We start from the raw sequence: 144,179 nt of genomic DNA, 5'->3' as shown, positions 1-144,179 counted from the left end.
GGGAGCGCTGGCTGTGATTGGTTTTCAAGGGCCACGACTCAGCCAATTGGAGTCAGCGTTTGGTGAACTAATCACAGCCATTGATGACTTTGTAGAGGCACAAAATCACGATTAAACCACAAGAAAACGCAGCGATATCGCACAGAACAGCAATGCGATATCACTCTGATTTTCTTGCGGCAACATCACTGTCATCTGTGTGAAAGAGGACTTTAAGGATGACAACTCAAGGACCTAGTTGTCACTGACCGATTTTACTTTGGACTAAGTCAAATCCATCAGTGGCACAATGGCGCACATCTGCGGAGTGAGAAAATCCCATTCACACTGTGTAGAAAAAAAACACATGGAACGGACATGCCGTGAGGATTTAAAGGAGAAGTTTTTCTGCAGATTTGACTGCGACTTCAATGGAGGCCATGAATTCTCACAGCATGTATGTAGCAAAATCCACAAACAAATCCACATGTGCCATGTGGATCTAGTCACTGATTCGTAGTGGATTATCTTGTGGCATCACAGCAAAACCAGCTTTGGAATTTCCACTGTGGAAGTTCCAGGCAGGCAGATGATGCACCAAGTTTATCACAGAGACTCACACTAGTACATTTGGTGCACCTTGTAAGACATGTCAGGCACGTTTTTCTGCCCTAGACCTTCTCTTGGTCGGCTTCTTTTTGGCCAACTCTTGCTACAAAAATGCAAACTTTGTTGCATTTTAAACCATGAATTTTACTCAAGCCACAATCCGTTTAACTATCTAGTGAACCACAAAAAGTATCTAAAACACATAACAAATCTGGCACATTAGGACAAGACATCGAGACACGTACACCATATTCAGCAAATCTTTAACCAGAATTCTGTTGCATTCAGCTTTTATGGACAGAAAGCAAAAAAAGGGAATACTAGCACCAATAAATGAATTGGTATATTAGGTGAATCATGCATCAGAAAGCAGCAGTCGATCAGGGCAGCAAAAAGGGGCTGGAGTTCAGTTTGATAATTTAGATGAGAGTTTGGAGTAATGGGAAAAAGTGGAAACGTAAGAGACATTTTGAAAATTTTGCCCTATCTCCAGAATAGAAGGGTCATCTTTAAAGCTTGTATGCTGTCAAGTTAGGAGATAATGATACTTAGATACTTCTTCTAATCTTAAGGAACTTAATAATGGCAGGTATTTAAGTAGTCAAAATTAGTTGTTGACCATTTAAAGGGAAAGCCTAAAGACCATCACAGGTGGTAAGAGGATGCTGAAGATATCAGATTTGGATTGGTTGACTATTACGTCTTGTAAAAGCAGTCCAGAATATGCAGCAAGTTGGGGATAGAGATTGACGGAGATGTAATTGCAAGAAGTTGGTGACCACAAGAGTAGACACCCCTGACATGTGACTCTACTAATGGGTAAGTAAGAAGAGGAGAAACTTGAGTACTTAATAATAACTTGGGGAAGAGAGTGAAGGGACTTTACCCAAGACTGCCTGATTGTTTCTTTAGCTCTCTGGTGTAAATTACCAGCTAATTACCTGTTAATTTTACATTATGTGTTTGATGGCACCCGGTTCTCCTGCATACTGTTCCATTAGATAGATAGGGCTGACAGTCATTGTACTACATTAAGATAGGGAACTGAAACAATCAGTTCCTTCCCAGTAGATACAATTCTACGAATACAGTGTTCATATTGTGTTTCCAAGTGCAGAAGTTACATTACATGTAACAGAGGGGGCCAGAGGGCATGCTGAGAAGACACAATGATACATGTTGCAAAATTTCATTGTCAATCCTGCCATTTAATAGTTGAGATTTTGTATTGTTTATCCTATAATATGAAATTTTCCAAATTTGTAAAGAGAAAACAGGATCCGTTAGCACCAAAATAACCTAATCGACATAAAGCCCTATTTTATGTTCCTGATGTCCTATTTTTATTCCCTTGATGTCTTTACTAGATCTAATCCGCTTAGTTTCGATAAAAGGGAATGCCTGCTGATGCCTTTTGAAGTTGCAAATAGAGAAAAAATACTTTTAGAAGTAAAACCCCATGCAGCAGGCGTGGAGTATAATGATGAAATTGCAGATTTAATTGGACCTGAAAAAACTAATTTTCCCAACTAGGCCTCTAAATAGCCCCAGTGGATCTCATCGAATGCCTTTTCTGCATCCAAGTATAGGAATAATAAAGGTACATGGCCTAGCTCAGCATTTCTAATGAGATTCAAGAACAGCTTGGTCTGCAGCTACCAGCATTGGAGAAAATTGCTTAGAATGGTAGCATAAATCTCAACATCCGTCTTCAATAAAGAAATAGGACACAGATTAGGTGAGGATTTGGGTTCCTTGGCTGGCTTTGGGTAGGGTAACATTTCTGAAGGAAAGGCACCTCCTCTCATTGCCATATTGAATACCGAAACTAGGAGGGTGGAAGATTTTTTTGTAATACCCTTTGAAAAAACCATCTAGGCCCTGGGATTTGAAAGATTTTAACATTTAATGGCTTCTTGGACTTCAGACATAGAGATCGGTATCGAATAGGACGCTAATTCTCCTCACAGGGATGGCAATACTCTGGATCTGGTCTTCCTCCAGCTCTACTCTTCTTCCAACTTCACTAACTCCCCTCTCCCGCTCTCGGATCATAACCTCCTCTCTTTCTCTCTCATGCTCCCTAACATCTCTCCAGACCCACCTACCTACAGTACCTACAGGAACCTTAAGGCCATTCACACCCAGAACTTTGCTGAATCCCTACAGTCCTCTCTGTCCCACATCTCTCTCATCACCTGCCCCAACCTGGCTGCCGCTGTCTACAACACCGCTCTCAAACATGCCCTGGATGAAGCGGCGCCCGCCAGGACCCGAGCCATCCGATGTAGAACGCGGCAACCCTGGCTCACGCCTCAAACGCGCTTCATCTGGTGGTGCTCTAGAAGTGCTGAACGGCTGTGGAGGAAATCGCAAACGTCCGCAGACTTCCTCCACTACAAATTCATGCTCAGAACCTACAACCTCGCCCTCCACCATGCCAAACAAGTCTATTTCACCTCTCTAGTCTCCTCATTATCCCACAACCCTAAACGGCTCTTTGATACTTTTCACTCCCTTCGCAGCCCTAAACCACCGCCCCCGGTGGCGGATCTCAGTGCCAAAGAGCTGTCTGCTTACTTCAAATAGAAAATTGATGACATCCATCAGGAAATAACTTCCCAATCCCAGACTAGCCCTGACCCTAGTCTCATCAATACCTCATCTAGCTCCTGCTCACTGTACTCAAACTAGCGACAGAGAAAGAAGTCTCCAAATTGCTCTTCTCTGCTCGCCCCACCAACTGCGCTAGCGACCCCCTCCCCTCACACCTCCTCCGTTCCTTCTCCCCAGTGGTCATCTCCCATCTCACCACTATATTCAACCTCTCTCTGACCTCTGGCATCTTTCCCTCTTCTTTCAAACACGCCATCATATCCCCACTGCTAAAGAAGCCGACTCTGGACGCGACTGATGCTGCCAACTACCGACCCATCTCAAACCTCCCCTTCATCTCCAAACTACTAGAACACCTGGTTTACTCCCGCCTTGTAAGCTATCTATCAGAGCACTCTCTCCTAGATCCCCTACAGTCTGGCTTTCGACCTCAACACTCGACAGAAGCTGCCCTTACAAGGGTATCCAATGACCTACTGACAGCCAAATCGAGGGGCGATTACTCCCTACTGATCCTCCTCGACCTTTCCGCAGCATTTGACACTGTTGACCACAAATTCCTCCTCAGTATGCTACGCTCCATTGGCCTAAAGGACACTGCTCTCTCCTGGTTCTCCTCCTACCTATCTGACCGCTCTTTCAGTGTCTCCTTTGCTGGCTCTACCTCCCCTCCTCTTCCCCTTGCTGTTGGGGTCCCCCAGGGCTTGGTTCTCGGCCCCCTTATTTTCTCTATCTACACAGCCCCTATTGGACAAACCATCAGGAGATTTGGCCTCCAACACCACCTGTATGCTGACGACACCTAGTTATACACCTCTTCCCGTGACATCTCTGCCCCTTTACTCCAAAACATAACCAACTGTCTGTCTGCTGTCTCTAACACTATGTCCTCTCTCTACCTAAAACTCAACCTCTCTAAAACTGACTTACTGGTATTTCCACCCTCCACTAACCGACCTCCTCCTGACATCTCCATCTCAGTGTGTGGCGCCACCATAACTCCTAGGCAACATGCCCGCTGCCTTGGGGTCATATTCGATTCTGATCTCTCTTTTACCCCCTACATCCAATCTCTGGCCCAAACATGTCAGCTGCACCTCAAGAACATCGCAAGAATCCGTTCTTTTCTCACTGTGGACACGTTAAAAACGCTTACTGTTTCCCTCATCCACTCCCGGCTCGATTATTGCAACTCGTTGCTGATCGGCCTCCCCTGCACCAGACTCTACCCTCTCCAATCCATCCTGAATGCGGCAGCCAGGCTCATCTTCCTGTCCAGCCGCTACTCGGACGCCTCTGCCCTGTGCCAGTCACTGCACTGGCTGCCCGTTAAATACAGAATTCAATTTAAACTCGCTACCTTCATCCACAAAGCCCTCCACAGCGCAGCGCCCCCCTATATTGCCTCCCTCATCTCAATCCATCAACCAGCCCCGGCTCTCCGCTCTGCTAATGAAACCAGACTGAGCACCCCTTTAATTCAAACTTCTCATTCCTGCCTCCAAGACTTCTCCAGAGCAGCACCGGTCCTCTGGAACACACTACCAAAGGCTACCCGAGCAATCCAGGACTCGCAGAACTTCAGGCGTGCTCTAAAAACGCACCTCTTCAGGGAGGCATACCGCATTCACTAAACAAACCCCTCTGTACTCTGCCTGATAACATGCTCCCTGACCTACTGACTGCAATCCCTGCTAGCCATCATAAACCGCTCCTGCAGTCTTACTGTTTCTGCCGTCACACGGATAAATATCTGACTATTGTCTATGTGTATAACATCGCTCACTCTTCCACCTCGCCATACCGTGCACATCCCCAGCCCCTTTACCTTCTGTATCACCCCACTATTCGTAGTATGTAAGCTCGTTGGAGCAGGACCCTCACCCCTATTGTTTCCATCAATTGATTACTTTGTAACCGTGGTTCTGTAATTTTTGTACTTTTGTCTTTCTGTATCCCCCCTGTCTATGTAAGCGCTGCGGAATATGTTAGTGCTATACAAATAAAGTTTATTATTATGATTATTATTAATTGTTCAGGTGACAGACAAAGAAGACTGATACTCAGAAGGAAACTAATTAGCTCTTTCAGTTGAGGTTGGTACATATTTGTGTCTTCTCTTAAGTTATAAAGAGAAGAATAATATAAAGCAAATGCATTGGAAATTTCCTGAGGGAGGGTCATTTTATGTCCGTTTGAATCTGAAAGGAATTTAACCCTTTCATTGGCTTTAATATTTTTTAATTGTTTAGCCAATCATGTCCCAGCATGGCTATCATGCACATAAAATTGCATGTTCATTTTTTGAAATGTAATATTTTTTTTGTTTTACAGCTAGGACGCTTTGAAGCTTAGCCTGTAGTTCAAAATAGTTTTTTTGTTCTTTGTGCAGTAGGATTAGTTTTATTTAAAGAGTCAATATTGTTCATATGAGGGGTCAGTGGGGTTAATTCCCCCTCTCTTTCTTTTAGCCCTAGAACAGAATTTTATAAGCAGGTCTTTCATATAGGTTTTATGAGCCTTCCATACTGAGAAGACGTTGGGTGCCGATGTGGAATTATGGGTGGCTTCACACGGGTGTATTGCAAAATGCGCTCAAACCTGCGCAGCTTTTTTGTGCAGTAAACGAGGGTACTTTGTACACGTGTCTGTGTTCAATACTGTGTGTACTTGGGGAGGCACTGCTAGTTCACATGGGCGGGAGAATCACCCCCACCCTGATTTAAATGGCTATTAAGCCAAATAAGGTGCTGATGTGTGCGATTTGCGCAGCGTATTGAGAATACCCGTGTGTATATGTACACATTTCCGCACTTCCTATAGAACTCTATAGGGCTCTTTGGTGCACAAATTCACACAAAACAGGGCAGGTCCTGTTTTTTTGCACCCGTGACAACCGTGCAAGCACAAAAAAATGAGAATGAACCCATTGAAATCAATGGGTACTATTCTCCGTGTATTGCGCGCAGTATTTTCCATGGACAACAACATGCTCAAATACGGTCATGCAAAGAAGCCTTAATAGTGAAAAACATTTCTAATTCTGTTTTCAGTATAGATTCATATTCTGGATATGAAAAAATACATTCATTAAGTCTTCATGGGAAGGAAGGAGAATGAGGAAATTTCTCTTGTATTGACAAAGCTAATGGGCCATGGTCTGACCAGTAATGGGGCATCTGAGAAAAACAGGTCAATTCTCGAGTACGAAGAATGTAGTAAGATAAAAAGGTCTAATTTCTCTCTGAGCCATGAAGACATACAATTGGTCATTTTGCAAAAAGGAACAATAAAGGAGGGTAATCTAGATTCAGAAGATGAATCCAAGGGCGACTCAATAACAGAGTTGAAATCTCCTCCAATTACCAGAGCACCTTTTTCAAATTTTAGCAGTTTCTTTAAACACTTCTGATTAAAATCTAGCTTGTGTTCATGTGGAAAATATACATCTAACAAGGTAACAGGTCATTGCTAATCTGACAAACCGGATCATAAAATGACCCAGAGGGTCTAGACACAGATCTTGTTGCGAAAAAGATACTGAGTTACAGATTACAATTAGTTCTTCTCTTTTTTTCTTATCGGGTTTGGATGCGAGAAAGAGATATAGGAATTTGGGATGTGAACAGCCGAAAAAAAATCGCACAAGATTTGTATGTTGCGAGACATGCAAATGTCACACAAACATGAACCCCATTCTTTTGAATGGGGTCATACACATGAGCAATTTTTTTATTTAATTTTTTTTCCTGCATCACAGTGCGGAAAAGAAATGCAGCATGTCCTATCTTTGGGTGTTCCCTTGGAATGCCTCGTCCATTGTTTTCAACAGGGCCGGAAAAAACATTGCACGGCATGTGCAAGGTCACGCCGGATAGTCAGAGCTACTAGGCCACAACCAGGGTGTCAGAAGCCACAGGATTCGGAGGCAGTCCATGGATCCCCCACACCTCACCCAGGGTCCAGTCCTGTGTGGAAATGGCTAAACTGTATGGTTCTTTACAGTAAGAGCACTGCGAATATGGAACTCTCTGCCTGAGGACGGGATGATGGCAAATTCGATAAAACAGTTCAAGAGGGGCCTGGACGTTTTTCTTCAGTGATACAATATTATATGTTATAATCATTAATAAATTCAGAAGGATCGATGATCTGGGGATTATTCCGATTGCCAGATTGGAGTCGGGAAGGAATTGTTTTGCCTTAAATGGGGAAAATTAGCTTCTACCTTTTGGGGTTTTTTGTCTTCCTCTGAATCAACATTGAGGGGTAATAGACTGAACTGGATGGACATGTGTCTTTTTTCTGCCTTACGTACCATGTTTCTAAGCTCCAGGTAAGAATCTGTCAAAGCAGTGGAGCTGCCTAGATATGCGGACACTTGGCACTGCTGCTAGCCACGCCACCCCCTCCCACCCTGATCCCACCCATATGTCTGTGTTTTAACTATGCAGCATGACTTATTTTTTGGATTTATGCCTCCATATTGCTATTATTTTCTATTGGGGAATTTGGATCAGTATTTGCCCAGTAGAAAGTAAAAACAATACAGAGGCAAAAGCAGATCAAATACTGATGACCTATAGCTGTAATGTTATCCATTCCACGTCTGTAATATGGATCTGCATTATGGGCATGTTACAATAAACTCATCTGACCTGGTCCGATAGAACCACTGACACCAGGGCTTGGATGGGACTAAAACCTCTAGGAACACAATACTAGAACCTTTATAAGTGAGTATATACACAAGGAGATGTCTTGGCTCCAATTTGAATGATTTCTCCATATAGCAACTGTGAGAGAAGCCAGAATGCTTGCTTACATGTTATCTTGCTTTGGTCTATTAAAGTATTTTTTTGGGACTTTTCTCTCTGCTAAAATGTATATGCAGGTGGTTTTGCTCTTGTATAGAGCAATTAAGAGGAATTCAAGGTCATTTCGCATGAAGAACCCAATTGGCTTGGGTCTGAATCAAAAGTATCTGCAGAAGGAGGAACTGGAAAAAATAAACAAAGAATTAGAAGTTGGACTTTGTTTTGAGAAAAAAGATATGTTTGCATAATTGGCTTTTACAGCAAAACAGATCCACACACATATATTATATATACATATATCTCCACTATTAGGGCAAATGTACTCTGTGTCTATATATGTGTGTGTATTTATTTCTCCATATAATACTTTATACACATATGAAATTTATATGCTTTATGCATGCTTAACCAATTAATAATTACTAAATACTGCCAGTGTATAAGCTTAGAAATGTAACTAGTAAATGATACTAGAAATAGGCAACATATAGGTAAGGCCAGAGAAGAGTTAACTCTGGAGAGCTTTTAAACCAACCAAACAACTATCAGGACTTGGGGTCCGGGAAACTGGAAGTCCCTGAAAATACCCGCAACCGCTGTCCCTACCTACTTGCCCCCCTGGGCAAAGCCCCAGGGTGACAACTGGGCCACGGTCCCTACACTTACTAAGGAAGGGGGACACTGGGACTAACAAACGGACAGACACTGGAACAAACAACAGCAAGGAGAGTCAGACTATCCGGGTCAGCAACGAAACGGGATGCGGTACAAGAGGGTCAGGCAAAGGCAACATCAAGTTCAAAAGCAGAGAGTCAATATCAGGAGTCAAAACACGAAGTACGCTGGTGTAGCAGGAAGACCAAACTAACACTGGCACTGGAATGCAGACACAAGCAGGTTTAAATGCTGTCAGAGCTCCCGCCCCAGCAGCTGATGGGAGCGGGGAGTCTGACAGCAGCTGAGTGCACCCAGCAGCACTGGGGAACCCTCCCCCAGCCCTGCAGGAGGCAGGGGAGGAGACACATGCCTGGTTACCATAATACCGAGGACGCAACGCGGGGCAACACCCACCGCGTCCCTAGCAACCCGGCGGCGAGGAGGAGCCCGGCAGCCAGGGGAGGTGACGAGGACCGGGGCCCCCCTGCACCGCACAGCAGCCGCACGTGTGACAGGACCGGCAGTGAAGGCACGAGGGACCTGCGAACCGCCGGTCCTTAAAACAACGACCCAGAGGAAGTTCTGCCTTCAGACTAATGTCAATGTACATCCTGAGTTATAAGGACCAATGGTAACAAATGAATGGTAATAAGTTATGCATATTCACAAACATTACACTTAGTAATGTCCTTGTCAATAACCTATAAATATTACTGCCTGTTCCCAAAATAAAGGAGAAACTGTCTTGATTGCACAAGTTCGGTGTGGCAGTCAATTTTGTGAGCAGCTCATAACTCAACACTTTTTGAATTCGGAAAGCAAGAACATACCTATAGCCAGGGGCGTAACTAAAGGCTCAGGGGCCCTGATGCAAAAGGTGAGCTGGGGCCCCCCCTCTATCTGTATCTGTACCCGTACCCTTACCTAAACCATGCTGCACAGAGGCATAACTTGAAGCTTCTGGGCCCCAATACAAAACCTGTAACAGGGCCCCCAACTATAATGCTTTATTCATAGTACCGGGCTCCTTATATGAAGAAGAGAGGCCTTTAGGCCCCCTAAGGCTCCTGGGCCCGGGTGCAACTGCATCGCCAGCACCCTCTATAGTTACGCCCCTGCCTATAGCGCTAGTTTGCGCTTGTGTTTCTCTCAAAGGAAGTTTTGTATAAATGACCAATCTTAGGACAACAACTAAATAACAATCTTTAGCAGAGAATAATTTTCCAAAATGTTCAAAAGAAAGTTGAGACAATAGTCGACTATATTAAATCAATGGTTGTTAAAGGGGTTGTCTCGCGGCAAACCTCAAAATTTTACCTTACCCCATTCCCCCTGTCACCCCCTGGCATAAAATAGCAAAGTAAAGCGGTTTTTAAGCCGCTTGCTACTTACCGATCCGACGAAATAAGGACTTTAAAAAATCTTCTCCCAAGATGGCCGCCGGTCCTTTCCCAGGGATGCACTGCGGTTTTCTCCCATGGTGCACCGCGGGTCTTCTCCCATGGTGCACCATGGGCTCTGTGCGTTCCATTGCCGATTCCAGTCTCCTGATTGGCTGGAATCGGCACACGTGACGGGGCGGAGCTACGCGATGACGCGTAGAAGGGGGTGGAGCCAGAACGCCGCTCGTGCCCGGACCGAGCAGAAGGGGAGAAGACCGCACAGCGCAAGTGCGTCTAAAAAAGCAAGAAGACATCAGAATTAGACAGATCCATGGCGACGGGGACGCTAGCAACGGAGCAGGTAAGCGAATAACTTCTGTATGGCCAATATTTAATGCACGATGTATATTACAAAGTGCATTAATATGGCCATGCAGAAGTGCTGAACCCCACTTGCTGCCGTGGGACAACCCCTTTAAGTTTAAGCCTACTGAGAAAAAAAAGATGAGACTACAGGAATATATTTATATTGTATTCTTCAATTTTCCTGCTCAAGAGAGGTTGGGGTGGATTTATAGGGTTAAATGTCTATGCATAAATTTATATATAAAAAGAGAAATACTAAAAATGGCCATCATGACTGATACATGAATCATTGTTCATCAGTCGTCTGCACTTCTGTAACCAAAAACACGTAATCTTGTGGCACTATAGTTAGGGAGACCTCAAAGGAAGTCTTATAACACATTTCACAAACGGCCAAAGAAACATACAAGAAACCACATGTTCCTCCTTAATACAGTACTGACATAAAGTTCCAGACTAAGGAACTTTGTGACTGGAGGTGGAGTCTGATGAACAATTTCAAAGTTATTAATAAAGGGGTTGTATAAGGATAAAGATTGAGTGAAGCTAAACGGCAATACAAGACATGGAGATAAACTGCACTCCTTCTGCAAAAAAGCAGACATTTTTGGAACTGTAAGCAACCTCAATATTAACCCTTTCCAATCCACTGTCTGACGTCTGAAGACATTTTCATTGAAGGTTGTACAGCTCTGATGTTGGAAGACGCCCGACAGGGTATTCTTTCTGCAAATTACTGGCCGCTCTGTTGTCAGTTGCCTCTCCAGCATTTCCCATACCACAATACTGGCTCTAGCCAGCAGATGGCACCATTGTATAATGACAGAAAGAGAAAGTCCCCTAGAAAACCTTGAATCTAAAATTGGATTGCAAAGGGTTAATGGCTTCACCTATGACAAAGTTCTCACACACAAAACAAAATGCTTAAAATGCCATTTAAAAAGTTCTTACTAGGTTTAAAATTATTCTAAAAATGGCAGATCCAGAGTATAACAGGATTGTGAAAAAAAACAAATTTTTGCCATGTTCTAAAAAAATGTTTTATCCTGAAATGCAGCAGGTAAATGTCGAGCCTCTTCTTCCTCTATATACCTTCTTCCTTTCTCTCTCTCAGATTGACAGTTCAGGATAATATTATTAAAACCACTCACTGGGACAAAATCTGTCCAGGGATGGGGGGGGGAGTTGCTGTATATTACATGGTGCCCTCTTCTATGTGCATGATACTGCCACAGATCTGCCTTGCATATTACTATGCAGAGCAATTGAAACTCATAACCCCTACCCTAAGCAGTTTCATCCCTATTGCTAGTGAAGGCAGTTATGGTGCCATTTTGATCCCAATTTGAGCAAAATCCAAATTTTCACTGACATTTTGCTAGGATGGGATCAAATTTTAAGTTAAAACTGTTCCCACAATGGGGTCTTCTGGAACAATTACAGCCCACAAAGTACAAATGAAACAATAACACTGGATGGATTGGATTTTATAGTAGACATGATCCTTTCCAATGGATCAGATCATTTTAACTATTGACTTTTTTTTTTTTTTTTTAAATCCTTGCAATTTTTATTGAACAACTTGCAAATGTTAAACAAAACAAAAACATACCCCTCTTCTGGAACAAAAAAAATCCGATGTTACAGAGTTTACTGGAGGTATCTCAACTCAGCAGATATCGGATTAATACATGCAATCTATAATACTATGAGACATTGATATGCATACAGCAGTACTATAACATTCTGCTTCTCCTAACAAACAACTTATCTAAACAAACATCAGTATCTTGACATGGCGGTCTGGGGGTTAAGAGAAGTTGGGGGGCTCCAAGAAAAAACTTTTGCACCCGGGCCCATGAGCCTTTAGCTATGCCCCTGGATGGACAACACTAGGCTTGATGGCATTGTAGTGGGGAATATGTGATTCTGAAGCAAGGAAGATGATGCAAAACCTGATTTGTCTTTAAAGTGACCATAGTTCCTTGTATTTTCATCTACAACCATGTTTCTCCATGGTGACAACTCGTTTTCTGACCATATAGAGCATTCTTGTCACTGTAAGCTCCAATGGATATGCAAGTAAAAGATCACACATGCCAAAAAATATACATATAGGGTTAGGGTCAGATTGGCCTCATATACAGTGTTAATTTTATCCACCACCGCCCGACAGTACCAACAGTGGAGTCCTAAAACAATTAAATTTAATTGTTAATGCCCGTGTAATAACCAATACAGTGGTGAGGTGCGCCAACCAATGGAATGTAGAAAAACTAGACTCTTGTAAACTCCATGTAGCAAATATATCTGGGAAAGCTGATGAGACTCACTAAGTGCAAGCTTTGGAGTCAATAGCAGTTTTTTCCTGGCATTGGAATTTCTCTGTAGGACCCAAATTGCTTTTCCATTTCACTTTAATAGATAAAGGGAATCGTCCCAATTCCTTAGTTAGTAGGTGTTTGTATAGTTTTGAAATGAGGCTAGCAAAAAGTTCTGATATACTTATCATCTCAAGCATCGAATGATGGGTGACTTGAGAACTCCCGTTCCCCATCCTGATTATGTGAACTGGAATGCATGCCGGAGCTGTAAGTACTGATAAATGAAGTGTTTAGCAAATGAAACTCAGCTTGTAGAATGGAGATTTGCTCCAGACGGCCATCAGTGCATATCTGTATGATGTGTCCTATCCCTCCCTTTGAATTTCCACCTACCATACTCTTCCAAGCTAACAAGCTCTGGTAGCTATGGGGGTCCCAAATGGAGTTATATTGCATGCACACTGTTATACCAAGCGTACCACGTACCTTACACCACACCCTGTGCATCATGGAAAGTGTGGACAACTGATCTCTACAAGTCTTAAACAGAATTTCCACTTTGAGGTTTACCAGCCTCGAAGAGCTTTTACATGGAACGATTATATCATTCGGATTCCCATGACCCAGCGAGAATCAGAACGATTCATACAGTGTAAAAGCGTGCACCGACTGAACGACGGATGAGAAGTCTTTCACTTCTTGTTCGTTGTTCTGTTTCTGCATGCAGAAATCTAAGCGACATATCGTTCCGAGTAAACAAGCAGTCGTTCATTTATGAACACCTGCCTGATTACTGTGAATGGAGAGAGCCAGCGAGCAACGATCCCCAGTCTCCATTCATTGGAGTAAAAGCACAAGAACAATCATCGCTGGGACGACTTGTCGGGCATCTGTTGCCCAACAGATCGTCCTGTGTAAAAGCACCCTAACAAATACTAAAAATAAAGGCTTTTTGGATTTGATATCATGTTGTCATTAACATAGATACAGAAATTGATTTTATATTTTGTAGACATAATGGAAACAATCATAAGAAATAAAATTCCAATTACATGTAATGATTCCTCTACATCCAAACAGCTGATTCCCTCTGCAGGGCACACATTACCTCACCTGTTATCTCTGTACACCTCCACAAACCTCCTACACATTACTGGCACACCCTATTTTCATAGCCTCGCGTAAGGTTGAGTACTTACTAGGTGTGATGAACCAGCTGTGTTTACCTTCCCATATATTTATGAATAGTTTATTTTATCTACATGGCCAAAAGTACGTAAACACCTAGAAAACTCATCCATGTTTGTTGAGCATCTCCTTCCAAAACCATGGACATTAATTCGGAGTTGGTTTCTAATTCACTGCCAAAAAAGACTCTTGTGGAAAGACTTTCCATTCCGTTCTGGAATATGGTTGGAGGTATTCATGAACATTAAAGGGCTGTTCAGCTTTGATCTATTGACCTATGGATGCTTAGGATAGGTTATCATCAACACTCAATTGGCAGAGTCTACTGGTAGGGCGCTTTGATGGTCAACTGCTCACTGCAGCGGTGTGGCTGTGTACAGAGTGGAAGCAGACAGCCCTCTACACTTAGCAGATGCCCAGGTTGGTATTACAGGCACTGTTCCCACTGATTTTAGCAAACCTGTTCACCCACAATAGAAAAAATCCACTGTGGATTTCAGTCATGTTGCAGATTTTCAATGCAATGAGTGAAATCTGCGACTAAATCTGCACCAAAATCCACAACAAAATCATGTTCAGATTTCATTATGGATTTTGATGCCAAATTCTTGTGCGGATATACGGCATAGTTTTTAAGCTGTGTATGCAATAAATGTTATATTTCCCAGAACTCTAATATTCCTTTCTGGCTTTGGGTTAAGAAATTGCACGAAAATGGCCATAAAAACCTTTGTGTAAAAAAACACCCTTAGAATATGATTTTCAAGGTCAGAAAACCTACTAAAATACTCTATATGGGCAGTTACTGTCTCTGTGTGTACTAACAACAAATACTATATATGATCAACTCACCTCTTCATCTGACCTGGATAACCTAAATGTCCAAGGACAGGCCAGTAGTGAGGGCTCAATGATCAGTAATGAAAGGAGAGCTCAGCTGTAAATGGAAACACAAATAATACTTTATCTTTATTGCATCCCGGTTATAGCACTGCTATGCACTGATCCCAGTCAGCGCTGCCTACATGTTTTGGATGTTAATTATAGTTATCTTCTCTGTATTCTGTCCTAAGTCTAATCAACTACAAGCAAAACTATGTGGCAACAGCAATCCTACACATTTAATATCGGAATAAAAATGTATATATACTAAATAACATAAAAATGCAAGGTTCTTAATGAATATTTTGATCAATACATGTGGGCCCATCTGCCACTTTCAGGCAACTATCTAGTTTCGGACAGGTTCCTCACTCGAAGGGTGAAGTCACATGAACGTATATCAGCTCAGTTTTCACGCCGAGCCGATATACGTCGTCCTCGTGTGCAGGGGGGGAGGATGGAAGAGCCAGGGCCAGGAACTCTGCCTCCTCTCCGCCCCTCTGCACTATTTGCAATAGGGAGAGGCGGGACGGGGGCGGGGCTAATTCCCGGACCTTAGCCCCGCCCCCATCCTGCCTCCTCTCATTGCAAATAGTGCAGAGGGGCAGAGAGGAGGCAGAGAGGGGGCGGGAGCTGAGTTCCTGCTCCTGGCTCTTCCATTCCCCCCCCCCTGCACACGAGGACAACGTATATCGGCTCGGCGTGAAAACTGAGCCGATATACGTTCGTGTGAATGCACCCTAACACTCACTTCTCTTTGGGCATAAGCCTCAATGGATCCAGAGAAAACAGGATACCAGGCTATAGAGCCTAATCAAAGGCCCTGGGACTGATGGGTGAATGGAGAGCACGACAAAACTGGAAGCAGCAACTCGTCTACTAATGCAAATACAGCAAAAAACAAAGTCAGCACCTCAAGCAAATAATGAAATGTGCAGGTGCTTTTATTGCATAAGGGCCCTGAACGATTAGCGTTCAAACAGGCGTTCTAATGAGCGAACATGAACTATAATCGTTCAGTCTAAACTCAGCTAATGACCAATGAATTGTTCACTTTTCGTTCATCTTTTATTTTATGCAGGCATAAAAATCATTGTTGGTTTGTTTACTAATCCTTCGGTTTCAATAGCGGTCAGTCGTTCTCTTTCACTTATACAGCGAATGTGAACAACTGAAATTGTTTGTTTCTCGTTTAAACGAGCCAATGATGTATCTGACTGAGCAAACGAGCGGAATCTTACATCGTTCGCTCATTCAAACAATATATCATTTGGTGTAAACAGACTCTAAGTCTAATCACCATCTAGAGCCCAGACAGACATTGTCATTATAGATAACAAAGAGGTTTTAAAACATTAGGGTTACTGCAGTTTGGGCTTGTTTCACATGGGCAACAGCGATATCGCCACGAGAAAATCGTCACAATATCGCAATTTTGTGTTGCTACAAAGTCAGGCAACTTTCTAGTGCTCATATGCCTGGATTTTCGGGGGGGAGTGAAATATAAGCCATACCCTGAAAATAAGCCCTTGCTGCATAAAAAAAAAAAACATCACCAAAGAGGCATTGTCCGGCTCCGCCACAAGTCTCCTCAGGTCCCTGGCAGACTTGCTTGCAGTTTTCCCTCAGTGTTTCCTGCTCAGGAGTTTAAAAAAACCCGCCCCCGAGGAAGCGCCGCTGTGTTTGGGTCTCAAACACCGCAGCTTAGCCAATCAGAGCCAGCACTCGATCAACGAATCACAGCCATTTGATGAAAAAAATCTTGCGATTTTGTCGCCCATGTGAAACTGGCCTTAGTAAAGGGCTGTTTACACAGCACAACTATGTGCCCCACCCCCTTCTATTGCTGGCTGCAACAAGGGGCGGGACCTTAGTACAGTAGCACTCGCCCCGTCCCACCTCCTCCCCTTGCAGAGAGCCAGCGAGGGGGAGGGAAGGGGGAGAACAGCTTAGCAGAGCTAAACTGTCTTCCCGTGCCCAACAGCATTGCAGGCCCGTGCCATCTGAACGGGCATACAAATGTTAGATTTGTGCGCCCGTTTACTCGTTTTTATATTGCCAGCAGGCGAATGTAAAAACTCATACGCCTGTGTGAATCCAGCCAGTATTTTGCTCCTTATCTCTACTACCTAGATCATGGGTGTCTAACTCATTTGGTTATCTTCAAAGGGGCGTTTGAAAGGGCTCATGCACACGGGCATATCTGCGCTCCATATTACGCTTTTTATACGTGTAATATGGACAGCTTAATCCCCATTGATTTGCTTTGGGGTATTCAGACATGCATTTTTTCCTCGTGTATATTTTACGCACACGAAAGAAAGCAAGTTCTATATTGGTATGTATTACAGAATGAAATTGCCCATTAAAGTCAATAGGATCGTGTAAATATGCAGTGAATATGCATGAAGGCAGGGCTTCTTGCAGTTTTTTTGCGCACATGAAAAGCAGTGAATATGTGTGCAAAAAAAATGCAAGAAAGTCCAGATAAGCTGTAAATATGCACGGTTTTGGTCTGTGAGAATGTTGCATATTTCACGGTCTGAAACTCAATCTGCCCGTGTGATTGAGCCCTAAATGTAACTACTCCTTACATGGCTATGGAGCTCTATGCACTATGATGGGGTTTCTCCTCTTCCACCTCTTTAGCTCTGAGCTTCCTAACTTGGAGGGTGGCTAGGATGCCAGGGTCGGGCTGTCAGAGCTGTGCCACCATCTGTCAGTTGTTGAACAGAGCGATGTGGAAGTGTGTTCTCAGAATCCAAGATGGCACCTGCTCCATGTGCTGGCACTGCCCCCTCTTGCTAAGCGCTGGCTGCTTCCTCTGAGGAAAGGTCCTTCGTTGAGGGCCACATAAAATCACATGATGGGCCAGATTTGGCCGACAGGTCTTGAGTTTGACATATATGGTCTAGATCATTGGAACTTTAAAAACCTCTATTGGAATACCGCGGTGCAACTTATATGTGATTTCAAAAGAAATTCCAAAAGGAGGTTTAACAGAACAGGAGTGGTTCTAAATCTGCAGGAGACTTTACTTCTCTGCAGGCATTCTCAAGTTTTGAACCCATAAGAAAGCTTTATGTAATCTAGTCAGATCTGACCTTATTTATCACCTATTTCCATGCTTAGTGAGTGCTGTACATAGGGATATGCATTGATCAGACTATTGATATTTGGTCTGACCGTCCTTCAAAACAGCATCAGTTCTTCTAGGTACACTTGCACACAGTTATTAGGCCTCATGTCCACGGGCAAATTATGAATTAAAATCCGAAGCGTTTTTCCTGCACGCGGATCCGCGCCCCATAGGGATGCATTGGACACCCGCAGGTAGTTAAATACCTGCGGATGGCATTTTGCCCTGCAGGCGTGGGTCCCGCGTGCGGGAAAAAAAATGTGACATGCTCCATTTAGGTGCGGGGCTCCCGCGGGAACGGCTCCCGCAGGCTTCTATTGAAGCCTATGGAAGCCGTCTGGATCCGCGGGAGACCCGCACCAGAATTTAACTCACCTGCTCCGGACGGTACGGGTTTTCCCTTCTTCATGGCCGGATCTTCTTTCTTCAGCCCGGTGGATGTGCCCAGTGGATGTGCCTGGCGCATGTGCGCGGCACGCAGCCGGTGCGCCGAGCCCATCCGCCGGGCCGAAGAAAGAAGATCTGGCAGCGACGGAGAGAAGATCAGGCCGCGAAGAAGGGAAGATCTGGAGTGTGCGGAGAGGTGAGTAATTCTTATTTTCAGCCCTCATGTCCGCGGGGCAGGAGGAACCCGCTACGGATTCTCCATGGAGAATCCGTAGCGGGCCTGATTTTCCCCATGGACATGAGGCCTTAAAGGCACTCGGCAGGGAGGTTGTTCCAGACATCTTGGAGAACCAAGCACAGATCTTCTGTGGATGTACCTGGCTCAAAGCCTTTTGTCTCTTCATGTAATCCCAGATAGACTGGATGATGCTGAGATCAGCGCTCTGTGGGGCCATGTAATCACTTCCAGGACTCTTTGTTCTTCTTTAGTTCTTACTGACATTGGTTGGATGTTAGCGGTCGTTGTCCTGCTGCAGAATAAATTTGGAGTCAATCAGATGCCCTCTATTTTTTTTCTTAATTTTCTACTTTGCAGCATTCTTCCCATACCTGCCTAGAACACAGTACTGTAGTTGCAGCAAAGTTTAAGGTGATTGTGATAACTTTTTGCTACAAGTTATCTTATCTTAAGCCATTAAAAAACGATTGTTCTCTTATGTTAACACAAGAAAACCCCATTGTAAAGCAATTAAAAGTGTAAATAAACTGTGGCATTGAAAGTTACTAATTCCTGTTAAAAGACATGTTAAACTCTGCTACACCTGTATATGAGCTGTATCTTCACTGCTTGTCATTAATAATGTGCGTTATACTAATTACTTTGATAGTCTGGGCGCTGAATGGCAGGATCTTGTTTGTTTCGATCACTTGGACCGCCAGACTGATGTAACAGCAGTTTCCAGCCATGATGTCTGTTGATGGTCACCTATTTGCCAAAACATATAATTAGTTATTTTGTGTGCAATAAAAACTGAAAACAATTTTTTTTAGATTTTACTTTTATCCTGAAGGCCACCTGCACACGACTGGATTTGAATTGCAGAATCCAGAGCAGGTGATCGCCTCCGGATTTCGCAGCAAATACCGTCCATAGCATGCAATGCAAAAGTGATTCTTCATGCACACGAGCAAAATCCAAAAAATTGCAGCATGCTCCATTTTCCTGTGGATTCCACACGGACGACTTCCATTGAAGTCAATAGAAGTCATCCGACTCGCGGCCCATCCACAATTGACATTGCGGATGGGCTGCGAATTCCGCAGGAAAAGCAGAAGTGTAAAAAAAAAAATCTGTACAGCGCATGTCTGACAGCGAGACGTGCGGACCATCCACAGTGCAGATTCAAGGTCCAGAAAATAGGAACGCTCGAACGCTGCTGCTGCCTGGGCTGGATTCCATTGTGAAATTCCGCATGCGGGATCCGGCTCTGCTGTGTGCATGTGGCCGAAATAGGATCACTTTACAGTACAGATTCAAAGTTGAAGTCCATCTTCACACAGAGAGATACGCTGCAGAATTTCCACAGCAATTACAGTGCAAGCCATGAGGAGGGAATCTAAAAAAACCTCTTTAAGGCAATTGTGGAATCCATGCTCGGTGTCCGCGGCAAAATGCAGGCATTGAAAAGCATGTAAAATCGCCTTTTTGCTCACAGTTGCGAATAAGAATTGCATATACCATGAGCGGAGGAAAATCACAGCATACTCTATTTTTTGCGGATTCTGGGCGGACGGCCTCCAAGTTAACATTGCGTATGGGCTAAGTGACGGTGCAGGAAATACAAACATTGGGGGGAAAAAAACTATTGCACATGACCGACGGCGAAACGTCATAGTCATCCGCAATACAAGAAAATAAGGTATTCCCGGTGGCCAGCCGGGCTCACTGCTGGAATCTGCTGACAGTCTCCTGCATGCGCAATCCGGTCCGCCCATATGAGCCTGGCCTAACATGGTGCGGATTTCAGCCAATAGACTTCAATGGAGAAGCCGAAATCAGCAGTAAATCCACACCAGATATTATATGTGGAAAATACACAAATAATCCACGGAAAAATCTGCAACAAATCCACAAAAATAGCTGTGGATCTGAAAAGTACATTGTCCATGCAGGAGGCCTGCACAAAATCTATGGCGAATCCGTCCCATGTGAACATACCCTAAGGATGCTTTCAGACTGGTCGATTCTGGTTTTCATGAGCGAATGAGCCGGTGACGCCATTGCCAGCTCGGTGGCTTTCGTGCAGCCTGCTTAGACAGCCAGATTAGTCGGTGACTCGTTCAACAAGAATCGATCAGTATTCTGTGTTTTATATTTGCTATGTGAAACACTTAACGAAGGCTGTTTAAACTGATCGATAAGGGAACGCCCCAGCCCTGGTTTTTATGCCTGCAAAACATGAACGACAAGCAAAAAGCGAACAATTCTCTTTCATTGTTCAGTTGTCGGCTTATGCTTAGAACGAATAATTAACATTCACTTTCCCGATATCTCGCACGTGAACGCGCAATTTACCTGTGGATGCTTGGTGATTTTTAGGCAAAAGCGCCTCCCATCTGTGAAATTCTGATTCTCTCACGCAAGTTTCACGTGCGATACAGGATCGGAAGTGTTTCCAATTGGTTTCAATGGCAAACCTCGCATCGCGCTCACAAGCCTCAGGCTCCATTCACAAGAGGCAGTTCGGTTGCAATAAAAACCTCACTAAAAAGTGCGAGCGTTTTTTTGCCACATTTTACTACAAACCTAGTAAAAACACACATGGATTTAACAATAGACTTTTTGGAGCAGTTTGCATTGCAACCGAACTGCCCTGTGTGAATGGAGCATAAAGCTCCATTTACACACAACGATTATCACACAAAATTAGTTCAAACGATGGCTTTTGAGAAATAATCATTGAGTGTAAATGCTACCATTGTTTGCTTTCTGTCCGAACGATGATTTTATGTTGAGTTTAAAATCCATCGTTTGGCTGGGCAGCTGATAGCAGGGACTGTACACTGTGTTTCTCTACGGGGAGCGCCGATAACATTGTATTCAGCTGCAGTCCCTTGGTAGAAAAAGGATCTGTATGCAGATAACTCCCAGTCTCTATGCGAAATTTGCCTGGTCTGCCAATAGTCTGAGATCTTCCTTATATTAGCAAACAGTTCCTCAATCCCAAAGAGCAGGCAAGTGTGAGTAAGAGCCTCCCAATATGTTTCCGCTCATGGATACAGGTGTAACAACCAGCGCAGGCGGTGAAGCAGTAAAAATTGGCAGCATACTAAAGTGATGAGAAAGTGAATTTGCTTTATTCCCCCGTGTGTTCAGACGTAAAGTTTCAGCCCAGCAACTTGGGCCTTTCTCAAGTAGTGTGAATAGTCATGTCATTGTGAACCTCAAAGTGCATGTAATAAATAAATAATAACCCGTCATATCACAACACACAAGCTGATAATGACCAAAATACAAAGTTTTTGAAGTGCCTCATTAACACCTTAAGGCCTGTTTCACGCAGGCGACGCTATATCGCTGCAATAAAATCGCAGTGATATCGCGACGGTGGTCCGTTAATTTATAGTTTGTTTTTTTTAAATGAGTATATTTACGCTAAAATAAGGTGCCTCGTTTTGTTTCAGATATTTTGATATATAATTTGCATAGGCTTGGATTTTTTATAATTTCATACTTTTCCACTGTAGCTAGGGCATTCATAAGAGCCCCAGTGATACGGAAGAAAATCGCCCTCTAGTAACAGTGGTCACTGGCACTTTTTTTTTGTAAATGTATAGAATAGGAGATTTTAAGCATTTTTTCAATAGGTTTTATCTGCCTATTCTGTACATTTTACTTACAAAACCCATTTTCAGCTGTGCAGCTAGGTAAAGACAGGAATGAGAAGTCCGTCTTTAACTCACTGCATAGCAGTAGAGGGAGCTCCATCCAGCTGTGTCTGGGTGTGCAGTAGTGTACGTCACAGTTCGAAGCATCCAGTCCCCGACAGTGTATCGGGTCTGGCGGTGAGTGGCGTGCTGTGAGTGGGAGAAGCTGTCTGCAGAGTAGAACAGCTTCTCCTGACACAGCACACCACCAGGGACAGTGGCAGCAGAAAGAGGATTTTTACACTCCGGTGATGGTACAGACACATTGGTGGACACAGGAGAACTGAGATTACATTAAATAAAATGCAATTCTTAATAAAATGGAACTGTATATTGGCAACAGTGTGTCTACAGCTTTTCTAGAGAGAACAGCAACAAACACAGGTAGAGGGAGCTCCGTATACTGCTATGCAGTGAGGTGAAAACAGATTTCTCAGCTGCACAGCTGAAGAGGGGTTTTATAAGTAAAATGTACAAAATAGCCTGGTTAAACCAAATACAAAAATGCTTAGAATCGTCTATTCTGTACATTTAAAAAAAAGTGTGGGTACTCTTTAAGGAAAGTGGCCATGGTTAAGTGTAGAGCAATTTAATGATCACGTGTTTAGGCCTCCAGGATAATTATTTTTATTGACTTTGGTATATTACCCTACATTGCAGCACTTACAACAATGCTGTTTATCTCAAGGCTTCTTGCTCTCTTCCCATACATACTGCAAAAAACTTAGAACTAGAAGTGTCTGGTTGCCAAAACCCTTCCCCTTCCCTCCCGTTTTCCACAAGCCACAATTTGGATCCTAAGGGCTCATGTCCACGGGCAAAATATGATTTAAGATCCGCAGCGGATCTCCCGCATGCGGATCCGCACCCCATATGGATGCATTGACCACCCGCGGGTAGATAAATACCCGCGGATCGTCAATAAAAGGGATTTAAAAAAAAATTGAAAAATCCGGACCATGCTCCATTTTCGTGCGGGTCTCCCGCGGGGACGGCTCCCGCGGGCTTCTATTGAAGCCTATGGAAGCCGTCCGGATCCGCGGGAGACCTAAAATAGGAATTTAAAGTATTTACCATCCGGCGCGGGCGGGGAAGGTCAGCTGTTCCTCACGGCCGCATCTTCCTTGCTTCGGCTCGGCGGATGTGCCCGGCGCATGCGCGCGGCACGTCGGCGACGTGCCGGCGACGTGCCGCCGGCGTCAGGAATTCATCCGCCGGCCGAAAATGAAGATCCGGCCGTGAGGAACAGCTGATCTTCTCCGCCCGCGCCGGATGGTAAATACTTTTAAATTCTTATTTTCGGCGCTCATGTCCGCGGGGCAGGAGGGACCCGCTGCAGATTCTACATGTAGAATCTGCAGCGGATCTGATTTTCCCCGTGGACATGAGGCCTAAGAAATTAGGCTGAATAGAAAAAATATAATTTATTCATAAATTCTGGGAATGTTTAAATTGCCTTATTTCAGTCTTTTGTTGCAGGAACAGGACAACCTTAGATCTCTTTCACATAGGGGAATTCGCACAACTAACTTACATGCGCATAAAACAGCGACTAATAAAACCAATGGTTTCCTATGGAAACATTCAGACAACAGATTTTTAGTTGCACAAAAAAAAAAGATCGCACCTAAAAAGATAGGACATCAGCAATGGAAATTTAGCAACTGAAATTCCCCGCTGCGTGATAGGTCCTGATCTATCTTCGGTGCACAAAGCATAGAAGCCTACATAGACTCCTATGGGAGACTATGCAAGGCAGCTGGCAAAGGGAGAATAAGAGATTTCCCCACAATGGGAAAGAAAGATGAAGGGAAGCCCCAGGGGAACCCCTTTCTCCACGGGACTTCCCTTCATCTCAGCAGGACTGGAGGGATATCCCGCAGCAGGAAGAGAGAGACCGAACTCCCTTCATTGCTGGGGACTCCCTTTTCTCCACAGGGCTGGAGGGATTTCCCTGCTGCGGGGTTAGAGAGGTTCCCCTGCAGGAGAGAAGAAGGAAATCCCCAGCGGTGCGCTGCCGAGGTTTCCCTGCAGGGGAGAATAAGGAAATTCCCAGTAGCCGGAGAATCCCTTATTCTCCCCTGCAGGGGAACCCCTGGCATCGCACTGCTAGGGATTTCCTTCTTCCCAGCAGGGAACCCCCGCATCGCACTGCTGGGGATTTGCTTCTTTTCCCCTGCAGGGAAACACTGGCATCACACTGCTGGGGATTTCCGTCTTCTCTCCTGCAGGGAAACCCTGGCATCCCGCTGCTGGGGATTTCCTTCTTCTCTCCTGCAGAGAAACCCCGACATTGCACTGCTGGGGATTTCCTTCTTCTCCCCAGCAGGGAACCCCGGGATCGCGCTACTGGGGATTTGCCTCTTTTTTCCTGCAGGGAAACCCCGGCATCACACTGCTGGGGATTTCCTTCTTCTCTCCTGCAGGGAACCCCAGCATTGCGCTGCTGGGGATTTCCTTCTTTTTCCTTGCAAGGGAACCTCTCTCTCCCCACAGCGGGAATATCCCTCCAGCTCCTCTGAGATGAAGGGCAGCCCCGCAGAGATGGGGGTTGCCTTGGGGCTCGGGACTTGATAGTGGTAAATCATCCATTTACTCGATTGGCGAGTTAGCCACAATTATTTTGCGTGGCTAACTTCTGCGCTATTTTGATCACCCATGTGAAAGATCCCTTGCAAATGTTTGTTTCAGGGTTATCAACCATCCATAAATTCTTGGACAGTCATAAAAATTGGGCACTTTTGTCTGTAAAAAATAAATTGATGCATGCATCAATTTTTTGAAACTTGAAGAGCCTGTGGCAGTAAAGGCCCTTTTACACAGCATGATAGATTAAACGGTTTGCATGATAATTGTGCAGTCTAAACGCATGCAGTGAATGATCAGTGATAAATCAGTGATCGGATCTTTCATTAGTTTTCTACTACATCTGCCCATATAAACTGGCAGTCGTTCATCTATGAATAACTGCCTGTTGACTGTGAATGGAGGTGAGCGGTTACTGTTACTGTGAATTGAAGGATCTCCAGCCTGCTGCCCATGTGAAAGCAACCTACGGGGATTGGAAAAATTCAATCCTTTCAGTGAAAGATAAGGCCCATTTAGACACAACAATTATCGCTCAAAAGCCATCTTTTGAGCGATAATTGTTGTATCTAAATGTGCGGCCATCGTGCACTATCCGTTCATCGCTGACTTTAAGAAAGCTAAAAGTCAGCAATGAGCCTTACCAGCGCAGCGAGCTGAGATCTCAGCAGGATACCACTGATAGCTTGGAGAACAAAGCAGCTGTCAGTTCTCCTGCTGTTCTCGGAGCTATCAGAGGTATTCCGCTCCACCTTCATTTACAAGCTAATAAACTCTTAAGTAGCTAATTAGCTACTTAAGAGGTTATGCAAAGTGATCACTGCTGTTTGAGCGAATTTTGAGCAATCATCATTCTGCGTAAATAGGCCCATAATCCAGTTGGATAGGATATATAGAATGTTAACTGTTAAGAGGAGAATGCCATATTTTCAGTGTCTGCTGAAGGCAAGTCCAGTGCTGTTACTTATTTGGATAATGGTATACAGTAGCTGGAATGTTTACCTGGACAGCTATTGTATATATAGCACTGCAGCTACCACATTTTTCGGACTATATCCTGACTTTAAATTAGAGGATGCACACACTTTTTAGCAAGATTATTTCTAAAAAGTGCATCCTATAGCCCCCAAAATTTAGTATTTAGCTAGTGTAAAGTATAGGTAGTTGAGACTATCCCCTTCCACTCTCAGATCACAACCTCCTCTCTTTCTCCATCAGACACCCTAGCATCTCCCATGACCCTACTATTTATCGCACCTCTATGAACCACCAGTCCGTTTGCACCCAACAGTTCGCTGAGACCATCCAGTCCTCCCTGTCCTCTATCTCTCTCCTTTCCTGCCCTAACCTGGCAGCTGAACACTAGCACACCACCCTCAGCCGTGCCCTGGATGAAGTGGCACCGCCAGTGACCAGAGCTGTCAACCGCAGACCACGGAAACCTTGGCTCACGTCCCAAACGTGCTTCATCCAGCGGTGCTCTAGATGCGCCAAGCGGCTGTGGAGAAAATCAAAGCTGCCCATAGACTTCCTCCACTTCAAATTCATGCTTAAAATTTATAACATAGCCCTTCACCAATAAACTATGCCAAACAAGTTTATTTCACCTCCTTTGTCTCCTCATTATCCCACGACTCTTTGACACCTTCCACTCCCTCCACAGCTCCAAAGGCCCTGTGAACTAAATTTAAACTCTTCACCCTCACCCACAAAGCTGTGCATGGCACCGCGCCACCATACATTGCCTCCCTACTGTCTATACATCACCCAGCCCACATACTCTGATCCGCTGCCACATTCAGAATAAACACCCCTCTAATACAAACATCACATGCTCGCCTACAGGACTTCACCAGAGCAGCACCCATTCTCTGGAACGCTCTACCCCAAGGCATTCGAACAATTCCCGATGCACGAAGTTTCAGATGTGCCTTAAAAACTCACCTCTTCAGGGAGGCATACCAAATCTCCTGATGTAGTCCCCCTGCCCCTCCCTATGGCTCCGCACACCTTCCACCCTGCCTATCGCACACGACCCTGTACCCCTACACCCCCCTACCACCCCCACCCCTTTTGCTTTCTATTAACTGATTTCCACATGTAATTCTCATATTGCCTGTGTTCCCCCATGCCTCATCACCCTCCTTTCACCTCCTGAACCACCCCTACCCCATTTGTTTCAAACAGATTGTATATCACATGTAATTGTTGTATTGTCTGTGTTTCTCCCATGCTTGAAAGCGCTGCGGAATAAGTTGGGCTATACAAATAAAAATTATTATCATTTATTATTATTCTATAAATGCTTGATTAGGTTCATATCGGGCAAACATGCAGGTTACACCATTCATAGGAACTTTCCTGAATGTTCTTCAAACTAATTCTGGACAACTTGGGTCTATTGGCGGAGTGCATTATCCTGCTGGAATATCTCATTGTGAGGGTATATGAATTCCATGAAGGGCTGCAAATGGTCACCAAGCAATGAAACGTAGCGGGAACTGGCCAATAACATGTTCAGACAGACCAATGTACCCAACCCATGCCATCAGAACTCACACCACACAAGTATGGAACCATCACCAGCTTGCACAGTGCTTACTTGATAACTGGCATTGCCTGACTAAGGCAGATGTGGTGCTGAAATGCGTCAGAAATGTTGAAGTATCTGTGTACACATGGGTTGCAGTTTTTAACATGCTTCAATAAATTGGAAGTTTTATTTAACTTTTGGATACTGGATACAATTTTTTTCATCAGTTCATGGGGTCTGTGCCACACACGAACCCTACCATCAGCTTGAAACAATTGGTACTGTGACTGTGACTGATTGGTACTGGTACTGTGTGCCAGCGGTGCTGCCTTAGGGTGAGGGTGTGTGGTCTTCTTAGGCATACATTATTACATGCTAATGCTGCCATGCTACTGCGGTAACATGGCTTACATCTCACAATGTATGCCTCAGAGGACCAGAAAGCCTCAGGGTGCACCGCTGGCACACATCAATCCACACTGTCGTGCTAGCACCTTTCAGTCTTGACACAATCGGGAGCTAGGGGTGTGACAGGGGCGTTCACCCTGTCAAACCCCTAGCTAACGGTGGTGTCAAGATACACTAATACCCCACTGTGGATTAAGGAATGTTAAATGCCCACACAACTTTGGACATGGTATGTCCCATCCGTCTGGCACTCATTATCTTGCCTCATTTGAATTCTGATAATTCACTTCACCATGCCATAAACACGTTGGCCAATATTTAACCTCACTCACAGGATAACATTTCGCAGCTTATAGTATACAAGTGTGGGCATCCCCAAACTATCAACTTAGGTAAAGCCACTTCATAATCAGTTTACCTTCTGCTATCCAATTACTTTTGGCATATAAGCGTATATTCCAAAAAGACATGACATCTGTCAAGATGCAGGTGCAACTATAGTTGCCTGCAACGAACTAAGTGACTGTGCACATTTGAAAAGCTAAACAAATTACAACAGGCCTTTGTCTTTTTAAACATAGTAACAGAGTTCTGGGATGTGTCGCAGTTTTCTAAACTATCTGTTGAATTCAGACAACCATCTCCAACAAGAGAGTGGGCAATCAGAAAAGGTTGAAGATGCTGCAATTAAGGGGTGCTGTTTGGAAGTAGTGTCTGAGATTTGTTTAAAAAAGGACGCCCCACACTCTGCAAGAGAAAGCTAGAGACTGTGCACGTGAGTGAGCCATGTGACTTCTGGAAGTCTTAGTAAAGAACTTTTTAGCAAGAAGACATCCTACAGTATGGCACCATGAACTATCTAATGTGTGTCTCCTCACTACTTGAAAGATTACAACCATTAAGTGTGTGTCCTCATCTGTTGTGAGACTGTAATCAAGCTTGTGAACATTTTACATATACATATGGTATTGTTGTATCTTGTCTCCACAGAACTCTCCTGCCCCCTGCTCCCGCTGTGGCCGAATGTCTCCCGCTGCTAGGCGTGGCCCAACAGTGCACCCTTCCCAAGCTCTCAGGTGCGCCGATGCCAGAGGCCGCGAGACACACACTGGGGAGCGGAGTAGCCCTCAGCAGAGAGCAGTGGAACAGCCTGATCCTTAGCGGTGAGCAGCGCTACAGCACGGGGGAAGGGCAGTCTTGCCGGCAGCGGGGCCCCAATATACGGGACAATAAGAGCAGTGAGGTCTTCACGGCACATCAGAGCCGAGAGGCGGAGATGACAGAGCAGCGAGAACAGCAAATCAACAGGACGGGACACTGTCAAATGCTGGGTCTGGACGGCACATGACAGCACAGACACACAGATAGCAGGCAAGTGAGGAAAGCCAATCACAAGCTGGTGGTGTCACCTGCATGTTAACCTAGCTGAATTATATCTCCACCCCTAACTTCCGGTGGAGACATAATACAACAATACCGATACATATTATGCTAAGCTTTGAGCCTGTGGACCAAGTAAAGTTCTGTTACATTTGATACTCTGTCTCCATCAAGTACTCCATGTGTGCCTTAAAGGTTCTGGCAAAGATACGCCCCCCCCCCCCCCCCATGTGGGCCATAACAGTTGCAAGAGGATTACTTAATACAAATCATGTTTCCTAATTTCTAGTTGATCTTTCAGAAAAGAAACTTTTCACTTTTTCCAGCGTTTCAATTTCTCAGAAGCCACATTGACAACTTTTGCTGAATGTCTAGTAATAAATGTGGCTTCCTTAACAAAACTGTCTATTTATGATGTGGAAGTAAAACTTCCGGTACAAAACTGTCTCTGTAATCAAACCATTTGTATTTATTTCTTAATGCCATTTTTGTTTTCTATTTTGTTTTATTATGTTACAGATTAAAAATCTTCCATTCTAAAAAATTGGTAATGTTTTTAACCCTTATTTATTTGCAGATGTAGTGGCCCAGTACATGCTTTCCTGCCCCCCTCCATAATGTCTTATGTAGATGCACTGTGCAAAACTGTCTTGTGATACTTTTAGGTGTATTGCACAGCTGCAGCGTGTGATGGGTTAATGTCTGTAAAGTATGAGCGACTGTCTGCAAAAGTAACAATTTCTGTCCTGTCACATGGTATGAGAGAGGTTATAAATGAGCGTGGGAAGAGGTCTTCCGTTTTGTCTGTCACCTAAGAGAGCAATACACGGAGGTACATAGGCACACCTTCAGCCCTCATGTGCTGAAGATGAAAGAAGAGGAGAGATTTCCTGGAGTATTTGTTTTCTGAGTGGATGATGGAGTGAGCCCCAAAAAAAGAGAAAAAGAGTAAGCTGTGAGTAAGCTCTGCTTTTCCAAGGCATATTACAGAGGTACTCAACAACAATGATTTCATGCCCGTGCGTCCTGAAGTCTGGGCCCGCCAGGTGGAGGTACTCTACTTGTATTGTTAACACTCAAGCGTCCTAAAGACTTGGTCCTGCTGAGTGGAGGTACACGTCATTATTTAGTCCCACACCAGCGGCCTGAAGTCTGAGTCTGTCATGTGGAGGTACTCTAGCTCATCTAACTCCTGCACTTCTACTTTGCTAAGCCTGTGATTTGTGCCTTGTACTGCCAAAAGTTTCAAGTAAAGATTATTCCAGGCCCTGACCATTCCCAGGGACCTGATGTACTCTATCATTGACTGTGGCTCAGTAATTTCCCCGCCAGTGTTCATAATGGTGGGTACCGGAATGGTGGTGTCACGTGTGACAACCACAAGCCCTGTTTGGAACTTTTAGGCTAATTTCACTTGGGCAATTGCGATATGGGGCATGAATCCCGCCCCCATATCGCGCTCGCCATCCATGTGAAATCCCTGAGGATGCGAGGCGTTTTCATGTGAAAAGAGCTTCACATCACTTCGAGGAAGAACCCATTATTTTCTCTGAGAAATCTTGCATCGCATGCAGCGTGCACATGGTGTGATGCTGCTGCTTGCCCCATTGAAAGCAGTGATAGAACGTGCCACAATTTGTTTCCTGCATAGCATCGCATTGCAGTGCCATGCAGGAAAACATCGCTCATGTGTCTGACCCCATTCAAATGGGGTTCAGATTTGCACAACACACAAATCTATCACGGTTTTAGCGCCTGTGTGAAGCCGGCCTTACAGATTTGTTCATTAGCAACTACAATGGGGATAGTTTTCTCATTCATTTCTTGGCACCAGTGACCAACCTGACCCCATTGATCCGGTGATATCCGATTGGTAATAAGTTTCCTCCATCTTGTCTATATATGGAGTGACAACACAAGTCCTATGCTAGTGATTAGACATCTCTTGAACTACTTGCTAAGCAAGAGGCTGGATAGGACTCCCTAATGCATATTGAAAAAATTTGAAACTATCGATTTTACTAGACATTTCCCCATAAAGTAAAATTTACTTGAAATTTAAATTCTAAGAGTATAACATACATTTATGGACACCTCTGCTTGAAAAGAAAGTTTCCTTCCATCTAACGATCAGCCATCCGGTACAGAAATGGTGCAGACCTGGAATATAACATATTATATGTTACAATGTTTGTACATTTATAGCATACACAGATTTCATAATGGAAAAGTAAATTTTGTAGTACAAATACACATTGCTGGTTCCCCGAAAATAAGACCTATGCCAATAATAAGCCCTACCCTGATTTTCGGGATGGGTGGGGCTTGAAATATAAGCCCTCCCCGAAAATAAGCCCTAGCTGCACTACATGAGAAAAATATATACTCACCTCGCAGGCACTGTCCCTGTCCCTCTTGCTGCTCTCCAGGCGCTTTTGCAGTCTTCTGTGTTGTAATTCATTAAATGTCTGTGATTGGATCATCAAGCGCCAGCTGTGATTGGCTGGAGCAATGGTCCTGAGCCAATCACAGCAATCTCTTGCTGGAGGCTGGGTATTCAACCCACGTTACCAGGAAGAAAATGCTTTTTTAGTGCTGCGGACGACACGGAAGACTGCCGGAGTGCCTGGAGAGCAGCGGGAGGGACCGGAACGGTGCTTGCTAGGTAGGTATTAAGACACCCCCTAAAAATAAGACACTGTGGCTCTTTTAACGCAACAATTAATATAAGACAGCGTCTTGTTTTCAGGAAAACACAATACATACTTTCATACAGTAAGAGGAAAAAACGACCCTCTGTCTAAAGAGAACCCTCACAGAAAATTTGGATTTGGTTGGCCCCATAAGAAAACCTGAATGGAAAAGACTCCTTCTCCTTTAGATGGATCAGAGATAACATCGGATACCTAAGGGGTCTACCTCACGGCAGATACTGCCGCCAACAACCTGAGCCTCTTAAATAACATTAAAAAGGACTTAACCTCCTGGACTAAAGGTCTTTTTTCCTAGTTTGATAGATGTCCAAACTTTCCCAGAATATTATATACCTTCCAAGCATTATCCATTCCCCTCCCCAAATTATTTTTCCGACACTTATCTTCCTTGCTCACAAGGTTTGTCTGGGAGGATAAGCCCACCCGCATAACCCTTAGCACCCTGTTGAGGCCTAAGGAGATGGGGGTGTCTGGGCCTACCGGATCTGGTGGTTTACCACCAAGCCTCACATTTATTGGTGGTCGACTAGCAGAGGCATAGAACTCACCCTACTATAGGTCCAACTTTTAAGGTCCTCTCCCGAGCCTTTCCCAATCAGGTTATCTCGCCCACGCCTTCACCCCTACTTCCTATTTTGGGTAACTCAGCTTTTCCACTGAGCCTGGAAGGGGGTGGGCTACACCTCTGGCTCCGAAACGGCAAGTTTAGAGCAATTCATTTTCTGTTGGAGGGCCAATGGTTATCTGCAGACATGCTAGGAAACATCACAGAACCTATTCCATTGTCATACTGGCAAATCCTTCAAATTAAACACTTTCTCCTTTCCTTACCCGTCACCCTGGGTTTCACAAGAGCAAAGACTCCATTTGAGCAACTCTGTAGTTGGATGTAGTGGGACAGGTCTCTCCTGTCACAGGCTTTCACATATATACAAACTATTAACTATGCACACAGAGATCCCACTTCCATCGTATGTTCTCGCTTGAGAAAAAGACTTGTCGGTATCGTTTACACCTGCACAGTTAACTAAAATCTACACATTTACACACAAATCCTCCATCTCAAGTAAGATTCAGGAAACAGGATTCAAAATCCTCTCACGTTGCTATAGGGTGCCCTCACCACTTCATAAAATGATACCTGCTGTTTCCCCATTTTGTTGGAGATACGGCACAAGCCAGGGGACATTACTACTACACATATTTTGGGAATGCCGATGTTGGCAGGCTTCTGGTCTGAGGTATGGCATATTACTTTCAAATTTCCACAATGACAAGACATGTATCCAGTCACAGCTTACACCTGGTGATAGAGTCAAGGTTATAAAAAGTTGAAAACATGTATCTTGGTAATACTTTTGGACAATGCTAAATTGTAATTCTATTATGAAAACTTATGAATAAAGATTAAAAAAAAAAAAACGGAAATGGGGCCCTGCTCCATCAGGCTTATGATTGTTTTGCTCTCCACACTCTCTGTTGTGTCATAGCTTTTCTTGCTCTCCCACTCACAGTCATCAATACCTACACCAGACCTCTGCAATACCAGGTATACTGCTGGTTACTGTAAGCCCAGTTTTGTTAGAATTTTCCACCTCTCAACCCTCCACTTTCAGTGGTCCATTGTTGTGTAGATTGATGGAATTCCCATCCATTTGTGGTGCTCCATTGGCATCTTAAATGGCGCTCTGTATTTGCAGTGGGTCTTTAAGAGAAGATATGTCATGCATCAGTCCAATCACCTGTGTAAGAAAACAAACCGATTACATGTTACTGGCAGATCTTGGTGCATACGAGACATGCTTCAATATACAGCACAGTTCTTCTCCTCTATATTCATGGTTTAGCCTCTATAAGGCCACACAAGAGATGCAGATCTATTTTGCAACCTCGAAGTCCACTCACATTATTATTAGAGATGAGCGAACGTACTCGTCCGAGCTTGATATTCGTGCGAATATTAGGGTGTTTGGGATGCTCGTTACTCTTAACGAGCACCACGCGGTGTTCTGGTTACTTTCAGTTTCCTCTCTGAGACGTTAGCGCGCTTTTCTGGCCAATTGAAAGACAGGGAAGGCATTACAACTTCCCCCTGTGACGTTCAAGCCCTATACCACCCCCCTGCTGTGAGTGGCTGGGGAGATCTGATGTCACCCGAGTATAAAAGTCGGCCCCTCCCGCGGCTCGCCACACATGCCTTGTGAGTTAGCTGAGGGAAAGTACTATCGTGCTGGAGCTGCTGTAGGGAGAGCGTTAGGAGTTAGTGTAGGCTTCAAGAACCCCAACGGCCCTTCTTAGGGCCACATCTACCTGTGTGCAGGCTGCTGCTAGCAGTGTTTTTTTTTTTCCTCAAAATCGGCAGTGCAGAGCATTGCACCCGGCATTAGGGACAGAAGTGGTGTATAGGCAGGGATAGTGTTAGGAGTGAGTGTAGCCTTCAAGAACCTCAACGGTCCTTTCTAGGGCCAAATTTAAGCGTGTGCAGTACTGTGCTGGCTGCTGTTAGCAGTGTTGCATTTTTTTTTTTTTCTAAAAATCGTCTGTGCAGAGCATTGCACCCTCCATTGATACTACAGGGACAGAATTGTGTAGGCAGGGCCACAACAGAGTTATTGTTCATTGAATATACGCAGTGGGTCCTTCCCTTTGCAAAAAAGGAAAAGAAATTGTATTTTGCCTGCCTGTGTCAGTCCTAAGGTCTCCGTGTACGTGTGTGCTGCGTGGACAACGTACAAAAATCAGACGCAACCAGCTACGGTTTACTGCAGGCTTGCGCCATTGTCTTTCCTGACTGGCAAATACCTGCTCTGCTAGAGTTAATAACTCTGCTACACTAAAGCTGTGTGTCACTTTTTCAGGGCCACACTACAGTTCTAAAAGTTATTGTTCATTGAATATACGCAGTGGGTCCTTCCCTTTGCAAAAAAGGAAAAGAAATTGCATTTGGCCTGCCTGTGTCAGTCCTAAGGTCTCCGTGTACGTGTGTGCTGCGTGGAAAACATACAAAAATCAGACGCAACCAGCTACGGTTTACTGCAGGCTTGCACCATTGTCTTTCCTGACTGGCAAATACCTGCTCTGCCAGAGTTAATAACTCTGCTACACTAAAGTTGTGTGACACTTTTTCAGGGCCACACCACAGTTATTAAACGTATTGTTCATTGAATATCCGCAGTGGGGCCCTCCCTTTGCAAAAAAGCGAATTCAATTAATTATATTTGGCCTGCCTGTGTCAGTCCTAAGGTCTCCGTGTACGTGTGTGCTGCGTGGACAACGTACAAAAATCAGACGCAACCAGCTACGGTTGAGTGCAGCCTTGCGCCAATTTCTTTCCTGCCTGGGAAATCAAATCACTGGTAATACAGCATGCTGAGGGGTAGGGGTAGGCCTAGAGGATGTGGACGCGGCCGAGGACGCGGAGGGCCAAGTGAGGGTGTGGGCACAGGCCGAGCCAGTGCGGTGGCCAGGGGTAGAGGCAGGGCCAGACCGAATAATCCACCAACTGTTTCCCAAAGCGCCCCCTCGCGCCATGCCACCCTGCACAGGTCAAGGTTCTCTACGGTGTGGCAGTTTTTCACAGAGACGCCTGACGACCGACGAACAGTGGTGTGCAACCTTTGTCGCGCCAAGATCAGTTGGGGAGGCACCACCAACAGCATGCGCAGGCATATGATGGCCAAGCACCCCACAAGGTGGGACGATGCCCGTTCACCGCCTCCGGTTTGCACCACTGCCTCTCCCCCTGTGCCCCAACCTGCCACTGAGATCCAACCCCCCTCTGAGGACACAGGCACTACCGTCTCCTGGCCTGCACCCACACCATCACCTCTGCTGTCCTCGGCCCCATCCAGCAATGGCTCTCAGCGCAGCGTCCAGACGTCGCTAGTGCCACAGTTTGAGCGCAAGCGCAAGTACGACGCCATGCACCCGCACGCTCAAGCGTTAAACGTGCACATTGCAAAATTGATGAGCCTACAGATGCTGCCGTATAGGCTTGTGGAAACGGAGGCTTTCAAAAGCATGATGGCGGCGGCTGCCCCGCGCTACTCGGTTCCCAGTCGCCACTACTTTTCCCGATGTGCCGTCCCAGCCCTGCACGACCACGTCTCCCGCAACATTGTACGCGCCCTCACCAACGCGGTTAGTGCCAAGGTCCACTTAACAACGGACACGTGGACAAGCACAGGCGGGCAGGGCCACTATATCTCCCTGACGGCACATTGGGTGAATTTAGTGGAGGCTGGGACAGAGTCAGAGCCTGGGACCGCTCACGTCCTACCCACCCCCAGAATTGCGGGCCACAGCTCAGTGGTGGTATCTGCGGCGGTGTATGCTTCCTCCACTAAAGCACCTTCCTCCTCCTCCTCCTCCAACGCAACCTCTGTCTCGCAATCAAGATGTGTCAGCAGTACGTCGCTAGCAGTCGGTGTCACGCGGCGTGGCAGCACAGCGGTGGGCAAGCGTCAGCAGGCCGTGCTGAAACTACTCAGCTTAGGAGAGAAGAGGCACACGGCCCACGAACTGCTGCAGGGTCTGACAGAGCAGACCGACCGCTGGCTTGCGCCGCTGAGCCTCCAACCGGGCATGGTCGTGTGTGACAACGGCCGTAAGCTGGTGGCGGCTCTGCAGCTCGGCAGCCTCACGCACGTGCCATGCCTGGCCCATGTCTTTAATTTGGTGGTTCAGCGCTTTCTGAAAAGCTATCCCCACTTGTCATACCTGCTCGGAAAGGTGCGCCAGCTCTGCGCACATTTCCGCAAATCCCACACGCACGCTGCCACCCTGCGGACACTGCAACATAGGTTTAATCTGCCAGTGCACCGACTGCTGTGCGACGTGCCCACACAGTGGAACTCTACGCTCCACATGTTGGCCAGGCTCTATGAGCAGCGTAGAGCTATAGTGGAATACCAACTCCAACTTGCGCGGCGCAGTGGGAGTCAGCCTCCTCAATTATTTACAGAAGAGTGGCCCTGGTTGGCAGCCATCTGTCAGGTCCTTGGAACATTTGAGGAGTCTACCCAGGTGGTGAGCGGCGATGCTGCAATCATTAGCGTCACCATTCCTCTGCTATGCATCTTGAAAAGTTCCCTGCAAAGCATAAAGGCAGACGCTTTGCGCTCGGAAACAGAGCCGGGGGAAGACAGTATGTCGCTGGATAGTCAGAGCACCCGCCTGTCTATATCTCAGCGCGTTGAGGAGGAGGAGGAGGAGCATGAGGAGGATGAGGAGGAGGGGGAAGAAACAGCTTGGCCCACTGCTGAGGGTACAGATGCTGCTGGGCTGTCATCCTTTCAGCGTGTATGGCCTGAGGAGGAGGAAGAGGAGGAGGAGGAGGAGGATCCTGAAAGTGATCTTCCTAGTGAGGACAGCCATGTGTTGCGTACAGGTACTCTGGCACACATGGCGGACTTCATGTTAGGATGCCTTTCTCGTGACCCTCGCGTTACACGCATTCTGGCAACTACAGATTACTGGGTGTACACATTGCTCGACCCACGGTATAAGGAGAACTTTTCCACTCTGATTCCCGAAGAGGAAAGGAGTTCGAGAGTGATGCTATACCACAGGGCGCTGGTGGACAAACTGATGGTAAACTTCCCATCCGACAGCGCTAGTGGCAGAAGGCGCAGTTCCGAGGGCCAGGTAGCAGGGGAGGCGCAGAGATCAGGCAGCATGTACAGCGCAGGCAGGGGAACATTCTCCAAGGCCTTTGCCAGCATTATGGCTCCCCAGCAAGACTGTGTCACCGCTCCCCAGTCAAGGCTGAGTCGGCGGGAGCACTGTAAAAGGATGGTGAGGGAGTACATAGCCGATCGCACGACCGTCCTCCGTGACGCCTCTGCCCCCTACAACTACTGGGTGTCGAAGCTGGACACGTGGCCTGAACTCGCGCTGTATGCCCTGGAGGTGCTTGCTTGTCCTGCGGCTAGCGTCTTGTCAGAGAGTGTGTTTAGTGTGGCTGGGGGAATCATCACGGATAAGGGTACCCACCTGTCAACCGACAGTGCCGACAGGCTTACACTCATCAAGATGAACAAAACCTGGATTTACCCAGACTTCTCTTCTCCACCAGCGGACAGCAGCGATACGTAAGCAATACGTAGGCTGCACCCGCGGATGGAAGCTACGTTCTCTCTCACCATCCAAAACGGGGACATTTCTGCTTCATCAATCTGTGTCTAATATTCATCCTCCTCCTCCTGCTCCTCCTCCTGAAACCTCACGTAATCACGCTGAACGGGCAATTTTTCTTAGGGCCACAAGGCTCAGTCATATAATTTTTCTAAACAATTTTTATATGTTTCAATGCTCTTAAAAGCGTTGAAACTTTAACTTGAACCAATTTTTCGTTAAACTGGGCTGCCTCCAGGCCTAGTTACCACTTAAGCCACATTAACCAAAGCAATTAATGGGTTTCACCTGCCCTCTTGGTTGGCCATGGCCAATTTTTTGGATGTACATTAGTACTGTTGATGCAGCAATTTTTGTGGGCCCTCGCCTACAGTGTAATCAAATGAATTTTTAGCCCACCTGCATTACAGCTGATGTTACATCCGCTGTGTTGGGCAATGCAATGGGATATTTTTATGTACCGCCGGTGGGTTCCAGGGAGCCACCCATGCTGTAGGTGCACACGGAGTTTAACCTACATCTGTCCACTTGTAAAGAACCCCAGTCTGACTGGGGCATGCAGTGTGGGCCGAAGCCCACCTGCATTAAGCACGACATTACTACCTCAGCTGTGTTGGGCAATGCAATGGGATATTTCTATGTACCACCGGTGGCTTCCTGGCACCCACCCATGCTGTGGGTCCACAGGGAATTATAAATGCATCTGTTTCCACTTGTAAAGAACCCCAGTCTGACTGGGGCATGCAGTGTGGGCCGAAGCCCACCTGTATTAAGCACGACATTACTACCTCAGCTGTGTTGGGCAATGCAATGGGATATATTTATGTACCGCCGGTGGCTTCCTGGCACCCACCCATGCTGTGGGTCCACACAGGGAATTATAAATGCATCTGTTTCCACTTGTAAAGAACCCCAGTCTGACTGGGGCATGCAGTGTGGGCCGAAGCCCACCTGTATTAAGCACGACATTACTACCTCAGCTGTGTTGGGCAATGCAATGGGATATTTCTATGTACCGCCGGTGGCTTCCTGGCACCCACCCATGCTGTGGGTCCACACAGGGAATTATAAATGCATCTGTTTCCACTTGTAAAGAACCCCAGTCTGACTGGGGCATGCAGTGTGGGCCGAAGCCCACCTGCATTAAGCACGACATTACTACCTCAGCTGTGATGGGCACTGCAATGGGATATTTTTATGTACCGCCGGTGGGTTCCAGGGAGCCACCCATGCTGTAGGTGCACACGGAGTTTAACCTACATCTGTCCACTTGTAAAGAACCCCAGTCTGACTGGGGCATGCAGTGTGGGCCGAAGCCCACCTGCATTAAGCACGACATTACTACCTCAGCTGTGTTGGGCACTGCAATGGGATATTTTTATGTACCGCCGGTGGCTTCCTGGCACCCACCCATGCTGTCGGTCCACAGGGACTTCACAATAGGGAGTTGTACCTGCCTGTGTCTATGAATTAAAAACCGTGGTCTGACTGGGGCATGCAGACACCTTGACAGAATGAATAGTGTGTGGCACATAGGTTCCCCATTGCTATGCCCACGTGTGCAGCTCCTGATGGCGGTGGCACAGGATTCTATTTCTCATTGCTTCTGTACAGCATTGTGGGCTATCGCCCCGCCCCTTTTAAAGAGGGTCGCTGCCTAGCCGTGCCAACCCTCTGGAGTGTGTGCCTGCGGTTCCTCCTCATGGCAGATGCACTTCTAAATTGACATGAGTGTGGCGTGGCATGAGGGCAGCTGAAGGCTGCGCAGGGACACTTTGGTGTGCGCTGTGGGGGGGAGGGGGGGCGGTTGGGCAGCATGTAAGCCAGGAGAAGTGGCAGTGGAGTGTCATGCAGGCAGTGATTGTGCTTTGTTGGAGGTAGTATGGTGCTTAGCTAAGGTATGCATTGCTAATGAGGGCTTTTCAGAAGTAAAAGTTTTTGGGAGGGGGGGGGCCCACTCTTGCCGCTATTGTGGCTTAATAGTGGGACCTGTGAACTTGAGATGCAGCCCAACATGTAGCCCCTCGCCTGCCCTGTCCATTGCTGTGTCGTTCCCATCACTTTCTTGAATTGCCCAGATTTTCACACAAGGAAACCTTAGCGAGCATCGGCGAAATACAAAAATGCTCGGGTCGCCCATTGACTTCAATGGGGTTCGTTACTCGAAACGAACCCTCGAGCATCGCGAAAAGTTCGTCCCGAATAACGAGCACCCGAGCATTTTGGTGCTGGCTCATCTCTAATTATTATGACCACCAGCTAATATCCAGGGTAACCGCAGTGTGGCACATGAGCAACAGCTAGATGGGTTTGGAGTGACTCAATAAGGTGCTGGTAGGTGGTCTCAGGTATCACAAAAATACCATAAGGCTGCTGTCACCAGCTTGGGTTCTTCCAGGAAAGGTTGCAGGGCGTTTGTTCTCTGATGTTCCTCACCTGACATGCCAACGTCAATCCATTCAATGAAACACAAAACGTTACTCACCAGACAAGGCAACCCATTACCAATCAGTGGTGGTCCAATTTTGATATTGCCGTGCAAATTGAAGCCTTTTCTTCCGATGCACCTTTGTTATTATAGTGACCGTCCATCTGTCTCGCAGCGCCATATGTACTGGGGTTTGCTGAGCTGTAGTTTTAGACACCCATCTGGTAGCACTTGTTTCATTTCATGGTGAGCTGCTCCACTGTAGCATATCAGTTGGCCCTCGTGCACCTTTGTAGCTAACGTTCACCTCTCACATCAGTGGCACCAGGTGCTCTGCAGTTTCCACGCCAGTTATTCCCAATGGTGCCCTTTGTCCACTCACAATACACTTTAACACAGCAGCTGTTTGAGAAATCCCGCCACCCTTGGCCCGATAGCCAATAATCATCCCTTTTTGCTTCTTTCACCTGTGACAACAACAAGTGATATGTGAGCAGACAGTCTATCGTACACCTTATAGACCCACAAGCCAACAACATTTCCCTTCCTTCATGGGCTATACACTGCCGATGTCCAAATTAGGCTGGATCCCTGTTCTTCGAATCGGTGGGCGTCCCAACGGTTGGACCTCCACCAATTGTAAGATGATACCCTATCCTGTGGATATGGGATAACTTTATAACTTGGCACAACCCGTTTAAGTTTTCATCACTCACTGAGAACCAGGAATTGACCAACTTGAGTCAGGATCCTCGATTCTTCATGGGGCTTCATAGCATCTGCCGGGTTTGTATGTGAGTAGATTAAATGCGCTTATAGTACTTATGTCAAACAGACAGATGTGGATCTCCCCTGCCACACACCAATTTGGCTGTGGTGTAACTAAGTTTGTAGCACCTGGGGAACCCCAGTTTTCATGATTAACCTCTCTAAGTTGAATACCGGCTTTGCTGCATGGTCCCCAAGCCATTACACACACACAGATAGTCCTCGTTATGTGGCTGCTGATGCTGCACTGGGACAAGGCGCAGTACCTGATTCTGTGAACAGAAGCGTAGGAAAAAAACAGGCTTGTGTCAGGGCTGGCAGCGCTAGTGCATAAACAAGGCCAAGGCTGTAGGTCAGGGAAGGCAGAAAGCAATATCAGGGTCCAGAATACAAAGCCAAAGAAAGGGAGCACAGAAATCCCAATGCTCGATAATCAGGCAAGGGTCGGAATGAAAACAAAAATGAACAAAGGCTTTTCCACAAATGGCTGAATGGACCAATTGCTTAGGCATCCACCCTAGGGTGTGAATGCTTAATATGCTGGCTGGTTATTGGTGGGAAAAAAAGTTAGGGAGCACATGCTGGCCCTTTAAGATAGAGGACAAGTGAGCCCTTCAGACAAAGGCCTGGGAGCGAGCAGAGAAGGAAAAGGACCATGCAGCATGCAACAGGGGGTGGCATCCAATCGCGAGTCCCGGAACAGGTAAGCGCTGCTGCAGTGCCCTGACAACGTATAGCTCATTAAGGTCTCCTAACAGTCTTAAAGTCTTCCAGCTCCTAAAAATTGATTGGCAAGAGCCTGCTACCCAGGACCCCTGACAATTAACTGTTGGCCAGGTCACAGTGCTGATGTACGGAGTATGAAGCAGATAGCTCTGTACATTCTGCAGTGGTCTGACAAGGTATTGCAGGCTCTATGCCCATTTGAAGTTGTGATACCATGCTGGGTCACTGCACAATGTACAGAGCTATCTGCTTCCTGCCCTTTACATTGTGACAGCAGCCCAGTGAACAGCCGATCGGCTGGGGTCTCAGGTGGTGGAACCCCACTAATCAGCTATTGATGATGTATAATGTGGATAGTGTAATTAATCACCTCTGTTATGTGAGTATATTCTTGCTAAAGTGCTGTAAACTACACTAGCACAATATAATGGAAATACAACAAGGAAATAAATATAATATTACAACCATGTCAGATTTTTTTGGTGCAAAGTGGTTCTGGTTTCACCGTGACTTGTCACCATGGAGGCTTAGGCTTTGACTTCCCAACTGTAGTCTGTAGTTACCTATGAAATATATCAATTATATATATATTAGAAATGTAACATTAATACAATATTTATCATTCAATCCTGTCCTGTTAATGTTTTAAGTTAAAGGGGTTTTCTGAGAACCCCAAACATTGGTGGCCGTGGGGGGGCACAACTTATATATGCTTTGTAGCTCTTTTTTCATGTGTACTTATTTAAAAGCATTTAACCCTTATTTTGGTCTGAATGACAAGAACATTTTGTGATATTTTCCAGATATAAGTCAAGTGGCTGTTTCCTGCCTTTTTTTATTATACATTTTTGTCAATTAGTAGGCATTTCTCTTGTTTTTAAATATTCACATTTTAATGTGTAAAAAAATTAATAAATGGAACGCGGCGGACTACAGAGAGGTTATCAAAATTGGGGTTATTTAGTTTAGAAAAAAAATGGCTGAGGGGCGACCTAATGATTATGTATATTTATATAGGGGAACAATACAGAGATTTCTCCCATGATCTGTTTATACCCAGGACTGTAACAAGGGGGCATCCAGAGGAAAGAAGGTTTCTACACCTACATAGAAGGGGGTTCTTTAATGTAAGAGCGGTGAGACTATGGAACTCTCTGCCTGAGGACGTGGTGATGGCAAATTCGATAGAGGAGTTTAATAAGGGCCTGAATGCCTTTCTTGAGTGCAATAATATTATATGCTATAGTTTACTGATTACTTCAGAAGAGTCGTTGATCCAGGATTATTACGGGTGCCGGATTGAAGAAGGATTTTTTCCCCTAAATGAGGAAAATTGGCTTCTACCTTATTGGTTTTTTTTGCCTTTCTCTTGATCAACACTGCAGGATAAAAGGCTAGATGGACATATGTCTATTTTCATCCTTCCATATTATGTTATGCTACTATGAAAATATCACTGTTTTACAAGTACAATATATTTTAGTCATTTAACAAACACCCTGTAGTATTTCAAGGTTATACTGTACACTAGCTGATATACCCGGCTTCGCCCGAGTTAATTTGGTACTGGTGTTTATCTAATGTTCACACGGAAAATCTTATGAAGTCATGGTTACTTTAGAGATACCGGAAAAACATATGTTCACCATTTTGCATAGTTCTCTGCGTTACCCAGGAAAACCCACGGGGAGGTAACCATGCGACGTTTCCTTTATATAAAATGACATCAGGAAGTGAGAGAATTAGATTTCATATGCAAAATTTGGACGCTAATTCTTTTGCACTTAGAATTGAATAATCAAGTTGGGACCCATGAACTTTTCCTATTTATGACATAATCAATGCCCATGCCAAATTTCGAGTTTCTATGACATCGGGAAGTGAGAGAATTAGATTTCGTACGTAAAATGTGGACGCTAATTCTTTTGCGCATAGAATTGAACAATCGAGTTCAGACCCATTAACTTTCCTATTTATGACATATTCAATGCCCGTGCCAAATTTTAAGTTTCTATGTGAGAAAATTACATTCCGTACGTAAAATTTGGACGCTAATTCTTTTGCGCATAGAATTGAATAATCGAGTTGGGACCCATTAGCTTTCCCTATTTATGACATAATCAATGCTTGTGCCAAATTTCACGGTTCTATGACACCGGAAAGTGAGAAAAATACATTCCGTACGTAAAATTTGGATGCTAATTCTTTTGCGCATAGAATTGAATAATCGAGTTGGGACCCATTAGCTTTTCCTATTTATGACATAATCAATGCTCGTGCCAAATTTCACGTTTCTATGACACCGGAAAGTGAGAAAGTTACATTCCGTTCGTAAAATATGGACGCTAATTCTTTTGCGCATAGAATTGAATAATCGAGTTGGGACCCATTAGCTTTTCCTATTTATGACATAATCAATGCTCGTGCCAAATTTCACGTTTCTATGACATTGGGAAGTGAGAAAATTACATTCCGTACGTAAAAATCGGACGCCAAGTTTTTTGCGCATAGAATTGAATAATCGAGTTGGGACCCATTAGCTTTTCCTATTTATGACATAATCAATGCTCGTGCCAAATTTCACATTTCTATGACACCGGAAAGTGAAAAAATTACATTCCGTACGTAAAATTTGGACGCTAATTATTTTGTGCATAGAATTGAATAATTGAGTTGGGACCCATTAACTTTTCCTATTTATGACATATTCAATGCCCGTGCCAAATTTTAAGTTTCTATGTGAGAAAATTACATTCCGTACGTAAAATTTGGACGCTAATTCTTTTGCGCATAGAATTGAATAATCGAGTTGGGAGCCATTAGCTTTTCCTATTTATGACATAATCAATGCCCCTGCCAAATTTCAAGTATCTATCACCTTGGGAAGTGAGAGAATTAGATTCCGTGCGTAAAATTTGGACGCTAATTTTTTTGTGCATAGTATTAAATAATCGAGTTGGGACCCATTAACTTTTCCTATTTATGACATAATCAATGCCGTGCCAAATTTTAAGTTTCTATGGGATTGGGAAGTGACAGATTTAGATTATGTACGTAAAATTTCGACGCCAATTCTTTTGCGCTAGAATTGAATAATCGAGTTGGGACCCAATTACTTTTCCTATTTTGGAGATAATCTATGCTTGTGCCAAAATTCATGTTTCTACGACATCGGGAAGTTGGAGAACTTTTGGTGAGTCAGTCAGTCAGTGAGTCAGTGAGTGAGTCAGTGAGGGCTTTCGTCTTTATATATATATATATAGATATTTCTTTGTTGGTATCCAATGATTCCTTGGATATAAAACCCGCTCTTGTCAGGATATATTCCCACAGCAGAATGCTATCACATATTTGATGCAGAATCCTCATGAAATCTGCAGAAAATCTGCATAATCTCCTAACTGCCCCATTACCCTCCATGTAAATCTGCTCTACAGTCTAGACATACAGCACAGATTTTTTTCCACATACAGATTTGAATTCTGCATATGAAAAAAAAGAAGTGGCGTGTCACTTATTGTTTCATTCATTATTTTTTAGTTTTTTAATCAATTTATTTTTACTTTATTTTCTTATGATGTGTCGGAAAAGTCCTTTACTGATTGTTCTTCTTGCATTTAATATTCAACCTATAATTGCTAGCAGCCCTAGGTATAAGGGAAAACAAATCGCACTGACAAGGGACAACCAGAGCTATGCTGGGGTAAGTTGACCGCAACAACATGGTCAGATTACCAGTAAGCGGTGGCGATGCTGTCTCCATTGTATACAGAACACATCATGTAAGTGCAGTGTATGCAGTGATCAGGAAGATAGAAATGGTAAAAAAATGTATGGCCTTCCATATATCTGTTATTGGACAGCACTGTAAAATCATGGAACCGTTGGGCCGGTTTCACATCTGCGCCGAAGCCTTTGGCTGGAGGATCCGTCACAGATATGGCTAAAAACACCAGAAGTAAAAACAACGCATGCAGCACTTTTTCTTCCTTCCAAAAGCCGGCAGCTTGGTGGAAAGTGAGCAGACCCCATTATAGTCAATGGGTTCCCCCAGCGCTATTCAGTTCTGTCCAGAAGGGAGCAGGAAAGCGGAATCCCCAGCACAGATCTGAGACCACCCAAATAAAGCCCCTTAACGACTCCTAAAAAGGCCTATTGTCAGCCATTATGTAAATGTATTTCTCATTTAATGAGCCTTTAGACTTCCCTGAAGTTATATGCCGCTTAGAACTAGAGCAACAGAAAAATAGATTCTTTTGAAAAAACATCCCGGATATTTTCAGGATGAAAATGTATTAAATTACTAGATGATATTTATATATTAAGAATTCTTTATGCAAACTAATACAAAAAAAATTAACTTCCCACGCAACTTGCTCTACTTCCTAATTCAGACGAATTCTGCATCACATAGAATACCAATCAGCAAGAATCCCAATGATTACATATGGTGAGTTGTAGCAAAGCTCAAAATTGTTCTGGAGACCCTCACTGTTCCTGCAGAGTCACACTAATGGGGCGGCTGCACTCACCATCCACCATCATGGAGCCTGGCAGGCTGCTTGTCTATGCAGACAAGGCTTTCCCCAATCAGGAACAGCAGGTCTCCCCCCATCACTCCTGCAAGCAGCAGTGATATCTCACATGTCCTGCCTCCGTGAATGTCTATGTGGGGCATCTTTTGCCAATGCATTAAAGTACTGCAAGAGATTTTCTAAAGGAGGTGAAGGGCCACATTTCACTACCCCGCTTCCCCATCTATTAGTCATTATCAAGATACACATGTAGGGAACCTACTCCTAACCGCTGAATGTGATGGAAGCCTGAGCCAGTATTTCACCACTTATGTGCCCCATGCAACGTTGACTGAGGCTGTATCCACACGGGCTACAAAATCTCACTACAAAACATCACTAGAATGTAAAGCCCATGGTTTCCAATGGGTTCTTTCACATGTGGTAAACTGCCAGCAAATCACGCCGCCCGACGCTTACCATAGCATTGCTATGTAAAGCATCGGCACCTGTCCATGAGTGGAGAATCATTGCGATTCTCCGCTCGCGGTGGGCAATTCGCAGAATGCTGTGAATTGCCCCAATTCTCCGCGGACAGCCTATCTATCAGATAGGGCTGACCGGTGGAGAATCGGCGGCGGCTCCCGTGGCGGAGATCTGCCGTGGGACTTCACATCGCCCGTGGACAGGGGGCCTAAGTATGATTTTGAAACTGGCATGATGTTCTTCCCAGGGAGTGACAGGTCAGGAATGCTACAAGAGGTGCACAAACATTTTTAACTAGACACTGATAAGAGATTGAATGTTTATGGTCCCTGAATTACTGTTGAAGGGTGATTTTCACTAGGCCAGCAGTCTTATCTGTGCAATCAAGTCTCACACTGCCCATTCACGCATAAATCCTGGGGAATAATTTAACCCAGTATTCAGCGTGTCAAAGGTTGTTATCAATTTATATTCCCAAATTCTTCTGTGGTTTTGCGACTTGAAACCACCCTTCAATATCAAAACTCTCATATCCCCTATGTTATGTCCACGGTTAGAGAAGTGCTCGGCCACAGTGAAATTCTCTCTTTCTGTGTTTAGTCGTGTGGCGATGAGATCTCATCCTCGCTTTCAGTCTTTGCCCTGTTTCTCCAACATAAAGGCCCCCAACAGGACATTTACTGCACATGAGATTAAACATGAGAATGTTTACTCCATCGTCAGAGATTATTCTTTCTACTCCCCAGTACACAGATCTCACCAGAGGCTAGATTATATTTTTCTCTCATCAAATGCAATTCCACATATTAAACAGTCCAGGATAGAGAATATAATTATGTCCGACCATGCCCCGGTGACAACCACACTAGCCTTGCCCTCTCTTCCTCATAGAAGGTGGAGCTGGAGGCTGAATGAGTCATTATTAGGCAACCAGGGAGCCTGCAATAGTGTTTCTACACATTTGGATCACTTCTTCAAAGACAACACCCATCCTACAGTTAGCCACCTGGTAGTTTGGGAAATGCACAAGGCATATAACAGAGGCATATATTCATTGCCATAGGATCCAACCTAAAAAACAAAAACAAAATTTATATCTTAGAAAGTCTATCCAAGCAGAAAAAAAGCCAAGACTGCTCAAAAAAACCTGACAACAGAGCAGCTAAATCACTTCTATATTTAAACATCAACTTTATTCACAGGGAAATAAAGGAGGTCGCCTCATGTCCACTTTAATTAAAAAAGGAAGAGAGAAAACACACATCTCTAATATCAAAGACAAGACGGATGTTAACACACACAAACACGGCCGAGAGCCAAAAGTTTCCAAACATTCTACTTTGATCTCTACAACCTAGCCAAGGACAAAGATAGGTCTATAGTAAGCAAAGAGAAAGTCCTTGACTCCTTCTTGTCATCGTTATGCCTCCCTGCTCTGGACTCAGATAAAGCCACTTCCTTGAGTTTCCATGACCTTGGATCTCACTAGCATTCTACTGCGAAAAAGACCTGATCCTAACAGTTTTCCATTAGCCTAGTACGAGAAATTCCCAAAACAACATCCTCCCACACTTAGTCCTTTCTCTCAACGCTCTTCTTGAAGGAGCGCCTTTACCCAAACAAGCACAAAAAACCATATTACCCTTATCCATAATTCATACTTACCCCGGAAATTCTTCTTTAAATGGTCCGTCAGGACAGAGACATATAGGGACTAAAAGGGGAGCAATGTATAGCACCATACAATCAACAGTCTTCGCATCATCCAGAGCAAGGTCTTCCAAAGTTAAATCACATTTTGCATCAGTATGGCTCCCTCTCTAACTTTATAGGGGTGCTAACTTTACAACAGCATTAGCTTGTCTGTATGGTTTCACCCCTGTGCCCAGGGTTCTGCTTCTGTACTCCATTTGGGAAGCAGGAAGGGGGAATCCTCGTAGCCGAAAGGCTCCTTCTCAGGATGGAACCAAACAGACCCCATTGACTATAATGGGGTTTGTTCTTTTCCACTCAGATGCCAGGCTTTTTGATGGAAGATAAAGCGCTGCATGTACTATTATATGGGTACAGATATATGACCGAAGTACTTACATAAGTAGTAATATATCAATAGTGGTATGTTATTGCAATTATTGTATGGTCATTACTGTATAGCAGCTACTAGCATCAATCTGCGAATGTCATTTCTTATTCCAACCAGCACTAAAACATAAGTATTAGGGCGCCCACCCACTGGCGATTTTTTTTTCTTTGCGTTTTGCGTTTTTTCTCAAGAGCAATTAGAATTGAATGTACTCCTGTCCACTGGCGTTTTTGTTTGCGGTGCGTTGCGATTTTTAACATAGGAACTGTCAGTTGCATATGTGTCCTTATTTTTCTCCTAATGCACCCCTGAATGTCAATGGAAATTAATGGAAAAGCCGCGAAAAAGCCGCGAAAACGCCACAAAAAACGCACGGAAAACGCTGCGTTTTTCACGCACGAAAATCGCAAACGCCAGTGGGTGGGCGCCCTTAGGTAGTTAAAGCAATGCAACCCTAGACTGGAACAATTATTGTTACCTCTACTATGTGGAAAATTCAGAATATTCATTATGTATGAGAGTGCGTATTCTGGGAAGTGAAAAAGACGAGTGCATCCATGTGGGAAAAAAGATTGCATCCGCAATCACTGCAAGCATTTAAAGATAATTTCCACGCTGACTCGCATGTCTTCCACTGCGGAAATACGTGCTTGCCAGGGACATGAAGCCTAAAATTCCTAAATGTGTGAAAATTGCTTAAAAAATGACTTTTCCAGGTCACATATGTTCAGATGTTGCCTTAGGGTTGCAAATACTAACAGTGTGTACCATTTTCATTTTAAAGAAAGTGTGCATGCTTCAAAATGTGGTGGGAAAGGGATCTGAGAAATTCACAAGAAATTCAGTAGACCTGACACTTCTTTATTCTTTTCCATATGTCAACAAGAAAACAACTTTAGTGCCAACTTTCACTTTGTTTCTTGCAGCTAGTTGATAATCTGTGAACAAACAGTAAGGATGAAACCTCCTTGCCAACTGGCCACATGCAGCCAAACCATGGCCACCCGCAGCTACTGATGGTTGCATGATTTACGGGCAAAATCATGTGGCCATCACCCGCTGTGCATGGGGGTGGTTTGGTCGCATGTGGCCAGTCACACTATGGGGTTTCACTCTAAGGGCTCCTTCATTCATTTGCACAGAAAGTTCTGCAAAGTATATCCTGCTTTATTAAAATAATAATAAATAAATCTTGTTATTTGTATAGCACCAACTTATTCCGCAGCGCTTTCAGGTCATTTATTTATTGCCCCTAGCAAGCTGGGTACTCATTTTAACAACCTCAGAAGGATGAGTCTACCTTGAGCGGGTAACTGAACCATGTGGGGATTGAACCTGCAACCTTCAGGTCGTGAGCGAGAGCTTAGGACTGCATTCTGTGCCACACAAGGACTCCCACTTAAGACTTTATGCATATGATCATATGCCAATCCCTGTGTTACGGGTCTGTAATATGGGTGCAATAATGTTATTCCTTCTAGATTCCTATACCTGGATGTGATGTGGTCCTATATACACAGCTCTATTAGGGCTGATTCACATTGGCGTATTTGTGCAAATCAAAAAGTAACAATAGGTTGCCAACAAATGTTATCTTCTTTTGCGTGTGCGAGAAAGAAACGAGAATATGCTGTATTTTGTGCACATTTCCGCACCAAAGAGCTCCATAAAAGTCTATGGGGGGTGCAAATGCACACATAATACAGAACGGGATGCGAAAAATAGAGCGCAAAACCGCAGGGAAAGGGGCATATGTGAACCTTACTAGGCTTAATAGCCTTTTAAATCAGGTGCTAAATCATAGCACCAGTATGTTGTGCGGAGGTGTGAAGCCGCCCTGAGGCTGGTTTCAGACGAGCGTATTATAGGGCACATTTCTATAGTACAGACGTGTGTTTTAGCCCGACCGCGGATATTACCGAGCCGAATGCAGAGCATCATAGTGGATTAACTTGCAAAAAATGCCTTGGATGTGCGCACATAGCCATAAAGTTGCTTGTGATTTGGTAATACCCATTTAACCCCTTCCCACTTCAGTCCTGTTTGTTTTGTCATTTTCATTTTGTCCTCCTCACTTTCAAAAAGTTGTATTTTCCAATGGGACCATTTAAAGTATTGGAAAACCTTTAAACGTTTCCAAGTGGGGGAAAATGGGGGAAAATATGCAGCTGCATCAGTTTTTTGAGGGGGGGTTTAAAGCGTGCACAGCGCAGTAACAATGACATGATGTTATCCCTATTCTGTTGGCAGCACAATTATGGTGATACCAAATGTATACACTTTTTTAAATGTAGTAAATGCTTAAAAAAATATCTTTCTGAAAAAAATTACTTTCTTTTGCCAGATTTTGAGCCCCATAAGGGGTTATTTTGTTGGACGCTTTAGAAGAAATTCATATTCCGCAACGCTGTGCCTGAATTCCATATGTACATATATAGGCACAAAATCTCACTGATTTCAATGGGCTCTTGCGCTGCGCAAAATGCAGGGAAAAATACGGACATGTGGATGAATCCGTTGAGATCAATGAGTTCTATTCACTTAGTATTGCGCGTGCAATACGCTGCGCAAATCTGGCCGTAGAGCTCGTTTGTTGCGGGGTGAGATGAAGCTTTTATTGATATGATTACGGAGTACAAGGAGCTTTTGATCATTTTTATTTGACTTTTTTGACAAGTTCATTATTTTAAGGCCTTATTTACACAACTGTATATACGCGGCTAATGTAGCTGCGTCCAGAAATCACGACCATCTGAAGCATTGGATTCCAAGGTATTCATTCACATGAGCGCTTTTCGGCTGCGTAAAAAAAAAATCACACACTGTGAAAGATAGAATATTGATTTTATACAAATGACAAGATAAGTCTTGCCCTATCTTTTAACGAAAAAAGCTGGAGGCTCCCATAGACTTCTATGGGAGCTGAAACAAAAGGGAGGGGAAGGGGGTTTAGATGCGTCCAACGCTCAGATTATATGACAAATGGCTCTTTTTAAGCATTAGTAGTCACTCCGAGGATTTCTGCCAACCAAGGAATTTCCGCACAGCTGCTTGTGTGAATGGACGAGAAAACACTAATTAAGCTCGGGACTCCATCGCAGCTAATCTTCATTCATACGATTTCAACCTCTTTCACATGGGTGACAGGATATCGCCGTGAGAAAATCGCGTTTTCTCGTGTCGATATCACTATTCTGTGTCGCTACAAAGTCACGCAACTTTGTAGCGCTCTTTTGATGGAATTCTGGGAATCTTGAAATATAAGCCCTACCCTAAAAATAAGCCCTGGCTTATTACATAAAAGCCACTGTTCACTCCTGCCGCGTCTTCTCTTCTCCGCCGCGTCCACGGCAGTTGCTTGTAGTTTTCTCTCAGCACTTCCCGGTCAGGGGTTCAAATTCCCCGCCTCCAGGAAGCGCTGCTGTGATTGGCTGAGTCTCGGCGCTCGAGAACCAATCAGAGCCAGTGCTTGATGAACCAATCACAGCCATCCAACCCATGACCAGGAAGTGCTGAGAGAATACTACAACCAAGTGCCGGAGACCTGCAGAGAAGACGCGGCGGAGTTAACAGCGGCTGTTAGGTGATTTTTTTTTATTTGTATTTTTTTGGTTTTCTATGCAGCTAGGGCTTAATTTTGGGCTACAAAACTTCGCAAACCGCGGTAATATTTAGCAACCTGCCTTTTTTTCCCCTCGCAGTGTTGCAGGCTATAAAACATTGTTAATATGGGCTTCACATACATGCGACTTCTATCACTGTCGCATCACGAAAAACGTTTGCGATTTTCTTGTCCGTGTGAAACCGGCCTTATAGCTGCGATCTGCCGAGCGTAAAAATGCCTACGGTCGTGTGAATGAGCCCTAAGGCAGTTGGAGCTATTGCAGAAATGTTGTCCACTAATCTGACAACCCCTTTAATTCCATTGGGTTATTTGAAAATAGGCTTTCTATACTAGACAACCCCTTTAAATATTGATAAAAGGGAGAAAAAGTACTTTTAACACTGGTTATAATATTCAATATTTATATTATGAAGAACGTTATATCATTCAGTGATACTAATATAATAAATACTGAGCTAAGTCATCCGGAGGCTCTATCTCTCCGCACATTGGTATCTGCAGCCAGCGGCCACTATCAGGACAGTACATATGGTATAACACATTGAGTGACACACTGTAGTCAGCGTTGTGCATGGGCTTTGGTGTAAAGTTTTTTTTAAGATGCCCTCGCCTCAGTAGCCAGCCTTGTAGCCGCCCGCAGAGCCTCTGCTACCTACAGAACACAACTACACACAACTACAATGGACCACTCACACGGGACGGAATAGCGTTGCAGAATACGCCCTCCTACGGAATATTTAGCGCTAAAACCTGGACGGTTAACGTGTGGAATTGAAAGTAACAGAATCCTGCCATCAGTTGTACATCAAAATCTGCAGTCAGCGATGTGGATTCTGGTGCGGAATTTACGGACGGCATATTCTGCAACACTGTTGCGGAATATTCTGTCCTGTATAAAAGGTCCCTAATAGATAGCCGTCGACCAAAAGCTTGGATCAGAGGAGCGTATGACCCTGAAAATTTAACCCCTGAGATACCCCAGTCTATGGTGATCATGGGCTTCCTTTGTACCCCCAGAGTTTCTATAAAATGACAATCCTGGCAATTCTAAGTCTCCTCACACCTACTAGCTGCTCAAGCTGGAGGGAGATGAGGGGCAAAACCCCCCAAACAGTGTGTCTGCACATGGTCATCTTTTCATAGTTACAAGGCTTGTTAAAGGACGAGACGTTGACTTGTAGGAGTGCTGCCTCCTCCTAGGTGGCGCTGTGAAGCATGTTTTTCTGGAGAGGAGTGTTTCTTATGGCTCATTCCCACGGGCGTATGCGTAAAACGCTGCATGGATTACGCAGCGTTTTACCTTCATGTGGGCTGGCAGTGATGTAGTTATCTCCGCATATGACAGCGATAGTGCACTGTGCATCACGGCGTATCTCAAGTTTTTTTTTTAATTTCCCGCTCTGTTTCATAACGACCCATACACAATGTATTGCGTATGAGCATTGTTGAATATGCTACCCATAGAGAACAATAGGGCTGCATGAGCGTAATATGTGGTAAAATAGAGCATGTTGTGATCTTTTTCACACGCAATGTATATATGCTCATGTGAATGGTTCAATGAAAATCAATGTATTTTCACTTACTCCATGCACAGCGTGCTACGCGGACGTGTATCGCATGCATAATACACGGTGAAATCACGCTCATGGGAATAAGCCCTTAGGGTATGATCATGCATCGGGAAGTAGAGCCGCACCAAAATCTGTAAGCGGGTTTTGACAGTGGAATTCACTCAATGTGTCTTTTACTATATTTTTGGCGCACATGTGTCTCGCGTATTTGTGTGTGCAAAGAAAGGCGCACGCATGCTCCCATTGATTTCAATGGACAAGTAAGTTAAATGAGTTAAATATGTGCTGTGCTCGTGTGCAATACACAAATATAGAACATGCTGCGCTTCTTTTTGTACAAACAAAATGCGCTTATGTGAACGAACCCATTGAAATCAATGGGTTCTATTCACTGCGTATTATGTATACAAATCTTGGGTGCGTAATTGCTGCACAAATGCGTTTGTGTGAATAAGCCCTAAGTTAATTGGGTTTGTTGAAACTCCATTCACTTACATTGTCTCCATTTAGTCTACTGTGGGTTTCTTTGCGCAACTAAAATGCGCAGGAAAACTAGCGATATTTTTTCTAGCGATGCTAGAATTCAGCCATTCATTGAATTCATGAATGGCTGAGCGCTGCCTATGATTGGCTGAGTGCTGTGACCAATCACAGGCAGCACTCAGCTGTCATTTAATGGCTGAGTGATCCCTGTGATTGGCTGAGTGCTCAGCCAATGAGACCAGTGCTTTCTGAGGTGCGGGGATTTTTCAATCCCCGGCCTCCAGAACACAGAAGACGACTGCTGTGCCAGAGAGAAGAGCTGGATGGCTCCTCTATGTGAGTATATGGTTTTCATATATTTCAAGCCCTTCCCTGAAAATCATTGCTGCAGGGGTTGCCTACAACCGACTGCTTTTTTAAATGGGGCCGCAGCAGTGCCGACCCAATTGAAAGCAATGGGATAGCATAACAGACTTCTGCCACAGCTGTGATAGCTGTGGCAGAGGATTCCCTCCTCCACACGGAAGTCAGATGTCCGCGATGTGCTCCCTATGTTTACAATGGGGCTGGTGCTGCTGCCGCCATTGAAAACACTAAGTGATATCGCAGAATTTTTCTCTGCGCTGCGAGGTGTGAAAGTAAAAATCGCAAATGAGTATGAACCCATTGAAAAATCATTGGTTTCATAATCATCGCTCTCGCATCACAAGAAAAAATATCGCTAGTGGGTAGGCACCCTAAAACTAAACCTCGTACAGCTATGGCAAAGAGAATGTCAAAAGTTCGTAGTGCCTTCTTAGGCTAATTTCACGCAGGGGAGCACAATCTCTGGACGTGAAACTCTGCCTGATATCACGCTCGGGAATGTGCGCTTTCCCCGTGGATGCGAGCCATTTTTGTGTCAAAAACGCCTCTCATCATTTCAGGGAAGTAACACCTGAAAGCTGCGCCAGAGGATAAGCATTGCTTTCAATGGGAAACCTCGCATGCCGTGCAATGTGTTTTCTGTCCCCATTGAAAACAATGGGCGAGGCGTTCCGCGGAATGCCCAAAGATAGGACATACATACTCATGTATATGACCCTATTTGAAAGAATGGGGTACATATTCCTGCAATATTTTCTCGGCCGTGTGAAAGCAGCCTGAGGCATTAACAACATGGTGCTGCAAAAGTATAGCGCAGACAACAAATCTAATGCACGGATATAGGGGATCTGGTGCAAACAGGAGTTCTTCCCCTATAACTATTTGCTCTGGCGTTCCTTAAGAAAAATGCACCATTCTATCACACACTTGTTTCCTTATCACTGAAATGTGAAGTATAAGAAAGTGTCGTAGCAGCTACTGCAGCAGGACGAGAGTCTGGAATATGACCGAATCTTCATTTTCGCCACATTGTATTCTCCTGGCATTTTGTGAAGCTGTCATTCCTTTGGTACGTCACTGCCCACACTCCTATCTCATTGCTTCCTGTGGAGAATCCGCCCCGTGCTACGTTATAAGGTCTTATTGGCCACCGCTGCCACAGAGTCTCACCCTGGGCTGGGCCAGTCCCACTATATCAATCATAGGCTTGGGTACTTCTGAGTTTACTGAAGAAACAATAGCTGCAAGCTGACAGGTAAAACAATGGCTGTATATATGGTGCTACATGATCCTATAGTCACCTGTATGCCTCATATAGCGCTGCTCTCTAATGAGTGATGCAACTTGTATTATTACATCCTGTGTATAACAGGATGTTATTGGAATGATCAGAGTTTGTTACAACAATGTTATGTGGATGAAATGTGATACATGTTGCAATAGACTTCAGCTGCATAAATAGGGAAAGGCAGATCAGAAGATCTCTTCAGCAGTGCCGTTAGCTCATGCAGTGTTTCAGGTCATGTTTTCAGGATATCCTATACAGCCTGTGGCAATGTCTGACAATAATTACATTAATGCTGAGGAAATCCTGAAAACATGACCTGTTGGGGACTGGAGTTGGGAAGCACTGCTGTAGAGGAATGCCTTGCATAGAAACTACTACTTGCTGTCATTGTAGTTCCAACACTTTTGTAAGGGCTGCAGAAGGATTGCAAAGTCTGACAAGTTTTAGAACTTTGTGTTTTTTTTTGTTTTTTTTTTATATAGGCATAAAAAACCTAATTATCTACAGCTCCAGCACACAGATGCAGCATTTCTGCAGATTATTTCTATGACTTTTATCATAACTGTCCAGCTATGAATAGCATAATGTTTTACTGCATTTTTTTCTGATGGGAGGTGCTTGGGATGTGTTTTTTTTAAATGTTTTGTTTTGTTTTGTTTCTTTGTTTCTAGACTGAAATTCGCCACTCCTATACCAAAACCATATGTATTGTTACACAAGCCACATACAGCATGTCCTATTGCCCATTGAAAGGAATGGGAGCATGCTTGCAATACGCAGGGAATATGCATATTTCAGTTGCCTATTTACACGTCTGATATACACACATGCCCATGTGAATAACCACTTAGTGAAACATTGTCAACCATAACAGCAGCCTTTAATTCAAGTGAATGGGTCTGAGTCTGGTTAAAGTGCAGTACCAGGTACAGCCACAGATGTCACTGTGCAGTGTTCCATGTTCTATCTTAGAAAACCCCTGTGCACACAAAAAACAACTGAGGCTATTTTCACATCTGTATTCTGGGATTCCATTTTTGTGCTCCTTTTTGGGAGCAGGAAAGGGGAATTCCCTGGCTGAATAGACTCGTTTTTTGAAGGACCCAAATTACGCTGAGTGGACCCCATTGACCAAAATGGGGTCTACTTGGTTTCCATTCATCCCTCTGGCATTTTACTGGATGAAAAAACTCTTTCATGCTGGACTTTTTTGTCCGGCATTTCATGCCAAATCTGTGAAGGAACCTCTGAACATAGAGGTACCTTTTGTTTAGGTCTAAAAAGGATACGTTGGGCAAATAGTATGCTATAAGAAAGGCCCATATGTCCTATAGAATAGAAGGCAAAACATTTGGTCAAAGGATTTCACCCTTTTGGAGGCATCTTTGGTTTGGCTGGTGTGGGGCAGTTTTGTTCTTTTCGGAGGCGAGTTAATGAACATAGGAGGAGATTTATCATATGAGACTATGTGCGACTTTAAGTACCGATGTATTATGAGACAAGTTTTGACTTGGGGCATTGCATGGATCTCTTCAATGAGAACCAATACCCCCAGAGACCCTTTGCATTACAAATGTCTATGTAGAGGTAATTGGGGATCCAAACCTGTTACTTCAGACTGTTGGCTGAACGATAAGCGGCTGCTCTCATGCTGAATGGGGATGTAGGTGTTTAGGGGCAGCTCAAGAACTCATGCCTCGGGCACACAGGAGCTTGCCCCCCACTCTGTACATGAACTGCTGGCGGTAAGGTGTGCTTTATCATAACATTCTGGCATTAATTATTTAGAGAGCGGAGCAAAGTCCTGTAGAAAACACAGCAGGAAGTGAAACTCTGTAATTTCTTGCAGACATATCAATACTGAAATTCTGGAGTCTAGTAGTGGATCAAATTGTCCCTTAGGTTATAAAAATAATAATGCGTGGGTGACTGAAATAAGTGAGGGGTTTATAGTAATTAGCACTGATTACTATAAACGAGGCCAAGAAATTTCTGAGATCGGCCTTGATGTCAGCCGTGCAGTCACCAGTAATGGGGGACCAAGGCAAATATAACTCCCCTCTCCTCGTTCCCCAGTGCCAACACACTGGGTCTTCATGTGTTATACTTCTCCCTGACTATGTGGTGTGTGTTGAGGTACAGTAAGGTAGTTTCATATTGATTTGGGAAAGGGGACAAAATTGGCAGACCTTTGACAACTAGCCAATCGGGAGCTAGGGGTGTGACAGGGGCTGGCCTGCATCCAAGTCCTCTCAAACCCCTAGCTTCCTGGTGGCGTCAAGATACGCTAATACAGATTGGCAATTGGCCTAATCTGTCTAGGACACCCTTGTCCCTTGTCTCAGCCCTGAAGCCAATGCTGGAGCTATGCAGCCTTTTACATAAACCTATATGCTGCCCATATACCTTCAATAGTTATCATTGATTGCCCATTCGGCAGACCAGTATTTCTCTCAGCTCCCCTACACACAAACACTCGATTCATCCAAGCATTTATGTGTTTTCCATGGGCAGAGGGAGGTAAGCCACTGCTAGACAGCTCCTGTAAAGGCTTATCTCCATGGAATGCAAGAAATTGAGCATTTAAAGGGAAGCTGTCATATCCCTATAGCATCATAGACTAAGTTATGGTGTTGTTAGGGAAGGTGACAAGGAGCTAGGGATGTATTTTTTTAATACTCCTCCACTCCCACAATCCAGCAGTGTCCCCCTCGGCACATGGCATGAAAAATTTGACTCCTTTCAGAATCCCGTGTGTGTACTCTCCTATACAAGTCGCATGGAACTCTGAAAAGAGTCAGATTTTTGTGCCGCACAGTGACTTCAAAGGGGGACACCACTGGATAGCTCACCTGGTTCCCTGTCACATCCCCTAACAGCACCATAACTTAGTCAATGGTGGTGTATGGATGTGAGAGGTTCCCTTAAAATTCAACCTGCTCAATCCTTCTTTCCCTTGTTGGGGGAGATTTGGGAGGACAGCAGGTCTGGCTGACTTAAGCTTAAGGTGCAACCACAGGTAAGTAGAAAAGACCCAAGATTGAAGGAGTCAGGTACACAGTGCTGCTCTTGATCAAGTATTCTACATAGAACTACAACGCATCCATGTTCAAATCGGTGAAGATGGTGCAGTGCAGGATGAAAAAACAAAAATGTTGATACTCTAACTAGTAGTTTAATATATATATATATATATATTTTTTTTTTTTAAATCTCTAAAAAAAAATCCTTGAAAGTGTAATTCCAGTTATACGACCTCCTATTCAATAAAGTTTTTGAAACTAGTGGGGAATTGAGTCTTACCAGTAGAAGCTTCCATTGTCATACTGCTGCCTGGTTGGCTATAGGACCACACATTTCCCCAATGTTTCTGCCAGTGGGTTTTTTAAGATTTGTGTAGAACATTCTTTTACCTGGAGTTACACTAATCTCAGAGCAGTATTCTTGAGGGGCACAACTACATAGAAACTGAGGAAGGTCTGGTCGCTCATGTAATATTAAATGCTGGCCATTCAAAAGGATTAACCATCGAAGTAAAACATGGGTATGCTGTGTCTACCCACACTGGTGCTGTTATTTGCAGTATCTTTCCCATCTGGCCAATAGAGGGGGGAGGTCCTAATTGGAGAAGGGAGTCCTACTATAAGCTCCATATGGCATAATTACAAGGAATGAGACAAGCTGTAGTATATAGTAGCGTGTTTCAAATGTATTTAACTGTAATATACAGGATGATGCCATACAAGTATGTTGTAATGTGTCCTTCATTAGCATATTCGTGAATCAATTTATAAATGGTAGGAATGCATTTCGTCTTCCTAGAACTAAGGGAGTGTCCCGTTGAACTTATTTTTACCTGTGGACTGGTATGACAGCTTGGTGTGAGACGGGCCTTTTATAAGAATAGGACAGGCTCAGAAACTAAACCGTTCTATGATGTCTACTATAGATGCTCGTACTGCAACATTGCAATTAGTAGTGTTACTGGCTCGACTTTGCTGCATGCCTTAGATGCCGGTTACTGCTAAACTGCACTTTAGTTATGTTAATAATATTATTGGGGAATGCATTCATACAAAATATCTATTGCAAGTACAAAAAAAGCTAAATTCCATAATGCACTGCACTACCTAAAAATCCAGGATTATGGATATTCAGAATAATGCCAAATAGAATGATTGTAGCTTTATTGATGTATGGTGACTGCAGATAACTACCGTGTTTCCCCCAAAATAAGACCCTGTCTTATATTAATTTATGCCCCAAAAGAGGCGCTAGGTCTTATTATACTTGCCTAGCAGGCTCGGTCCAGGTCCCTCCCGCTGCTCTCCACAGCTCCGATGCGCTTACCGCAGTCCTCGGCTGGTCACACAACATCACTTCCCGGTTACGGGATTCATAAATCCTGCTTCCAGGAAGCAATGGCTGTGATTTGCTGAGCAGCGGTCGAAGAATCAATTAATGCAGCACTGGATGAACCAGTGTAATTGATTTATCCAGCACTGCATTGATAGGTTCTTCTACCACTGCTCAGCCAAAATATTTGTTTTTTGGGTACACTTAAAACTGTGTGTTTAGAATAAACCTGATTGTCTGCGGTAGGGCATTCTAGAGAACCGGAGCAGCTCTGGAGAAATCTTGGAGTGAGTAAGAGGTTCAGATTAAAAGGGGCACTTAGTCAAAGGTCCTTAGCGGAGAGCATGAGTAAGATGGTAGACTAAGATGAGGGAGCAGATATAGGGTGGTGCAGAGTGATGAGCCTTTATTGTGTTCTATATTTTAGTGGGCAACCAGTGTAGTGCCCGGCACGGGGGTGAGGAGGCATGGGTGTAGTCCCCGGCACGGGGGTGTGGAGGCATGGATGTAGTCCCTGGCACGGGGGTGTGGAGGCATGGGTGTAGTGACCGGCACGGGGGTGTGGAGGCATGGGTGTAGTGACCGGCACGGGGGTGTGGAGGCATGGGTGTAGTGACCGGCACGGGAGTGTGGAGGCATGGGTGTAGTGACCGGCACGGGGGTGTGGAGGCATGGGTGTAGTGACCGGCACGGGGGTGTGGAGGCATGGGTGTAGTGACCGGCACGGAAGGCGGAGGCATCTGTGGAGTGGTTGGACAAAAAGATAAGCCTGGCTGCTGCAATCAGGATAGATTGGAGAGGGGAGAGTTTAGTAAGGGGAAACCGATCAGTAGAGAGTTGCATGAATCAAGCCAAGAGGTGCAGGTGACAGGAGCGAGCTATTGATTGAATATAGGGAATAAAGGAAACAGTGGATGCAAAAGACTCACATGCACTGGGAGCCAAATCTGACATTAACCTTATTTGTTGCCAGCACCATTGCTGTGTGGTTCCTTGGTATTATTTTACACCTGAGACTTAGATGTCCATGTATCCCAATGTTAGTAGATTTTGGTACAGAATAGATCATTATCTTATTTTCCCATATCTTGTCAATTATGACATGGCTGCTGTATTATGGAATAGTGTCCACTTACCATAATGTCTGTAAAGTAATGTGAAAGCAGGCTTTACTTGTCAACCGCAACTGTAAAAAAAAAAGAAGAAAATACAAGGTTGTAAACTCCACTTAGGGAGACTATTTTGGCATATATATTGGTATTTGTATGCCAGTTTTCCGGCGCACAAAAGTTGCGATTTTTAAGTGTGCTCCAAATACTGCTGTGCCGCCCCATAAACAACAATGGGAGAGCTTCACGATCCTCTGCTGCAGCTATGACAGCGGGGGATTCCTTCACCCCCACAGTGATGCAAGGCATGAAAACTCCTCGCATCCACAGGTTACCCATGGATGATGAGCGTGATATCGGGCCTTGATTCATGGCCCAATATCGCCTTCGCCAGTGTGAAGGAACCCTAACGCTAGATGATGCTTACTTTTTTCAAAGTACGACCAGCAAAAAGTCACAATCTTGGAGCCTCTTTTGTTCTCTTCAATCAAGATATAAAAATTTTTTTGTTTGTGCTGCGTTGAGTCCCAGAGGTACACTGAGAGAGAACCGGGACAGATTGTGCTATTCACCAGTCGGATTCCCATGGTCGCAGCTAGGGGGGATGTAAAGGTCCTGCGGACTCTGCCCTATAAGAAAACCCACTTTTCATTTAGTTTTAGTGAATACAAATAAATCATTGTTTGGCTATAAACTCTATTTAAGAGTAAAGGTAATGGATAATTATGATACTCATGTATTTGTTATATCCGGAGCTCTTCAGCGCCACCTAGAGTATATCGGGTGTGGCACGCACATCTGACAACAGTTCTGTAACTTTCCAAACTTCTTACTCCTTGTTTTCGAGATGCAAATCTCAAGATCTGCCTACTTGCTAGTCGGAAATGGTTACATATTGTTTTCAGTTTGACATTGTTTCATTATATATAACTTTTTAACTTCTTATTTTCTCCTTGTAGATACTGTTTGCACTGTCAGCCTTTGATTAGATACCATACAAACAAGACAATGCCCCGGAGGGAAAGGTAATGTATGATATTTTAAATGGAGTAATAAAAATAGCGGACATGCTGATGCTGCTAAAGTTGAATTGACCCCTAATGCGTTAAATGTACACTTGGAGCAAACTGTAAATTGACACTTAAAGGGACCCTCCAGACCTGGACAAACCAAGATGGCCACCCTGCTTCTCTGACTACTCAATGTACACTATGCAATAGGGCTCTTGCCAACGGCCCTATGCATAAAACACTACGGGACTCCCTGCAGCATTTTACAAATTCGGGCAGGGACCTTGTATGGCACTGCGCATGCCCATGTATAACACGGACATGCGCAGTGGGATTTTTCTTCTTTTTAATTCCCCATTCTGTTCAGAGCGGGGTTGCATATGGAAACGCTGCCCATACACAATGTATTGCATATGGACAATGTATCATATGCAGCCCATAGAAGTGTATAGGTCTACGTTAGAAAAATAACTGCATGTCCTATTTTTGTGTGATTCTTCTGAAAAAATTGTCCATTATTTTCTAAGGAAATGTTAAAAATCCATGGCAGCCACATGCCATGCAGTTTTCATGCAAGTGTGATTTGCACTTATAGGGCCCACATAAAAAAAGTCAATTGTGACTTCTTTTGTTTTTTTTTGTTTTTTTTTTTACATAGCTAAGTAACGGAGTGAATATGAATGCAATAGGAACCTAAAATCCACATACATACGCAGTGAAAATGGTACATTTTTGTGGCCCAAAATTGCATCTACCCGCGTGAATGAGGCCTGAGGTGTAATATCCTTGCCCTGCAGTTTCAGTGTCTATAGACAGATTGGATAGCACAATTTTTGGAAACTGTGGTTATATTATATTAATTTTGCGTTTTTGTATCTTCATGTCACGAACCAGAGAACGCTTCGGTCCTTGGCTAATTCGACAGATCAACAGCAACGAATTTGATGGCGTTCGCTGGTTGGGTGATAGCCGGACATTGTTCCGCCTGCCATGGAAGCACTTTAATATGAGGAGTGTAGATGAGAAGGATTATCGGATATTCAAGGCAAGTGAAACAATTCGTCATTTGGTGGATGTAACAATCTTCCATAATAGACTGACACAGACTAGGTTTTGTCTATACTGTTTATCCCACTATTTCATGAACAGAATGTACTACTGTATGTCTATGTGATTTAAAGGGATTGTAACAAATAAGGATAATTTAATTTATAGCAAAAAGTTACACAAGTTTCCAATATTCACTATTTGTCAACAAAAAATCCAGCACTTAGGAGTTGTCATCTAGCTGCATACAGTTACATCTCAGGCGGATATGTAAATGAGTTGTGGTGATTAGATGAACGATCTTGTCACCCGAGGTCCTAAAAGTGGTTCCCCCTTTGGCCTATAAAGAGGCTCTCAGTGACCTCTTCAGCTTGTGTAGTGCTGGTTGACCGCTAGGCATGCCTCTTACTCCATCCTAAAATGTTTTGTTCCTTATTTTCGAAACACATGGCTTTATTATTATTTAAAATTGGAGTGAAAATTTCTAGGTCTTTTTTAGGGGGAAAAAATGGTCAGAAATATGTAAAAAAAACAGTCTTTCCTCACTTTCCCATACTGTTCAATTAATAATATTTATTTAAGAAAAAAGAATCCTCTAGCTATCCTAGTATAACACTAACACATGTGTGTATACTGTGTAATGTATGACACCGCTGTAGTGTGTAGTTTTGGGAAAACCAAAACCCTATTCCATTTTACATTATCTACCGTACATATTCTGTGCTGTCCTCGGCATGGTAAAAGCCCAATAGATCACTAATATTGGTGATCTGTAGTCACTGACATGCAGAGAGGATTCATGTTGCATCTTCTTTGCATGCCTGTAAGCCCCTGTATACAGAGGCAATCCCTGTGACATCATTGCTGATGCCCCTGTACGCAGACAGAATCCCTGTGACGTCATTACCGATGCCCCTGTACACAGCGGGAATCCCTGTGATGTCACTACTGACGCCCCTGTACGCAGAGGGAATCCCTGTGATGTCACTACTGACGCCCCTGTATGCCGACGGAATCCCTGTGACGTCATTACTGACGCCCCTGTATACAAAGGGAATCCTTGTGACATTATTACTGACGCCCCTGTATGCAGAGGGAATCCCTGTGACGTCATTACTGACGCCCCTGTATGCAGAGGGAATCCCTGTGACGTCATTACTGACGCCCCTGTATGCAGAGGGAATCCCTGTGACGTCATTACTGACGCCCCTGTATGCAGAGGGAATCCCTGTGACGTCATTACTGATGCCCCTGTATGCAGAGGGAATCCCTGTGACGTCATTACTGACGCCCCTGTATGCAGAGGGAATCCCTGTGACGTCATTACTGACGCCCCTGTATGCAGAGGGAATCCCTGTGACGTCATTACTGACGCCCCTGTATGCAGAGGGAATCCCTGTGACGTCATTACTGACGCCCCTGTATGCAGAGGGAATCCCTGTGACGTCATTACTGACGCCCCTGTATGCAGAGGGAATCCCTGTGACGTCATTACTGACGCCCCTGTATGCAGAGGGAATCCCTGTGACGTCATTACTGACGCCTCTGTATGCAGAGGGAATCCCTGTGACGTCATTACTGACGCCTCTGTATGCAGAGGGAATCCCTGTGACGTCATTACTGACGCCCCTGTATGCAGAGGGAATCCCTGTGACGTCATTACTGACGCCCCTGTATGCAGAGGGAATCCCTGTGACGTCATTACTGACGCCCCTGTATGCAGAGGGAATCCCTGTGACGTCATTACTGACGCCCCTGTATGCAGAGGGAATCCCTGTGACGTCATTACTGACGCCCCTGTATGCAGAGGGAATCCCTGTGACGTCATTACTGATGCCCCTGTATGCAGAGGGAATCCCTGTGACGTCATTACTGACGCCCCTGTATGCAGAGGGAATCCCTGTGACGTCATTACTGACGCCCCTGTATGCAGAGGGAATCCCTGTGACGTCATTACTGACGCCCCTGTATGCAGAGGGAATCCCTGTGACGTCATTACTGACGCCCCTGTATGCAGAGGGAATCCTTGTGACGTCATTACTGACGCCCCTGTATGCAGAGGGAATCCCTGTGACATCATTAATAATGCCCCCACATGCAGACAGACTCCCTGTGACGTCATTTCCGTGTGCAGAGGGAATCCATGTGACATCACTACGGACTCTATGGGATTCTCTAGCAACCAGTAGAATGAGGAAGCAGCACTTCAACATTCTTGACACCATGGTCAAAATAAGCGCTATGCTCAGGGGGGCTCTATGTGATATCCAGTGACTGTGGAAAATCCTCTCTTCGGTACCTGAATGTTTCAGATCCCAATGTTACCCCTGTGCTGCTAGGATCTGCCGATCGTGGCGTTTCTGCAGCATAATGTTAAACAGCAACTAACAGCTTCTGATCCAGGTGCCGTATCAAGACATGATTCAGCTAGGTGCTGGTACCGCTCAGTGTCGGTGACTCTTAATTATACGCACATCTATATTTCACTGAATTTTCAAGAAACCTCTTTAGGATTTTAAGGTGCCGTCAAAATAAAACAAAAAACTTTTGCTGCCGTTATCAAGACCTGAACCAATCGGGTCTCGATGTTGGCATCAGGACCAGAGGCTGATAGTTGCAACCATAGTTGGAACTTTCTTGAAGCCGGCAATCAGGAAGACTGCAAATACACCGCAGCTCTGCAATCTGGCACCCTGCTAGCTGCCGTGCATTTGCTTGAAGTGGATGGGAAGGGGTTAAACAGAGTTCCAAAGTACATTGTTTATTAACTTTCCGAAGGCAAACAAAAGCATTTGCCAAGATGCGAGGGCAATGGGATGATGGCAATTATCAGCAGAGATGGATGTCCTTCATTCATTGTCTACTGACATCAATCCCATTTTTCTAATCCCATGAATTATTTTGTAATTATTATTTTTTTTCCAGGCTTGGGCTATCTGCAGTGGAAAGTATAATCCAAACTGTGAGGACATCTCTGTTTGGAAAACCAACTTCCGTTGTGCCCTAAATCAGGTGCCTTACCAAAATATTAAAATGTTCTCTGAATATGAAGATCACTCCGGTGACCAACGGGATCCTCATAAGATCTATAAATTCAATGGCGTTCATCCTGATCTGCCTGCATCAAATCCAAATGCTGCCACCTGCAATGAAAGCCCCAGCAATCTGGAAGGTAGGAGGTTTATTGCACTAGCATTAACAAAAGGATTAACTTTAAGCGGTTTTTGAAGATTCGGCAAAAACTTTTCCACGGACTGCATCGGTCAGATATTTTCCCTGTGGTCCAGAGTTCCTACGGTGGTCATGTGCCGTTCGTTATGCACGTGATCACTCATCCAATCACTAGCCTCAGCAGTCGTGTACCGTTCCTGCAGCTATTACCGCTGGGGCCAGTGATTTGGCTGAGCAGTCACATGTACCATAAACAGAGTGTTACCACTGTAGCAACCTCACGCACTGGAGCGTCGGGCACCGGGGCAGCTGCACTCCCCCAGGGTGGACATCTAACGGGTGAGTATGGCTTAGTTTTTTAATTTTAAGCCCTCAACAAATTTTCACCAACTCTCAAAAAATCGCTTTAAACCGAATTTTGTTATATGTAATATACTCTGAATGAACCACTGTTTTAGACCCTTTCATGATTGGCACTTACCCTACTTGAAATTGGACCCATGACCTCGAGTGCAGCATATAGTTTTCCATGGATCATGTAAAGTGTGAATCAACATAAGTGATCTGAGTGACTTCTAATGAGACCTCGTCATCAGTGCTAGAGTAGCCACTGCCAGTATGCCAAAAACGGCCAACTTTGTGCCATTTTCTTGTGCAACTTTGTTGGGTATATTGAGAATCGTGTAATCAAGGAAAAATGTCCACTGAGAGGGGATCTTACTGAAATCAAAAACAACTCATTGATGAAAGTGTTCAGAGGAGGATATATAGAATCGTTATGACAAAAAGTGATGTACAGTCAAGCAAATTGCAACCGAATATAATCCTGGTCCTCCTACTAAGGGCTCATGTCCACGGGTGGGTCGGATTCCCCATGCAGGAGCCCACAGCAGAATCCGACCCTGCCCATGGCTGGCGACCGTGCGTACCTGTGCCTGTCTTTTTGTACTGTGGCTGTGTGCGGAAGTACCTGCCATCGCGCAGGCGCACATACATAGTACAGTTTTGTTTTTTAAACTCCTGCTTTCTCGCCAAATCTGTGGCCCAACCATAATGTCAATTGTGGACGGGCTGCGGATTGGACAGCTTCCATTGACTTCAATGGACTCCATCCGCACGGAATCCGCACTAAAATGGAGCATGCTGCAATCTGATTTCTGCACCCAAAGGTCCGCAAATCAAATTTGCAAGCTTTAATTTAGTTGTGGACGCCCATGTTTCCCTAAGGGCAGCTTGAACTGCGGATCATCCATAATTCAAATCCGCCCGTGGATATTGGACCTTACGTGGCACAACTTGTCATTCCTAAGCATGGATGGGCAATAAAGGCAGATGACCAGTTCAAGTGTCATTGCTGTCTAAGAGAAACTGAAAGGCAGAACTCCAGTGGCCAGGAGAGCGCAATAATTGAATCACTGGGCAATGAAAACATCACCTGGTCAAATGAATCCAGATTTCTGTTGCACCATGTTAATGGTGGTATTAGCATTTGGTGCGAGCAGCATAAATCGATGAGCCCTTCCTGTGACACGGTTCGGGCTGGTAAAGGTGGAGTAATGGTGTGAAGAATGTTTTGCTGACACACCATGGGTTCTCTGAGAACTTTTGAGGGATGCCATTAAGAACCGTTGTGGTTCTGAAGGCCAAAGAAGGTCAAGTGTGCTACTAGATGGCCCGAAAAGATAGCGCATATGGTGCACATTCCGGGCGGCTGTTTTTACGCCGGCCGGTCCCATAGACTCTATGGGAGCTGCCGGAAAAGGGAGGTGGGAGGGAGTTTAGAAGCAGCTCCCCTCCTATCCCACCCCCTCCCATTGCAGGCAGCCAGCAAGGGGCAGAAAAGGGGAGGGAGTTCAGCGGGGCGCCCTACAGCTGACAGGGTGTACTGAAAGTTGTAGTTTGTAGTTGCTACAAGTTTACAGATAAAGTGTTGAAAAACTCTGGTCATGGCTCAGTACTGGCTTTATGATTTACTACCAGATGAAAAGTGTAACTGAATGTCTAAACGAATGTTTGTTTTTGTCTTTCTTTTATTTGGCAGAGCAAAGTCTTCTCAGCGAGTTAAACGATGATGACTATGTTCTACATATAAGTCCTGATTGTGTACTGCCTGCCCCATTTACCAGGCCTGAGGAGTCGGTACGTTACCATATTGTGTAAAGTTGTTTCTGTAAGGCAGAAAGAACATCTTTATCCAGATATTATTCTGATTGCCAGATTGACGTTGCGAAAATTGGCTTCTACCTCATTGGGGGTTTTTTGCCTTCTTCTGGATCAACATTGGGGTAACAGGCTGAATTGTCCCACTTGCTGGAGGCCCATGAAAAATTGGTTAAAACTCCAGGACTAATCAACACATTTTAGTGAGAATTGGTCAAAACATACCTTACTCATTAAGAATCAGAAACCCCTCATAACACATGCTGGAAATGTACTCTGTTTGCGGTCAAGCACACCTGAACTAGACGCTTCATTTTGCTGAACTTTCTGGTAAGCATGTCCAACGTCACAACAGCAATTTTGTGCACAATGTTCCTTTTCAATCCAAGGGGAGTTCATGGCTCATTCCAGAAGACCTTCCCTTTCAGGAACAGCTACAAGAAAGCATGGTGGGGTCAAATCAGGTGACTGCGGTGGCCAAAGTCGTCTAGAAATTATTCAATCCCCAAAAAGTCCTCAGATCTCAGGCATGGTTGCGTTGGAGGTGTCCTGTTGAAAGTAGTCAGTGCCAATTTCCTCACTGTCCAACTGATTTACAGATGTCAAGAAAGAGGAGGCCAGTTATGCATTACCGTAAAGCCAATTTTTTGAGAACGACGTGAGGTCTCCTGAATTTCGTGAGAATTTTCAGCTGCCCACATCTGTTTATTTTGAGAGTTTTCATAACTGTGCCTCCATCTGTGAACCATGTGACATCGAGAATATTCGTATCATCAATGACTGCTTCAAACAAACGGCAGTACACAAGGCGAATGTTTTTATCGGGACCTTCCAACTCATGCGCTGTAGAAGTTGGAAGACGAGTTCTCTTCGCAGCTCTTTGGCATGTGCTCTTGGATGTCCCCCTCCACTGAGCCAATTTGCATAAAGACTTTCTTGAAGAAGCCAATAATCTGTCTTGAACATTCTGCACCATTTCTTGCTACATTTTTCGTTTGCCTCCACCATGCAACGTTCCTGCCGTTTCCAGTTTCTTTACCAACTTCTGAAAACAGCATAACTTTGTTGGTGGCTTTCTCACTTTATGAAGAAATTGAAATTCACTTTGACATGACATGAAGGATCCTGTTCTTTAATTGATGTGCACAATGAATACACTCCCTTACACAGTATATGGAGACAAGGGCAGCATTGGTTCTTATTGACTACCCAACTGACAGCCCCATTTTGCTTCAGAGGGGCATTCCGAGTGAGACTGCCAAGGTAGCCATCCAGGCTAGCTGTTCCGTCTCCCTTGCCGGTCATCACCATGTGGACGATGGCAGTCAGGTTAAGAAGTGCTCAAAGAACACGTTATGAGGGGTTCCTGATTCTCATTAAATAGGGGATGTTTTGAGCAAATTTCATTAAAATATGTTCATTAGTCCTAAAGTTTTGGCCAATTTTTTGCTGGCCTCCAGCGAGTGGAGCACCCTGTATTTACACATTATGGTTGTAGGGTACTCTTCTTATACAGATTCTCAAATATGTTTACTGTCCTATATTTTAGGAAATTATTGAAGAGCTAATGAGAAATTTTCTACTGGATTCAACAGAAAACAGTAAGTTGAAGATCTCATGTATATTATGTTTGTCATTTGGATTAAAAATTTTTGTCATGACTCTGCAAAATAGAATGAACCTTCAAAAAAAATCAAATTTTTTTTTTTCATTTTTGATGTTGCTAGCCTTACAAAAGAAAAATCTCACACTGATCACTAGAGTGCACAAAATAGGTGGGGACTTCCTGTTTTGCTAAGTTCACCTTTTGGCTTGGGGTAGTGGAGTTATCCCATTATTTTGTCATAGACAGATCTTTACCATGATTTCATTATTAACAATAGCTGGAGAATGAGCATATATACACATATATGTGTTATGAATATATTACCTATCCTTAAAAGGGACTCTATTTGTCAGAAAGATGACTTTCGACAGGTCAGAGAGTACGCCCTTCTCATGCACTCTCCATAGACGTCAATGAGCCATTTTCTGAAATAAAAAAAATATATATTTTAGTAAGTCGTTTTAATTAGTAAAAAATAAGCTGATGGTTTCCTTTACCTGCTTAATTATGTAGCAATTTTGGAGAAAACCGTATATTCAAAGTGAGGAGTTTTGGTGGCAATTTGCCTGAAAAAATACAGAAATGCATGAACCTTGTGATACGTGATTTATCCACTAGTTTTGATGAATCTATGTACATTTGTACAGGTATAGAACAAGTACTAAAACTCTCGCAGGATGAGTATCCACAAGGTGACCCACATGTGGATCAGGTTTTCAGACCGTCCACACATGAGCAATGGGAACATTCACAAGCCGTAAACTCATGTGTTGCTAATGCCCATCAGCAAGCCCTTCACGAGGAGCCATCCATTCATGTTCCAGGATTTCATAACCCATGTGAGTATTTACTTTAATAACTACTACAAATAGGACAACAGTTACTAGAAACTTTCCATACATCCCAGAAACCAGACCCAATCACTGGCGTAACTATAGGGGATGCTGTTGCACCCGGGCCCACGAGCCTTAGGGGGCCCACAAAGCCTCTCTTCTCCATATATGGAGCCCAGTACTATGAATAAAGTATTATAGTTGGGGGCCATCTTACAGGTTTTGCATTAGGGCCCAGGAGCTTCAGGTTACACCTCTGGACCCAATTATGAGGCGAACATGCAAGGCTGTAACTTACACCAAGACCAAATTTTCTCTTACAGCTATACAATATCAAGCATGCAACATTTACCAGAATGGATACCCGCAAAACGTTTTCCAACAGATGCCTGCGCTCCCGCAGCTCCAACACCCACCGACAGTTCTTAATGGTTTGGTTCCAGGATTGCATGAACTTCAAGTCGTTCAACATAACGGGTACAAACAAGAAAGTGAGTAATGCCAATAAAACACAATTGCATATTGTGATACTATTCCTAATTAATACTGTAGAGAGAACAGGATAGTATTCTACTGATCAGGGTATACTAATCAGGAGATACGCGGGGAGCCACCGGGTACTGATATATAGTGGGAGGACGTAGATGCAATTGAATGTGGACATCCAGGGAAACCAGATAATAGACCCAAGTCAAATGCCCTTGACGTGGACAACACAACTGATACCGAATGTATCTACAGGCTTATGACCGTAAGGTTAAGATCTAGTGGATGAAAAGTAACAAGTCTTTGGCTATGTTCACATGGCACAATCTTCATTGGATTTTTTAACATAGATTCATCCTCAGTCTGCAGCAAAGCAATGGATTTCTGCCAAGGATTTCCACAACCGACTTCTTGAAGACCTACGTGCTGATTTAGCTAGTTTTAGTGAGCAAATCCCAACATGGATTACTAGTCAAGAAGTGACCTGTCTCTACATTTTTTTTTTTTTATCCACACACACAGTTGTAGCATAGACTATGATGCGGATTCCAACTAAAAGCAATCTGACAATTAGATGATGCCGAATTTCTGTGGATTTGAAGTGGCATGCATGCAGCTTCCACATCAAATCCGTGGCAAAAATCCATCATGTGAACATAACCTTAGACTTTAATATGTATGATTTGCCAGTAGGAAATGCAATACAGTGGATGCCTATTTAAAAATGAGCCAAAGAGGGCATTTAATTACCAAGCACTATGAATTCCATATCCTCTTGGTCGAATTGGCAATTGTATAAATTATATATGTGAAGTAAATAAAAATTGTCATTTGCAATCATTTCTAGAAGGTCTTAAAACAAATAATCTAGCAAATAAACAGGGGATCTCTACCACATAAACCTGCAAGGGGTCTCTTCTTGTGGAATGACACAAAACCTTTTTCACTGTAACAAATAACTTTTATTCTCTACACAACACTGGCATTATACACTTGCTGATTACAGGACACACTTGCAGGCACAGCACGCTTGGTGGTTACAGGGACTCTCTGAGCAGTCCTTAACTGTGGTTAGGGATCATGAAGTACTCCAATTGGCCCATCACAAATGGGTTGCACTCACATTACTAGTGACTTTTGCCCTTTTCTACAATTCTGCTGTGTTTGCTTGGTTTTTCCTGTCCTGCTTAAGCATTTCTTATGGGGTTGCATCAGTCGTTTCATATGGATCTGCCCTACATCTCCATAGGTCCTTGTGGACACTAATACCACTATCATACCTTTCTTGGACTGATCTACTACCCATAGCAGTGAGTGTGCAATATGCCCTTCACACAATACTTGTGGCAATGGGAGAACGGTACCAAGCTACAGGATGGCTAACAGAGTTTGAGTCCAAGTCCGAATATGAGTAGGGTGTCATCTCTTTTGGCCTAACTTGTACAACACCAATACATGCTGAAATAGCAGTAGTAACGTCACACTAAATCATTTCAACTTGCAATTGTTGAGTTAGACTTTACACAGGAGGAGGGATTTTCTCTGCCATTTGGATCTCTTGTAAAAGCCTAGTGGGGTTAACACTGTCCCTCTCTACTTCGCCAGTCTATTCGCACTACAGGACTGGACCTACTAGACTTTATACTAGACCTCTGGGGCAGCCAGTCTCAAACTCTCTCCATCCACTGGTCACTCTTCTTCCCCGGACTAACCCAACAATGGCTCCCTAACAGCAAGACTCACTCTCTATTAGCTCACCAGCTTGCACTTGATGACAACACTCCCATCACTGGGCATTATCCCTCCTGATCTATAGGTCTCTGACTTCAGCTCAGGCATTCTCATTGCAGCTACTTGGGGACCTCCCAGTGCCATTTCTCTCAAACTTTCAATCGCTCACTTTGCTTCTTTTTACAGCCCATCAATCATTACTTCCCCTTCCTACATCTTCCAATTATTGGCCTACTTGTTTGATCCGGCACAAATATAAGGTTGTCTTTTTTGTTTAGTTTTTTTGATCGAAAAATGGATAGGGGTCTAGTATTTAAGTATGTTTTCTTCCTTACACCCGAAGTGGTGCCTGTGTTGTCTTTACTATTATATCTACTTATGGTGTATTAAAAATAGCCCAATCACATATGTTCATTGTATGTTACATGTTTATTTACAGGTGCACAGAGCATAGTCTCTAATGTTATTCAGAATGGCTTCCAGCAAGATGCCTCCGGTGTGGATCAAGTTATCAATCCATCTTCTGTAAGACAGGATCCACCCCTACTTAATGGACCTACACAGTCATTTGTGCAAGAAACACAGAATACACCATTGAATCAGTGTGGTAACCAAACTTCATTTTTTTTTAATCTTGTTAATTAAAAGTGAAATTATGTTTGGCATGTCAGACTGCAGATCATGGTCCATGGTGTTGGAGTAATCACTTAATTTAGCTGATACTCAAGGGTATTGCAGCCCTAGCAACACTGTTGTATATGCGATGCATCGAAGAAGAATACACATGAAACGCACAAGATGGTGTTTCAAGCTTCATTTCCTTGCCCCTCATCAGTGTGTAGTAGGTTGCAGGCCTGGCTGGATGAGAGGCCTATGATGTTGGTCAGGAAGGGTATCATCTATCCTTAAGGAGAGCATCTAGTAGGGTAACTTATAGTTCTTATAGCATCTAATAGACCCTACAATTTAATGAGGTCTGTAAGGTAGCATATTCTTTCTAACCACCTATTTGTGTTTGAATATTTTCAACTTTAATAGGTGCACATGACATATCGTACAAGACTGCTAACAATGGATGTCTACAGGATGCAACAAGAATAGACCAAGGTATCAACTCTTCTCCAAATTATTCCCATGATCCCACCAATGAAGAGTATGTAAGATCATCACCAGTGGCTCACGATCTACCACTTGTTAATGGATCTGGACAAGCTTCTGCAACAGAAACCCAGGCTACCTTACTGAATCAACAAAGTAAGTAGAAGGATTCATTTCCACAACACCTTTATTGCATTTCAGAATTGACATTTACTGTGACCACAGTAGAAATAGTGTCCTCCCAGTAGTAATGGAGACCCCCACAGCGGCCCCAGTAGTAATAGAAACCTTTATACGAGAGGGGTCTGATAAGTCTTTGGCTTTGTGTTCTTTTTTTGTTTCTATGGTAACGAATGTTACATCACATGAAAGCCTTATGTGTCTAATATAGGTTTTCACAATTTTATGTTTGTAGCTTATGGCAACAGTGATCTAGGCACGCGGGAAAACAAAATGGCGGAGTCTAACGCAATATTCACAGTAAATGAAAGCAGAGGAGTGGTAAAATTCTTGTTTCTGCAAGGAAAGTCTGTGAAGGATATTCATGGTGATATGTCGCAGACATTGGGGGATCAATGCCCTTCATATTCTACAGTTAAGAATTGGGTTGCCAAATTTAAAATGGACCACTTCAGCGCCAATAATGAGGAACGTCCTGGACGACCGAGAGAGGTTGTTGTTTCGGAGATCGTCGATGCTGTGCACAACCTCATACTGGAGAATCGGCCAATTTCAGGTAAAGGAATAGCAGACATCATGGGGATTTCTCGTGAACGTGTTTGTGTCATTATCCATGAACATTTGAACATGAAGAAACTATCTGCACAGTGGGTCCCCAAATGTTTGACAACAGATCAGAAAAGCATGCGAGTGGAAACTTCCCAGTCCATTTGTCAGCGTTTCCGGACTGATAAGAACTTCCTGGATCGACTGGTCACTATGGATGAGACCTGGATTTATTTGTATGACCCTGAAACCAAGAAGCAGTCAAGAGTGGAGGCACAGTGGTTCCCCTCGCCAAAGAAGTTCAGGGTGCAAAAATCAGCCACTAAGGTGATGGCGTCTGTGTTCTGGGATAAGGAGGGTGTGCTGCTAGTGGACTACCTTCAAAATGGTTCCACCATCAATGCAAGGTATTGCATTGAACTTTTGGACCAATTGAAGGCAGCTCTAAATGCCAAAAGGAGCGGCAAGCTGTCCAAAGGAATCTTGTTCCTGCAAGACAACGCCTCCGCTCACACTGCACGAGCGACCACGGCAAAACTGGTGGAGCTAGGCTTCCAGCTGGTTGACCACCCACCTTATTCACCAGATCTAGCTCCCTCCAGCTATCATCTGTTTCCAAACCTTAAGAAACACCTCAAGGGTACCAAATGTCACACCATTTCTGATGCCATGGCTGCTATGGATGTCTAGTTTGAGGCACAACCGAAATCCTTCTTTTTCCAAGGCTTACAGAACTTGGAATACCGATGTGAGAAGTGTGTTGACATCAGTGGAGAGTATGTGGAATAAATGTAAAGTTTCATCTTCCTATCTCGTTTCTTTCTGGGTAAAGCCAAAGACTTATCAGCAGCCCTTCGTAGCAGCCCCAGTAGTACTGGAGACCTTTTATAGTGGCCCCAGTAGTACTGGAGACCTTTTATAGCGACCCCAGTAGTAAGGGCTTTTACTCACTAGCGATATTTTTCCCAGCCAAGCAGCAGCGATGATTAGGAAACTAATGATTTTCGATGGTTTTATACTCATTTACAATTTTTTTACTCCAGCTTTCTATCACAGAGACGATATCTGCGATATCGCTCAGTGCTTTCAATGGGGCCAGCAGCAGCAGTGCTAGCCACATTGAAAACTTAGGGTGTATATTATGGACTTGTGCCACAGCTATGACAGATGTGACAGCTCTGGCAGGGGTTTCCTTCATGACCGTGGGGATGAAGGAATCCTCTGCTATAGCTGTCACAGCTGTGGCAGAAGTCCAGGATGCTATCCCATTGCTTTCAATTGGGTCGGCAGTGCTGCTGCCGCCCCATTGAAAGCAGTGGGTTGTAGGCAACCCCCGCAGCATGATTTTTGAGGACAGACTTTAAATATAAGCCTTTGGGCTTTTACCCACTAGTGGGGGTTTTCTTGCTGTGATTTCGCTGCGTTTTTTTCCCAAATGTCAAAGGGACTTTCTAATGTTAAAATCGCATCGCACAAAAATCGCAAGCAATGGGATAGCATACTGGACTTCTGCCACAGCTGTCACAGCTGTGGCTGAGGATTTCTTCATCCCCGCGGTCCCCACGAGGATGAAGGAAACCCCTGCCACAACTGTCATAGCTGTGGCAGAAGTCCGCAATATACTCCCTATGCTTTCATTGGGGCTAGCGTTGCTCCTGCCGGTCCCATTGACAGCATTTTGCGATATCATAGCAAATTTTTTTGCTGTGAGGTGAGTTTTTTTTTCATTCGCTCTCGCAGTGCAAGAAAAGAAAACACTAGTGGGTAAAAGCCCTGATGGTGACCTTTTGTAGTGCCCCAGTAGTAATGGAGACCTTTTATAGTGGCCTCAGTAGTAATAGTGGTCCCATTAGTAATAGTGACTCCCATGGTAATCCCATTAATAACGGAGACCACTGCAGGGATGCTGCATGGCTAGCGGGCCACATAAAATGAGGTGGCGGGTCAGATTCAGCCTGCTGGCCTTGTGTTTGTGTGCTGGAGGGGATGACAGCTCTGTACATAGCCTGCCCAATAGAGTCTGTACAGCATCACAGGCAGGATGTACAGCACTGTTCTAGTACTACTCCATACAGGTTCAGCGTACACAGCCCTGCCATGTGCATAGGGCACAATACTGACTTGAAGATGGTGAATATTTATTCATGTAATTATCATCTGTTTAATCATTTTGATTTATTAACCCCTTATTGACAGCCCCATAGCGCTGCTATTCCCCTCCATACAGCATGGGCGTCAGCTGTTTATTAATCGGCCAATCACTGCTATTAACCCTTTAAATCTCCTGACCAATGTTCGGGGGTCCCGTATGGCTCCCCCGCGGTGAGATCGGGGGAGCCGTGCAGGTGTTATGGCAGCCGGGGGCCTTCTGAAAGGCCCCATGGCTGTCTTGGCAGTATGCCTATCAAGACATCCCTGTGGGGTGGCTTGATAGACTGCCTGTCAGAATGTAGTATGATGTAATGCTATTGCTTTACACCATACTGCTGGAGCAATCAAAGCATCGCATGTTGTAGTCCCCACTGGGGACTAAAAGAAAGTGTAAAAATAAAAACAATAATGTTTTACTAATTATTAAAAAAAAACCTTTTGCCATATTTGCAATAAAAATCTAAATAATAAGGCAAAAATATGTATTTGGTATCGCTGCGTCCGTAAAAGTCCAATCTATGAAAGTAATGCCTTATTTACTCCGCACGGTGAATGTCGATCGAAAATAAAAAAAAAAAGTAAAGAACACCAGAAATGCACTTTTTTGGTCACCCTATCAAGAAAAAATTTAATAAACGATTAAAAAGTCGTTTGTATTCAAAAATGGTACCAACGAAAACAATAGGATGTACCGGACAAAATAAGCCCGTGTGACTGAGCTCTTACTGCAGGAAGAATACAGCCGCACTTCAGGACGGACGACTCCCTGTAGCGCCGAAGAAAGAACACATGACCGGCAATGAAGCCGGTCACATGTTCGTTCTTCCGGCGCTGCAGGGAGACGCCCGCCATGAAGTGATTAAGCCCTAACTGTGATATTCAAATTTGCTTATATCTTGATATTGTTTACCAACAGGGAGAATGCCACCTGTCACGTCTTGGGAAGTTACGATATATTACCGAGGAAGGGAGGTCCTCAAAAAAAATGTGTCCAAAAATTTTCTTATCACAAGTGATATTGACAATGCCCAGGTGGAGCATACGGACACAGTGCAATTCCCTTCAACAGATGTGCTTGTAAATCATCTACAGATCCAGTACACCGATAACATTCTCAGTTGTGTTGGACAAGGTCTTTTCATTGAAGTCAATACTGACAATTACAAGGTTTATGCTACAAGAATGGGCAAGTCAAGAGTTTTCTGGAGCTTGTCAGAAAGTCTAGAAACCCCAGCCAAGATGCTGATCAGAGAAGTCCCAATAGAAATATTTGACTTCCATCAGTTTTGGGAAGGTAGGTCTTTTAACAAGATAATATGGTTATATGATATCTAGTAAACTAATAGATATTCTATACTTTTATACAATTTCTCTTTCATGAACTTAAGTCTGTGCTCTGGTGAGATATGACTTCTTGTTCAGTTCTATAGGAATTGTATCCAAAGAGGTGCACTGCACTAAACAGTCCAGTTAGGATTCAAATTGGCTACAGATCTTTTCGAGCTTTAGAGTATAATGTGATACAATTACTTAGTAAAGGGCCTGTACTATTTGTAAGTTGGACATTAAAGCCTGTATTGTAACAAAGAAAGATGTGTCCATCCAGTTAAGTCAATATTGTGCAATGTTGATCCAGAAAAAGGCAAAAAACTTCATTAGGAAAAACCTACTTTTCCTCACCAGGGAAGAAATTTAATCCAATTCCAAATATGTCAATTGGAAGAAAATTTCAGCAACCCATTGCCAGTAGTCTAGAGACTATAACCTGTAATATTAGAAAAAGACATCCAGGCCCCTCTTGAACTTTTTTTTTTTTGTATTGAGTCCTCAGGCAGAGCATTCCATAATCTCACTGCTCTTACAGTAAAGAACCCCCTTCTATGTGTATATGTATACTGTCTGCAATATATAAACATATGCCCACTGTTCTTTATTAATAAGAACTAACAGACTGTGAGAATATGGAGTTGCCAAAATTACATTTTATTATCTGTAGCAGAAGCAAATTGAAGATTTAAAATACTTATCCCACTTACTGATATAATGGGGCATATATCTTAGGCCGAATGCAGACGACCGGGTCGGATTCTGACTGGAAGATCTTGCAGAGGAATCGGACCCTATGCCCCAGCGGTGACCCCCGGCTTACCTGTCTGGTGTTTTCTCTCTGCGCTACGGATGTGCCAGCTGCCACACACGTGCAGTGCAGGGCCATCGCGCCAGCAAGGACGTAGATCTGTGGCGACTCACCGCAGGATGGATGGCTTCCATTGACTGCAATGGAAGCTGTCCGTTCAAGCTTGTGCTAGGTTCGCACTAGAATAGGGCATGCTGCAATTTTTTTTTTCCCCCCTGGGAGCGGAAAATCGCAGTTGATTTCTGCTCTTCGGCATGGAAAATCGTTTTGCAAAGGATGTCCTATGGGCAGGTGAACGCTCGCTCCGGATCCCACATTGCAAATACACCCGTGTGCGTTGGGCTTATACTCTGCACAGCCGTTTTCTGGCTTAGTTGTAGCGGGGTGCAAAATGTACTTAGACCAGTATATGAAAATAAGTCTAAGTAAATATGCCCCAGCAATTACCATTTTATCCATCGCAGTCTTTTCCATACATCTTCAACTCATACAAAGCCTAGATAGATAGATAGATAGATAGATAGATAATTTCCTTTCCTCAATAAAAAAAAAAACTTCTGTCTACAACTTTTTGAGATAAGAAATCCACAATTTTTTCAAAACCGTTTTTTAACTTTTTTTCTTTGTCTTTAGAATTGAAAGGTTACAAGTACCACGGAAGGTCCTCGCCAGACTACACAATATATATGGCATTTGGGCAGATATTATCTGAGCCGATCATGAGGAAATTTGTGGTAGTGAAGGTGAGTGCCCCATTCCTAAGGGATTCCTGCCCTCTAGCCGTCGCATTGTGTAATGCCGGTGCAATGACATTATTCATGTTGTCCCTTCTTTGCTCCTAAAGAGTAGCTGAGTACAAGTACTGGTAGTCTAATAGATATGAATGTAGTGGCGGCGCACATGCTCGATGGCAATGTATTTGTATGGGGGGACACAGGATGGCCTCTTTCATGATGGGTGAGGGTTCTAGCAGTTGGACCCCACTGATCAGACACTTGTCCCTCTATCTTATGGGTACGCAGTAACTTAATATCTTGACACAACAACTTTAATTTATATTTTCTTTAACCCTTTTGCTGCTGGGATAATATTTACAGTTTTGAAGTAAACAAAACAAATTTAAAAAAAAAATCCCTTTACCCCTTCATACCCGTATATAGGTTTTCTGATAACAGCACATTATAAAAATGCTATCTGGCACTGTACAATCGTAGGCACCTTCATGCAGTTTTGCTTAAAAACATAAAGCCTTGTCAAAAATGTAATTAAAAATGTAATGTTTGTGTCTAAATGTCTGACTAAGGGCTCCTGTCCACGGGCAATTGTGCATTGCATTACTCGGGTGATAATCCGGCCAAAGGTAACGCAGTGCACGCTTTCCATAGCTATGGAAAGTGCAGCCTCCTGTCCACGAGCGGAGAATCATAGCGATTCTCCACTCGCGGGACTCAAATCGAGGCATGTCGGGATTCTCCGCGGTGAGGCTATTTGTAAGATACACTCACTGCAGAGAACTGACAGCTTTCTTTCCCAGCTCCCGGGTGGCGGAATATTGCTAGCGATATTCCGCCTCGCCTATGGACAGGGGGCCTTAAACAAAGCCTGAGACACACCGCATCAGCTAAAACCGTTCAAGATGTGCAGGATCCATACATATCACTTATGCCTATGTATAAATGCACATATCTTTAACCCCTTAACGACTGATCCTACGTCTTTTTGACGGCGACTCTTAACAGGCTTTATTCTGCAGCGCTGTCTTTTGATGGCGCTACATTGGAAGACGGCGCGGGTCTCCCCTGCCAGGAAGAGCGGATGCTTGACTGTCAGATGACAGCCTGGCATTTGCTCTAACACCAGGGACCAAAGAAACCTTAGGATCCCCAGTGTTTTAACCCTTTACAAGGCTCGGGTTCCTGAAGGGTTGCTAAGACACCCGAAGCCTTGAATATAGCCTCTGGGTTTGCCAGCTACTGTGGTCTATGAGGCTCGGCCTCTGACTGAGCTCCACAGGCTTTCTAATACCCTGCTATATTGAAGTATATTAGTGTATTAGAAGAATGCTAAAAATCCTGATAATCAAGCCCCCTAGTGGGATGAAAATAAAGGGTTAAAAAGTGTTTGTAAAAAGAAAAAATAAATAAATAAAATAATTTTAAAAAATCACACATATGGCGTTCATAATGACCCAGAGAAAAAAACTTTATTTAACCGTGCAGGTCATGAAAAATCATTTTTTAAAAACATTACGAAAATAGCCAATTTTGCCTATCTTTCCTTACAAAAAAAGAGGATTAGAAAGTGATCAAAATGACGCATGGATCAACAAATGGTATAATTAAAGTACAAATCCTTTCACAGCACCGTTGACAAAAAAAAGAAAATTGTTAGGGGTCTTAGAATGCAACAATAAACAAAAAAAAGCGTGGAAAAAAAAAAAGCTATATAAATTTGGCATTCAAGTAATCATATTGGCCTGCAGAATGACTGTAACATATCATTTATACTGCACGGTGGGAGGGAAAAACATACCAGAATTGCAGATTGTGTTAACCCCTTCCTGCTACAGGGCATACATTTACCTCCTGCGGGGGCAGGGTATGTATGAAGGGAGATTCTGGGGCAACCTCCCGTCCTACAGCGCAGGCGTCAGCTGTTTATTACAGCCGACCCCCGGCGGCAACAGCTCCACCGTGCTATACGGCTGAGCAGAGCTATTAACCTTGTAAATGTCGCTGTCAATTCTGACAGCATTTAAATCCCCCGAACGATCTTCAGGGGTCCCTTGCGGTGCCCTGCGAGGAGATCGCAGGGAGCCGTGTGGGTGTCATTGCAGTCGGGGGCCTTCTGAAAGGCCCCAGGGCTGTCTTGGCAGAATACCTATAAGGCCATCCCTGTGGGGTGGCCTGATAGACTGCCTGCCTGATCATAGTATAATAATAATGCTATGGCATTACATCATACTGCAGGAGCGATCAAAGCATCGCAAGTTGTTGTTCCCCCTGGGGACTAAAAAAAGTGTAATAATGAGAACAATTAAGTTTTTTACTAGTTGTTGAAAAAAAAAAAAGTATTTCAATAAGAGCTGTGCCTGCAGTTACAAGCGCCGGCCACTACACAGAGGTCTACGCAGAGGCTTACGCTCTGACCTCTGTGCATTTGCGGCATTGACGGCATTTGCTTGCTCAGCTGATCGATCTATTGATGATAGGCTATCAATAGTATTTCCCTGGAAAACCCATTTAAATAGTTATGGCTCCTGGAATGCAGCAATTAGGCCTCATGTCCATGGCTAAAATATATTTAAAATCCGCAGCGTTTCACCCACACGCGTGATCGTGGGATGCATTGGACACCCGCAGGTAGTTAAATACCTGCGGATATTATTTCCCCCTGAGGCGCGGATTGCGTCTGCGGAAAAACACCGGCAGCATGCTCGATTTTAGTGCGGGTCTCCCACAGGCTTCTATTGAAGCCTATGGAAGCCGTCCTGATTCGCGGCACACCTACAGCTGAATTTCTGCTCTCCGGCACGGGAGAGCAGGAGTTAAGAAAAATAGACTGCACGGTGCATGCGCGCGGTACACTGCCGGCGTGCCAAGCACATCCGCCAGGCCGAAGAAAGAAGATCCGGCCACGACGGAGGGAAGATCCGCAGCGTCCAGACAGGTAAGTAATTCTTCTTTTTAGGCCTCATGTCCGTGGGAAAGGAGGGACCCGCTGCAGGATTCTGCATGAAGAATCCGTGGCGGGCCTGATTTTCCCCGTGGACATGAGGCCTTAAAATAACTGAAAAATTAGTTGGGCATTAAGGCGCAAACATTCTTGGTCAATAACATAGTAACATAGTATGCTAGGCTGAAAAAAGGAAAATGTCCATCCAGTACAGCCTGCCCCCTCCTCCTCATTGTTGATCCAAAGGAAGGCAAAAAAAACGATAAGGGATTAAATAAATCTCCATGAGCATGTGTCAGTAAATATTCGAGTCCGAGTCGATAAGTGCCAAGATTAGGGCAGAGGGTGCGTCAATGTGTAACTGCTCATCTCCTGCCTGTTTAGGAGAGAGACAATCTCCCCTTATATTTAAATTTGAAAACCAGAAAGCAAATATCCTTAAGAGAAGTGATACCATGTAGAAAGTAGTCCTCTCCATGGGGTCACCAGAAGTGGGTGGAGAGATGACAGTAACAGGCTGTGATCTCTTCTACTAATATATATAATATACAAATATCATTCACTTTCACTCGTTTCAACATTTGAATGCTAATCGTTCCGTCTAAAAGCACCTTAACATTTATTCCTACACCAGATACACTGACATGCTTAGAGATTTCATCTTCTTGGTATAATCCATATACATTAGAGATGAGCGAGCACCAAAATGCTCGGGTGCTCGTTACTCGGGACGAATTTATCGCGATGCTCGAGGGTTCGTTTCGAGTAACGAACCCCATTGAAGTCAATGGGTGACCCGAGCATTTTTGTATTTCGCCGATGCTCGCTAAGGTTTTCATGTGTGAAAATCGGGGCAATTCAAGAAAGTGATGGGACCGACACAGCAACGGATAGGGCAGGCGAGGGGCTACATGTTGGGCTGCATCTCAAGTTCCCAGGTCCCACTATTAAGCCACAATACCGGCAAGAGTGGGCCCCCCCCCTCCCAACAACTTTTACTTCTGAAAAGCCCTCATTAGCAATGCATACCTTAGCTAAGCACCACACTACCTCCAACAAAGCACAATCACTGCCTGCATGACACTCCGCTGCCACTTCTCCTGGGTTACATGCTGCCCAAACCCCCCCCCCCCCCGCACGACCCAGTGTCCACAGCGCACACCAAACTGTCCCTGCCCAGCCTTCAGCTGCCCTCATGTCACGCCACCCTCATGTCTATTTATAAGTGCGTCTGCCACAGGAAAAGCAGGCACACACTGCAGAGGGTTGGCACGGCTAGGCAGCGACCCTCTTTAAAAGGGGCGGGGCGATAGCCCACAATGCTGTACAGAAGCAATGAGAAATCCAATCCTGTGCCACCTCCATCTGGAGCTGCACACGTGGGCATAGCAATGGGGAACCTATGTGCCACACACTATTCATTCTGTCAAGGTGTCTGCACGCCCCAGTCAGACCACGGTTTTTTATAAATAGTCACAGGCAGGTACAACTCCGCAATGGGAATTCCGTGTGCACCCACAGCATGGGTGGCTCCCTGGAACCCACCCGCTGTACATAAATGTATCCCATTGCATTGCCCATCACAGCTGAGGTAGTAATGTCGTGCTTAATGCAGGTGGGCTTCGGCCCACACTGCATGCCCCAGTCAGACTGGGGTTCTTTAGAAGTGGACAGATGTAGGTTAAACTCCGTGTGCACCTACAGCATGGGTGGGTGCCAGGAAGCCACCGGCGGTACATAAATATATCCCATTGCATTGCCCAACACAGCTGAGGTAGTAATGTCGTGCTTAATGCAGGTGGGCTTCGGCCCACACTGCATGCCCCAGTCTGACTGGGGTTCTTTACAAGTGGACAGATGTAGGTTAAACTCCGTGTGCACCTACAGCATGGGTGGCTCCCTGGAACCCACCGGCGGTACATAAATATATCCCATTGCAGTGCCCAACACAGCTGAGGTAGTAATGTCGTGCTTAATGCAGGTGGGCTTCGGCCCACACTGCATGCCCCAGTCAGACTGGGGTTCTTTACAAGGTGGACAGATATAGGTTAAACTCCGTGTGCACCTACAGCATGGGTGGCTCCCTGGAACCCACCGGCGGTACATAAATATATCCCATTGCAGTGCCCAATACAGCTGAGGTAGTAATGTCGTGCTTAATGCAGGTGGGCTTCGGCCCACACTGCATGCCCCAGTCTGACTGGGGTTCTTTACAAGTGGACAGATATAGGTTAAACTCCGTGTGCACCTACAGCATGGGTGGCTCCCTGGAACCCACCGGCGGTACATAAATATATCCCATTGCAGTGCCCAACACAGCTGAGGTAGTAATGTCGTGCTTAATGCAGGTGGGCTTCGGCCCACACTGCATGCCCCAGTCTGACTGGGGTTCTTTAGAAGTGGACAGATGTAGGTTAAACTCCGTGTGCACCTACAGCATGGGTGGCTCCCTGGAACCCACCGGCGGTACATAAATATATCCCATTGCAGTGCCCTACTCAGCAGAGCTAACGTCAGATACAATACAGGTGGGCTTCGGCCCACACTGCATGCCCTAGTCAGACTGGGGTTCTTTAGAAGTGGACAGATGTAGGTTAAACTCCGTGTGCACCTACAGCATGGGTGGGTGCCAGGAAGCCACCGGCGGTACATAAATATATCCCATTGCATTGCCCAACACAGCTGAGGTAGTAATGTCGTGCTTAATGCAGGTGGGCTTCGGCCCACACTGCATGCCCCAGTCTGACTGGGGTTCTTTACAAGTGGACAGATGTAGGTTAAACTCCGTGTGCACCTACAGCATGGGTGGCTCCCTGGAACCCACCGGCGGTACATAAATATATCCCATTGCAGTGCCCAACACAGCTGAGGTAGTAATGTCGTGCTTAATGCAGGTGGGCTTCGGCCCACACTGCATGCCCCAGTCAGACTGGGGTTCTTTACAAGTGGACAGATATATGTTAAACTCCGTGTGCACCTACAGCATGGGTGGCTCCCTGGAACCCACCGGCGGTACATAAATATATCCCATTGCAGTGCCCAACACAGCTGAGGTAGTAATGTCGTGCTTAATGCAGGTGGGCTTCGGCCCACACTGCATGCCCCAGTCTGACTGGGGTTCTTTACAAGTGGACAGATGTAGGTTAAACTCCGTGTGCACCTACAGCATGGGTGGGTGCCAGGAACCCACCGGTGGTACATAAATATATCCCATTGCAGTGCCCTACTCAGCAGAGCTAACGTCAGATACAATACAGGTGGGCTTTGGCCCACACTGCATGCCTCAGTCAGACTGGTAATATGTACCTTAACAGTAACCTCGTTGGTGGTAATGTGGTGGTGACTGCGGACCTAGTAGCGCGGTTTTATGTAGTTGGTTTTCGGAATGTGGCCATGATTAAGTGGTCCGTGGCGGGGGGATGGTGGTGGTGCTCTCTTGTTGTGTCGTTAAAGGTGAAATTCTTGGACTGCCACCAGACGGACCAATTCAAAGGTATTTGCCAAGAATGTTTTCATTGTTGGAGGAGGAGGGGGATGTTTTGGAGGCACTATGTGTCCTCTCCACGTGTCCGTGGTTATATGCACCTTAACAGTAACAGCGTTGGTGGGAAATGGCCTCGCCGCCATTATGTCTTTGTGAAGCCTCTGTTTCCACACCCCAGTGACATACCATTAGCTGCGGTATAGGCAGAGCCCAGAATTATTAACCTTTGCAGCGGTAGTATTAGGGACAGGCCCCACTAACATATCACTAGCAGCAGTATAGGGGGAGCGCAGTCTTAGTTCCATTTCAGTAATAGTAGCAGTCAAGACAAGCCCCAGTAACAATTCCCATTGCAGCAGTTTAGGGAGATAACAGTCTCTTTCACATTTCAGTAGCTGCTGTATAGACAAGGCCCCAGTTACATTTATGTAGCAAAAGTGTAGGCCAACCCCACACACCTTTCTGTACCATGAGTGCAGGCGAAGAACATAGAAATTACAATGATTACACTGTAGGTGAGGGCCCAAAAAAATTGGTGTAGCAACAGTACTAATGTACCACAGAAAAAATTGGCCATGCCCAACCAAGATGGCAGGTGAAACCCATTAATCGCTTTGGTTAATGTGGCTTAAGTGGTAACTAAGCCTGGAGGCAGCCCAGTTTAACGAAAAATTGGTTCAAGTTAAAGTTTCATCGCTTGTAAGAGCATTGAAACGTATAAAAATTGTTTGGAAAAATTATATGAGTGAGCCTTGTGGCCCAAAGAAAAATTGCCCGTTCGGCGTGATTACGTGAGGTTTCAGGAGGAGGAGCAGGAGGAGGAGGAGGAATATTATACACAGATTGATGAAGCAGAAATGTCACCGTTTTGGATGGTGATACAGAACGATGCTTCCATCCGCGGGTGCAGCCTACGTATTGCTTAGGTATCGCTGCTGTCCGCTGGTGGAGAAGAGAAGTGTGGGGAAATCCAGGCTTTGTTCATCTTGATGAGTGTAAGCCTGTCGGCACTGTCGGTTGACAGGCGTGTACGCTTATCTGTGATGATTCCCCCAGCCGCACTAAACACCCTCTCTGACAAGACGCTAGCTGCAGGACAAGCAAGCACCTCCAGGGCATACAGCGCGAGTTCAGGCCACGTGTCCAGCTTCGACACCCAGTAGTTGTAGGGGGCAGAGGCGTCACGGAGGATGGTCGTGCGATCGGCTATGTACTCCACTAGCGCTGTCGTATGGGAATTTTACCATCAGTTTGTCCGCCAGGGTCCTGTGGTATAGCAACACTCTCGAACCCCTTTCCTCTTCGGGAATGAGAGTGGAAAGGTTCTCCTTATACCGTGGGTCGAGCAGTGTGTACACCCAGTAATCCGTAGTGGCCAGAATGCGTGCAACGCGAGGGTCACGAGAAAGGCATCCTAACATGAAGTCAGCTATGTGTGCCAGGGTACCTGTACGCAACACATGGCTGTCTTCACTAGGAAGATCACTTTCAGGATCCTCATCCTCCGCCTCCTCCTCCTCAGGCCATACACGCTGAAAGGATGACAGGCAAGCAGCATGGGTACCGTCAGCAGTGGGCCAAGCTGTCTCTTCCCCCTCCTCCTCATCCTCCTCATGCTCCTCCTCCTCCTCCTCAACGCGCTGAGATATAGACAGGAGGGTGCTCTGACTATCCAGCGACATACTGTCTTCCCCCGCCTCCGTTTCCGAGCGCAAAGCATTTGCCTCTATGCTTTGCAAGGAACTTCTCAAGAGGCATAGCAGAGGAATGGTGGGGCTAATGATTGCAGCATTGCCGCTCACCACCTGGGTAGACTCTTCAAACTTTCCAAGGACCTGGCAGATGTCTGCCAACCAGGCCCACTCTTCTGAAAATAATTGAGGAGGCTGACTCCCACTGCGCCGCCCATGTTGGAGTTGGTATTCCACTATAGCTCTACGCTGCTCATAGAGCCTGGCCAACATGTGGAGCGTAGAGTTCCACCGTGTGGGCACGTCGCACAGCAGTCGGTGCACTGGCAGATTAAACCGATGTTGCAGGGTGCGCAGGGTGGCAGCGTCCGTGTGGGACTTGCGGAAATGTGCGCAGAGCCGGTGCACCTTTCCGAGCAGGTCTGACAAGCGTGGGTAGCTTTTCAGAAAGCGCTGAACCACCAAATTAAAGACGTGGGCCAGGCATGGCACGTGCGTGAGGCTGCCGAGCTGCAGAGCCGCCACCAGGTTACGGCCGTTGTCACACACGACCATGCCCGGTTGGAGGCTCAGTGGCGCAAGCCAACGGTCGGTCTGCTCTGTTAGACCCCGCAGCAGTTCGTGGGCCGTGTGCCTCTTATCTCCTAAGATGAGTAGTTTCAGCACGGCCTGCTGACGCTTGCCCACCGCTGTGCTGCCACGCCGCGCGACACCGACTGCTGGCGACGTCCTGCTGCTGCTGACACATCAAGATTGCGAGGCAGAGGTTGAGGAGGAGGAGGAGGGGGGTGCTTTAGTGGAGGAAGCATACACCGCCGAAGATACCACCACCGAGCTGGGGCCCGCAATTCTGGGGGTGGGTAGGACGTGAGCGGTCCCAGGCTCTGACTCTGTCCCAGCCTCCACTAAATTCACCCAATGTGCCGTCAGGGAGATGTAGTGGCCCTGCCCGCCTGTGCTTGTCCTTGTGTCCGTAGTTAAGTGGACCTTGGCACTAACCGCATTGGTGAGGGCGCGTACAATGTTGCGGGAGACGTGGTCGTGCAGGGCTGGGATGGCACATCGGGAAAAGTAGTGGCGACTGGGAACTGAGTAGCGCAGGGCCGCCGCCGCTATCATACTTTTGAAGGACTCCGTTTCCACAACCCTATACGGCAGCATCTCTAGGCTGATAAATTTGGCTATGTGGACGGTTAACGCTTGAGCGTGCGGGTGCGTGGCGGCGTACTTGCGCTTGCGCTCAAACACTTGCGCTAGCGACGGCTGGACGGTGCGGTGCGAGACATTGCTGGATGGGGCCGAGGACAGCGGAGGTGAGGGTGTGGGTGCAGGCCAGGAGACGGTAGTGCCTGTGTCCTGAGAGGGGGGTTGGATCTCAGTGGAAGGTTGGGGCACAGGGGGAGAGGCAGCGGTGCAAACCAGAGGCGGTGAACGGCCTTCGTCCCACCTTGTGGGGTGCTTGGCCATCATATGTCTGCGCATGCTGGCGGTGGTGAGGCTGTTGGTGGTGGCTCCCCGGCTGATCTTGGTGCGACAAAGGTTGCACACCACTGTTCGTCGGTCGTTAGGCGTCTCTGTGAAAAACTGCCAGACCTTAGAGCACCTCGGCCTCTGCAGGGTGGCATGGCGCGAGGGTGCGCTTTGGGAAACAGTTGGTGGATTATTCGGTCTGGCCCTGCCTCTACCCCTGGACACCGCACTGCCTCTTGCAACCTGCCCTGCTGCTGCCCTTGCCTCCCCCTCTGAAGACCTGTCCTGAGTAGGCGTTGCACACCAGGTGGGGTCAGTCACCTCATCGTCCTGCTGCTCTTCCTCCGAATCCTCTGTGCGCTCCTCCCTCGCACTTACTGCCCTTACTACTACCTCACTGCAAGACAACTGTGTCTCATCGTCATCGTCCTCCTCACCCACTGAAAGGTCTTGAGACAGTTGCCGGAAGTCCCCAGCCTCATCCCCTGGACCCCGGAAACTTTCGAATGGTTGGGCATCAGTGACGATAAACTCCTCTGGTGGGAGAGGAACCACTGCTGCCCAATCTGAGCAGGGGCTCGAGAACAGTTCCTGGGAGTCTTCCCGCTCCTGAGCATGTGTCATTGTAGTGGAGTGAGGAGGCTGGGAGGAAGGAGGAGCAGCAGCCAGAGGATTCGGATTTGCAGCACTGGACGGCGCAGAACTGTGGGTGGATGATAGCTTGCTCGAAGCACTTTCTGCCATCCACGACAGGACCTGCTCACACTGCTCATTTTCTAATAAAGGTCTCCCGCGTGGACCCATTAATTGGGCGATGAATGTGGGGACGCCAGAAACATGCCTCTCTCCTAATCGCGCAGCAGTCGGCTGCGATACACCTTGATCAGGAGCTCGGCCTGTGCCCACACCCTCACTTGGGCCTACGCGTCCTCGGCCACGTCCACGTCCTCAAGGCCTACCCCTACCCCTCAGCATGCTGTATTACCAATGATTTCCCAGCCAGGAAATAAATTGGCGCAAGCCTGCAGGCCAAATAGAATGTTTCCCTTTTTTTTTTAAAGGGAAGGCCCACTGACTATATTCAATCAGATAAGATTAGAAATGTGTTCCACAGAACTGCAGTGTTATATGAAGTGCAGCAGAGCGGTGATTTTTCCCAGGCAGGAAATAAATTGGCGCAAGCCTGCTGTTAAACGTAGCTGGCTGCGTATGATTTCTTTACGTTCTCCACCCACCACACACGTACCCAGAACGCTGAGGACTGTCAGAGGCAGGCCAAATAGAATGTTTCCCTTTTTTTTTTAAAGAAAAGGCCCACTGACTATATTCAATCAATAATATATGTCTTCTGGCCCTGCCTACACAATTCTGTCCCTGTAGTATTACTGCAGGGCGCAATGCTCTGCACAGCCGATTTTGAAAAAAAAATAAAATGCAACACTGCTAACAGCAGCCTGCACAGTACTGCACACGGTTAAATGTGGCCCTAAGAAGGACCGTTGGGGTTCTTGAAGCCTACACTCACTCCTAACACTCTCCCTGCCTAACCACCACTTCTGTCCCTGTAGTATTACTGCAGGGCGCAATGCTCTGCACAGCCGATTTTGAAAAAAAAACAATTGTGCAACACTGCTAACAGCAGCCTCCACAGTACTGCACACGGATAGATGTGGCCCTAAGAAGGACCGTTGGGGTTCTTGAAGCCTACACTCACTCCTAACACTCTCCCTACAGCAGCTCCAACACAACAGCACTTTCCCTCAGCTAACTCACAACGCATCTGAGGCGAGCCGCGGGAGGGGCCGATTTTTATACTCAGGTGACATCTGATCTCGCCAGCCACTCACAGCAGGGGGGTGGTATAGGGCTTGAACGTCACAGGGGGAAGTTGTAATGCCTTCCCTGTCTTTCAATTGGCCAGAAAAGCGCGCTAACGTCTCAGAGATGAAAGTGAAAGTAACCCGAATACCGCGTGGTGCTCGTTAAGAGTAACGAGCATCCCGAACACCCTAATATTCGCCCGAGCATCAAGCTCGGATGAGTACGTTCGCTCATCTCTAATATACATATATTCTATTATACCAAGAAGTTGAAATATCTAAAAGCCTCCTTGTTGAGGTGAGATCTGATATCGTAAAACAAATGTTAAGGTGCTTTTAGACATAACCATTATCATTCCAAAAAATTGTCGAAACGAGTGAAAGTGACTAATAACCTATCAGTCTAACCGCAGACAACGACCAAACGACAAATGTTGTATTTCTTTTTTTTATTTCACACTTTTTGGGCTCAGTCACAAGGGCACCGATCTGCCCGTGTTCCTGCACGATGAGACGGCTGCACCACGTGCGGACGACTCTCTGTATGACCGGCTCCATTGCTGGCCATGTGTTCTTTCTTCCGGCGGTTCGGAGGGTCGTCTGCACCTGCAGTGCAGCCGTTTTATCATGCAGAAATATGGGCAGATCGGTGCCCGTGTGACTGAGCCCTTCCACTGTAGCTGGAACATTCATAGGAGCCCCAGATAGAGGAGAAAACCTCCCCCTGTACTGACGAACAGAGTTGATCAGGGTCTGCTAGGACCCTGCAGCTCTGTTGTAACAGGGGGGACCCAGTGGTCACATAACCGCCAGCTCACGTACTGGAAGAAACACTTCCACTTTCATTCTTTCGTACATAGCTCTCATTCGCCTGGATCGGTGCCCGCGTGACTGAGCCCTTCCACTGTAGCTGGGGCATTCATAAGAGCCACAGATAGAGGGGAAAACCTCCCCCTGTACTGACTAACAGAGCTGATCAGGGTATGCTAGGACCCTGCAGCTCTACTGTAACAGAGGGGGACCCAGTGGTTACACGACCGCCGGCTCGCGTAGTGGAAGAAACACTTCCACTTTCATTCTTTCGTACATAGCGCTCGTTAATAGAAGCCCAGATAACAAATCAGGGCACAAGTCCAGGTTGTCCATTTGTCATTTTAACTCCTTATGTTGTCAATTAGAATAACATCCTTCACACCAATCATGTAACCCAAGCTTGTTTACAAGAATGACACTTCTAGCATATGGCTAGTTTAAGGCCTCTTGTCCACAGACGCGGCGGGATATGCCCGTGGATTGCCCCCGCTGGAGTACCGTGTTTAAAAACGTGAGGGCCCGCGAGCGATCGTGTTATTCTGCCGCGGAAACCCCTTTATTAATACTATATTAATGGAGACATCCCATGGCTGAAAAACGCGGTAAATTAGAACATGCAATGTTTTTTCCCTGCTGCGGAAATCCGCAGCAGAATAACTAACACTGAGCTATTAGTTTTAATAGAACCTAATAGCTTCGTTATTCCGCCATGGTTTTCCCCTGCAGGACACGTGGCAGAAATCCGTGTGTTGGCATTAGCCCTAAGAAATAGGGATCCACTTCCAACTTGTCGAATCTACCAGTAGAGAAGACCGTGGATTCCGAGTGGCTCCGCTTCACAGCGCACCTCATACACAGGAGAAGAAAAAGCACCTGGCAACAGCACTCCTGCACAGATTTAATATCTGAATTAAAGTTGCATAAGGCCGGGTGTACAACGTCATGTGACTGAGACACTCGGGCGCAGCTCTCATTGGGCACCTGTCCCTGTGCTGTACGATATACAGACTGTACGCACATTGACATACATTTGCATGTCGAAAATCGTGTCCATGATACAGACAAAGATAGGACGTGATGAGTTTTTTTTCTTTTCATGCATTCCATGTCTGCATGAAAACCCGGTAATGTGTGCCACTATTATAGGTCCGTAAGCTGTCAGTATGTCGTCCTTTTTTTTTTGTTTGTTTTTTTTACATTCGACAAATGCTACTGTATTGGAGGCCTGTTATATTTACTATCCACATAAAAATGCAAAGTTCCTCCGCATATTTTGATCAAAATATGTGAGACCATCTGCATGTTAAGGCGACCTTTATGTAGATGGGACCCTACACTGACTGACTCTCCTCTCTTTAAAATATATTCAGGGAAAGTGTAATCTAGCTATATACTCCTGATTAAAATTGCTCTAGGACAGGGGGGGTAATGATGTGCCCGATCATCCACAAATGTAAATGCAACAAAAACAAAGTGCTCTACCTACGAGTAAACGCTCAGCTGCACGTAGCCGTGTCGGTTGCCTATCTAGAATAGAAGCTCTAGACTCTATATTTTAGCAGTGGCAAGTCAATCTTCTTACTTACTTTCTTCTGAGGATAGGTGATAAGTGTTAAGTCTTCAAATATCAATTTTAGACGGTGGCAAAGTTCCAATGGACCAAACTTCATAACCCCTCTCCTCCTCCCTGAAACAATACTCCAAGCAGCAACCTGAATTTAACATTGACCTCTTCACTGCCATAGCCCTCCATGGAATATAAAATAATCTCATTTTAATGCCTTACTCCTTGGGGAATATACATTTAACCCTTCCACTAACCTAGGCCAACGGGGATTAATCAATCTAAATATAACCAAGACAGGGGTCCTACTTTGCTTGTTGCCCGGGGCTCTATGTTCTCTAAAAATTGACCCTGGGTATTAGAACATGATAAAAAATAATTATTGCTATAAGTTTTCTTCATTGGTTCATTACTTTACGCCAAGTTTTCTGATCTGATATAGCTCTTTACCTGTTGATTGTTTCTAGTGAATATTTAATAATTTCTTACATGGTTTAGAATCCTAGGAATGTAATTCTTATGGTTTAGAGAATGATACAAAGTTAAAACAGCGAGCACAACAGACATTGAATTAAACGACATTGACTAAAGTATGACTGTAAAATTGATCAAATGGTCACTTGCCAGATATGTGGATTACACCCGTCCCAGTCTTTCGAAAAGAGCCAAGAGATGCCGGTGATGTGTTGTCCGTGTAGAAGCGAGGTCTACTCACTAGTGAAGTGATGACAGGCTTGTGAGAACGAGCCGTGTTGTCTGACTATATAACTAGTTAAGTTTCACTTTCCTGTTCCTGGGTGTAGGATCAGCCTCCCTATTCCTTCCTCCATATATGTCACAGCAGTTTAGTTGGGTGGACTTTGAGTATTGTCGGGAAAAGAGCAAAGTGATATTTTTTTACTATAAAGGGAAACCTTCTTTATATTTGGAAAATATTATAATTGTTGCAAATTAAATTTTCTACTGGGAGATAAGCAATATGCATCAAAACTGCAACGCCTTGAGCAAAAAAGGAACAATGTGGTGTATGCTCAATTTACTGCATATTTTAGTCACGTTTTAAACCTACTTTAAAAGTTTTGAAAGCAGTAAAATATGCTATGGCGAAGGGGATTCTTAAAATTCTCGTTTTTTTTTTTTCATAAAGATGCATGCCATTTTTGGTTGCAAAATATTAGTGTACATTAGTAGAACTACGTGCTGATATGAAGGAAACATGTCTTGACATGCCTATTGAGTTGCATCAAATTACCATGTCACATGCCATATTTTGATTATGACACCATTACAACATGCAAATACCAAAATGTATTATTATGGGTGCCTTCACACTTGCAATAAAATCGTGCGAGTGAGTGGAAACGCAGATACCAATGATTTACATGGTTTTATTCCCATTTGCGATGTTTTCACTCCCGCGATGTTGCAATAAAAAAAAATTGCAGCATGCCCTATCTTCTGGGTTTTTTGCTTTTTTTTTTACTGCCCATGTTTCCCTATGAAGCCCCCTTTTTATCACAATGCACGAACTTGCAATTTTCGTGCAATGCGTTTTTAATATTAGAGAGTGCTATTGACTTTTGCGCTAAAAAATCGTGCAATTTTATCACGGACGGCAGCAATGCAATAGAAGATTATTCTCAGTAAAAAGCTTCACTGACGCTCAAACACCTGATTTTTGCGGGTTTTTTATTTATTTATTTTTGCCGCGATTCTCTTGTGGAAAAATCGCGAGCGCCAGTGTGAAGGAGCCCTAAGTATAACATTCTATCCTAAACCTCATTCTATTTGTCCGTGTACCTGGTTCCAACACATTATCTATATGACCCACTTTACTTACAACTTTGGTTAGGGTCTTGATTTTCTGAATCCCCCTGGACTTGAGTATTTTTTGGTTTTCTGGAAATTTAACCCAAAGGTGAGATTTAGGAAGAACCACAGCAGGAATAACACAGAAGACCAGATTGTTAGTGATAACAATGCAAGTCTTAAAGTTAACTAGCCGGGTTAAGATCAGTCAGATGCAACACCAAAAGATCCAGCAAATCCATAGACCATTACTAGCCGTGGTGAGTACTGAAGTCACAATGCAGTTCAGGGGGTACAAACATTAAACAGAGTGAACACTTGCCAAGGTCAGTCAATGGTGGGGGTCAGTAATACAGACCAGGTACAGAGGGGTTACAAACAATATAGTCAATCCAAGTCTAAACAGGGTAAAGGAAAAGGTACTATAACTGGAAATTAGTAGATGCCCAGAAAGATTGAAATAGAACAACCTTTGCTTTGATTGACCAAGTAGCCATGCCAACTGTGGGTATTATTGTATCTTGTCACCACCAGGAAGTAGAGGTGGAGACAAGATTGACAGGGTGGCGACGCCCTCTGTTCCTTAATGGTGGTGGCTGCCTTCCCTTCCTCGGCCTCATAGGTCCTGCCAGTCACTGAGAATGTTGTCCAGGCGGCCGTCGGGGAAGATACTTCGGCCGGGAAGCTACTCAGCAACCTATCTGCCTCTCAGCAGGGGTGGCGGTGACAGGTGCTGGAGGTAGAGGAGGCAGGGGAGCAGTACCAGACATCGGCCTCCTATCGGACTCCTCCCCCTCCGCTGCTCTTACCGGCGCCGCTGTCACTCTCCCCTGCATGGAGGAAGCTGATCGGCAGGCTCCTGAAGCAGTGGGGGAGAAGACAGCAGAGAGAGGCCGTAGCGTGAATCTATCCCTCCACCATGCATGCATATGTCTGGAATGCAATGGGATAAGTAGAATAGCGTCACAAATAGTGACATCATCTTTGAATAACATTTCAGCAAAATGGAACTGCAAGCTAGTTTTTGTTACGTAATATGCAAAATATTACAATGTGACAAACACGAAGGTAGAGTTGTATCCTTAGTAACATCTGGTAATTTTTTCTTTTCAGCTTGTTCCGAATATCTGTACATTCTTGCATCAAGCTGCACAGCAAAGTGGGGCTTCATCGCTGAACTCGGAGGTGGTCAGTCTTCAGATCTCAAACGGAAGTTCTCTAGGCAGCTTCGATGACCCTTGTTTCATGGAACTTGACTTCCAAGATTTGCTTTAAGAGATTCCTAACTTCTCTGGAAGCCCTCTTGTATTTTTTTTACAATAGGGCAAAGAATGATACTTTCATGCTCTTCATGTCCAAAAATCATTCCTTTTCTGTCTTCTAGCCAACTTTTATTTCACTATTTAGCTATTGAAAGGGGTCAAACCACTCTATAGTAACATTTCCTAATGTGCCATAAACTACTGTTTCACATAAAAGTGGAAATTCGATTGTGCCTGATTTGTTGCACACTGACACTTGTTAGAACAGTTATTCTTTTCGCCTAGTCTTATGGATAGTGTAATAGAAGGGCATGCTGTGCCATCTTGGGTGTTCTCAGAACTGTGTAAAAGGCACCAAGGCAACAAGTGACATATATATATATTCATTCACATATACTTCAAGCAAAGGCTGGTCAGACATCTGTCTGGGATGATTTAGTGAATCCTGCCCTGAGCAGGGGGTTGGACCAGATGACCCCGGAGGTCCCTTCCAACTCTACCATTCTATGATGTACATATGGAAAAAAAATTATATACTAAGGCCGCCTGCAGACGAGCGGGTCGGATCCGGCAGCGAGAAATCTCGCCGCGCGATCCGACCCCAGAGCCTGCAGGGACGAGCGCGTACTCACCCGCGCCTGGCGGCCCCGGCTCTTTGATGTGCCGGCTGCCGCGCAGCCGGCGCATGCGCAGACCGGAGCCGGCGGCCAGGTGAGTGCGTGCCCCGCAGAAAATTAGAACATGCCGCGGTTTGTTTGCCGCGCGAGATTTCGCGCGGCCAAACCGCGGCCGTCTGCATAGGAGTGCGTATTGTAATGCACTCCTATGCAGACTTTCAGCGGCGGAAATCCCGCGGGAAATCCCGCGGCGGGATTTCCGCTCGTCTGCAGGCGGCCTAAAAGTGAAATTCTTTAACTTTAAGCTATAATGATATATATACCGTATGTATAGTAGGATTGTTGGTCTGCTAGACTGTTGAACAACCACCATCTGAAAAAGTCCCCTTCAAGTTAACTCCTCCCTGGCATTCTGCTGATAATCGTGGGTCTGGCTGTTGTGAAGCCTGGCCATTATCTATTAGCTGTGGTTAGTCGTACACTGAGCTGCAGGGGGAACGTAGTATCACACTATTCTCTAATTTTAATGAGACAACATTTTTAACACTTGGGTTGGGTTCACATCAGCGTTCTTTATCCATCATCAATAGATCCGTCTTTTGTCTTTGCAGAAGAAAAAAACGATGTAATTACCGTAAATTACAGCAAATAAATCCCTAAAAAATGGATAGTTTCCATTTGCATCAGTTAGATATCCGTTATGAGCAGGGGTTTTTTTTGTGTCAGAAAGTATATTATAGGCGTATACATTTTATTGGTGGGATCCCCTTGTATTAAAAAGCATAATTTAAAAAAGGTACTACCTGATTGCCAAGAGGACCCTCTTTTAGCATATATCTGGTTTTTGAAAATCCATAGTCCCATTAGCAGGTCTATTGGAAAATGCTCTAAATGTAAATAGCCACGAAGGACCGAAATAGAGAATTTAAAAAAAATTCAACTAAGGCGTATTTTTGTATTAAGATTTGTTATTTAGGCTAGATATATACTATGGTGGGTTTTGGTAATGGAGATATATACAATAAACTAAAAAACACAATAACAAACTACAACATATGTAATTGCCTAGTATATTTATTAATGATAACCATGCACATTTTATGTTTTGTTTGCTGTAGACCAATAAATGATTATTGAAAGCAATAACTGAAATCTTTATTTAGTCCATACATATGTCAAGCACATTGTGGGGATTAACAGAGCCCTTGGGGAGTCCCCTCATCCCTGCGGGGAACTAAGGGGTTAACAGAAGCACCTTTTAAACGTCCTGCTGTAAGCAGTGGGGAAGCTATTGGCTCATAGGAGTCAATGGAAACTCCTGCAAAATGCGCACCAAAGATAGTGCATGTCCTATCTCTTTTAGGTATGTGCTCTTTTGCGCTTCAAATTCTGCGCATTTGAACACTTCTACCTGAACCCCTTGGTTCTTTTAGAAGTGTGCGTTATGTGAGCGCAAAATACATAGGGATGCACTAGCATCCGCAGGGCAATTTAAGGTATACGAATGTGATTTTTATTTTATTTTTATTTTTTTCACGCGCATGACAATCGCAGCATGCTCCATTTTTCTGTGGATCCCACGGGACGGCTTCCATTGACGTCGATGGAAGCCATCATATTTGTGGCACAGCCACAGCTGTTACTGTGGACATGCCACTGATCCGCGGGAAAGCAGGACATTAAAAGCAATGCACTGTGCATGCATCCTGTACGTCCGGGTGGATCCACTGTGCTGAAGAAAGAAAATCCGGCCGGTGCAGATGAGATCCGCGCTCTAGCCAAACCAGTTGCATATAGAGATTTCAGGAAGGAGGATGCAACGGTGAAACTCTGCTTGTATAGTAAAGTCAACGGAAAGTCTTCTCTTCAGGTCTGTGATGTCCATTCTGAGCAAAAAAAAAGATGGGACTGTCCAAAGGATGGATATGACATGGAAAACAAGAGGGGTTAGGCCGTCTGAACACGGGCAGATTTCTGCTGTGAAATATGTGGTGGGTGGCCGCACTGTGGATCTGCGGCAGATACAGTCCATAGCATGCTATGGGAAATCGATTCTTCCTGCACACGAGCAGAAATCGATTGCAATTTCCGCTCGGGGAATAAAAATAGCAACATGCTCCATTTTTTGTGTGGATTCTGTGCAGGCTGCTTCTATCGAAATCAATGGAAGCAGTTTGACCCATGATCCGTCCGCAATTAACATTGCGGACAGGTCGTGGATTCCACGTTATCACCTAGCGATAGCGGGGGGAAAATAAACATTTGAAGAAAAAAATCTGTACTGTGCATGTCTGACGGCGGCTCGCCACGATCATACGCAGTACAGAAAGAAGAGAAAATACTGTTATGTGTGAATGCCGGCTGCAGTCAGAGCCAGAATGCGCTGCGGGAAGCCGCATGCGGAATCTGGCTCTGCCATGTGCAGGTGGCCTTACATGTAGAAAGGCATCTTGGTAATTTACAATAAGTATACAGGAAACAAATATAACATTTACCACTAGAGGGCAGCAAAGCGCAAGAATATGAGCAGTGCAAATAACAGCTCCTATTAACTCATTATTAGTTGTGACAGCACAAAAAATATGAAATATTGGCAAAACCTGCTCTGTATAAAAGTGGAAGTCTGCCTTTTTAGCCCCATGTTTTTGTTACAAATTCCACTCTGATTTATTTTATAATGCAGTGAAATCTCTGTAGAAAACCACTTCTTCGAGGGGACCACCCCTGTGAAGACCAGACTTTCAGCTACCTTATAGTCCAAGTACTTTCGACTTCTTTAAAAAGACCACCTCTCGTTTGGACCGATGTCCACCCTTTTTGAGCAGATTTCTTTTCTGGAACGCCCTTTGTAAATCACAAATATCATTTATTTGACTTTCCTGCAGAATGCTGCATCCTATGAAATAAAGAAATCAGTACAGGAAAGCAAGCGGAGGACCAGAAAGACCCAGAGGAGGGCAGGCAGCTGCTAATCTTTGAATCATTTCTCTTATGTCCTCCTTCCCAGCGCTGATGTATTCCCCAATTAAATACAGCATGGGGGAGCAATGCACCGCTTACTGGAGGACGGGACGGAGTCAAAAGAGGGCAGTTGCGGAGGTTTATGTGCAGCGGATGTCCTGCTACAGTGCTTAGCCTTAGATGTCATGATGTCTTGTGCAGAAGCATTTTTAGATGCTAACCCACCCCCACCCAACAAGCTCGAGTAGTTTGCCTTAGCGAGTACGCTCGCTCATCTCTAGTGACAATGCATGAGATCTCGTACTCTTTCAAGTCTGAGTGTGGCAGAGTGGCTACTGTAGTAGCATGTTTTTGCCAATAGGGGGCCAAAGAGTAGAAAAAGTGGTCAGCAGTGAAAGAGTGTTCCTTGCAGTTGTGCTGGTTAATGAGAACAATTATCAGCCAAGTGCGAGAGATCTTTTAACCCCTTCCTGATGAACTCCATACATGTACGGCACTCGTCAGGTGTCATTATATGGAGCAGGCTTGGAAGCCAAGCCTGTTCTATACCCAGCAGGTGTTGGCTGTCCTTGAAAGCCAACACCTAGTTATAATGGCTGGGATTAGAGTTACTCAGATCTCAGCTGTTAACCCGTTAGATACCAGTTATGACCGCAGCATTTAAATGGACAGAAGGAGAGAGGAAGATCCCTTTGTCACCCAAATGGCTCATCTGTGGCAAGATTGTGATGGCCCCTCAGGCCTGTCATGGATTTCTGCCTATTGAGCTCTGGCTGTGACAGGGCTTAATACAATGCCAGTAAATATATGATTTACTGCAAAATTGAAGTATTACAGTATTTTATACAGGCGATCAGACAATTGGCAGTTCAAGTCCCCTATGGGGGCTAAAAACAAATGAAACTGAGAACAATATATATTTTTAAAATTATTAGTAAATTTTTTTTTTTTTTAATTTTTTAAGAAAAAAACTAACATTTTCCAAGTTGTAGCATCAAAAAATGAAAAGAATTTTAAAAAATTGGTATCAAAGGCCAATTTATTAAAATATTATATTATCTATCCTGCACAGTGAATGCCATGAGAAGAAAAAGAGAGAATGATAGATGTGTTTTTTTTAACACCCAATTTCCAAGAAAAGTTGAATAAAATGTAATCTAAAAGCTATATGTACCCTAAAAATACACGTCACCTCACAAAAAAAAAGACCACACTGGCTCATTGGTGGAAAAATAAACAAGCTAGAAACACAGAAAGCCATTTTATTTTAATTTTTAAAGGTACTTTATTTTTTTTATTAATACAACAAAAAATATTACCATAATTGCACTTACCAGCACAATGAAGATAAAGCCTTATTTACATGAGCGTATATCGGCCGGTGTTGTCACGGACGGCCGATATACGCTTCCATCTAAGCAGTCCCCCCTCCCCTCCCCCTCACCAGCTCTCTGTCTCTCTCCTCCCCTCTCCTCCCCTCCGAGCAGTTTGCAATGGGAGTGGGTGGGGTGAGGCGGAGCTAAGCTCCCATCCCCTCCCCGCCCACTCCCATAACCAGCAATGGGAGCGGGTTGGACAGAGCAGAGCTTTGGTCCGCACCCATCTCACCCACTCCCATTGTAAACACCGGAGTGGAGGAGGAAGGCGGAGAGTCGGTTAGGGGGGGAGGGGAGAACTGCTTAGATGGAAACGTATATCGGCCGGCCGTGAAAACACTGGCTGATATACACTCATGTAAATAATCCATAGCATGCAATCTTTATTGCATCATCATGGATGACACAAGCCCCCCCCCCCCCCCCCCCCGATGCTGAAATTGTGTTTTTTTCCGTTACATCTGAAATGTTTTAGTTTTTTAATGCACTGCATATTAAATTGTACCATTGGAAAATACACCTCATCCCGTCAGAAACAAGCTCCCATGTAGCTATGTCACCGAAAAAATATAAAAACTTTGGATTTTTTGAAAATGGGGATGGAAAAATCTAAATCAAAAAAAGCTGCAGTGTGACGGGGTCAAGAGAGAAGCAGGCTTAGCATACGGCACATTGTGCATGATTTTTGGGGTGCAGATGGTGGGCTTGGCCCCTGAATACCTAGTGGCCAAATGGCCAGGATTTATTATGGGCTCTATGTTTTGTGAATTCCTTTGAAAATAATAAAAGTTGTCAGGCGACGAGTTTTAAACAGAATTCATTATGTTGGAGTGAAGTCTTACATGTGTGCCATCCAACTTACCAAAGCCATGGCGACCACTCAGCTGACATCCCTCAAGTTGTCACATGAGGCACCGACTTAGCCATCTTGTTATATCCCATAGACTTAAATGGAGAATGCAACGTACATGTGCGACCCCTTCTGGCTGCAACAGGGAATCAAATGGATTCTGGGTCCTAGAAACAGTATGGTGTCCTTATTCTTATGGTTCCTATTTTCTATCCTTTGTTTTGAGGCAAGAAGAAGGGCCACTATGTGTGAGGGGTCTACCTCGTATTTTTGGTACTCACAACCATCTGGTAAGGAGTTTTTAAAAAAAGACAGCACAAGCATCTGATCTGATCCGCGATTTATCATTGATTGGCCTTTCACTGCATGCGTTTACACTGCACAATTATCGAGCAAACCACTCAACCTAATTTGCTCAATGATCAACCAGTGCTGTCCACATGATCGGCACTGACCAATCAGAGCAGCATGTAGTGCCTTTCATTACCAATGCATATTATGCACAGGTAGTCAGAGAAGTGGTGCAGCCATCTTTGTTTCTCCAGGCCCGACGGGTCACTTTAAAAATTTAATTTTATAGAATCAAGAGGATTTAGGGATTTTCACATACAAATATAGTATTTCAGCCATAATATTAATACACCTTGGAACTGCTTCAATGGGTTTCTTGCTAAGAGTCAATACTTCATTGTAGACATCACATTGCATGAAACTTTCTTCTCCCTTTTACTGGTGTGATACAATAGACGCTACACCATAGTTGGTGACATGAATCGTTGGCGGCAGAAAAGGATCCTTTGTGTGGCCTGTTGCTGTGTATAGAAGGACATATTGAGGAAAAGTTAGTATTTTAGGTTAATCAAAGTCTTAAAGGTTTACATCAAGATGGGTTATAAGAAAATTGACATTGAACACTAAAACCCACTAAAACATGTTCATCAATCTGCCGGATTCTGGGCAAGTTCCGTTAACAAATGTCCTTGCAGAAACTTGGCAAAGAAATCGTCTCCTTGTCTTATATGCCATCAGCTGAGGACATACCTGAAGGCACAACTGCGGAGGGAAGATTTCAGCTGCAACCACTGGCCTCCACCAGGAGCCGTTGCAGCAGATATTGATGTTTTTAATGATAAACGTAGTGCTGCATGCAGCGCTATTCTTCTCATCAAATTGATGGATATTGTGATGTAATCTGATTGACTCCATTATTACTCAGTCACCGCCAGTGTCCATTGTGCAACAGATCTGCCACTGGGTTGTGGTTTCTGTTTATGACAGAATCCAAGACGCAGATATGTGTCTAAAGGGCCTTTTGCACGGACGGAATTCTCCGCATTCCACACCATGATAAATTCGGAACCAAAATCCGTACGGCACCATGTTGATTTTGATGCGGAATGAAAATGGCCTAAATCAGCCTGCAATTCCGCATCAAAGTCTGCAGCTAGCCCTTTGGATTATGGGGCTGAATTCCGCTGCGGCAAATTTTGCTACATCCTGGTCGAATTATTCCACCCATGTCCCTGAACCTTCACCTATAGACTAGCCACTTTTACAGCAGTGTAGAGTCCTTGGAGGCCTGACAAGTAACTTGATGAATTAAAGGTCCATTTACAAACAAAGATCATCGCTCAAAATTCATCTGAAACGGACAGCTTTGAGTGATCATTTTGCATTAGCTACTAATGATGTTAATTAGCCACTAATATCCATTAGCAGCTAATTAACAGCATTTGCATGTTAATCAGCTGCTAGAAGATGTATTTACAGAACAGCAGGTGATCTGTTCTTTAAATACATGTCCATTGTTCTCCCGCCGGCTACCGGCTAATAACTATGTTATCAGCGCTGTCTGCAGAGAACTCAGAATGCCGTCCCTTTTATCAGGGACAATGGCTTTTATGCTGAGCTGAACTCAGCGATGGACGAAGAGTGCACGGTAAGTGCACAATGGGCACACATTTACACACAAAGATGATAGCTGAAAAGCCATCGTTTGGACAAATTTTGAGCAATAATTCATTGTGTGTAAATCAGCTTTAATTTAGATAGTTTCAATTGTGAAACATTTGTGGCAGTTCTTATCAGGAGAGTCCCTTAAGGCCCATTTACACGGTGCGGTGATCGCTCAAAGATCGCTCAAACGACAGTTTGAGTGACAGCTTTGAGTGATCATTTTGCATAAACTATTAAGTAGCTACTCAGCTACTTAAGAGCAATTAAGGGTGCAAATGAAGCCTTAGCTGAAAGCAGTTAATAGCCTGAGGGCTCTTATCTGCTTTCAGTTCCTTTGTTCTCTGACGGGAAACAGTGCTATCAGCACTACCCGCGGAGAACTGCTGATAAGGCTGACCGCCGATTTTTAGGTTGGCCTGAATTTAACGATCAGCTAGCAGTGCCCGAAAAGTGCACGATGGCCGCGAGTTTAGATGCAACGATGATGGCTCAAACTATCGCTTTTTTGCAATTTTTGAGCGATCATCGCTCCGTGTAAATGGGCCTTTACTGCTAGTCCAGGGTGTAGCACCAATGTTTTTAGCAGTAAAAATCAATATAACATTCTTAGATATTTATAAGAATTATTTTAGATTCAGCAATCATCTTGTTCTACCTTTTGGTAAGATAAGTTCCATATTGACTGTGTTACAACACGTCTCACAGGTCTTAAAGTCTTCTTTTATCCTAAAAGTTGGAAACCCAAAAAAATAGAATTAACTAATAAATGACTCTACTAAAAATATTGGGGGAGATTTATCATATGTGCAGTTTTGTTGCGACTATTTAGTTATGCTTATGCCTAAAATGCACCTAATTCTTCAAAATGTCGCACACAGCATGTTCAATTAGGTGCAAATACTTTCTTTGACTGTGGTTTGAAAGTTTGTGTTGAAAATACGCCTCCTCGGCTCTGGAGTAGCTGTACGACTTTTATGCAACTTTTTAGTCAACCATTATAAATCAAATCTAATCTAGCTGCACCACCTAAATCATGTCTACAAATTTAGGCAAATTAAAATAGTGGAACCTAGTGTATAAATTAAGGGCTTATTCTGATGTGCGTATATCAGCCGGGTTTTCACGCCCGGCCGATATACGCTTTCCCTCCCTGCAGAGGGAGGAGGCGGGCCGGGCCGGGAGCTAGTGCACTGAGCTTCCGCCCCCTTCTCCGCCCCTCGCCACTGTTTGCAATGAGAGGGCGGGACAAGGGCGGGGCTAAGTTCGGCCCCCTCCCATTGCAAATAGTGGCAAGGGGCAGAGAGGGGGCGGGAGCTCAGTACACTGTTCCCGCCCAGCCCGCTTCCTCCCCCTGCAGAGAGAGACAGTGTAACGCACATCAGAATAAACCCTAAAAGACAGGTGCACTGTTAGGACAAAATTCAGGCAAAACACCTTTGATAAATCTCCCCTATAGTTTTTATCAAGCACACACAGGCCCATCTCCAAACTCTAAGCAAATACTTTAAAGTGGTTGTACCAGAATTACAAATTATCTCCTATTTGCAAGACAGGGAATAACTTGTTGATTGGTGGGAATCTCACGGCTGAGCGCAGAGATCAAGTGTCCCCCTCTTCTCATCATTTCCAGGTTGCTTCTCCAACCCACAATGATGAATCACTGAATGGAGCATTGAGTGAGCATGCGTGGTTGGCGTTCCATTCTTTTCAATGGGGCTGAAGGAAATATCTAAGCGCTTGGCTATCTCTGCAGTCCCATTGAAAAAGAATGGAGCAGCACTTTGGCACGATCATCGCTCCATTCATTCTTCTCCTTACTGCAGGAGGTAGGGTGCAGTGAGGAGGATGGGGAACATGGGACCCTGTTCTAGAGATCGGTGAGAGTCTTAGTGGTGAGACCTCCACCAATCAGCAAGTTATACCTATCCTGTGGATAGGGGTTACTTGTAATTCTGGTAAAACCCTTAAAATGTGATTGTTTTGTTGTAAGTGTCCTATAAAACAGAAGGTTTAAAGGAGTTATCCAATTCTTTAAAACTAATGACCTATCATTAGGATAGGCCATCAGTATTACGCTTCTTTCACACGAGCGCATATCGGCTGGCCATTATACGCTACGTTGGGGGCGAAAAACCTGGTGAACAGGCGCAAATGTCCTGACCTCACCAGGCCATCTCCCATTTCCCCTCCCTCCCCATCGCAGGCTTACCTGTCTTCCTCCCTGCTCGGTCTGTGCAATGGAAGGGGGGCGAGATGGGGGGCGGAGCTAAGCACTGGTCCGCCCCACCTCCTCCAATTGATGGCTATGGAAAGGGGTGGGAGAGGGTGGCTGCTTAGCTCCACCCATGCCCCGCCCCTTGTCGATAGCCATCAATGGGAGGAGGCGGGACGGATCGTCGCTTAGCTCCGCCCCCAACCCGCCCCCTCCCATTACACCGAATGAGCGGGGAGGAAGACAGGTAAGCCTGCACAGGGAAGGGGAGGAGAATAGAGGGAGGGAGTTTAGCAGCCACGCTGCTAAACTCCCTCCCACCTACAGCCGCTGCAATGGGCTCCCATACGAGCCCATGCAGCGGCCGACGTATTCCGGCCCAAACATAGTTCCAGAACTGTGTTTTGGGCCCAACGTGTTTTACGTCTCGCAAATACGTCCATGTGATCTGATGCATTGGAATCCAATGCATCAGATCACAGCGCATATCAGCCGGCCGTGAAAACTCGTGTGAAAGAAGCCTTAGCCTGATTGGGGTCTGACTTGCCAAGTCCAATTCACTGTTTACATAATGCTATACTTTTAGTAGCAGCTGTGGTTGATATGGGGAAGAGATGTATTACCAAGCATAGCTGCTACTAAAAGTAGAGAATGCATACAATGAAGGGGACACAGTGCTTTCAGGAGTGCCGTGGCTCCTGCAAACAGCTGATCAGCAGGGGTTGAACCTCCACAATCTAATGGTGATAGCCTATCCTAAGCATAGGCCATCACTTTCAATGAACTGGAAATCCCCTTTAAATATAAAATTGAAGTGCTGAAGGTCAGTCTCAATTTGGCTGAATTTTTATGATACAAGTACATACATATCGTAGATAGATTCTGTTCCTTCCATATCCGGCCACTCAAACTCATCTGGACATCCAATTGTCCTACATGGTGATCGAATATAGTAGAAAAGTCCAGGCCACTCCTTGCAAAGTTTCTCCGCAATAGACAGAATGGTTAGCTTGAAGTCCCAAAGAGACTGGAAATCTGAATATTTACAAGAAAATTTTTTACATTACCAAATACAGGGGTTGGAAAAAAAAATATGGAAAAACAGTATAGAATGCATGCCTTAAAATCGGTCTCTACATGTTACATTGAAATATGATTTATAATCCCATGTAGCTTAAAGGGGTTGTCCCGCGGCAGCAAGTGGGTCTATACACTTCTGTATGGCCATAATAATGCACTTTGTAATGTACATTGTGCATTAATTATGAGCCATACAGAAGTTATAAAAAGTTTTTTACTTACCTGCTCCGTTGCTGGCGTCCTCGTCTCCATGGTGCCGACTAATTTTCGCCCTCCGATGGCCAAATTAGCCGCGCTTGCGCAGTCCGGGTCTTCTGCTTTCTTCTATGGAGCCTTTCGTGCAGGATGCCGGCTCCGTGTAGCTCCGCCCCGTCACGTGCCGATTCCAGCCAATCAGGAGGCTGGAATCGGCAATGGACCGCACAGAAGAGCTGCGGTCCACGGAAGAAGAGGATTCCGGCGGCCATCTTCACAGGTAAGTATAGAAGTCACCGGAGCGCGGGGATTAAGGTAAGCGCTCCGGTAAGCTTTCTGTACGTCCCTGCATCAGGGTTGTCTCGCGCCGAACGGGGGGGGGGGTTGAAAAAAAAAAAAACCCGTTTTGGCGCGGGACAACCCCTTTAAGTAGAAGTAATATGACACAGATGCTGCCGTCTAGAAGTGACTATTTGCCCGAGCTACAAGGTTCCATTGGTCAGGGGTTTGAGCCAATCAGCTGCTGTTACCAGCCGGCTCCCAAACCACCGAGAGCAGGGCAAGAGGTGAAGTAAACACAAATTTCCCAGGAAAGCTCTTAGCCAAGCAGGGGTCCAAAGGGCAGCTCAGTGCTAATGGTTAAAATTGCATGCATTTCATACAGTGTTTCCATATTTTTGTCTACCCCCTGTAATAAATGTCATTTTATATGGTATTTGCAATTATTTGTCATAAATGGCTATAAACACCAAACTGTGACTCTTCAGCCTGCACATAGAAACCAGCTTTTCACCTTCATTTGCAGTTTTATAAAGAGCAACTGAAAAGACACCACTGGACAATTACGGGTTAAAGGGGTTACTTGCTATTAACAAAACCATTTTGTTTGAAAGACCCCAAAGCATAAGTTGATCACAAGGTGTCCACCTGCTAAGATCCCCAATGATCCGCTGTAATTTTTGTGGGAAATCAGCATCAAATGTTCCACTCCCCTGCAGCGCCACCACAGGAAAAATTAAGTATTACACAGTTCTTGCTGAAATCAGTGTGCTTCCCAGGACCTCCAGAGCTAGAGACATTGTTTGCCACTGGTCCCCCATGTGGCTTATTACTGAGAGTCATAAATGAGGGACTCTTCTCTAATAACTTGCTAATAAGGTATTTTAAAGGGGGGTTCCAAAATTCAACGATTGATGATATCTTCAGGACAGGTCATCAAAAGTAGATCAGTCGAGGTCCAACGCCTGACGCCCCCACCAACAAGATGTTCACCAGAGTTGCTATAACACACAACTCCGAACACTTTGCAGTGGCCCAGAATGGTAATACACTCAAGTCCCTTTGAAGCGATTGAGTCTGCGGTACCATTGTAGTTCAACTACTCAGCAGGATGTCAGCTGAAAATACGTCATCAATAGCTGAATCCTAGAAAACCCCTTTACAGTGGATTTTATCAACCAGACCCCACTTTAACCCTTTAAGGACCAGGCTGTTTTGTAAGGACCAGACACTTTTTAGAGATTTTACCCATATGGTGATTTAACTGCCCTATTTTTTCCCCTTCAGCTACCAAGATTATATTTGCTGTGTTTTTTCTTCCTGACCGTAATATCTTTACCACTGACTTTTTTTTCCCGCTCTTAGTTTTTTGGGGGGTAAAAAGCTAAAAAAAATATATATATTTTTAACATGTATAGTTTTTTTGTTTTTTTTAAATTAGTAAATTTACGCTTAAGTAAAGTATGGGAACGGGTTCTACATTTTGTTTCAGACGTTTTGATATATAATATGTATGGTTTGGGATTACAGGGCGCACACGGCGACGGTTTTGCTTGGCATCGACTTTGGGTTATTTTCCTTTTTATGTATATATTTTTATTTTATTCTGTAATTTTGCTTTACTTATTAATGTAATTTTTATTTTTACTATCTATGTACCCCATGAAGTCATATAAGACCTCTGGGGTTCATTCACATGCTTTTTATTTGACACTTTTCCACTGTAGCTCGGGCATCCATAGGAGCCCTAGTTATAGGGGAAAACATCCCCTGTAGTGACAATAGTCACTGGCAGAGCTGATCAGGGTCTGATAGGACCCTGCAGCTCTGCTGTGCCAGGGAATTCCGGCGGCCACGTGACCGCCGGTTCACGTAGTGGAATAAACACTTCCACTTTCACTTTTTGAGCGCTGTGTACTAGGGAAAGGAGAAGGCAGAGCTGTTTAAAAAACGCTTCTCCCTTTTCCTTCGGGTTCTCAGCTGTGACCAACAGCTGATAAGCCGTCTTGCTTCTGCTTGATTGCAGAAGCAGAGGCTTTAATCCCACGCCTTAGTTTTACTATCATCCAGTATTAAAGCCCAGAACCAAGCGCCGTATATTTACCGCGCTTGGTCCTTAAGGGGTTAAGAAGCTGCAACCTGGGTTACATTGTGAATTCAAAATATATTCCTTAATGGCCAGACAGCTGAATAGTGAAAAACGTTTAGAGCGACATTATGTGGCATAACGTGTAGCTGTAGAATTAGTTCCACACAGAGTTGAGGGTAACGATGAAAAGGCGATCTTCTCTTCCAGTTTGAAGACTCATTTGAAATGTCTGACGTTCATGGTCTAACAAACAATAAATAAATTCGGACTCACCACCAGATCTTTTAGGTTTCCGGCTTCGAATCTCAAGATAACTATCTGCTCTCTGATTGAACTGTTTTACCAATAGTGCTTTTCCATTGTTTGCTAAAAGGAAATTGTCTTTTTCTACCCAGTGTGTGGAATAAAACGAGCAAGATTTCACCATAAGCCTGCAATGTAAACAGGAACATCTGTGAATTATTACGTCTTGTTGAGAAGTTGTAGAAATACAATAGAAGTAGAGTACATTCAAAAGTATGGTCAAATGATGGTTTTTGCAGTGACTTTTGCAAGATTGCTGCCATGTTTTCATGAAAATCATGGCAAAATCCTTGGTCAGTGCGAACTGTGTAAATATGGAAAAATTCGCACTAGTGAACATGTTCACACGCAGTTATTGGATTTGGTTAAATACATGGATAACGTTCAGTTGATAGTAGGATGTACATACAGACTGAAAGATATCAACATCCGGGAGGATATTTTCTTGCCTATAACGCAACTTTCCCAACTAATGGGGCATCCATCATGAGTTAGTTTATAAAGTTTAGTAGATGAATGAAGTTTGGTGATTAGACCCCCTCCAGTCTAAAATGTATGACCGATCCAGTGAATAGTTTCTAAAGGTTATCTGCTAGATTATATCTTTACTGCTTGACGATGAAAGTGTACCTCCGGTTCTAAATAAAATATGCTGCAGTATTTACCCTAGGCATTAACCTTGCAATGTACATGAAAAGTAGAACTTCTTCTATCTGAGCTCCAACAATATAGACAACCTTGCTGCACTTTCCTGTAACTGACTGATTGAAAAGCTCCACCAAACAGAGATCTGTCCTCTTCCTCCTACACATCTGTAGCCAGCAGGATGCCTCATTCAATATTAGACTTCCTGCTGGCTATGGCATTGTTTCAAAATGGCACCAAGTGCCTACCTACCATATAGGCAATTTCAAATAACAAAGACATAGAAGTATTTGGGAGTACAAATTTATAACAACTTTTGACACTTTCAACAGAGGCCTACATTCTTCAAGTGGATTCATGCATGACTGGGAAGTATGAGACATCTATAGCAGAGATAACACACAGGCCTGGTGACCCCCTAACACTAATTCAGGGACCATAAAACTGTCACATCTTTATCAGTGGACTATTTAAGTATTTATTTCTCTACTCACCCTTTTGTGGTATTCTTTTAAGTGCAAATTAATCACATCCATGTCTGTGCCTTGTCATAAGTATGTTTGCATATATATATATATATATATATATATATATATATATATATATATATATGGATCTGTTTCATTATGCCTGAGGAAGGACCCTTAGAGGTTTGAAAGCTCGCTATAACATCATGTATTTTTGTTAGCCATTAAAAGATATCATATCTACAAGATTACTTGGTTTCTCTTGCTGGGAACAATCACCTTTTACCTACCATATATGACAGTTCCAGCATCTGAGAAGACTCTCCTTTTTTGTCCAGAATCATCATCTTTCTGTAGTTTCCAACACTGGAGCTCCCTCTAGTGGTTGGTGTGTGGTACTGTAAGTCGAAGCTCCCTCTAATGGTTGTTGCACAAGAGTACATAAGGGTGCTCCCTCTAGTAGCTGATGTTCGGTACTACATACAATTTTGAAGATCTCCCTCTGATGTCACATGACACCTATTTCTATTGAACAACCTTTATAAACATGGTTCTGAGCACCAACAGAGTTCCCATCTTGACTGCAGCACTCTTGTAGTTTTTCCTTTGATTATCTATTTTTCTACCTATAACATGGCCGGTGGTTTTTCCAGCCTAAAGCAGGAAAAATAGGAAAACCATGTAAAAAAGTCCCTTTTAATGGCAGGAACAGGATTCATAACTCAGCAAGCAGTCTGTTGAACATTTAGCTTTCCATCCTTCATATGGAGGTAACAGTGTTATTGGCAATGGGTTCGCTTGGTCCTGACACAAACCCCACTACTAGGTCTTTCTTCTTGTCATGCTGCCTGCTATTTTGATCCCCTGGAGTACAATATGGCAAGTTCATGGACACTACTACTTCTCTGCTCTTCAGACATTGCACCTTTGAGTGGCTCCAGCCACAATTTGGGATCTGTAGCTGGTCCTCCCATTCTATGCACACTCTTAAAGGGGTTGTCTCGCGGCAGCAAGTGGGGTTATACACTTCTGTATGGCCATATTAATGCACTTTGTAATATACATCGTGCATTAAATATGAGCCATACAGAAGTTATTCACTTAGCTGCTCCGTTGCTAGCGTCCCCGTCGCCATGGTTCCGTCTAATTTCGGTGTCTTCTTGCCTTTTTAGACGCGCTTGCGCAGATCCGTCTTCTCCCTTCTTCTCCCTTCGGCTCCGCTCGGCAGCATCGGCATTTTGGCTCTGCCCCCTTGTACGCATCATCGCGTAGCTCCGCCCCATGACGTGTGCCGGTTCCAGCCTCCTGATTGGGGGCGGAGCTACGCGATGATGCGTACAAGGGGGCGGAGCCAAAATGCCGATGCTGCCGAGCGGAGCCGAAGGGAGAAGAAGGGAGAAGACGGATCTGCGCAAGCGCGTCTAAAAAGGCAAGAAGACACCGAAATTAGACGGAACCATGGCGACGGGGACGCTAGCAACGGAGCAGGTAAGTGAATAACTTCTGTATGGCTCATATTTAATGCACGATGTATATTACAAAGTGCATTAATATGGCCATACAGAAGTGTATAACCCCACTTGATTTCGCAAGACAACCCCTTTAAGAAGTCCACTAGATGTATGCAATGGTGGATTTGACAGCACATAGTGGGGGAACAGCAGGGAAGGTAGGTATAAGACTCAGATTCCAGGGTTCAGTGTGTCAACTTCTATGAGTCCATAAGTTTAGCTTATCGGAGCTCATGGGAGCTGATGGACCCCTTTAAGAAAGCAGTTAGGGGGCTATGGTAAGTGATAAGAGGGTGAGACAATGCAGAGAAACAATACTGAGCATGTGTGACCACTTTGGAACATTTACTGACATAGAAAGGCTCTTCAATATAAACAGCAGGTGGCACTATTCTAACATTAGTCCTGGAATATCTGAGGATAGAAACATTTTTAATAGGTGTAAATTAAAAATGCTTAGAATTATGGTCTGGATGTAACTATACATAATAACATTAGTGGTACAACTCCTTTTAAGGCTTGTAGTATGTATTGTAACATAAAGCATTTCATTTAGAACTAAAAGTACACTTTAAATCAAATTGGCCTTCATATTGTTATCATAAAGAACACTATTCGCTGTGACATTTTTTTTTCTAGATTTAAACAAATTTGGGATGCTGAATATATTTTTGTATAATGATCATAATCTGACCATAAAGGTTCTCCGTCCAGATTTTTATAATGGTGTTTTCATCAGGAATGCTGGAAAAAAATAGTACAGCCTGCTATGTAACATAGTAACATAGTATGGAAGGCTGAAAAAAATTACACGTCCATCTAGTTCAGCCTGTAACCCCCCCCCCCTTCCCTCTCAATGTGGATCCAGAGGAAGGCAAAAAAATCCCAGGTAGAAGCCAATTTTCGTCATTTAAGGGAAAAAAAATCCTTCCCGACTTCGATCTGGTAATAATCCCTGGATCACCAACCTTTCTGAAGTAATCGGTGACTATAACATGTAACGTTGTATTGCTCAAGAAAGGCATCCAGGCCCCTCTTGTACTCTTTTATCAAATTTGCCATCACCTCATCCTCAGGCAGAGAGTTTCACAGCCTTACTGCTCTTACAGTGAAGAACCTCCTTCTATGTTGTTGTAGAAACCTTCTTTCCTCTAGACGCAGTGGGTGCCCCCTTGTTGTAGTCACAGTCCTGGGTATAAATAGATGATGGGAGAGATCTCTGTATTGTCCTCTGATATAGTTATACATAGCTATTTGGTCGCCCCTCAGCCGTCTTTTTTCTAAACTGAAAATATCCCAATTTTGATATCCTCTCCGGGTATTTATCACTTTAGTTGCCCACCTTTGAAGCTTCTCAAGTTCTGATATGTCCTTCTTATTCCATGTGTGATCTGACCAGTGACTCGTAAAGAGGAAGAACAATGTTTTCCTCATGTACCCCTAGACCTCTTTTGATGCACCCCATGATCCTATATGTTTTGGCAGCAGCTGCCTGACACTGGTTGCTCCAGTTAAGCTTACAGTTAACTAAAATCCCCAAGCCCTTTCCCATGTCAGTATTACCCAGTGGTTTCCCATTTAGTGTGTAATGGTGACATGTATTTCCTCTGCCCAAATGCAGAACCTTACATTTATCAGTGTTAAATCTCATTTCCACTTTTCTGCCCCCAACTTATCCAGATCCTCTTGCAACCACCTTGCTTCCTTTCTTGTGTTACTTTCTTTGCATAACTTTGTATCATCTGCAATTATTTATATTTTACTGTACAGTAAAATATCTTCTACCTTCTACCAGGTCATTAGTAAATATATTAAAAAGGATAGGGCCCAAAACCAATCCCTGTGGTACCCCACTAGTGACGGTGACCCAATCAGAGTATGTAGCATTAATAACCACCGTCTGCTTTTTATCACTGACCCAGTTACTTACACACATTCTCGCCCAGACGAAGCATTCTCATTTTACATACTAACATTTTATGCAGCACAGTATCAAACGCTTTGGAAAAGTCCAAATACACAAGATCCAATGACTCTCCTGATCCAGTCTAGAACCTACCTCCTTGTAGAAGCTAATCAGATTGGTTTGACAGGAGTGACCCCTCATAAACCTGTGCTGATACAGAGTTATACACCTAGCTTCCTTGAGGTCCTCCAGGATGGCATCTCTTAGAAGCCCTTCAAACATTTTACCCACAATAGAAGTAAAACAAACTAGCCTGTAGTTTCCAGGTTTACTTTTGACCCCTTTTTGAATATTGGCACCACATTGGGGATGTGCCAATCCAGTGGAACAGACCCTTACAATGGTCTATCACCTTCCTTTGTGCTATTTTCTCCAGTAAAATGTTGGAAAGCATGATAGAACCCAATATAGTCTATGAGCTCCGTCAAGGCTTCTATTTGACAGATCTGGCATGCCATTTTTCCATTGTTCTGTTCCATGGTGGAACAGTAGAACGGACATCTGAACAGAGGCTAAAATGCCCAATTTTTCCCTGTTTATCAATGCTAGCTGTTTTAGTTACGGTATGTTAATATGTTAAAATGACTCACAGGTGTGGGGGGAGACCTGCGTGTGCAGCCACTACCCAAAACTCCTGGGTGCTATCTGAGCCTTACTGTGGCCATGCAGGAGAGACTTTAAAAAACTAACCTTAAACTACTCACGAAGCCAACAAAGTTTGATGTTTAGTTTACATTTGTTATAGAGGTCTAGTTAGAAGACCTCATACTTCCCTTCCTCCCTCCCCAATCCTAGCCCCCTTTTTTTCCTTCTCTTCCCTCCAAGTTTTCCCAAAAACTTTTCTTTTACTAAGATGCAACAAGATATGTCATAAACGTTTGTTATAGACATATATACCATAAGACGTAAAAATGATTGCTAAAGATCTAGTAACCTATTGTGCCTCTATCACTGTATAACATGCATCTACACCTTACCCCACTTATGGAAAAAGTTAATAAAAACATATTTTTATAAAAATGACTCACAATTAGTATCAAAATGGTAGCACTCTGGGAAATACATAGTTACCTAAGCCATACCTTTGAAAAAACCCTTCTGGAACTTGAGGAGAAAAGTACACTCTAATGTGCACGTCTTCATGGTGGTCTCCACCCCACCGCTCAGTAACTTCCATGAAATTGTTGAGATAAGTAGGAAAGAGGTAACACAATTCTTTCTGAGTGTCTTTCACAGACCATGGATTCCCAGGAACAAACTCAGGGGCTCTTGGATTCAGTGTCCTTATGTTCCTAACAGACATACAGATCTGGAAATGCATGAAGAGACTTAGTAACTTTCCCTTCTGTGCTCCACGTCCAATCAGATCATGGAAAAGATCCTCTGTATCTTGCAGACAAAGGGTCTCTAGCTGATGTTTTACTAAAACCCGAATGGCTTGAAGACGAATCATAGCTTTAGATTGTAGCATTTCTTTCCATTTGAGCACATCACGCTTGAAGGCCCTTTCTGAAATAAGAACTTCAGTAGGTATTGCCCCTAGTTGGTTGTAGAGATCATGTCTGACAAGCATCTGTAACATAATAGATATTTTATAATTAGAAACCAATAGCAGGAATTATAACTTGAGCTACTAAGACTTAAAACAGTAGAAACAGCAAGCTGTATAATGGGACCAAACCTTGAAGATCGTGATGAGGAACGAAGGTTTCAGAAAAACTGTGTTTACCAGAGGCTTGATGTCTTCATACCACACAATGAGGCCAATTCTATGAAGATACCGTAGAATATCTTTGAGAAGATGTTTGTCCAGGTCACTGTTGGTCTTTAGCATGACCTCACTTAAAAGATGATCTAAATCCATTATTCCTAGGAGACAAGTATTAGTGGTTCTGGTAAGCTTTTTTTTTATTTCACACGTAGTAAACATCTTGTAGGGACAGGGAACACTTCTCAGTTCTAAAACTGTCCATGTCAGCGTCTAATGTTCTAGCTGCCCGGCACACAAGAAAAAGGATCCCGTCCAGGTCTCAGCCATCAAGCCTTATTGCAATCTCCAGCTGAATTTTAGCTAACAGGCTACACCACTGGGCACACTAACAAGGCAGTACAACTTATGCTTTAACTAAAATTTTTGTTAGATGAAAACCTTACACACATTGCCATGTATAGAAGAGAGGGCATACCAATGATCAAAACAAGCCCTCATAAGACTGTTGAGTTTAGCAACTGGACATGTATTGCCCTGGTGCTTCTCCCGTGGGCCAAATTAGGGTGGTTACACACCTGCGTAGAAGTTTTCGCTTTCCTGCTTTGTACAGGGAGCAGGAAAGGGGACTCCGTGCTGCCAAATGGCTCCATCTCAGGACGGAACCGAAAAGTGCGAATGGTCCCCATTGACTATAATGGGGTCAGTTTGGCTTCTGCTTAGGTGCCTGGCTTTTGAATGGAAGAAAAAAGGCACTTTTTGAGCCAAATCTGTGACGGAGTCTTCAACTGGAGGTTCCGATGCAGATGTGAAATCGGCCTTAATTCCCCCTTGTTTGCTATTAATACAGCTCCTCTGGAGAGAGGGGTACTGTTCTGATTCTCATCACCACTGGGACCAAACAGGATTGGGCCCTTCATTTCTCAAAGACCCCATAATAACCTCTATGGTGTTCTAATACTAACACCTGAATTTAAATACAGTATTTATTTGATGATGGTTACTTGTAAGGTACCTTAATATTTTACTTACCATGTTGTGGAGTCTCTTCATTTTGTTTCACTTCAAGTATGGCATTTTCCACTACTTTGTAGATAGGAGGTAGCATTTTAATTATATTTGGAAATAATTCTTCCTTGTATACAGTATTTAAGATATGATTTTGAAGCTTTTCAATGTCATTGTAATGTGTGCAGTCGATAGGGAAAACACTCAAAACCTAAAAAGTACAAGCAGCATAAATAAACATAAAATATCAATTATCTTATTATTCATCATTCATTAGTATTGGATGTTTCTACAGCGTTCCCTGTTTGCTGTATTGAGGTCCATTGAGCAGTGCTGTGAACATAGTCTTAGCAAGGTATGTGCAATTACAAGTACAATTACACTCACTACATCAGCTAGCCACCCCTTCTCCCTAATAAGAAGTCTAATACGCAGTTCTGAAAAGAATCATGGAATGCAGTCTGTGATCATGGAGTCAGGGAGTATATCTTATGCATCATGAGACCAAACCAGAAAGCCCCAGTTTAGTACTTTCAGGGGCCGTTAAGTGGATGTACTATACTATCTCTAGCATTATTCTATTATTTTAAGTCACACTATTATTCTAATTTAAAGGGGTTGTCCAAGTTAAATTGTTTTAAAATCTATTTTCCTCATGCCCAAACATAATAAAACAGATCATACTCAAATCTCCCTGCTCCCCAAATGTCCCTAGCCAGCAGCTTCGGGTCTCTCTGTGACATACTATGTACAGGCTGCAGCAGCCTATGGGATATCATGGGCTGCCGCAGCCAATCACAGAGCTTAGTGATTGAGCACCAGGCTGTGTGATGGCTGGAGCAGCATGTGATGTCCCATACACAGGCAGCCCTACACAGTATGTCACAGGGAAGACCAGCGGTTGTAGTGTGGGACATGCGGGGACCCAGGAAATTTGAGTATCAGCTGCCTGGGGAAAATAGATTTTCTTTAATTACCGGTAACTTGGGCAAACCCTTTAAAGTTGTTTGACGCAGTGATACTTTTTCATTAAATCTGATGCTTTAAAAATATATTTCCCATATTAGACATTTATGGTATAGCTATAGGATATGCTATATATGTCTGGTAGGGGTAAGTCCCACTTCTGGAACCCTAATCTTTTGGGAGAAGAGTGGTCTTGTTAGCAGATATTTTTGCCATTCATTGACATTGCGCACTGCTCTCACCATTAAAGAGAACCTATCAGGTTGAACATGGTGTGTGATCTGAAGACAGAATTTTATAGAGCAGGAGCACCTAAATAGATAAATACCTTTGGGGGGGAAAAATTAGTCTAACTTGTCATTTTTAAGTCCTATTCTGTGATTAACAGTTATGTAGCTATCTCTGTATGTAACTCCATTCAGTGAAAGCTCTCATTGGGTGACCAACTCACTGGACTCCTCAGCTCAGAACAGACCAAGATTTAGATCAATGAATGACAAGTTAGCTCTCTTTTACACAAAACAATTATCATTCAGTTTCTCCTTCGATCATGGGAAACTGAATGACAATTATTCAGTGTAACTGCTGCCAGCGACTGAACGATAATTCATTTATTTATCGTTTATCCTTCAGTTTAGATGATCGGCCTGTGTACTCTGAATGGAGGTGGGCAACCAGAAGTAATCTCCGACCTGCTTCACCTCCATTTACTGAACGATTCTGTAGTGGCCCAGCGGGTCCTACAGAACACTCACGGTACACTTGTCCTGTCTCACCTGTCTGTATGCCGTCCATGGATACAGAAGGTGCCGACTGTGGGAGAGACCCTGTGTCTCCTCATCTGCTCTAAGCATAGAGCTCAACCCTGACGTCAGCTGGACTCTCATTGGATGATAGTCAGATTTAATTTCACTTGTGCAAAGATACAAGTCCCTATGCAAGGAGTGTGGGAAGTGAGAGAGGTAGAGTGAGATGACCAACCCACTCCCTTGGCATCCAGTAGCAGAGGAAAAAGAAGATCCTTTCTGAGGTCCACCATCATCTAACAGTGAGTTATAGCTACCCAGTGACGTCAAAGCCAGGATTAGCAATACAGCCACTTGTCCCTCTGCCTCATAATATCCTACAGTCAAATCTTACCTAATTGTTTCATCTAAATTCACTAGTGGGGAAAATTGTCTAGTAAATCAATCTTCAGGAAAATAAGGGAGAGAGCGTTGAAGTCAGAGTATCATCAAGTCAATACTACTGTATCTTGTCCAATTAGTACTGCATCCTTGTATACCTGGTATAAATACATCTACAGAGAATCGTGAAGTTAACCTGTTATTGCAAATACCAAAGTTAGCAATTTTGCTCACTCTCAGATTGCTAAACTAAACTAAACTCATCTCCGTTATTTCTGCGGCATATTATCCAGAGTTTCCAATTAGAGTATGGCGTCACCGTGACAAGGACTAGGCCTCCGGCTTACATACAGTACGTTCATTGGGGCGTTGTAATTCTCTCCTGTGTGAAAGCAAAGGAGCAATAATCACTGGGATCACTGTTGGTCACTTAATTGCCTGACAATCTTCCAGAATTGCTCATTAGACTCTTGTTCTCCCCATAGGTAAGAGTCCCAAAGGTTATAAATTCTCAAAAAAAAAACAAAAAAACCCTTTCATACTTTGTTTTCTTAATCATTAAACAGCTTATATTTCTGAAAATGCACAATAGTGCTACTTTGACACCGTTTGAACAATAAAATAGTTCATCCATGCCTGTAATACTATGAGCATTTCTGATAAAATCTATCTAAATAAGCTTTCCTTACAAGGAAGAGGTGCATTAGCTGATATTTATTACCAGACCCTGGTCCATCCTAAAAGAATTTGCATCATTAAACATGAAAGGAGGTGTTCACACACATGTACGGTGCAGTTAGACAACTCTCGCAGCTTATCTGTCTGTTCCAGGTAGAGCTCAGAGTCTTGTCGTTCCTCAAGGTTGTTTACGAAGTGGGTGAGATTAGCCTTATGTTCATCAAGCATTCTGTAGATCCTTTCCTCAATGTCTTTAGTCTTCTCTTCCACCTCCCCTGGCTGACATAGATCCGTATGAGTGCCCACAGTAAGAACTACTGAATTAGGAACCCTCATGACCAGGTTTTTAATCCAAAATCCAACAAGATCCATAAAAATCTGCTCATTACCGACCTGATACCTGTGTGAATACAACACTTCAAATGAGCTTTTATGCGCAATTTGACCTGATGATGCATTTAATCAATATCAATGTGAATCTACCATTTCACAAATTTCTAAATTCTCTTACAAATTTGCCTGGTTAACAAATTGAAAATGCATATTTAACCCCTTAAGGATCAAGCGTGGTAAATTAACAGCGTTTGGTCTTGGGGTTTAATCCCAGCCAATAGCAAAAGTACGGGTTAAAGCTTCTGATCCTGCAATCAAGCAGGTCGTGTCCTCAGCTGTTAGTCACAGCTGAGAACCCAGAGGAGAAGGCTTCAGCCTTTTCCTTTACAGGCTCCATAGCGCTCAATTAGCACTATGTAGTGCAGAGAGAAAGTGGAAGCGTTACTTCCACTATTAGACCCAGCGAAAATGTGAGCGCGGGATGCCCCCTGCTGGGACAGTGCTGCAGGGTCTTAGTAAACCTTGATAAGCTCTGTTAGTTACTACTGTCACTACAGGGGAATGGTTTCCCCTATAACTAAGGCTCCTGTGGATGTCACAGCTACAGTAGAAAAGTGTGAAATAAAAAAAAAAAATACAATATGAATGTCCCCCAGAGGTCTTATATGACATCATGGGGAACATAGATGTTAAAAAAATACTAACAAAAATAAGTAAAAAAAAAATTACAGACTAAAGTAAAAATATATACATAAAAAGAAAGTGACACCCCGCCGACACTAACCAAAACCGTCGCCATATGCACCCTGTAATCCGAGACTATACAAATTGTATATCAGAACGACCAAAACAAAATTAGGGACCCATTCCTGTAATTTATTTTAGTGTAAATATACAAATTTCAAAATAAACAATTATAAATTGAAAAAAAAAAAGTGTAGCTTTTTAACCCCCAAATTGAAAAAAAGTCAGTAAAAAAAGACATAAAAAACAGCCCTATGTGTCGCAGAAAAAAAAATCATGCAAAAATATTTTTGGAAGCTGAAGAAACAAAATTAGGGCAGTAAAACCACCGCATGGGTAAATTCCCTAAAAAGTGTCTGGTCCTTTAAGTATAAAACAGCATGATCCTTAAGGAAGTGTATCTATTGTTCACATTATTTCTCTGTGAATGTAAAGATAATAAACTTTGTATCTAATACATAAGCCTCTCTCTCCACCCCCTCTACCTCTTCCTTCCTATACCTGACTATTGGGTGGTGCTGCGACATAGGTTGGGGATGGTATGGTGATGACAAATAGAGGCAGATGCGGAAAGTATTTTTTAAAATTAAAATATGCTTTACTAAAGCATATTTTAATTAAAAAATATGGTAATTAGGTGCTTACACGCCATAGGAAGGCGCGAGTATTTTTAATGTTTCATATTGTATCTCCATCATACATTCAACGGCATGCAGAGAGAGTACACCATAGGTGTTGGGTACATCTCTTTTTCTCCTTCCTTGGGGGCGTAAGGGCACTCTGAAACTTTAGCTGCTGCCACTGCATTTTCCTTATGGTATAGTTCAACTTCTATATAAGGCCAAAATGTCCACTGCCATGGATTGTGGGCAAGCTTGAGCAAGGCCTTAGCTCTGCTCTATACACTTTTCGCTATCATGGGGGAGTCTCTCTTGGTCCGTGGCGTGCTATTTTGGCCTTTCACTATGGGCAGAACCCCTCTGCAGGCTCAGTCTCTATGAGGCTGCAACAAAATAGCGCTGCCCAACATATATATCATAGCGCTTGCAGTGCCTATTCACCCCTGCTCCCTCTGCTGCACCCTGGCAAGGGAGCAGGAGATTGATCCAGGGTCACCATGCATCCTACTACAGAGCTTACTTCCTCCCTGGCCATAGCATTGAGTCAGTAAAGGGGGTACTCTTTTCACTGGCAGGAGTCCCTGCACCTAGGGCCGGAGTCTAATATCATGGCCATCGGCCATGCTAATAAGAAGAAGGCCACCTGTCTAAGGAGAAGCGGAGCACCGCTGTTTGTAATTACTCAGGATCTCTGCACTGATTGAAAAATAACACAGGCTACCACTGCTCATGTCTTATGAAAGAGTCGGTGATTCATCACAGTGCGGAGGCTTCAAGAATATAGGAAGTTCACCCATGACACTATTCAGAACCCTCTGCTAGTTCATTAGAAGTAGGCACAGAATTGTGTGTTTTGTTCAAACAAGCATTGTTCACTTTCTGTCCGAGGTTACAGTATTTTTGATGCCAAGAATATCCTAGTCTGCAGGATATTTTTGCCATTAAAACTACTGGAAAACCCCAACAGAAACCCGATAAGACCACATTATAATCTATGGGATCAGATAAGTTCCAATTAAAACCTCAAAGTTAAGTTTTGCTATATCTTTTAACTTTTTGTCTGAACTCACCTGTGCAGATTAACAACAAGGATAGTAAGTGCATATGGAGTAATAAAAACATGATGGGTGACGTAATACTCTAGGTGTCCAGCAAAGTCCCAGAATAAAAATGTAAGGTCTTGGATGTGAAATTCGCTAACCTCTATGCCGACAGTTCTTTCCTTCAGAGATACAGCAACGGTCTGGCCTTGTGTGAGGCTCCTGTTTATTGTGGTCTTCCCAGCAAGACTTGCACCAATGAAGATAACTTTCACCCTCTTCTCCTCCCTGGCTTGGGTCTTTTGTAGTTGAAGGAAGTAACTGCGAATCTGTTTGAGGCCACCCACACATACTTCATCGGGAGGCTCTCTCAGATGGTTGCAGGAAGCCTTGAACTTTTTCAAGGACAGGTCAAGGAAGAGTTCAGCAGGCAGTTTTTGTAGCTTATTGTTCTCCAGGTAGACTTCTTTCAAACTTTTTATTTCTAAGATACATTCAGGAAAACAATGAAATAGATTGTGAGATATGTTCAAGTACTGCAGCTTGGAGCAACTGCCCAAGTCCATTGGTAGTTTTGAAAGACGGTTATTGTTTAACTTTAGATGTTTGAGATCCTTTAGATTGGAAAATATACCAATGGGAATTGTCTGTATTTTATTTTGATTTAACTCCAACTTTTCTAAATGGCTCAAACTTTGGATTTCCATGGGGAAATCAGTTAGCTCATTCTTGGAGAGAATTAAAGTCTTGAGCTCCTGAAGGTGGTTTATTCCAGAGACACTTTTAAGTTTGTTTCTATCAAGATTCAGGGTCTGAATTTTGGTGTCAACCAATATGTCTGATGGTATGACCTTCAATCTCCTAAGAGACAAGTCTTTGTGATGTAAAGGCAGCATTTCTTTGTCTGTTTAGAAAATGGAAGACAGAGTTATTCCATTTAAGAGGACAGTTATTTATCACATGGATCATATAATGGCTTCAATTCTTTCCCTTTGTCTAATATTACATTGTTTTACATTGGAATATATGCAATAATAAGTTATATATATTTATAACTATTTATATAGGTTAATAATAGTTATATATACCACAGCAAAGTCACCTCCCACTCACAGTTGTTGCACTACAATGCTCAGCAGATGTCTAATGTACAGGTTATAGCACATATTCTATGCATTTGTAATATCTGTATCTTTAGGTCTCATACCTAGATTTATTAAACGCTATGAATAACATCATTAATAATAATTAAATGACACCATCATCTTCTGGGGCCAGAAGTGTGTTTTAGAATAGTTGAGTGTCAGATGCCATGAGTAAAAGAGAGAAATCATGAGAGAAGCTCTGGATAGAAGAGGTGATGAGGAAGAATAGCACAGAGAAGCTAGTCATGGACTAAGTGTTTGTTATGAGGAATGGAGATAACTGAAGACAAGTAGGCAGGAACCAAGTGGGACAGAACTTTTACTTGAGTAAACTTTCATATGTTTAGAAATTCCCAACTTCCTCTCACCAGCATTACTAATCAATCATGGAAGATTTCTTTATGTTGTTATCACACTTATCATTTAAAAAGTTATGAAAGAAAAGGAGGGAGAAATGGGCCACATGTGACCAGGGATGTTTTGTCCATAGGCAAACAGTGCAGCTTCACTAGGTCCCCCTGGAGTAGTTCAAGCCTGTTTCCTCTGCGTGACTTGAGGAACCCCTCAACCACACATCTACATGTAGCCTTTGCAGCGTCCGAGCCAGAAGCTAAGCGTTGTAAGGGAGACCATGGGGAAAACAAGATGGATGTCACGGATGGCTCTGCGATCTCTCCCGGCAATGGCATGAAACGGGGACTAGCTCAGTCATGCGCAGTAGAACAGGGTGCAAAGGTGATAACAGTTCTAATAGTGTTGTGATGTGACTCCAGTACCTTTGGGTGGGTGATGGTTTGGAAATAATTGAAACAAGTCCCCGTAGCTTTGTTGCAAACCGAAGGTACACAGTTTACTAGCTTTTTTGTAAAGACATGTATTAACAGTTTAATTTACAGCAGTGCAGACTTAACGTGCATTTAAATAAATGGCGCTCCGAATGCTTGAATTACACAATCAGCTCCACTTCACGCTCTCTCTCTTTTTGGTCTAAGGTTACTGAAGAAAGAATCCCACCAGTCTAAGTTATCTGAGAGTTTGTTTCCAAAGGATTAGTTCAGCAGATAATGGAGTAACTATGATAGGGCCGCTTGCACTTTCCCTGGCTTTGCATTTACAGGGGCTTGTACAACTCACTGTTGTGTTGACGGTTCCTAGTTCTGTTTTTCCTCCACACTGCGCTTGATTATGTAGCTTTTGAAGATCCAACATTTACTTCAGCAGCACGGCTGCACACCTCCTCTCTTATCTTATCCACCTTCCAACAACAGCCTCCAACCTCTCCCTTAACTCCTCCTTCACTTCCGCCTGTTTCTTGTGCTCTTTCTCTCTAACCATGCCTAACCATCCTGTCTCGCCCTGCTCATTTTCCTGCACCTGAATCTTCTCCTCCTCCTTCTACTAGTCAGCTATTTTCTATGGCAGCAGCCAATCCAGAGCAAGCTGTTACCGGGTAGACTAGTTTAATCCTGTGAAGAAAAGAAAGGGGGGTAGACAGGGTCCTCCTCTGAGTGTAGGAGCACATAGCCAGATAGTTCAGGACTTATGCTTGGGCGACTGTACTGTAGAAGCCTCTGGGCCACTACACGTTAACAAGTCAACAATTTTACAGCACAGTGCAAGGATACAGTGCATCAGTGTTAGGTACTCTATAGAGACCTTTGACTGACACTACCGTGTGCATTTAGGGTGGAGCACTGTGTAGGGGTATCTATAGCTGTAAACACTGTAAATAAAGAATGGTTGCGCTTCCCCAGGCATCCAAATACAAATCAGCCAGGAGCAACGTCTTTCTTCTGATCCGACCAAAGTTAACGATTCAACAGAAAAGTTAGTATTAAGAACCACGTCTCCGTGATGAAAATTCTTGCTCTGTATTGATGGGGTCCAGGAACCCCAAAACAGCGCTGTCTGAATAGTGATAGCCTTATATATTGATTACTGTGTCTTTAAAGGTTATATTCTAGAAAAAGGCAAACTATAGGCAAAACTAGAGCAATGGAGGTTGAGAATGAATAAATGACTTTTAAGCAGTTGGTAGCTGATTGCACCATGTCCACTGATTGCACCATGTCCGCTGATTGCACCATGTCCGCTGATTGCAGCATGTCCGCTGATTGCACCATGTCCGCTGATTGCAGCATGTCCGCTGATTGCACCATGTCCGCTGATTGCACCATGTCCGCTGATTGCACCATGTCCGCTGATTGTACCCTGTCCGCTGATTGCACCATGTCCGCTGATTGCAGCATGTCCGCTGATTGCACCATGTCCGCTGATTGTACCCTGTCCGCTGATTGTACCCTGTCCGCTGATTGCACCATGTCCGCTGATTGCACCATGTCCGCTGATTGTACCCTGTCCGCTGATTGCACCATGTCTGCTGATTGCACCATGTCTGCTGATTGCACCATGTCCGCTGATTGCACCATGTCCGCTGATTGCAGCATGTCCGCTGATTGCACCATGTCCGCTGATTGTACCCTGTCCGCTGATTGCACCATGTCCGCTGATTGCACCATGTCCGCTGATTGTACCCTGTCCGCCGATTGCACCATGTCTGCCGATTGCACCATGTCCGCTGATTGCACCATGTCCGCTGATTGCAGCATGTCCGCTGATTGCACCATGTCCGCTGATTGCACCCTGTCCGCTGATTGTACCCTGTCCGCTGATTGCACCATGTCCGCTGATTGCACCATGTCCGCTGATTGTACCCTGTCCGCCGATTGCACCATGTCTGCTGATTGCACCATGTCCGCCGATTGCACCATGTCCGCCGATTGCACCATGTCCGCTGATTGCAGCATGTCCGCTGATTGCACCATGTCCGCTGATTGTACCCTGTCCGCTGATTGCACCATGTCCGCTGATTGCACCATGGTGTGCGAATTTCATTAGGGAAGTATGGTGCCTAATATTGAATTTGGCTGCTGTGAATTGTCAACTTTGCTTGTGGATAAGAAGTAACAGGTTGTACTTGGGTAACTTGTATTTGGATCCCCGGTGCAATAATTGTTTACTTACTTTACTACTTGAAGGCATTGGACACTTCTTCGAATTGTTTGCTGCACCCAAGTGTTTACTGTGGATAGACTCCACACTGCTCACTTTTTAAGGCTCTACTCACATTTGCATCAGAAGCTCCATTCAGAGCCTCCGGTACAAAACTGGCATGAAATGCCAGACGAAAAAGTCATGCATACAAGACTGTTTCATTTGGTGAAAATACCGAACAGGTGCAGAAATCAAATGGACCCCATTATAGTCAATTGGGTCCGTTCGGCACAGTTTGGTTCTGTTATGAGACGGATCCGTTCATCCAAGGGATTACGTTTTCTTGCTCCCATAACAGAGCAGGAAAATGGAAACCCTAGCGCAGATGTGAATAGAGCCATAAGCTGTTAAACTCTGTTAGACTGTTGACATATGTGCTAGTGGCTCCGTCACAGATTCTATTGTAGTACATTCAACTGAAAAAATGGAACTGCATGTAGTATTATTTTTCAGATGAAACGATAGACTCCATTATAAGTCCGCGGGGTCTATGCGGCTTCACTGGTGTCTGTCATGTGATGAGCCATCACAGTTTGAGTTCCATATTTCTGCTTCCAAGATGGAACTAAATATTGAAATTCGTAACCCGGTTGTAAACAGAGCCTTATGGGAACCACAATAGTAGGATACTTTAAAGGGGTTGTCCCACAAAATATACTTATGTAGGAGATATATTTGTAATTGGTAGGGATTTGATCACTGGGACTCCCACCAATCCCAATGACAGGGGTTCTGAAGATCCACAAATGAATAGAGCAGTAGTTCCACGTGCGCACTACAGTTTGATTCAATTCAATGGGACTGCCGGAGATAGCAGAGTCCATAGACTCAGACATGCTTTGTTTCTTTGAATTCTTTTTCTAAAATATTAAGTGAACTTTCATTTACTTTATTAGTTTAGCTCCACTAGGGAAGTACTTGACCATGTAATCATTTAATTGCTAACACAATATACTGCAGTACTTCTGTATTGCAGTATATTATGCCTGTCACTGTAAAACTGAGAGGCAGGCTATTGGGCATTCACACATAGCAGACCTAGGGACTTTCTTCAGATCCCTGGTTGTCATAGCAACCTTGAAGCACCCCCACACCATGATCAGATAAAGGTGGTGCTGATGGGGTGACAGAGGGAGTCACCTCCATTTATCTACTTAACCCCTTGAGTGGCACGCCCGGAAATTTTCCGGGACGAGCTCCACTGCTCATAGCGACATAGCCCGGAAGATTTCCGGGCTATGTATCACTATGGGAGCTGCAGAGCACAATGCCACAAGCTGTGGCAGTGTGCTCTGCCTGCACAGACCCACAGAGAACAAATCAAGGGTTTGAAAAAAAAAGCAGAAGATATTGGCGATCTGCCGGCAATCTCCTGCTTTTTTACAGGTTGCCATAGAGACCATCGGCTTGTCAGAAGCAAGCCTATGGTCTCTGTGACAGGGAGAGCTTGGTGCTTGGCTGTGAGAGGACAGCTAGGTACTAGCTCTTACAGCAGAGATCAGAGAAAACCTCCGATCTCTGCTGTGTTAACCCTTTACCTGCTGCAGTCTATGTGACTGCAGCATGTAAAGGGCTGTCACTGCAGCATGTAAAGGGCTGTCACCATCGGACCCCTGGAATGTGATCAGGGGGTCCTGATGGGTCCCTGTGGAAGTTCCCTAAAGGGACAAAAAAAAATTAAAATTAAAAAAAAAAAAAGGAAAAAATTATAAAAAAATAATAAAAACACTTGTCTCCCTTTACTCAAAAATACAATCACACATGTGGTATCCATGCATCGTAATTACCCAGATAAGGCAGTTAATACATTATTTAACCCCTTAATGACATGGCCCCTTTTTTTCTTTTTTCCCCATTTCTTTTTTTCCTCCCCCCTGTTTAAAAAAATCACAACTTGTCCCGCAAAAAACAAGCCCTTATATGGCCATGTCAATGGAAAAATGAAAAAGTTATGGCTCTTGAGACGCAACTGCAAAACTAGTTGAAATTCAATGATTCGACCATTTTAAAAAACCTGCCCTGGTGGGCACGACAGGGTGGTAGGAAACCCGCCACTCAAGGGGTTAAATGTCTGCGTCCACGACTGACTGTGCATCTAAGGTGTTCAATAGCTGGTTTCGGCATTATCTTGGATGCTGATCTTTAGGAAGGGGTGTTGGCTGTCTAATACAGCTGGCACTCAAGTGATGGCATGGGCACAGCTCCTTTGTCTGTGCTATCACTGTGAAGTAGTATTGCATCAGTTTGTGGCAACTGCATGGTTCCTGTCTGATAATAGTATAACACAATGTGGGTAGAGGTTAATCACTGGCACAGTGCCTTAGTACAGAGGCTTGAAATGTATGTGTCCCACAGGAGGCTCTTTATCATTTGAGCATTTAAAATGCTAACAAAAGGAAGTTAGCGAGTGTATGTGCAGGTTTTCAGGGGTATTATGCACATTAATGCCCCCTCCCCCCACAGTCTAATCAGATACATAGTATGCAAATTATTGTCCCAGTTTGACCAAATATGACAATAATTCTATACAGTCAACAGAAACCAAGTCCGTTTGCTGCATCTGATATGTCTAAATGGCTCCTGCGTAACTCTCATTTTAGACTAAATTAAACCTTACAGTAAATATTCCATTTACATAATTAACTTTCATTCATGATTTTTGCTCTAGTACCCTGTTGTTCCGCCTCTAGCTTGGATACAAGATGTGATACGGGCGGGCATGGAGGCTCTAGTACCCTGTTGTACCGACTCTAGCTTGAATACAAGATGTGATACGGGTGGGCATGGAGGCTCTAGTACCCTCTTGTACCGCCTCTAGCTTGGATACAAGATGTGATACGGATGGGCATGGAGGCTCTAGTACCCTTTTGTACCGCCTCTAGCTTGGATACAAGATGTGATACGAGTGAGTATAGGGGCTCTAGTACCCTGCTGTACCACCTCCAGCTTGGATACAAGATGTGATACGGGTGGGCATGGAAGCTCTAGTACCCTGTTGTACTGCTTCTAGTGTGGACACAAGATGCGACACAGGTCGGCATGGAGGCTCTGGTACCCTGTTGTACTGCTTCTAGCTTGGATACAAGATGTGATACGGGTGGGCATGGAGGCACTAGTACCCTGTTGTACCGCCTCTAGCTTGGATACAATATGTGATACGGGTGGGCATGGTAGCTCTAGTACCCTGTTGTACTGCTTCTAGTGTGGATACAAGATGTGATACAGTTGGGCATGGAGGCTCTAATACCCTGTTGTACCACCTCTAGCTTGGATGCAAGAGGTGATACGGGTGGGCATGGAGGCTCTAGTACCCTGTTGTACCCTGCTGTACCGCCTCTATCTTGGATACAATATGTGATACGGAGGGCATGGAAGCTCTAGTACCCTGTTGTTCTGCTTCTAGCGTGGAAACAAGATGTGACACAGGTGGGCATGGAGGCTCTAGTACCCTGTTGTTCCACCTCTAGCTTGGATACAAGATGTGATACGGGGGGCACGGAGGCTCTAGTACCCTGTTGTACTGCCTCTAGCTTGGATACAAGATGTGATATCAGGGGCATGGAGGCTCCAATACCCTGTTGTACCGCCTCTAGCTTGGATACAAGATGTGATACGGGGGGCATGGAGGCTTTAGTACCCTGTTGTACTGCTTCTAGTTTTGATAGAAGATGTGATACGGGCGGGTATGGACGAATACAAGTTCAGTATGATATCCTGTGGCATATTGATATACATTTGCTTCAGCTGAGCCTGTAGATTGGGAAACTCATAAGCTGTCGAAGTTGGCATCCCAGACATGTTATACTGGTGAAAAATCTAGCGACTGGTCAGGCAACGGAAATATGACAATGTTGTGGAGGCATTCCTGTGACCCCCTTGTGAGTGCCCCCCTTCCTGCTGGAAAACGCCTCTGGGAAGCCGCCATGAGAGGAACACACGTGTCTTCAGGATGTCCTGAACATATCGCTGAGCTGTCATTGTCCCTCGTACCACTATTAGGGGTGACCGACTGTCGTATGCGATGCCCCCTAGACCCTCACACCAGCAGGGCTCAGTGTGCCGCTCCACAGCAAAGCCAGGATTAAGGCGCTTACCCCGCGTAATCCAGACATGAACATCATCACAGCACAAAATAAACCTGGATTCATTACTGAAGACAACCTGCTTCCTCTCCGTAGCAGTGCAGTTTCATCATTCACAACATCACTGTAGACGGAGGTGAAGGTGGGTGGGTTTCAAAGGCAGTACATGTAATGGCCACTATATGACCAAATTGTGTTGCAGTCTTTGCTAAGAGCCCCATAAAGTAAGGCCTGTCCCTCTCATTATAGTGATACATCCGCGGTGTGCATCCGTCCAGTAATTTTGGGGAAACTTGTATTTTATTAGTAGCAGCTAGACTCAGAACTAGTCTTGCATTTTTATGGTGCCGCACAGTGGTAAGGCCTCCTGCACATGGGCAGATATTTTTTCTGCGGAATCCGCAGTCGGCATCCGCACAGCGAATCATCAGCAAATACCGGTCGTTACTTGCTATGGAGATCCACTGCTTTCTGCACATGAGCGAAAATCAATTGAGATTTCTATTTGCGGAGAAAGAAATCGCAGCATGCTCCATTTTCATGTGGGCTCTGCATGCACAGCTTCCATTGAAGTCAATGAACATTGTGGACAAGTCGTGGATTCAGCGTAGTCACCTAGTGCCGACATGGGGAGAAAAAATCTGTACTGCGCATGTGCGACGGCGATCCACCGGGTCTATTTGTAGTACAGCAAAGACGATGACAGAGCAGGCAAGTGCTGACGCTGCTGCCAGAGCCGGTTTCAGCATGCGGAATTCGGTTCTGCCGTGTGCAGGAGGCCTAAAACACTTACTAGATGCTGCAGTGAGAATCTGTGAGTCTTTCTCTGCATAGATTTCTACAGGCAACTATGGCCTGATCCCTCAATGAGCTGATAAGCTGTTTCCCCATCAAGATTGATGTAAGCAGCGAACTGAGAGTGAATGATCAGACAAGACGGCTGGAAAGAAGTAGGTCATAAGAGTGGAATGGGGCATTTTTCTGTAATACGATATATCACAGTTTCCAATCTACGGCTGATTTATGGAAAGTGTGTTAATTAAAATGACAATGTCTCTTTAAGCACTTGGCTATACAAGTGAGATACCTTCCTTATGACCTCTCATCGCTTACTGGTACATACTTTGTATCTGGGCCTGGTGTAAAAAGCAAATTTGGCACTTTTCATCTCTTCTTGTCCTACATTCTTCGAAAAAGTCAAACTTAAACAAAGAGATGTTTATCCTACTGGGGTCCCTCACAGATTATAGCTGATTACTAGGGGTCTTGGAAACAGGACATTCTGTGATCTGCTTATTGTCATTGGGCTCTTCTGCTTAAAAAGACCATGTACTGTGCAAAGCTGAAAACTCCTTTCAAAAGTGACACTGCTCAGAAATCTAATGAATTTGGGATTTCCGCTACATTTTGATTTTCATAGCTCATTTTAGAAGGAAGTTAATACAGAAATAAGTACATAGATTGTTGCCTACCAATAACCCCATTCGATAGCATGAATTTCCCTTTCACCTAACCTTTTACAAATGAGTCCTAATACACTTTAATAGTTCTATTGATCTATCAGTATCAACAGCTCGCTACGACATAGATTAGTAAAGTACCGTACTTACTTTTTTCATCCCTGTCTTCATCTTTTAGGCGAGGCTCCATTTCTGAAACGTGAAGTTTCAATTCCTCATACATTCGCTTGATTTAACTGGAGTTAGCAGCTAACTCTCTTTGACATCATGCCAACAAGATTGTGACATCCAGCTCTCAACAACATCTCCTTCTATCTTATGACAAAGCCAATCTGTATCATTTGTTTAAGGCTCATGAATAAGATGTAGGTCTGCAGAAGTAGAAAATTTCCTGCGGTCAGCCGGGTCTTGCGTGAGCCCTTAAAGACACACATTTTAGATCTTTGTAATGCTGGTGTGGACTCTTATTTTTATATCTTGTTTCCTGTACCCCAATATGTAAAAGAAGCTGTGAGATGAAGCGATCCATCTACATCTCAAAAGGAAATTTTAGTGGAAAATCGGCAAATTGATGTCAAATCAAAATGACTATGTGGTTGAGATGCCAAGCCACCAGCTTTTTCTCCTATAGCTTCATGGCATTCCGAAAATATAGAACACGTGCCAGCTGAATTCTTGGATAAAATGTATTTCTCCTATATAGCAGTTCAAAATTAATACAACATCTAAGAGTTCGTTCACATCAGTGTTAAGGAGTTCCATTTTCCAGCAGGAACCTATAATTTTCCAAGTTTGGGTCATGTGTTGGGCCCTGTGATGAGGTCGGGACACTCGTCCGTATTATGGACACATAAATGTGGACAGAATACGCTTGTCTATCACGGACCTTACACTTATGGTATATGCACACAGAGGGGGTTTTTCGTCCGATTTCCGAACAGAAAAATTGGTCCTGAATAGAGATGAGCGAGCATACTTGCTAAGGACAATTGCTCGATCAAGCATTGTCCTTAGCGAGTATCTCCCCACTCGGCAGAGAAGGTTCGGGTGCCGGCGCGGGTGACAGGTGAGTTGAGGCAGTCAGCAGGGGGGAACAGGGGGGAAAGAGGGAGAGAGAGATCTCCCCTCCGCTCCTCCCCGCTCTCCCCCGCAGCTTCCTGCCCGCCACGGGCAGCCGAATCTTTGCTCCCGAGCGGGCAGGTACTCGCTAAGGGTAATGCTCGATCGAGCAACTGCCCTTAACGAGTATGCTCGCTCATCACTAGTCCTGAAATTAGATGGAAGTAGCGCCTGTTCATTTCAATGGATGCATTCACATGGGTTTTTTTTTTACTTGAATGAATAATAAAGTAAAAATAATCAAATAAAAAAAATTTCAGCATGTCCTATATGGACAAAAATAGTACATGAGAAGATCCCCTGTGGTTTCTACAGGCCGATTTCCCTACTTAATGCTGATTACAAACTTCTGACTAAAATGCTGGCTAATCATCTCAATACCATAATACTGGACTTAATCCACCCAGATCAAACCGGGTTTATGCCCGGGAAGTCCACCAGAGATAATTTATGGAGGGCACAAGTGGTGACACGGGTGGGGGCGGCTGGCGGAGAGAACGGAGTCTTGGCCTCCAGTTTGATTGGGCACAGACGGGCAACACATGGATTTCCAGGTCAATGGGTATGCGGGGCATGATTTCTAGGCTGTATAGAGCAATACGGAATATGCGGGAACAGGATGATATTGATCCGGGGGTTGGACAATGGTCTCTGGATAACCCAAATTTTACACCCACAGTGATTATGGAGTCTATGTCGTCGGCTTATAAATTCCTACCCTTATCTTATCTAACCCCAGTCAGAGAATATCATATGGGAATATATCCCACCCCAAATTGTTTCAAATGCAAAGCTCCGAATGCTAACTTATATCACTGCTTGTGGACGTGCCCTTTGATACAGGCTTTCTGATCCCGAGTCCGTGAACACACCAACTCGCACCTGACAAATTTCTGCCCTCAGAAGCCTACGTGGGCGAGTTTTGGATATCTGGACCCTAAGGTATATCATTGTTCAAGAGGAGTTCACAAGCTCTTGCACTTTGTGGCGGGGGCGGGACTAAAGGCTATTCTACAGATGTGGATACAGCCAACAGGCCCTCCCTTTAAATTGTTCCTGGACAAACTAGCATTTCTGTTCCAAATGGATTGGGCTGAGACATCGCTTTTCAGGGAAAAAATGGTGCAGTCCTTTTTTGAGACCTGGGGGAGTTTTGTCCAGTTGTTGCCGCTGAGGGTAAGAGAAAGGCTGAGAACTTGCTTTCCCCATACTTGCTGGTTCCAGGAGCAGGTGGCAGTGGGGGATTCCCCTGTCTAGGGTGTTTTACTGGTCGTGCCGCTGCCATGGGAGGCCTCCATATTCTTTGGCAACTCTCCATTACATAGGATAAGAGTCTGTTTTAAATAAATAGAGGCAATGGTAACAGTTTCTGAAAACAGGCTCATTTTGCTAGCTAAAACCATACAGGGAAAAGAGGCGATGTATAAATATGTGACTCAGGCAGGTCTAGTTTTTGTTTATGTTTTCCTTTTTTTTTTCCTTGTTATTGTTTTTTCTTTTTTTTTGTCTAAAATAATAATAAGTTGGGATGACGTCCATATTTTTATCTACTAATGGACAGTTACAGATGGTCTATGTTACAATATAATGTATCTCGGTTCAGATCCTGAACAGTGAAAACGTTAATAAGGTCTGAGATATTATTGTAATGCTGGATGTATGTTCTGACTTGGTTTAAAAAAATATATATATATCCTGAGATCTATGAAAAGATACTACATAGGGCAAGAACAATGGGTTTAATTTTAATACAACTTTACTCTTAGTGACTCTACAAAATAGCTCTTGAATTGATAATGCCTGAATATTACTCTTCATGCTGTGGTTTAAGCAACTAGAAAAAACGTTTAGTGTTAAGGCTCTACTGAGATGGAATCTAAATGTTCAACTGGAGCCGAAGCTAAAGCTTGAAGGACCTAGTTTAAATTCCAAGATGGAAATAGATTCTTAATTGTGGGTTTTAATCTGACTGCTGCTTTCAGAAACCTAGAAATACATGTGACCTCCGAGAGCTTAGTATCGTAGAAAGCACCGATTGCTGCTATCTGGACCCTTAATGTACTAGAGAAGAGGCCCATGTCCAGTCCTTCTTAAAGAAAATCAAGAATTAAAGAAATATTTGGAGTTAAGTATTGGAACTTTGTTTAACCATACCATGATTCAAATTATTTCTCCATTTTAACCCTTTCCAATCCACTGTCTGACGTCTGAAGACTTTATGATTTAAGGCTGTACAGTTCCGATGTTGGAAGACGTCCGTCGGGGTTCTCTTACTGTATATTGCCAGCCTCCCTGCTGTCGGAGCCTATCCATCGTGTCACCTCATGCAGTACTGGCTTTAGCCAGCGGATAGCGCCGTCGTAAAACGGCAGAAAAAGAGTAAGCACCCTAGGAAAACCAGGATACAAATTGGATTGGAAAGGGTTAAAGGTAAATCTTGTTAGTATTATCTTTTCTACTAGAAAGCATGGAAACCTCAATATGTATGCTGAAAGATACCTTTTGACAGGCTAATGGATCTTAGTTCAATAAATCTGGAAAGGATAGAAGACGTATTGGTTACTGAAAAGTTCTTCAGAAAAGAGAACCAGTTTCTCCTGGTTCGAAGTGGGACTACAATAAGCAAAGGAAGATTTGCATCAATAAATTTCTGAAGTTCTCAGGGAAGCAGAGGAATTGTGGGAAATGCATAGCTTGTGGCCCCAGCTCTGTGTTAATGCATTCACTGCAGTAGGGTTATCTTGTGAACTTAGTGAGAGAAATGTGTTCACTTTGTGATTTTTTTTCTCATTTGTGCATCAGACTGTGAAAGAATTCCTAGGGAAGAGAGCATTCCCTGGATCCAGTGCTTGGCAACTGAGGAAATTCATCTTATATTTAGGGTTCCTTTCAGGTGAGTTGCTGCGATGGAAAGAAAATGCTGCTCTTCCCAACTGAATATCTATTGCACACGGTACTGTAGAGAAGAATGCCTTTTTCCCCCCTGGTGGTGAACAAGCGCTACTGCTGCGATATTGTCTGAGAGTATTGCAAGAAGGCGATTCCTGGTAATGTCTGCTGACTTCCAAAGTGCTTTCCATATCGCATAAAATTCTCTGAAACTTGAAGACCAATGCTTGGTATTCTGAGACAAAGTTTCTTGATAAGAAATGTTGCCCGTCTGAGCCCCTAACCGAAAAAAACTGGCATCGGTCATGATCTGAATCACAGGATCTTGCGACCAACTAACCGCCCTCCTGAAAATGTTCGATAGCTACCAGCAAAGAGAAGGTTTTACAATATTCTCTATTATCGACTGTTTGTCTAGAGAAGCGTGCTTCTTGTCCTCGATAGAGAATTTTTGTATGAAACTAGGGCCATGTTACTGCTGGGATGCCAGGTTAGTTTTCCTGGAAGGTAACATAATTGCATAGAACAAGTCTAGTTTCAAAAAGGTTTTAATTTGAAGATGAAGGTTTCGTATTTTGTCAGCAGGGAGAAAAGCACATTGTTTCTCAGAGACTAGAATTATGCAGAGAATAGTCTCTCTCCGACTAGGAGCCACTTCAGATTTTCCCAATGGATTATCCAGGCCAGAGATTGAAGAAGCTGGAGAGTAATTAGTAGATGGGACTTTAAAGGGGTTTCGTCATTATGAAAAAAATATCTAAACTTACCTAACCCTTCCCTGTCAGTCTCCTTATCACATCTTCTCCTGGTTGAGCTTCTCCAGTGCCCCAGGTCAGCTCACTGCAGGCTGGGCCCAGCTTGTTATCAGGGCTGAATATCTCAAATTCTGTCTGGCTGGGTCAGTAAAGGTCACATCCCTGTGCTGTAGCTTCACTGCCTAGGAAGGAATTGTAATCTATTTGAGAGATAGCTCTCTTGAACAATCTCTGAAGAAGATAGGCAAGTCCCCCTGCTGGCCTGTGAGCTGTGACATAACGTTCATTGGTTGGCAGGCAGAAGACTGCCAACCAAATGTACGTAACCTCACAGGAAGGAGAAGAATCAGGCAGCTGGAGGTGAAGTGACCCCCCCTGGACTGCAGGAGACAGGAGAAGATAAGGGAGGTGAAGATCTGGTAAGAAGACTGATGGGAGTGGAATAGATAAGTATAGATCTTTTCTTTTTTAGTGACAGAACCCCTTTAAGAACTTCTCTGTTTCAGCTACAATCTGGATGTCATCCAAATATGCAATGAATATAATACACTTTTTTTCCTTAGGATGACAATCAGTTCGGCCATTATCTTCGTAAAGATACAGGCAGCAGAAGATATCCTGAAAGGTAGACATTCCAACTAAAAATGATGTATTTCTCTTCCTATATGTATTGCAAACCTGTGGCATTGTTGAAAATCGGCATGGATTGGAACATGGCAATAATCTTCCCTTAACTCTATAGTTGCCATAAAAGGCCCTCTTCTTTATTAACTTCACTATGGAGTTTATTAATTCCATGTTGAGTCATCTGTACCTTACCGATTTATTCACAGGTTTCAGATTTACAAATCATGCAAAATTACCTGTTGGGTTTTTTTACAAAATTGTTTGGAATAATGACTTTTCCTTTGCTCGGCTAATGAAAGTGGAATCACTGCCTCCAACTGCAATAAATCCTACCACATTCGAGTTAACGAAGATGAGAGGCAAGAAGTTATTGTGAAATTTTGGGGAGGGAGAGAAATGAGCTGTATGTGGTATCCTTCCTTTAAGATGTTTGAAATCCAGGCGTTTTTGCGGAGCCAAGCCAATTTCCTCCAAAGAGCCTCTAGTCCAGTCTATATTGTAGGAGTCATTGTTTGGATCTCGGATCATCCTTCTGATTTGGGTTAAAGAAATACCTTCCACTGCCCCATTGCCTCGACCCCTGCTAGCTTCTTGCGTTTGCCCTGAGATAAAAAATAAAAATGGGGAAAAAAAAAAGGAAGGGGAGGGGGTGTTTGGTGGTTTTCATTCAGGAAAAGCGCTTTTCTTATCTGAAGCTTTCTCCAAGATCTTATCCGAGTTTGCCGCAAACAGAAACTGATCATGGAAAGGCAATGGACACATTATTTTTTGAAGCCATATGCCCTGGCCAGGGTTTGAGCCATACAACTCTTCTAGTGGAATTAGACAGGGCTACACTACGTGCCAATTTGACAGACTCTGCAGTTGCAAATGTTACAAAGGTGGTGGCCATTTTAAGAATCTGCAGTGAATCTAGAATCTCTTCACAAGGGGGTTTAATGTGAATGTGTAAATCTAGTTTCCAAGTGGCTGCAACTCCTGCTTTAAATAATGTCGATATTGCCTCCCATGTCTTTTAAAGACTCTACTTTTCAAAGCATAGGGTCTTTTGCCATTGCATAGCATTCCAAAAGGGTAAGGAGGTACATTTAGTAATGTTAGCTACTGGGAAAGGGATAGATCTTTAAATATCTCTCAGAATGAAAAAAAAACCTCCATTTTTGGCCCATTCCATTTTAATAAGCTAATAAACATTTGTGTAGACTGGGAAAGTAGGTTCATATCTTCCTTCTAAACCACCAAAGATTTTATCTTCAATGGTTCTAGGCTTTTGGGGCTCATCCAATTAGGAGTGGCTCTAATTGCCTTAATTCATCAATATCATCTGAAGGATCGTCAAGTTTTTCACCATCCTCAACGTCAGAGAAAAAAATGCTCTTCACCAAAAATTACTTGGTTCTTTTAACAGTAAAGGTATAGAGCTTTGACATCTCTAAATTATTTAAATAAATATTTTAATATTCAAAAACTCTGGAGATCATGTATAAAAAAAATTAAGCACAGTTTTTGGTCTGGTTTTAGCAGAACCAGCCAAGTCCTTATTTCCATAACAAAAGAGAACAGCAGGCAGAAGGATCAAAATATACTTAAGGACATAAATTGTATAATGTACCCAATCAGGCTACCTACAATACCAGTGTTTGTAGCCGATTCTGGGCTGTCAGATGTTGGAGTGCTCATATCTTGATAGCACCGCGGGCAAACTGTATTTAGCCCAAAATGGGACTCCAGGAAGGAGACTTGTTCCCATCAGTCTCATGACTTTTTTTCTGACCGCCATATTCCATCACTGGAGCGCTGCCACACTACCTTCACCAACGTTATTATGTCCCCTTGTAACACTCAGCAGGAGAAACCTAAAGCGGAGTCTGTGTGCGCCAAAACCGAGGTAAATTCCTAAGAGAGGAACCAGGAATGAGTCAGTGACATCCATAGCAATCCGTCACTTAAAACCACCCCCGGGTGCAGTGAAGAGGACTTTCAACCAAGAAAACTGCCCCTGCAGAGTCCTGGGTGACAGCAACTCAGGAAGAGAGAAAAAAAACCCTCCTGCCTCCAATCAGAAAATTAAAAAAGATCTCCCAGCATCTCTCTGGATACCTGCCAACTGACAGGACAGGAAAAACATTGAGGAAGGTGGGAAGGGATTGAGGGGTTGAGGGGCTTTAAACCTTTGTTTTTGTGCTGTCCTATCAAAAGCCAAGGTCAGGTGGTTATTTCGTAGCGATAAGTGGGGGAAAATGGTTAATAACTTTAGCATGAATAAAAGGTACACCATGTAAGAACAGATTTGGATTCCTCATCAAATTGTATATCAGATACATATGTCAAATCTCCACCTGGTTCCAAGATGGAGGCTTTCAAAATGGCTGCCATGTTGGACACCACACCTCACAGATTTTACTTCTTACTCTTAGCAACATGCCCCATACAGGATAACATTCTCAACCATCAGTTTTGTATTTATTCAGGTGCCTCCATAGCTTTGGACCACCCTGTAGATCGGGTGTAATATTCGAGAATTGTTTTTTTTTCTTTTTTTTAAATCTCCAAAACCAAAAGATGAAGGTTTGTAGAAGATCCATTCAATGCACTTGTGAAGTTACTGGAATTAAAAGTTATCGTTTACGGGGTATTCCATCTCAGCCGTTCATGGCCAATGTGGGAAAACCTGTCGCTGTGTGCCCACCATGTGTCAGAAAGAGATGAGAGCTTCAGCCGTAGTTTTCATTGAAGTGAATGGTCTAAGCGCTTGATTCTATCAAGGTGGTCAAAAGCCATGGAACTGGTTGCCCAATCTCGGCAATAAAAATCAAGATGGGTACACCCCTTTAAGGTATATTTCTTGTTTTGCTAGTTGACTCCCTGACAATAAGGTCACTTAACACCTCTTGGTAGAACTTATATCCGCCCTAAAGAGTTATTGCCATCTCAACCATGGCAAGACGGGAATACTCACCTGTACTCTACGACCAGTGCAGAAACTGCTAAGCAGGCTGTGCAACTCTCAAGTTAAGGAAACTGCATAGCTGACTGCTGTTTCTGTAACTCATGACCATCAGTGGCCACGGCATAGTCCAGCAGGGAATAAGCTGGGCTCAGTTCTTGAGATTCTGTAGGTGTGGATGCTAGAAGTGGGACTCGCAGCTATCCATCTTTCATGGCAGATCTTGTTCAAGGTGGGAGTACCCCTGCTTTAGCCAAAATAGCAGCTTGCAAAAGCTGCTCCTGTCTATGGAAACCTACAGCAACACTTACTGCAGATGATGAAATAGTCACAACCAAAATCCACGTCATTAGCTACCACTCTAAAATCCCTTAAAAAGCATTATCAGAGTTGCACAGAGTTGGTTAAGCCCTGTATGGCATTCGTAATACAGTATATACCACATGTGTATTGCTTTCACAGGCCCCATAAATATAACTCTTTCACAACAGTGTCAGAAATGCATATATTAGAATCCTTCTTTAGCCTACCCCGGTAGCAGACAGTTTTTGACACATTTTTCTTTTATTGTGGCCCCACCTTTTGAGGGCCAAAACTTACTTTCCTATTGACACAGCCGTATCAGGGCTTGTTTTTTAGGAAACGAGTTGAATTTTTTTAAAAATAGATACAAATATGTTTTCAGTAAGGTGGAATGGAAAAAAAATACAATTGTGCCTTCTGCTACATGTCAGCACAATTATGAGGATACAAAAATGATATAATAAGTTGTTTTAAGTTTTATCGAACTGTATGAGGCCTTGTTTTTTGTTTTTTACACACGAGCTGCAGCTTTTATAGTTACGGTTTCATGATCAATATGACATTTTGATCACTTTTTATTCAATGTTTTGAGAAGGCAATGTTTACTATGTGGCATAAATAATGTAGCGAATGGAGTGATATCAAATGTTTTTTTTGTGGAGAAAATGGGAAAAGGTGTTTTTTGTTGAAAATTTTAGTAAACTTCTATTTACATAGTTTTTTGTTTTTTTTTAGTCTCACAAAGGGACTTTACTATGTGATTGCTTATACTATATAATAATATACTGTACTGCAATGTATTGTGATTAAAGCCCAAAGTCTACAGGCGGAAATGAATTGCAGACAATCCGCAGTTCAAGCAGCCCATAGAGAAACATGGGTGTCCGCAGCTTACTTAAAGCATGTGGATTTGTTTTGTTTTCCAAAAGGTTCGCAAATCGCAGCATGTTCTATTTTGCTGTGGTTCCCGCACAGACGGCTTCTATTGAAGTCAATGGAAGCTGTCTGATCAGCGGCCTGTTCACAACTGACATTGTGGAAGGGCCGTGGATTCCGCGGGAAAGCAGGAGTTTGGAAAAAAAAAACTGTAAACCTCCCACTGCGCATGTGCATCGGCACAAATCAGCAAGACCTGCACAGGTACACACAGGTCCTCGGCCGTGGACAGGGTCAGCTTCAGTTATGGGCTCCTACATGCAGAATCCAACCCGCAGGTGGACATGAGGCCTCAAGGTGTAATAGGACTATTAGGATGCCCGACTTGGGGCTATTGTTAGGCCCCCAGCTGCCATAGCAACACAGCAGCAGCTACACATGCTGCAGAGGAAAAATAGGGTGACAGAGGAAGCCGAATTTAACCACTCAGATGCTGCACTCGCTATTGACCATGGCATCTAAGAGATTAAATGGACAGGATCAGAGTTCTCACCAGCCCTGGGTAATGCAGGTGAGTGTCAGTTGCATAGCACAACCAGAACCTGCTGCATA

At 44.2% G+C, this 144,179-nt stretch overlaps 2 protein-coding genes across 3 annotated transcripts; one reads left to right on the top strand and one right to left on the bottom strand.

The window, feature by feature from the left end:
* The first annotated feature begins 56,241 nt into the window (after nt 1-56,241).
* On the top strand, nt 56,242-99,333 carry LOC136582166 (interferon regulatory factor 3-like). Of its 2 annotated transcripts, XM_066583001.1 has the most exons (14): nt 56,242-56,337; nt 62,795-62,860; nt 63,740-63,890; nt 66,818-67,064; nt 69,105-69,202; nt 70,773-70,824; nt 71,477-71,668; nt 71,986-72,153; nt 74,319-74,486; nt 74,918-75,133; nt 75,393-75,713; nt 78,771-79,148; nt 80,625-80,734; nt 97,431-99,333. In XM_066583001.1, the coding sequence occupies exons 2-14, from the start codon at nt 62,844-62,846 to the stop codon at nt 97,590-97,592; spliced, it is 2,280 nt and encodes a 759-aa protein (XP_066439098.1). In that variant the 5' UTR covers nt 56,242-56,337; nt 62,795-62,843; the 3' UTR covers nt 97,593-99,333. The 2 variants fall into 2 exon arrangements, with proteins under 2 accessions (XP_066439098.1, XP_066439099.1); XM_066583002.1 differs by lacking the exon at nt 75,393-75,713 and having other exon boundaries at nt 56,249-56,337.
* A 3,639-nt stretch (nt 99,334-102,972) lies between these two features.
* Nucleotides 102,973-134,309, bottom strand: LOC136582796 (malignant fibrous histiocytoma-amplified sequence 1 homolog). Its single transcript, XM_066584050.1, has 10 exons — nt 134,202-134,309; nt 124,341-125,214; nt 121,679-121,973; nt 118,827-119,013; nt 117,768-117,955; nt 117,169-117,659; nt 111,468-111,625; nt 108,418-108,586; nt 105,995-106,065; nt 102,973-104,195 (listed from the first exon to the last, which is right to left on the bottom strand). Exons 1-10 carry the CDS (start codon nt 134,272-134,274, stop codon nt 104,110-104,112), a joined length of 2,592 nt encoding a protein of 863 aa, XP_066440147.1. The 5' UTR covers nt 134,275-134,309; the 3' UTR covers nt 102,973-104,109.
* Between the last annotated feature and the right edge of the window lie 9,870 nt (nt 134,310-144,179).

This window comes from Eleutherodactylus coqui, chromosome 11 (genome assembly GCF_035609145.1).
Source record: "Eleutherodactylus coqui strain aEleCoq1 chromosome 11, aEleCoq1.hap1, whole genome shotgun sequence".
Classification (NCBI taxonomy): domain Eukaryota; kingdom Metazoa; phylum Chordata; class Amphibia; order Anura; family Eleutherodactylidae; genus Eleutherodactylus; species Eleutherodactylus coqui.
Note: the sequence above shows the minus strand (reverse complement) of the source record. Positions and strands in the feature narration are given on the sequence as shown.

Coding starts and splice junctions, on each gene's coding strand:
- LOC136582166 (XM_066583001.1), top strand. Junction 71,669..71,985: donor TCCAGGATTTCATAACCCAT/GTGAGTATTTAC, acceptor TTTCTCTTACAG/CTATACAATATCAAGCATGC. Junction 74,487..74,917: donor TACACCATTGAATCAGTGTG/GTAACCAAACTT, acceptor CAACTTTAATAG/GTGCACATGACATATCGTAC.
- LOC136582796 (XM_066584050.1), bottom strand. CDS start 134,274: ATGTATGAGGAATTGAAACTTCACGTTTCAGAAATGGAGCCTCGCCTA. Junction 117,660..117,767: donor TCCTCATCACGATCTTCAAG/GTTTGGTCCCAT, acceptor ATTATGTTACAG/ATGCTTGTCAGACATGATCT. Junction 104,196..105,994: donor GGAACTTATCTTACCAAAAG/GTAGAACAAGAT, acceptor TTCTATACACAG/CAACAGGCCACACAAAGGAT.